The sequence below is a fragment of the Pseudorasbora parva genome, chromosome 2 (assembly GCF_024679245.1).
Source record: "Pseudorasbora parva isolate DD20220531a chromosome 2, ASM2467924v1, whole genome shotgun sequence".
NCBI classification, from domain to species: Eukaryota; Metazoa; Chordata; class Actinopteri; order Cypriniformes; family Gobionidae; genus Pseudorasbora; species Pseudorasbora parva.
The window spans coordinates 4,188,256-4,298,128 of NC_090173.1; the positions used below are offsets into that span (position 1 = coordinate 4,188,256).

At 38.9% G+C, this 109,873-nt stretch overlaps 2 protein-coding genes, 1 long non-coding RNA gene and 1 pseudogene across 4 annotated transcripts; 2 read left to right on the plus strand and 2 right to left on the minus strand.

Annotated features, from left to right (window-relative positions):
* Positions 1–818: 818 nt before the first annotated feature.
* LOC137090092 (zinc finger protein 271-like) lies at positions 819–106,165 on the plus strand. 2 transcript variants are annotated; one of them, XM_067453819.1, is made up of 7 exons: positions 819–838; positions 1,494–2,460; positions 41,080–41,395; positions 42,692–42,701; positions 46,538–46,780; positions 46,859–47,444; positions 101,947–106,165. In XM_067453819.1, exons 2-7 carry the CDS (start codon positions 1,499–1,501, stop codon positions 103,442–103,444), a joined length of 3,615 nt encoding a protein of 1,204 aa, XP_067309920.1. In that variant the 5' UTR covers positions 819–838; positions 1,494–1,498; the 3' UTR covers positions 103,445–106,165. The 2 variants fall into 2 exon arrangements, with proteins under 2 accessions (XP_067309920.1, XP_067309928.1); XM_067453827.1 differs by lacking the exons at positions 819–838; positions 1,494–2,460; positions 41,080–41,395; ... (1 more) ...; positions 46,538–46,780; positions 46,859–47,444 and adding exons at positions 79,125–79,146; positions 88,395–88,714 and having other exon boundaries at positions 101,784–106,165.
* On the minus strand, positions 13,198–14,876 carry LOC137090472 (zinc finger protein 431-like). Its single transcript, XM_067454436.1, has 2 exons — positions 13,977–14,876; positions 13,198–13,697 (listed from the first exon to the last, which is right to left on the minus strand). Exons 1-2 carry the CDS (start codon positions 14,780–14,782, stop codon positions 13,628–13,630), a joined length of 876 nt encoding a protein of 291 aa, XP_067310537.1. The 5' UTR covers positions 14,783–14,876; the 3' UTR covers positions 13,198–13,627.
* LOC137049653 (zinc finger protein 678-like) lies at positions 33,232–35,642 on the minus strand (annotated as a pseudogene).
* Positions 75,643–77,422, plus strand: LOC137090611 (uncharacterized). The gene is made up of 3 exons (XR_010907919.1): positions 75,643–75,724; positions 76,134–76,230; positions 77,263–77,422. It is a non-coding gene; the product is annotated as an uncharacterized lncRNA (long non-coding RNA).
* Positions 106,166–109,873: the final 3,708 nt, after the last annotated feature.

Consider the following 109,873-nt stretch of genomic DNA (forward strand, 5'->3'; position numbering starts at 1 on the left):
ATCGAATAGGAATAATGTGATATTACCATGCTCTATTTCTGGAGCCGAGAATATAGTTGAACTCAGAAGACATTATTCTGCCTTGTTCAATTGGGTAAAGAATGAACTGTATGAAGTGGAAAAGGTTTCCTGTACTGATATAATGGGCATTACAACTAATGTTATATGGCCAAGTAAATATGTTGGTGATAATGTCATATGTTTTCAGATCAGGTTAAGATTAACCTTTTTAGAGTAACTGTACTTCCTTTAATACTGATCCCTTTTGGGTCAAGTTTAAAAAAGTCAGTTTATGTAAGTACTGGTATAATTGTTTCGTTTAAATGTTTTGTACTGTTTGTAATTTTGTGTTAGTTGTTGTATGTCTCTTCTCTAATGGACCTTGAGTCTGGAAATAAAGTTGAATTGAAAAAACAAACAAACTGTTGGTTACTAAATGTATGTTTATTTATGTCTTTATGCTTTCATCTGTTTTTCTTACCATTATTTATATTTGAAATAATTTCATTACATTATTTATGTTCTGTTATCATTTACTATAAAAACAAATTCAGTAACAGAAATATTTTTGATCTTAGCAGATCAGCTCCTCCCACACTGGAATTCATCATCAGTGAAGCTCCTCCCACAGCAATCACATCATCAGTGAAGCTCCTCCCACATCAGTTGATCAATAAATGCTGGAATATTCCCATCAGTCTACAAGTGAAGACGAGCATCAAAGCATCAGGAAGAGCTGAAATCTGCAAAGACTGAGTGTATTAAAGAGGACAGTGAGAACGCGAGTGATCCAGAACCTGCAGAATGAAACACACTGAAGATCCTGAAGAACAAAGAGGTTGGTGTTTATTCTTCATTCATTCATGATGCTGGAGAACATTCATGATAGGAAGACTCAACACTTCAGCACATTTAGAGAAACAGTTACACTCTCAAATATGTACTGAATTTAACAAATGGTCAGTAGAGGGAGGTTTGAGACACTTTCATATTGATTGTCAACATCGGGTCAAATTAGCTCCCAAATTACATTTTTGCACCCCAATACATGAATCAGAACAAAACGAACTGTGATTGGTTGCGTAACATGTCAGTCAAACAGACTTAAGGGGTTAGTTCACCCCAAAATGTAATTAATTACTCATGCCGTTGGACACCCGTAAGACCTATGTTCATCTTAGGAACACAAATTAAGATATTAGTGTTGAAATCCGATGGCTCAGAAAGGCCTCCATTGACACCAATGTCATTTCCTCTCTCAAGACCCATAAAGGCACTAAAGACGTCGTTACAAAGCCCATCTCACTACAGCGGCTCTACAATCATGTTATGAAGCCACGCGAATAGTTTTAGAAAAGGCCCTTAGAAATGAGAGTTTTTAGTCAAATAAAATTTGGTGCCAAAATCATGGCAATGCTGCATAATTTGAAATGCTAATTATTACATTAGACAATATTGTCATTTATCAAATATATATTTTTCTTTGATTTCAGACCTGATGGAAGAGAGTGAGGAGAGTGAAGAACTGAGTGAAGTGGAGGAGGAACATCATGTCAAACCTGGAGAAAAACCTTTGAGTCGCTCAAAGACTAAAAAGACATTTATGAAGAAAACAAAAGCCAATAAATCTACAACCTACACTCAGTGTGGAAAGAGTTTCACTAACACATATAATCTTGAGCTTCACATGAGGATCCACACCGGAGAGAAGCCGTACGCATGCAATAAATGTGAAAAGAGATTTTCAAAGAAATGTAATCTTAAGCTTCACATGAGAGTTCACACAGGAGAGAAGCCGTTCTCATGTGATCAATGTGGGAAGAGTTTCAGTCAAAAAGCATCTCTTGATGTTCACATGATGATCCACACTGGGGTGAAACCATTCCCATGTGATCAATGTGGAAAAAGTTTCAATCAATTATCAAACCTTAAAAGTCACATGAAGATCCACACAGGAGAGAAGCTGTACTCATGTGATCAGTGCGGGAAAAGATTCACACAATCATCAAACCTGAAGAGACACCTGAGAGTTCATACAAAGGAGAAGCCACATACATGTTCTGTGTGTGGAAAGAGTTTTTCCGTGCTGCAAACTCTACAAGCACATGTGAAAATACACACTGGTGTGAGAGAGTACATGTGCTTTGAGTGTGAGAAGACTTTTACTTCAGGGAGTAAGTTAAAACGGCACCAGAGGATTCACACTGGAGAAAAACCTCACGAGTGTTCACACTGTGACAAGAGATTCAGTCAGTCATCATATCTGAAACAACATGAGAAGTTTCACACTGGAGAAAAACCTTACAAGTGTTCACACTGTGACAAGAGATTCAGTCTGTCAGGACATCTGAAAAGACACGAGAGGATTCACAGCAGAGAGAAGCCGCACACGTGTGATCAGTGTGGGAAGAGTTTCTCTATTAAAAGTCACCTGAAGAAACACATGAAGATCCATGCAGTGTAGAAACCACCCCAGACAGCATGGTGACATTGATACAATGTTGAGTTTTGATCCAGACAATCATTTTGGTGGAGATTGACATTTCAATGTTTAAAGTGTGTTGGATCAGCATTGAAACTGTGATGAAAGCCGGCAGCACACACGAGTGGAGACAGTGACACTGAACTAACAGTGATTTGTAGTTGATGAGCACAAGATCATGCAGGTGTGTTTCTCTGCAGAACACAAGTGGGTGTTTTTCCAATCAGTGGGGCGTTTTCAAACCATGATGGGCATTGTCATCTGCGGTACCTGATTTGCTCTAATCCACTGGGGGCTTGGTTTAGGGGTGGACCTTCATGAGTTTAACAAGTCTGTTGTAAAACTGTAACAAAGAAATCTATTGTAGTTTGATATTGGCCACTGATTGGTAAATGCCCATTTTAGTTTGGGTGTGTGTATTTCTCATGCTAACTTCCAGTTTGTTTTTATTATGCCCTTCACTCGCTACACTCTAAAAAATGCTGGGTTAAAAACAACCCAAGTTGGTTTGAAAATGGACTAACCCAGCAATTGGGTTGTTTTAAACCAGCAATTGGGTTATTAAAAAACCCAATTGCGGGCTTAAAACAACCCAATTGCTGGGTTAGTCCATTTTCAACCCAGCTTGGGTTGTTTTTAACCCAGCATATTTTAGAGTGTAACTTCCCTAAGTCTCGTTCACTCGGATGTGCGTCATTGCATACGTTGCATGAGTGCCCACTACTGACCGAACCATTGCAATGGACTGAACTGGAATGCCCTAAGCCCTTGATCACTTGGAATCCATTATGGAGTTGATTATTATTATTTTTTACTTTACAAAATATTTTAATGCAGCATTCTATAGGTATATAGTGTGCTTGGGTTGTTCACAAAGTTGAATCCACTTCAAAATGATGAAGTTTGCAAGTGGATGTCTAAAAGTGGTGTGGAAAGCAGCATCAACTGCCTAATTAATGCTTCTTGACCGACTTCTTTTGAGTGCTTGTTATTTGCATTTGATTTGTGTTGTTACTGACTGTAATTAGAAAAAGAAATCTACATTCTTAAAAATGCATCTCCCTTTAGTAATGTTTATTGGGGAATTCCTGAATAAAGTTCTAACATCATTTAACAGATTTCTTGAAGTGCAAGAGACATGAACATGAGCAGGAATATCACACTGCACACAGCCCATGTCTTCATCCACCAGTGCTGGAGCACATTGCTCCTTTAGTAGGAATAAAGGAAGATGAAGATGGACAATAAAAAAAAAAGATCTTATCTCCTGCTCCCTTAATTACTAATCACGAAATTATTCATATTTCTGAATCCCTATTAAATTTAATATAACTGATTTCAAATGTTAGCCTGTTTCCACTAAAACTAAATAAAATAAAAAATGTCTTGTGTTTATTTTGCGAAATGTCCAACATTTTGCTAATATGGTTGTTAAAAATAGTGAATCATATAAAATAAATGTAAAATAAAAGCTTAAATAATATTTAGTTTGACCCGAGGTTGAAAATCAATTTGAACGTTTCTCCTTTACTGAGCATTTGTTGAAAACAAATAAGAAATTATTATGTCTGAAAGTTTTACTGCAAATATAAATGTGCTGAAGTGCTTCAATATTTCTATCATGAATGTTCTCCGACATCATGAAAGAATGAAGAATAAATGCATTAAATATTTTCTGAGATTTTATTATAACAGGGTCAAAGTTCAAGGTACTTTTATTTAGATTTGTGATCACAATGCCTAAAAATATGTAACTTCAGATCTAACTGGAGGGGGCTGTGCAATCTTTAATAGACAACATCAAGAAAAAATATAGCTGCAACAAGCAATTATCGGGGCCAAGCGCAGACAAGAAAACAAGACATGCCAGCATGGCTGGAAGTCTCAATCCACCTGCAACAATGAGCCATTAAAGACCTATTAAGTTGATTTTAGACAAAATAGCAGTACATTTTCAAATACAGTCAATAATAATGATTTAATGGTCTATCACTTTCGACCAATAGGTGGCGCTGTTACGAAACTGATGTGGTGTAGTCAGATTGAGGAGGCAATGACACATGCAAAGTATGTCAAAACATTGCAGAGATACAGCCTCAATGAAATGAGATCCTGAAGAACAAAGAGGTTGGTGTTTATTCTTCATTCATTCATGATGCTGGAGAACATTCGTGATAGGAAGACTCAACACTTCAGCACATTTAGAGAAATAGTTACACTTTCAAATGTAATATGTTCTTGTTGTATGTTGGACATTTATCAATATAGTTTACAGCATTGTAATTTGTAATTATTAATTATGAATATTATTATTTAGTAATAAACTTTAAACAACTAAGTTAAACAAAATGTATAATTTAAATGAACTTTCCAGAATGGCTGACAGGGTTTTTAGCAAACATTACTAAAAAAAATATATATATATAAAAAGTATTGAGATGAACTTTTGTTTTTGACCAAATACTTATTTTTCACCATAATTTGCAAATGAATTCTTTAAAAATCAGACAGAATGAGAAAAAAAATTCCAGAAAGTCACATTGTCTCATTCTGTCATAGTTGAAGTGTACCTATGATGAAAATTACAGGCCTCACTCATCTTTTTAAGTAGAAAAACTTGCACAATTGGTGGCTGACTAAATACTTTTTTGCCCAACTGTATTGCAAAGAACTATTACTGTTATATAGTGTAAATAGAATATATCAACTTAACATGATATTTAACTTAGTAAATAGCATCTACAGGTATTTGCACTTAGTGTAAATAGCATCTATCACTAAGAAAATGTTCTTTTCACTAGTGTAAATATAATATAGTTGCTATTAATACTTGGTGTAAATAGCATCTATTATTGGTAAGAAAAACAGTTGAAAGTATAAACCCAGAAATAGCTGTATGTATTTGTGACCATCAAATCCCCTCAGTCTGTTGACCCCAATGAAATGAGCTTTAAGTGTGAATTTACAGGAGATGTGAAGACATCATCATAATAAATGAGGTGAAAACAGGAACTATTGAGATGAAATAGAGTCTTTTCAGTCTTTTTTTATATTTTGATATTATGATGTATATTTTCTTTGTTTATTTGTCCTTACTTAATCATCAATCTGTAATTTTCCAATTTCATATTTAGTGTTTGTATATTTTGTATATTTTTAGTTTCACAGTTGATTCATAAACTTCAGAAACGACTTGATGTCTCCTCCGAGGTTTTGTGAGTCACTGTTTAACTTACTGGATAGATAGATGCCAGACAAATCTAATAAGGCCACTTTATGGCGTATTATACATACGAACCCCCCACCCCACCACCCTAAACCTACCCAAGAGCGTGTCATATAGACGCCATAAAGTGCGTATCACGAAAGCACACGAAAAACAGCATATCGTATACATTCCACGACATTGCACACTCGTACTATTTATACGCATTTATGTGTGATCGGGTTGTGTGGATCTGACCTTTTTTTTTAATTATCTTTTCAACTATTTTAGCTATCCTTGTTTTTAACTTTTAATTCTTACATATTGTATTCTTTTTTCTCATGCATATGTCACCACTATTTAAATTTATTTCTATGTAAAGCACTTTGAATTGCCATAGCATTTACATTACATTTACATTTAATCATTTAGCAGACGCTTTTATCCAAAGCGACTTACAAAAAAAGGGTAGAGCAATAGAAGCAACGAAACAAACAAGGCCAACAACCTGTAAGAAATCTCAATTAATTAGCACAGTACACTTCATAAAGTACACTTGTTGTAGTCCAATCCGGCCATTGTTGTAGGCAATAAACTGCCGTAAATTTAAAAGACAATATCTCCGTTTGCATTGAACTTTCAGCGCTGTAACTTTGCAGATACTGTTTGTGCTCAATCATTAAGATTACGAGGTCAAAAAAACAAAAACTGTAAATTGTAAATAAGTTCATTAACATGCATATAGAAAGTAGTAGATAGGATGGAATTTTTCATTCTGATTTTAAGGTATCTTCTATACCAAAGACAATGTTAAGATGTTCAGTTCAAAAGTATCAAAAGCCAATACTTTGAATGTCCAATTTCGGCCTCCTCATAGCATTTATGCAAATTAAGGCGGTTTTGTTCATGGAGCGTCTTGTTCCTGCAGGTAGATATGAGTACACAATCGTCAGGCTTTGGTTCCTCATTGTCCTTTGTCACCTCGTACCTCACATGTGGCGTTGCTCAATCGCTTTCTTTGATGTAAAAGGTTTTACTAGCAACCCCATTAAGATCGCTCCAAACATGATTGTAGAAAAATGCTTTTTTTTTCTTTAGCGAGAATGCACACAAGGTGTCTCTGATGCAAGTTCTTTTTTTTTATTCCATAGCGTAGAGTTTGACCGTGTATGACAGTGGTGGGCAACTGGCGATAATATCTGGCCCGCGCCCGCAGCCAGATTGTTTTGATAGTGGCTGGTTCTGAAATATGTCATGATAGTGTAACGGAGGCGAGCTAATGAGCGCTGTACAGGTATACGCCCCTCATGTAAAGAGATGATCTATTAGTAGCTTAGCTAAAGCAATCAGCCTTTAGCATTGTTAGAGCGTCAGACTCCCATGCGGAAAGACCCGAGTTCAAGCATCGCTTCAAGCAGCCAGTGCTAAAAAAATGATTATTTCACATTCAGTTTGTCTTTAGTGATTTTACCTTCATAAAAGTTCGAAAACGTATTTGAAGCAATGTTTTATTTTGGGATGAATTGAGAGCTTTTAATTTGAGAAGTTCTGAAAGACATTCAAAAGAGTCTGTAGAATAGATCGCTAGACATGCCTCTAAAACAGCTGCCATGAACAGTGTGGTATTATAAAACGAACAGTGAACCATTGAAACATTTGCTTACATCGCGGAGCCTCAGCACCAATGCATGAACAATAACAACTCAAATTCAGCTTCCTTTTTTAAGTCAAAAATATCAAGAAGATAACCAGCAAAAAGAGGTGCCATGCTTTGTCTTGTGTGGTGCCGTCTGATATTAAATTCTTTACAAACAGCCACAACTTCGTTGCAGATTAGACACACCCAGTGGCGGAGCCAGAGGGCTAGTTGGGGTGGCAATTGCCCCCCCAGACGAAGTCCTTGCCACCCCTGTTGCCACCCCGCTGAAAACATTACACTGTGTGAATTTTACTAACATTTCCCAAATCTCCCAGCGGACGTGAATACATCCTGGCAGCGCGCATAAGCGTGCAGCTGCAGCGTGCTGTTGCTGCTACACTTTTCATTGGTTAAGCTGACACGCAGCTCCTTCGTGACATGCCCCAAACGACTCCAAAACAACGCGGGAAGCAGCACACATAGTTGCCAGGGTCGCGGTTTTCCCGCACAATTGGGCTATTTTAAAAAAGGAGTTGCGGGAAAAATTACGGGTTGTGGTTTTTTGGGCTACAATTAAAAAGTACAGCGGCCGCGAAACAATATAAAAGAGCCAAAGAAAAAATTAAATGGAACGGTTTATTAGTGGGTATTGATCCCCGGGAACGAATTCACTCGGCAACAACCGCTGCACGTGAGTAGACACGTCACTTGAGCATTTCACAAATCAAGCATCATCACGTCACATGAGTTATGCCTTTGGTGGTTGAAGCATCGGTTCGGTTGTCCGTGGATGAACAAGCAGCACTATAAAATGTCAGGTAAATGGAGAAAACCATCACCACAGATGCTTTGTCTCTTTACCGCTGAAATCTATTCAGCACCACATGAGAAGGGTGGGGAAGAGACTAGCATATGTCTAAATGAAGACAGCCCTGAGATTGTAAACTGTACACACACACACACACACACACACACACACACAATTTTGGAATCGACTATTTTGATTGTTTTTGAAATAAGTATCTTCAACAAAACTGCATTTATTTTATTAAAAATAAAAAAGTAATGTTGACTGTAATATTGTGAAATATTATTAAAAAAATTAATTAATTAAAATATAAAGAAACTGTTTTCTATTTGAATATAGTAAAGTGTAATTTATTCTGTGATTTAAAGCTGTGTTTTCAGCATCATTACTCCAGTCCAGAGAGAGAGAGAGAGAGAGAGAGAGAGAGAGAGAGAGAGAGAGAGAGAGAGAGAGAGAGTGAGAGTGTGTTGGGGGAAAATGTCCCCACATTTCACAAAAACAAACGTGTGTGTCTGTCATAATTCAAATTTTGATATTTTGAATCTCTTCTGTCTATCTGTCTATCTATCTATCTATCTATCTATCTATCTATCTATCTATCTATCTATCTATCTATCTATCTATCTATCTAAAACTTTAAACTTATCAAACTAAAACTTTAAACTTATCAAACTATATACAGCTTTAAACTTATCAAACTATTTACAACTTTAAACTTATCAAACTATTTACAGCTTTAAACTTATTAAACTATTTCAAAATTTAAACTATTTCAAACCTTTTCAAACTTTCTGATCAACTCTCTTCCAAGCCAACTTAAAGTTTGTCTTCAAACTTTTTAATCTAGTTCATATTGGCACGTGTAATGCAGCACTAATCTTAGGATAAGAGACCGTTGTCATGAAAAACAGAGCGTTGCCATGGACGTAGGATTCTAACCTTAGAGACCGAACAGATTATTTTCTTTAGCGGAAGCAATAGTTTTTAAATCAATAAACTCCCTTTTAAATCAATATGTTGTGTCAAATTATTTATTTATTTGGTAGGTAGTAGCCATGTAATAAGCGGAATAATGTATAGCGAGGCGGTTGTTATAGCGAATACAACCCCTTTCAAGATTTAAGATTTAAGGCTGTCGGTGTTGTATTCGCTATAACAACTGCCTCGCTGTACATTATCCCTTACTTAACATAACATACATGTCTAGATGTCTTTAAGCAATTTCCTTGTGTTGTCAAATAGGCTAGACCTCAATATACTCAGATTTTGTCGTAATGTATTACTTTAATATTTGTATTATTATTAGTAACGGTGTACACATGGTAAATAATAATAATAAGCAAATTGTTCCAAATTATGGTTTCTTCATGAGGTGTGTAACCAAGCTTTTCTTTGAATAGAGACAGCAGAATGAAGAGAAAAAGCGCTATCACCAACTTCTTTCTAAAGAAGCAAAAGTCAGGTCACAGGTGCAGATCAGGGCCAAACAGATCCCAGTCCCAGTGTCAGCTGTTGTAGTGAACCATATGTAGGTGGTGGACAGGGAAGTCAAGAAGAGAAAGATAATGACACACAAGAACCCAGTGTATCACCAGCAGGTCAGAGCAATGAGCAGAGGCAGTAAATTGTGTCTTAAATTCAGATTTAAGTTTCAAGTGCATTATATAAGTTAGTCATCTCCCATTCCCTTTAAAAGCCAGTTGCGCTTGCACCCTGGCGGATTCGCTACATTTTGTGGGAAATAATTTATTTTTAGTGTAATTGAACACTTTGTATATTGACCCCCCAAAATAACACCTTGCCACCCCTTTGCCACCCCTGTTTTTAAAGTCTAGCTCCGCCACTGGACACACCAGCTTTGCATTCATAAAACCAGGTAGGATGAACGCACAACTGCCCTATTTTCGCTGTCAACTTTCCTCTTTAGACTCTTTGACAGTGCTAGCTGAAGAGATGTAATGATCGCGTACCTCCAGCACGCAAACAATTAATGCAGTTTAGTATGTGAGGATGCCAAGGAATAATTTTCAGTGTAACAGTAGGCTACGTCAAATGATTATTACAAGTTATGCTCCATTGTGTAACAAGCCAATTCAAATACACATTTATTATTCACAATATGGAAAGAGGAACTAAAACACAATTTGTTAAGAGCATGACTCAAACATGCCATTAATTGGCTTTTTCAAGTTCTCTTTTATTTATTTATTTATTTATTTATTTTTATCCATCCATACACATATGTGTATTTTAGCATGGAGGTCTGTGTTGCAAGTTTGTGAATGAAGATACCAGGTTACGTGTCACTACCGCTTTATTCATCTATCCAATTTTTAACAGAGTAACAGCTCACTACCAGTTACAAAAGACACTGTAACAGTATGTCAGTCCTCAATTTATTTATTATATTATCGACTATAATTATTGATTATATTCTGGCCCGCCATCTAGTGGCGAATGTTTTGTTTTTGGCCCGTTGCCAAATATACTTGTCGACCCCTGGTATATGATGTCTTGTCAAAAACACATCAGGCAATATAAACAAGCAGAAATTCCTGTTTCCCAAAGTCTCCATCTTCACCATCACCAATTAGAAACAATGCAAGATACACAGTGCTTGACACATGGAGTTCCCCTATTATGTGGTGTGCCCCAAGGATCCATTTTAGGCCCGCTTCTCTTTTCAATTTATATGCTGGCATTGGATATAGGATCTCCTACCAATGCTATGCTGATGTTACACAGTTTTATCTACCGGCAAAAACAGAAAGTTCTTATTCCTTAGATGTCATATGTGACTGTTTTGAGGAGATCAAATGTTGGATGGCTGATAAGTTTTTGCAATTAAATGAAAGCGAAATTTTGATTCTAGGCCCATCCAGTTCTTCATCTCCTTTGAATTTAGGCTCTATCTCCACCAGTGTCAGAGGTTACATTTGATTCGACACTAAATTTTGAAAAACAAATCAGTTAATTGGTAAAGGCCAGTTTCTTTCATTTGAGATTGATTGTGAAATTAAAAACTACAATCTCACGCATACAAACTGTCCAAAATGCTGCAGCGAGACCTTTTACCAGCACAAAAAAATAGAGATCAAATCTCTCCCATTTTAGTGTCTTTACATTGGCTCCCTATTAAGTTCAGAATCGATTTTAAAGTTGCAGTTTTTGTGGACAAGGCTCTATCTAGTGTTGCACCAAAATACATAAGTGACCTTCTCATTCCTTATTCTCCCCAAAGAACTCTTGGGTCTTGTAATCAGCTTGTTTTAACGGTCCCTTGTTTTCGCTGTAAAACTAAGTGTGGTCGGGCCTTCTCTGCGGCAGCACCTAAACTCTGGAGCAGTTTCTGAGGTCTGCTCCTTCATTAGCCAGCTTTACATCAGCTCTTAACCCTTAAAGACAGAGACAGCCGCCCGCGGCTAAAAATAACTATCGTTCTAAAATGTTTAATAACTTTTAAACTGCTAATCCAATCTGTATGCTGTAAACTGAACCGTAACGAGGAGAATCTCCGGTCTTATGTACGAAATGTTACATTTCTCATGATTGATCCTTCAGAGGCTCCGTAGTCAGCGTGGATGTGTCATCAAAATATGCAGCATTGATTTGTCAAGGAAACACATTTGGGTTGGTCCCCTGAGCCAAACAGAAATTATTTTTTATCATTAGTCCCACCCCCACATGCCCAGATTTGTTGAAACTGTCATCAACTCAACCATTAAACACAGTGTTTGGTTTTTGAACCTCCAATCACATGTTTCTCTGAAAAATGAATGTGGAAGTGGGTGTAAATTTGCGTTGCATGTAAACAACAGAAATAAACGTGTGCAGAGCACTCTCTCACACAGCACACAAAAGTCAGTACATTTCTCTCTATTTGTATGTAGTTTGTGTTTTACACCATTTTCACTCAGTATATTTTCCTCAGTTTGTGTTTGTGAGAAGATTATTTGTGGAAAGGTTGAAATGTCCGTTTATGAAAATAGCCGCCCACGTGTAAACGTAGCCTCAGTAAATTTGATTGCACGGTTTGTTGGTCACAACTTGTTGCATTGTTTGCATTTGTTTTTCATGTTCAAATTACGATATATATTTCTCTGAAAAAAAAGTTTGTTTCAGTGTTATTATATAACAGTCTTTCTATTTACTTTAGGCTACTCTTTGAACTTTTTAGGACACATTGTCAGAAAATAAAATACACCCGTTTATCCTCAAAAACCTAGAAACGCCTAGAATAATATTAAAATAAATGGCTATAACTTTGTAGTCAATTTCATCTGGAAGTCTAAACAAAATCTAACTTTCTAAAGGGAAAAAAAACCATCAAGTTCTGTTTGGGTTCACAGTAAAAATACCACATTTTTGCTGCCGTTTTTCTTGAAATTATATTAATTTAATCCATTCTCAGAATAAATTTATGTAAAATTGGGACATCAAATGAGCTAGATGGAAACTTCAGGTCATCTTGTTTAAAATGATATATGGCACTTGATGCAAACTGATAGAATGGGTGAGAAAAACAAAGAAAAGAAGAGGCACGTCAGGCGCCTCAAAAATGTTCTAGGTCTTTAAGGGTTAAATATCATCCGTTCTCTCTAGCTTTTGATTAGATTGATATTGTAGATTTCAGATTATTATTTTAGATTGTATCAGGTCTAATGTGTTCATATTGTGTATCTGCCTTGCTTCTTTTTTTGCTTTCCTTTATATGCACATCGCCTTACTGTACAGCACTTTGGCATAACTCTGTTGCTTGTAAATGCTATATAAATAAAATGCATCTCGACTTGCAGCAAATATATCCATCTTCTCAATTTATTGCAACATACACATGGCAATAGTAAAGCACATTCACACAATTTATATAATAAAACAAAATTACATGTGAGAATACAACCTAGATATTATCTGGGGAGGAACCATAGATTATATCACCTGATCAAACTCTGATGTGTCCTGTCTGAATACTTTTATGTGTTTCCAGGAAGAGTTTCAGATTGAATCTCGTCTCAGTGTTGAACACTTGAAATGTTCTTTACAGAGTTAATTTTTTGGTGCTTTTTAGGTTCATCATCTCCAGCCTTGATTTACAAATGAAGCGTTTTTTACACTGAGGGCAGGACAGATTCTTTGGCTTTCTGTTTTTTTAATTCTTGGTCACGTCCATCAGGTCTAAAAGAAACATTAAATCAAGTGAGATTTCAAATGAGGGACAAATGTGAAGCTCAAAGTCAAGATCACTGAAGAGTTCAATAGTCCTTTCAATCCCATCAAATCTGCTCGACAACTGCTGTGCTCGATTATGATCTACTTTAAATGTCATGAAAATTATTTGATTTGTAAAGCACTAGTTTTGTGACCATCAGCATGTTGTTCAGTCTCATGATGAATGAATGAGGAATGAAGAATAAACACCAACTCTTTGTTCTTCAGTCTCATGATGAATGAATGAGGAATGAAGAATAAACACCAACTCTTTGTTCTTCAGTCTCATGATGTTTCAGGTTCTGGATCACTGACGTTCTCTCTGTCATCTCCTTTCAGTTGCTTTGTGATATTTCTGCCAAAAAATTATGTGTTTATATAGCGCTTTACTATGTTCTACTGTACAAAGTAATACAGCAGCAGTGCGCTCAATAGTCATCGGTGAGAGGAGCGAGAGAAAGCTGATTTAGTGGAGGGGGAATAATAGAAGGCCATGATTGATGAAGGCCAATGGAGGGAATTTGGCCAGGATTACAGCCATTGGGCTACAGGGTCATTTGGCTGTGATTAACTTCAACAGAAGATACTCTTTTTTTTGTTTTGTTTGCTCAGCACATAAATATGAACGACTCACCGTGATTTCAGACTGTGGTGATGTGGTTTCTCCACCGCATGGATCTTCATGTGTTTCTTCAGGCAATTTTTAATAGAGAAACTCTTCTCGCACTGATCACACGTGTGCGGCTTCTCTCTGCTGTGAATCCTCCCATGTGATTTCAGATGTCCTGACTGACTGAATCTCTTGTCACAGTGTGAACACTTGTACGTTTTTTCTCCAGTGTGAATCTTCTCATGTGATTTCATATTTTCTGAGCGACTGAATCTCTTGTCACAGTGTGAACACTTGTAAGGTTTTTCTCCAGTGTGAATCCTCTGGTGCTGTTTTAACTTACTCCCTGTAGTAAAAGTCTTCTCACACTCAAAGCACATGTACTCTCTCACACCAGTGTGTAGTTTCTCATGTGCTTTTAAATTACACATCAGTGAAAAACTATTTCCACATGTAGAACATGAATGTGGCTTCTCCTTCGTATGAACTCTCAGGTGTGTCGTCAGGTGTGATGTCTTAGTAAATGTTTTCCCGCAGTGATCACATGAGAACGGCTTCTCTCCGGTGTGGATCCTCATGTGAACATTAAGATTCAATTTGCTTGAGAATCTCTTTTCACACTGATCACACATGTATGGTTTCTCTCCGGTGTGGATTTTCATGTGTACTTTAAGATGGCTTGACTGCGTGAAAGTCTTCCCACATTGATCACATGAGAACGGCTTCTCTCCGGTGTGGATCTGCATGTGTCCCTTAAGGTGTCCTAGTTGCATGAAGCTCTTCCCACATTGATCACATTCAAACGGCCTCTCTCCAGTGTGAACTCTCATGTGAATCTCAAGATGTGTTTTGCTTCTGAAACTCTTTCCACACTGAGTGCAGGTTGTAGATTTCTTGGCTCTTGTTTTCTTTATAAATGTCTTTTTAGTCTGTGAGCGACTCAAAGGTTTTTCTCCAGGTTTGACATGATGTTCCTCCTCCACTTCTCTCAGTTCTTCACTCTCCTCACTCTCTTCCATCACCTCTGAAACCAAAGAAAAAATGTGTAATTTAATTTTCAGTAAATCAAAATAAGAGAGAAATATGTAAAAGAACATAAAAGTGAGCCCTGAGGCCTGTTGCATGAATCTAGCTAAACAAACTCCGAGTTTCAGAGTAGGTTTAGAGTTAACAAATCCAGATAAATCCAACCTGGTTTAGATCACGTTCAACCGTTTCTCAAAGCTCGGTATAAACTTTCTCTGTCAACTCAGGTTTAATTCAGAGTTACCGATGAAGTGCGTCCACCTGAAAGTGTGACACGTGCACCAAATATCACAGTGTCCGTGTGATTCACTTCTCTCAGGGTTCTTGCAGGTTTCAGTAAGTTAAATTTAAGACCTTTTTAAGACCTTTTAAGACCATTATGAGTGAAATTTAAGACCAACACGACGCATTACTAAAAGCATTATAAATGATCTCAGAAACCCTCAAACATTCTATTTTTATTGATTCAGTTATAGAATCATTAAATAAACTCAGAAACTGATATCAAAATACTGAGTCCGATATTTTCGCATGTGGTTTTTCGTATTCCGAAAAATTTGTTACGCACAGAGATCTTGCACACTGAGTCCGATGCGTATTAATGAATGCGTTACGGGAATAAAAACGCAAAACAAGACAAAGTGAGGTCTAGTGAGGATAATTTGTTTGTCCTGAGGAGATGTGGAGAGACTCCTGTGATCGCGTAGAGTTTCCCCTCCTTATCAAGCGGGATCAAGACCGACCGATTAAAAGTGCCAGTTTTATGCTTTGCTAGCGATACTGGAGACACATATTAAAAAGAAGACCACTAACTTCCGTGAATCAATTGATCCCGAACACCTGGCAGTATGTCTATGGATCTGATCACACACACACACACACACACACACACACACACACACACACACACACACACACACACACACACACACACACACACACACACACACACACACACAGAGCTTTACAGAGACTTGATGTGCTATAATTATAGCTGTGATATAATAATATTATTTGTGGTATTTTTGCTAGAATAATAATTTACGCACTTCCAAAAATAAATTCGACCTCACGTTATGTCAATCACGCTTGCACACTGCCTCCGAAACTTTCGTCCGTCAAAAATTTTTTTGGAACAGGTTCGATTTTCTGCGTTTTCGCATCCGTAAAAACGCATTTAGAGACGTTTTGACAACTCAGAGCCACCATACATATTATTCTAGCAAAAATGCTACAAATATTATTATATCACAGTTATAATTATAGCACATCAAGTCTCCCCTTACGAAAGGAAAATATATTTACCAATATATTTTCTTGAAATATATTTTAATATATGGAATAATATATTGATGGCATTATAAAATATATTATATATTCATGCAATATATTGGAAAATATACAAATGATTGCCGCTTTCAATATATTGGAAAATATAAATATTAAATCCCATAACGTTATATGTGAATATATTGCATGATATTTTCAAATATATTGCAATATATTTTTGTTTCGTAAGGGTCTGTAAAGCTCTGTCTTTCTGTCTGTCTGTCTGTCTGTGTGTGTGTGTATGTGTGTGTGTGTGTGTGTGTGATCGGATCCATAGACATACTGCCAGGTGTTCGGGATCAATTGATTCACAGAAATTAGTGGTCTTCTTTTAAATATGTCTCCAGTATCGCTAGCAAAGCATCAAACTGAGCCACTGAAACTGCAACTTTGAATCGGTCGATCTGGATAATCCCGCTAGATAGGGAAACTCTCCTCTCTACGCGATCACAGGAGTAACGTTAGATGAACCCATTATCTCCTCAGGACAAACAAATCATCCTCACTAGACGTCACTTTGTCTTGTTTTGCGTTTTTTTCCGTAACACATTCATTAATAAGCATCGGACTCAGTGTGCAAGGTCTCTGTGCGTGACGAGTTTTTCGGATCACGAATATGAAAAAACGTATGCGATAATATCGGACTCAGTGTGCAAAGACCCATGTTCTTTGAAAACGCGCGTAGACACAAGTGCATACCAGACAAAACAACCAACCTATGATAGGGGCGGATCTACGGTTGGGCCTGAGATTGACAGCTGCCCACCCAGTCAGATCAAATACATCAGAATACATTACGCTTAACCCTATTAGAATGCGAGTGTTGGCGCCAGCATATTAAAGCGCTATTTGACCGTAAATCCTCAACATTTGGCGCGCTTAAAAAAATCCTTAAAGACAAATAGCGCTTTTTGCCAAAATATGGTTTATTACGGTAATTTCTTGCTTTCCGTTTGCCAATCGCAGCTTTCTGAAAAGCTGAAGGAAAAGTGTAAGGAGTAAAAATGCATGAAGCAGTCGGGTAAAGAAAACTAAAAGGTTTTGTTTCTGAACGGAAGTAAAAGTTTTAAGACTTTGGTAAATTAAATTTAAGACCTAGGATGAAAATCTGGGCGTTTTTAAGACTTTTTAAGGCCTTAAATGTAACTTTCTGAATTTAAGACTTTTTAAGACCCCGCGGGAACCCTGTTGTGGCAAGGGGGGCGTGGTTCAGCGGGGTCTGCAGCGGGAGAGAGAGCCGCGGGACGAGCGGTAAGTGAGTGGGTTGGAAGCAGATTAATAACACCTGTCTCTCGTTCCAGTAATGAGCGCGGAGAGGGTACAAAACATCGGTGGAACCGGAGATCGAGGAGAGAGAGAGTCGGACTGTTGGTGCGACACACCCAAGAGACTGAGTTTAACCCGGAAGCCGGAAGTGCTGTGAACCAGAAGTGATTATTGAGTTTGACTGAAGGCACACGTTGAGTGTGTTATTGACTTTGCTATACTATAATAAAAGAGAAGCATCAACAGTCCAGCCGACCCCTGTGTCCTCTTCCTTCCTTATTATATCGAACTTACTACACCTGTCTCTTCTGAAGATTGAGAGATCATTTTGAAAATTAATATGAAATTAAATGTGTTTACAAGGCAGGAATAAACACTACTGCTACAGCGAAATTTTGAGAAGGCAGCTGAAAGAATATCTGAGTATATCAATGCATGATGTGAATCAAAGAAATATGCCAAATAATTATAGGTTCACAAAGAGTTCAAATGAATACACGTTGTTTAAAAGAATTATGAATGAATGAATAAACATTCTATTATTCTGTTTAACTCTTTATATTTTGCTAGTTCGATCAGATGCCAATGCCACTTAGAGTTTCCCACCGGCCATTAATCCGGATCTCACGGAGGTTAGGGCTGCTCGACTATGGCAAAAATCATAATCACAGTTATTTTGGTCACTATTGAAATTATGGATATTTAATAAGATTATTGGTGGGTGATGTGATCAAAATATTTTCATGATACGAGTCATTTTAAATGTTATCGATACTTCAGCATAAACTAATGCTAGGTTAATTAAAGTAAGTAAAAAGTCTTCAAAACAGCTCCTGAAGACAAGTAAACAGTCAGCAATATGAATTACAAACAAAACCGACAAAAAATAGATAAAACAGAAGAAAAGGACAAATGAAATAAACAGTGCTTGAGATTTTTCAGGAAGACCAACTTACAGTGGAACTCAGATCAGTGATAAACTACAACATAAATGTAAAATAACACTGCTGTATACATTAAATATAGACAAATCCTTATTACTTATCTTTTATACCACAGTTTACAATCAAGAGCAGGGAGTGATTTTATCTTTGTATTTTGTTAACAATAGTAGATTTATTAGGCTGCTGTCACTTTAAGAGCTAATGCAGGGATCTGTATATAATGTTACACACGCTCACAAATATTTAAATAGCAGCTCTGTTTAATCCCCTACTCAGTTATGGCTCAAACAATAATCAGAGGTTATGACTAGAACTTGCTAACTGCTTGCTAACATCTCAAGAGTAAGTCAGCAGTTCACACCTTGTTGAGAAACAGGAGGTAACTTTAATAAAGATCCTGGGAAAGTTTCTCTAAACTCTCTTAACTTCTGTTACATGTTGTTCTGTTTCTCCAGAGACAAGAGCATTGTTTCAGTCACTCTAAACATGACTGTTAATTCACTGGCATTGATATAAGACATTATAATCTAATTATAATATTTCTTCTATAATTTACGATTTTTTTTTAGCTTAAGTTATAATTACAGTCCTGTCAGCCATTCTGTTAAGGTCATTTACCTGATACCATTTGCTGTTTATTGGTAAACTAAAATGAAAAATGTCCATCATTTTGGTAACATGGTTGCAAAAAAGGCAACCCAGATGTAAAATAAGGAGCTAATGTGACCTGATGTTGACGATCAATATGAAAGTTTATCAAACCTCCCTCTAATGACTATTTGTTAAATTCAGTACCTATTTGATAGTGTAACTGTTTCTCTAAATGTGCTGAAGTGTTGAATCTTCCTATCATGAATGTTCTCCAGCATCATGAATGAAAGAAGAATAAACACCAACCTCTTTGTTCTTCAGGATCTTCAGTGTGTTTCATTCTGCAGGTTCTGGATCACTCTTGTTCTCACTGTCCTCTTTAATGAACTCAGTCTTTGCAGATTTCAGCTCTTCCTGATGCTTTGATGCTCGTCTTCACTTGTGGACTGATGGGAATATTCCAGCATTTATTGATCAACTGATGTGGGAGGAGCTTCACTGATGATGTGATTGTGGGAGGAGCATCACTGATGATGTGATTGTGGGAGGAGCTCCACTGATGATGTGATTGTGGGAGGAGCTTCACTGATAATAGGTGTGTTGGACATCGGCTGCGGCTGGATGCATGCGATCGGCGAGAGTAGGCGAGTGCAGGCGGGGAGGAGCTGCAAACGGAGACGTGAAGTCGGACACTTTCTACCTCCCGCAGTGACGCTTGCGCTGCGTTTGCAAACTTTATCACAGCTGAAGTTAAATAAATGCAATATTTCTCAAATACACAGATGTTTTAGATGACATTTTCATGCAACACTTTATGTACTGCTTAATAAAGCGTCTATTTGGACAAGATTAAAGTTCAACATATAAACCTACACTATCAATGAAGTGGTGTCAATGGTTTTTATCAGTTTTAGTTTGATAAACATGACAGTATAACATCGCAACTATATGAAAAGAGGTTTTACTGTTATAAATAAATGATTTGTGAGCATTTGTGTAACAAGGTTTTAGAATAAACACGAAACACACGTGATCGCTGTCATGCGGTGAATCCGGCCAATCGTAGATCAGCTGTGTCGTCATCAGAGCCAATCGTGGATCAGCTGTGTCATCATCAGAGCCAATTGTGGATCAGCAGAGCTCGAGCAGCCTCCTGCAGTCCCCCTTGAGAATCTGCAGCGGCTGCATCAGCCGGCTGCTCTCGAATCGCTCTCGCGGTATTTTGTTGACATACGTCACAGGCATGTGCCGTCGGCGCTGCCTCAAGTCGGACAAAATTTCTAACTGGCATGCACTGCTTCAAGTCAGCCACCGATCGGCCTGCGCATCGCTGGGTGAAGTCGAACAAGCCAAATGTGATTGCTGTGGGAGGAGCTTCACTGATGATGTGATTAATGTAGGAGGAGCTTCACTGATGATGTGATTAATGTATGAGGAGCTTCACTGATGATGTGATTGATGTGGGAAAAGTTAATCTGCCAAAAATCTAAAATATTTCAGTTACTGAGTTTGTTTTATACTAAATGACAGAAAATACATTTTCATATCCAAGAAACGTTAATATCTAACAAAGCCGAACACTTCTGCAAAAGCAAGAGTCCAGCCTCTAACATACACACACCTCAAAGGAATCAATACATGACGAGACAAAGGCCATATTTGAGCATTTCCACCCCAGGCCTGAAACAGGGAGCTATAAGCAGGAACATCCGTTCCAGTCTCATGCTTTAATATCTCTCAGGATTCTGCCCTGAGCCTGATATAATAGAATTTATTTTGGAATATTCTGATAGATTACAATAAATTAAGTTCTAATCAATAAAAACATTACACAATATGCAGAAATATATAGAAAATAATTAATAACTTAAATAGTTGAACTAATAAATTAACTTAAATAATTAAACTTAAATGAACACTTATAAATAATGCTTATAAATGATTTTATGTTTCGTTTTGTTTAAGTTTTATTATGTTTATGTGGGCAGTCGTCTGTGAGGGGCTCTCCTTATATAGTTAATGCTTTATCTACTGTTTTTATTAGCATTTGTAACAAGGTTTTTAGATTGGATTTTTAGATTTAGATTTTAGATTATATATATATATATATATATATATATATATATATATATATATATATATATATATATATATATATATATATATAAAGATCATTTGTGACCATCACATCCCCTCAGTCTGTTGACACCAATGAAATGAGCTTTAAGTGTGAATTTACAGGAGATGTGAAGACATCATCATAATAAATGAGGTGAAAACAGGAACTATTGAGATGAAATAAAGAGTCTTTTCAGCAGCTCTGTTAATATTGATGAGCTTCAGACTATCAACACTCATTCAACAAGACATTCAGGATCATCAGCAGATCATCTCACTTTATTCTGACTGTTTGCTCTTACAAACACATTATTACACTCAGGATACCAAAATCATATTTAAATGCTCTATTAAAAGATAATTTACCACAAAATGACATAGTTTAACTTTATAATAACTACATTCAATATAATAAATTCATTTGATCATTAACATGTTAGTTCTGTACATAAACTGACAATGACCATAAAACCTTTAATAATAAAGAGCACCACAAAGCAAAATGTATTGTTTCCGGTTTCAAAATGAACATTTATGTATAGATTTAAAATGTCTCATATGGCTCAATATACATTTACATGTAATCATTTAGCAAACGCTTTTATCCAAAGCGACTTACAAAAGAGGAGAGCAATAGAAGCAACTAAACAAACAAGGGCAACAGCATGCAAGGGCTGTAAGAAGTCTCAGTTAATCGAACAGAACACAAACTTTTTTAAATAAATAAACAATAGAAAATTGGATTTGTTTGCTAGTGCTAGTCTTTATGTATGTAGTCTTTATGCTCTCAGTATGTCGCCCGAGGGGCCCCAGGAGCCACTGTGCAAAATTTGGGGCCCCTAGCACCTTTGTAAAAAAACTCCCACCCCCCATTTATTTCAATGGGCTTACCCTAGTGGTTTCATGTACACCGCTTCGAAAGGGCCGATCGACTAGGGGGCGCCATTTTTTTTATCGCCACGGGCCCCTGGAGTGGGCGGAAAAGTTTGGTGGCCCTACGACCTCGTTTAGGGGTCAAAAGGTCAAAAAAGCGTCCGCGGGTCCATCAAAGCATTATGTGATTAAATAGAGCGTGGGACGGCCCCTGTACGGAGACGGAAGGTCTTGGGGCCTTGAGATTTGAGATTTGGACTCTCCAGGGCCCCCAATGACTTACGGCCCTGAAGCGTGTTAACATAAGACCTTCTCGAAAAAAAGTTGCTTTCTTGCATCCAAAAATCACTTGAAAGCCTCTGTCTTTATAAGAGTGATAGAGGCCTGAGTGAGAGATTAGGTTTAAAGGCTGATTTTTTTTGCCTGCGCTCTACAGCCTGGCGCTCTCAGTATGTCACCCGGGGGAGGGGCCCAGGAGCCACTTTGCAAAATTTGGGGCCCCTATCACCTTTGTAAAAAACTCCCACCCCCCATTTATTTCAATGGGCTTACCCTAGTGGTTATATGTACACCGCTTCAAAAGGGCCGATCGACTAGGGGCCGCCATTTTTCTTATCGTCAAGGGCCCCTGGAGTGGGCGGAAAAGTTTGGTGGCCCTACAACCTTGTTCAGGGGTCAAGAGGTCCAAAAAGCAGCAAGCACATGTTTATAATTTCCACTGAAATTTTTTGCTGATTTTTTTTAAGGCCTTTCCCAAACTTTGATGAATTTGGCTCTTTTATATGTTGTTACAGGGGGCCCCACAGACAAGTGTCTGACGCCCCTAGGTCTGGCGTCCCCTAGGGGGGGAGGAGGAGCCAAGGCAGGACCCGTACACGGACCTATTATTTAAAGGGTAAGTGGGACGTGTAGGAAAATTGCTTTGAAAGGGCCGATTGACTAGGGGGCACCATTTTTCTTATCACAACGGGCCACTGGAGTGGGTGGAAAAGTTTGGTGGTCCTACGACATCGTTCAGGGGTCAAAAGGTCAAAAAAGCAACAACTTTATTAATTAAGTTTGGTGGGTCTACGAACTCGTTTGGGTGTCAAAAGGTCAAAAGGAGGGAAAAGCACATGTTTGTATTTTTCACTGAATATTTTTTTAAGGCCTTCCCAAACTCTGAGAGATTTTGATCTTTAATATGTTGTTTATGAGGGCCCCACAAACAAGCATTCGATGCCCCTAGGTCCTTACCCCCAATTTAAGGGTTTTATTCACTGAAATAGAGGAACGTCCCAGCTGCAATGTATTTAGTGGCCTTCAAATAGAGGATCCATGGACACTGCATTTTTTTATGCAAATTAAACACTATTGTGACATGAAACAGGCATGGATTGGTAGAGTACAGTAGAGGTGGTTTTATAAGAAATATTGACTATAATTATTAAAAATACACATAATTAACATGTGTCCACAGGGCCTTTACAAGGAGTCCACTGAATACATCAGAGGTGGGATGTTTTCTTGTGTTTTTTTACTAACACAAAAACATCCCATTTCTGATGTATTCAGTGGGCTCTTGATACTGGTTTCGTGGACATTCAGTTTTTATGCAAACTATACACTATTGTGACATGAAACAGACATGGATTGGTTCCACTGAGTGTGTAGAGTACAGTAGAGGTGGTTTTATCAATAATATTGGTAATAATTATTAACAATACACTTAATTAACATGTGTCCACAGGTCCATTACAAGGAGCCCAGTGAATACATCAGAAGTGGGATGTTCTCTTGTTTTTGCACCAATACAGGAACAGTATTAATCTTTCCTGCCAACATATTCTGATGAAACCTATTTATCTGCACTCAGCAGGGCCCCCTGAGTCGGCACATCAAGTTTCATTCCAGAATTCCTCTGTCCCTGAACCCTGTATTTTGGTGAATGGGATCAATTGCATGTGGGATCTCTGTATCTCAGCTCTGAAAGGTTCTAGCACCACTAAACTTGGATTGCTGTCTACGTCTCAGTGCCGTCTATCAGAATCCAGAGTTTTGAGAAAATTGGAAACATTTTTTTCCCACCCAAAAAATCAGTAAGGCATACGTGGAACATTTTTGAGTTTCTCGGATCTTCTTTAAACTCTGGATTCTGATAGAAGGCACTGAGACATAGAGAGGAATGCAAGTCCTTGCTCTCTAGACCCGTCCAGATCTGAGATATGGAGATCCCACATGCAAGTTTTCCCATTATACAAAATACTAGGTTCATGGACAGTGGAATTTTGTGGTGAAACTTGATGCTATGGACTCAGGGTCACCTGCTGAGTGCAGTTTATAGTTCATATCATGACAAGAACTTGAATTAAAAAAAAAAAATTCTACCTAAGCACTATCTGGAGTGCACTGAATACATTGCAATTGGGATGTTTTCCCTTTTTTGCACTAAATATTACTGGAACATCCCATTTCTGATGTATTCAGTGGGCCCTTGATACTGGTTTCATGGACATTGTTTTTTATGCAAACTATACACTGCTGTGACATGAAACAGATATGGATTGGTTCCACTGAGTGTGTAGAGTACAGTAGAGGTGGTTTTATCAATAATATTGTTCATATTTATGAAACATACACTTAAATAACATGTGTCCACTGGGCCTATACAAGGTGGTCAGCATCGGTCAGCTGGGGGCTAGGGGTCATTCCGTCACTTTAGTGGGTAAGTAGACAAATAGTGGTTTTGTGGGATGGGGGGGCCTGGGAGTGGGACTGCGTAGCGCCACCCTGTGGAGAAAGGACAAACTGCTTTTTGTGGCCCCAAACTTCTGCGGGCTCCCATCGGGCCCCTGAGAGGGTCAGGCCCACCAAAATCATTCAGGGTCAGTCAGGCGGATATCGGTGCCCCGCCCCTAAACATTTTTGAGGGGGCGGTGCGCAGCGCCCACAAGGCCACGTACACAACCCATTTAACCACTGCCTAGAGGGACGCGTTTGAAAAATGCCGTGCTTTGTGGAGAAATCAATTAGTTTCCAAACAGCCATGAAAAGTGACATTTTGTTGGTTGATTGTAGGGGTGGGTGATCTGATGATTTTATCGTCTCTGTCATGTGTAATCGTGGCAATAGGGCTGTGAGAGGAATTTCATTTAGGTTTTTCAGAATAATCAGAATGAAAGATTTGATTTGTCTGTTTTTTGCATAAAAAAAGCATGAAATTAATATTCATTCTCTTGCCAGGAGGTGGCACTCATGGAAAAGCAGAAATTCAGCCACTTTCTGTTTCAGACACCTGTTTTTTACAGAGAACATCAAATAGTAATTTTTATTTTATTTGCTGTGGTGCTTATCAACAATACAGCGTCACTTCCAGAATATTCCTACTTCAGTTTTTACATGACACAATTGACACATCTGAGCATGTCTGTCTGACTATGCCAGAAAATACATTTTAATATCCAAGAAACTTTATTATCTAACAAATCTAAAGCACTTTTGCAAAAGCAACTCCAGAGTCCCGTCTCTAACATACACACACCTCAAAGGAATCAATACATTACGAGACAAAGGCTTCACCATATTTGAGCATTTCCACCCCAGGGAGACTTAAGCAGGAACATCCGTTCCGGTCTCATGCTTTAATATCTCTCAGGATTCTGCACTGAGCCTGATATAATAGTAGAATTTATTTGGGAATATTCTCATAGATTACAATAAATTAAGTTCTAATCAATAAAAACATTATACAATATGCAGAAATATAGAAAATAATAAATTAAACACTTCCAAATATAAATAATGCAAATAATGACCATCAAATGCCTTTAGTCTGCTGAGCCCAGTGAAATGTAGCCTGGCTCTGCCCGCCTACGTACTTCCGCTCAATTTTCATTTTCCTTCAGTACTACGTCTGGGACTGCTGTGTAGTCTTAGGTTTTCTCCGAACAAATTTTTACCGGTCCAATCAGCGAACAGAGGGCGTGGCTGAGAACAATGACGTTGATGTCGAGCGCTAGTTTGAGATGTAGTTCAGTAATGGCGGCGGAGAAAGATGCAAACTAAACCATTCATTGCATTGTGGCACCGCTGCCGAATATCCAGAAGTTAAAGCCGGAGCAATAACAGTCTTTGCTGGGGTTTGTTGGTGGCCCTCCAACAGGGTAAACTCGGGAAAAGTTTGATTTTCCAGATCGCTTCGTTAGTGATGAAGGAGTTGGCTGAAGCTATTCGGACAGTAACTGTTTCTCGTGGGGTCGGAAGGTATTGCCATCATTTAATTTACAGGGACTGGTCAGTTATTTTATTGCCATCCGTCTCTCACCACCCGCGTAAAAATCCCCGGCCGAATTACCGACTGCTTTTGACAAACGCAAGGTTGTGTTGATGTAACAGCTGTCCGAATCCACGTCTCTGAGTTTTCAACAATATATCACTTCAAAATTCACTGTTTGTAATCATTTTTGACCACTGCAGAACACCATACGGTTGCTTTGCTGTTATTAGGATGCATTTATAGACTTGTATTTCCTTAAAAGGCTGGCAAGTATTTAGAAGAGCAATATATTTCATCATCGCTCAAACAAATTAAAATAAAAGCACTTAAACATTTGAATTGGTCCGTTATTTATCGCAGCATTTATTATCATACCAAGCATATGACATTTTATTTACAGCATACAATCATGTTACGGACCGCGTGAGTGCCGCGTTCCCGATCACAAAACTCTCCCCTCCACCGTGGCGTGAATAAATCACAATCCGAATGCACGAGTTTTAGGTTTTATCCTATAGTTTTATCACTGAGGTGGCATGCACATGTGCACTTTTATTTTGTCGGATATCCATGAGTAAAACAGGCGAAGGGCGCATGACATACGTCACGACCAAACGTTAGCGATTGGTTATGGCAGATCCAGAGTGGCTCAGGGCAGATCAAATAGTTTTAAACCTCAACAGGGTGCCCGCCTTCACGGAAATAAACCCTTGTCAATGGAGAGAGGCCAGACAAATGAATGTACAAATGTACATTCAGTCTATGTACAAATGAAATGTACGAGAGTCTAGTAAGACCAGTCTAAATGAAATTAGCTTTAAGTGTGAATTTACAGGAGATGTGAAGACATCATCATAATAAATGAGGTGAAAACAGGAACTATTGAGATGAAATAAAGAGTCTTTTCAGCAGCTCTGTTAATATTGATGAGCCTCAGACTATCAACACTCATTCAACAAGACATTCAGGATCATCAGCAGATCATCTCACTTTATTCTGACTGTTTGCTCTTACAAACACATTATTACACTCAGGATATATGACAAAAGATTATTAAACTGCTCCACTGAAAGACAATACTGTATATCTCACAATATGATATGGCTGAAAAGTCAATAAACAAAAACAAAAAACTAATGATGCTCAGGTAAATAACTATCCCACAACACCATAATGTCCATATGAGTCTAATTATAATTTGACTTTCTAATAACTATATTAATTGCAAGTTATTAAATCCAGGGTTTCTGCAGGTTTTATGAAGGTAAATGTAAGACGTTTTTAAGACCAATTGAAGGGAACATAACACATCAGCATGTTCTATAAATGTCTCACAGTGAGATGTATTAGTGACACTTCAAAGTTTGAAAAAACTATTTCCAACAGATTTCCATAACTTAATAATACCAACAAAAATTCTTGTGAAATAATTTATGATTAAAACAAGAATGAACACATTTCTGTCTATGGATTTATAAAAATCAAGTGAATTCAAATGCAAGGATATTTTCAAACCCAATTACAAATATTTGTTCTTGTTTTAAGCATAAACTTCCTTACTTTTGTTAAATTTCTCAGAAAACAAGACTTCATTTCTTCATTTGGTATGTCAAGTAAAATGTATTTGGATTTAAGGATGTTTAGATATTTGTACATTTTGTAGTTCAATTTGTGGCCATATGAAATCTGAATGAAGTTTAAAGCTTTCATTCATCTTCAGAACACAAATAATGATATGTGTAATGAAATGGGAAACATTTATGTCCTTCTATTGACAGTCTAAGCAGAGATCATAAAACGAATCCATATGAAATGAGTGGTATATAACAAATCCTCTGAAGAGACTCGATGGCTTTATATGGTGAAGGAAAGTCTGACTGGTTTAAAAAAGAAATAAGGACGAGTAAATGTTGACAAATAACTTTTTGATTTATTCCTCCAAATCTTGACAAATTAATTTGTCATTCTGCATTATACAGTAAATGACATTTTTCATAAAATTGTTCTGCAATTCTGTGACTGTAACAGCTTAATTAAAGTATCATATGGAGCATCATCCAGGTTTTAAATCAGTAGAGGCATACGACAAGGGTGTCCCATTTCACTGTTTCTTTTCTTACTTGTAACACAAACCATGGCCCTATATATTTAAAGAGACATATTTAGTGCTATTAGACTAGACTAGAGAAAGAGTTAAAATACTCTCAATTAGCGGATGACACTGCCATTTTTAAAATTAAACTTAGGGTTAATGAGAGATCTATCATTAAAAGGAAGAATATTATTATCCAAAACTGAAGGGTTGCACGCTTGGTGTATACAGCTCCACAATCAGTCATAAAAGAGGTGGATATTGTTTTGTTGAATTTAATTTCAAAGAACAGACTGCATTATTTAATAAAACACTTCTATGCAATCCATATGAAGATGGTGGTCTAAATGTGTACTTGACTTCAATTACATCTCAAAAAATTCTAAACCCCCAGTTTATCAAAAATGAACTCAGGAATGATATTCCAAATTTTGCCTTTAGATTTCAAATCGTGCTTTATCCACTTGTTCTTAAATACGCAATTAGCTGTATTAATGTAAACAAAGTTCTGGTAAATCTTTCTGAAACTTTCTGATTACATTTTTTATTTTTTTATTTTTTTATGGATAATCATTTTTAAGCATAACTTTTCGCCACACAAATCTGATTTGGAACAACAAATATATGATTTTTAAAAATAAACATCTGGGCCCGTATTCATAAAGAATCTTAATGCAAAGAGTAGCTCCTAGTGACAAAATTCGAATAAATTTTTTAGAAATGTGGGCGTTTACTCTTAAAACTAACAAAAAATCCTAGTAAAGAAAAAAGTCATTCAGAAAGCATCTTAACCCTTAAAAGAGGTCTTAAGGTCAAATTTGTTAGGAGCACAGACGAGGACTTTTAAGAGGCTTAAGAGTTTCTTTAGCAGCGGAGAAAATGGCAGAAAGACAAAGAGGGAGAAGAAATATGTTGCAGACAATGGATGACAGTGAGTTTATAAAACGCTATAGATTAGATCGTGCAGAGATCATGTTTGTGACAGATCTTATTAGAGACACGCTAACATCTCCGACACAGCGCAGGAATGCCATAGCACCAGAAATGAAAGTAATCACTACATATTTTATATTTGGCAACTATTTTGGCAACTATATGGAACAATGCAGCAGTGATGATTTAGGTCTGTCACAACCTTCTGTAAGCAGAGCGATCACACAAACAATCACAGCACTTTCAGAAGCTCATATTGGCCCTCATTTATCAAAAGTGCGTACACCAAATTTCCAGCGTACACCTTGCGTACACCCAAACCCACGGTGACTTTGAGATTTATCAATATGGACGTTGGCGTACGGCACGCTCAAATCCTACGCCAGCTCAGGAGGTGGTGTACGCACGTTTGAGTTAGTGGGAAAATGCGCAGAAAAACAATTCCTAACACCACAAAACGCACTGACAAGATATATTTGACCCACTGTTAAAAACCACAGCAACAACATTCAGTGTTTATTTTTGTGCAACATGAACGTCAATGTTTAATTTGTGTGACTTTACCAAAGCGTTTGATTTGTAGGAATATGTAATCCTCCAGTCGCGAGCCTGTGCGCTTTATCTGACGTTTCAGGCCCGCCTGGCCCGGCAGCTGCGCACGGACTGGGACTAAAATAATTCAGACTGACAAAATAATAAAAATGACCTTCTTCTTTTAAATAATAATAAAATCAATAAAAACGACATTCTTCTTCTAAATAACAAGCGTCATTAAGAATAATAATCATAATAATAAGAAGAAGAATCTTACAAATTGTCATGTAATTATTAATGTGAATAAATGGTACTCCACATCACATCATCATCACTGTCGCACACCCCAATACATGCCGTGATACGACATTAAATGCTAATTATTTCAAAACGTGCTGTAAAATAATGCATTGTGATGGTAATTTATCATCCAAACAGCGATTTAAACTGCTGGAGTGCGCTTCTCAACCCCCACACTATTAACAGTACTCGTAATTTGGGTCCATATTTTGTTTTTGTGAGTGCCTTTATTCCCACTCTTTATACTCTTAAATAAAACAATTTCGTTTTTTTTCCACTTCCCTGGTGATGATCTCGATAGGCGCGTCTCAATCATCTCAATAGTTCAGTAGTCAGAGCACTGATCAGGGAGTCAGCCCATTGACTTATGTCCTAATCAGTGCCCTGACTAGTGGACTAGTGAGATGATTGAGCGCGCCCGATCTCCACGTCGGAGAAGTTTCGCTTCTTTGCCGTCTTCCGTGTGTCCATGGCGTAAAATGAGGCCGTGCGGGAGGCGGATACTTGAATATATAGGGGCGTGTTATTCTAATGACGATCGTTTTCAGCCGCAGGATTTATCAAGGGCAAGTATTGCGTACACCTGGATTGCAGAGGTGCGCACAGTTTCATAAATCAGGCGGTGAGAGGAGTGTAAGCATAATCTTACGCCAACATATACACCCGTTTCTACGCAAGATTGATAAATGAGGGCCATTGTGTCACAGTTCATTTTATTTCCACTGAACATTCCCACATTGCAGGCTCAAAAAACTGCATTTATGAATATAGCAGGCTTCCCTGGTGTTGTTGGAGTAATCGATGGAACCCACATCCGAATTATTGCACCGTCGGAAGACGAGGATGTTTATGTAAATAGAAAGAGTGGAACAATGTTTATAATTCTAAGCCAATCAAATACCTTATATTAAATTAACAGCATGGCAAATAATAAAAGGATTTATATACATACATATAATGTGTGTGAGAGTGAGAGAGAATGGTGAAATAGAACAATTTGCGCTTGTAATTTCAAAGTGAAGGCTAAGAATAGACCCTATACTTAAAAGCGCTCCTTTTTTCCCCTTTTTGGACAAACAACCAATCACAGTCTTTAAAAGATTGTGTCATACGTAGCAACGGGGTCAGCCCCACCTCTTCACGAAGATAAAAGTTTTTGTATTTTCCTCGCTCAGAGTTGCTCTCAGATCGGTCCCGAATAGCTCTTAAGCTAAGACTCCTACGTAAAAGTTTTTAAGCTAAGTTAGGAGTTTTCTGAGAGGACTCTTAGACTCTTTATGAATACGGGGCCAGGGGCCACATTCACAAAACATCTTAAGGCTAAAAGTAGCTCCTAACTTGCCGATTTAGGAGAAACTCTTAAAAATAATGGCCGTTGGTCATAATTTTAGGACTCCTACATTTTTGCTCTAATGGGTCCTGCACACTGTGCGATTTTTCAAAATCCTTTGCGAATGTCGCTTGTCAGACTGTACGAACATGATCCCCGATGTAAGCCATGTCACACTGTAAGATCTCAGTTGTCATTAATGTCAGACTGCACGATAGGGAAGGCGCGCTAAAAACGGACGTGGGCAAGAAAACTCACCCGGAGCTTTATATCATCAATGAATGACGCGTTAGGCGACAGTGAACTGAATTACACGCGGGACTGAAAGGCTGGATACAAATACATTTCTAGCTCTCGTTTTGGTCATAGTTTTTCTTTAAAAAACTGATATATTTGACTGTCGTCGTAGGAGAAGTCACACTGCAGGATTCTGTGCCAAATCTTCTGACACTGCCAGAATTTCGTCTGAGGTAAAATTTAATCGCAGCGCTCATTAATCGGCTGCCGGTGAACATGTCAAACTAACGATAAAGTGAGATGATCTGCTGATGATCCTGAATGTCTTGTTGAATGAGTGTTGCTAGTCTGAGGCTCATCAATATTAACAGAGCTGCTGAAAAGACTCTTTATTTCATCTCAATAGTTCCTGTTTTCACCTCATTTATTATGATGATGTCTTCACATCTCCTGTAAATTCACACTTAAAGCTCATTTCATTGGGCTCAGCAGACTGAGGGGATTTGATGGTCCCTAAAATTTATTTGTCTTTATGCCTCCAAAAGTTTTCTTATAATTCTTTTCTATTTTTTGTCGCAGTTTGACACACGATCCGAATCATGAATCAATACACTGATTCATAACCGTTTGAATCTTTATTTGAGGTTTGAAAACAAACCAGGAAGAGAAGCCAATGCTGAATAAAGTCGTAGTTTTTGTTATTTTTGGACCCAAATGTATTTTGGATGCTTCAAGAGACTCTAATTAACCCACTGATGTCTCATATGGACTACTGTGATGATGTTTTTATTCCCTTTCTGGACATGGACAGTATAGTGTGCATACACTTGCATATGCTCTCGGACTAAATATAAAATATCTTAAACTGTGTGTGAAGATGAACGGAGGTCTTACGGTTGTGGAACGACATTAGAGAGAGGAGTTAATGACAGACATTTCATTTTTTGGTGAACTTACCCTTTAAGTCCTTATCTTGAGCAAAATAAGCAAGCTGACATTTAGATAATACATAAACATTTAATTCATGTCTTTTAAGTTTGTCAAGAGATTTAAAGCACTTTTTTGAAGAGTGTGCATGTGCGAATGTGCTCTAGTATGTTTGAATCTGGACAAATTAGTGTAAAAATAAGAATTAATCCTCAAGTGCCATGCCTGTAATTTATAGCAAAAAAATCTAGCATGAATTCGATCTGAAAATAATTAATTAAAAGCAGTTGTTACTCCACCACCTGCGCGACATCATTAACCAACGCGGTTGAACGACAGATTTGCAACAATACGGTTTCGGGAAACAGTCGTGACTAGCTAGTTTATTTCTTCAACGATGCAACATACTATGGTAGTTCAGCAGTAAGTAACGTCATTGTGTGGGAATCGTACCCCAGAATGGCTGACAGGGTTTAAAGAAAAATCTGATTAATAGTTACTGATAAAGTTTTATTTCTCATAAATTATTCACAGTTATAGAGATTATTCTTCTCCCAGTAACTATGGTAAGAGGGTTGATTAATGTGATCAATGTACAGTTTCTCCACCGCATTACTCTTCATGTGTTTCTTCAGGTAACTTTTAACAGAGAAACTCTTCCCTCACTGATCACACGTGTGCGGCTTCTCTCTGCTGTGAATCCTCTCATGTGATTTCAGATTTCCTGACCGACTGAATCTCTTGTCACAGTGTGAACACTTGTGAGGTTTTTCTCCAGTGTGAATCCTCTGGTGCATTTTTAAATCACTTCCTTTAGTAAAAGTCTTCTCACACTCAAAGCACATGTAGTCTCTCACACCAGTGTGTATTTTCTCATGTGTTTGTAAAGTTTGCAGCAGTGAAAAACTCTTTCCACACACAGAACATGAATATGGCGTCTCCTTTGTATGAACTCTCAGGTGTGCCTTCAGGTGTGATATCTTACGTGAAGTTTTCCCGCAGTGATCACATGTGAACGGCTTCTCTCCGGTGTGGATCCTCATGTGAACATTAAGATTAATTTTTCTTGAGAATCTCTTTTCACACTGATCACACTTGTATGGTTTCTCCCCGGTGTGGATTTTCATGTGTTGATTACAACTTATTTTTTGTGTGAAGCTCATCCCACATTGATCACATTCGAACGGCTTCTCTCCGGTGTGGATCCTCATGTGACGCTCAAGATTATATGTGTTAGTGAATCTCTTTTCACACTGATCACATGAGAACGGCTTCTCTCCGGTGTGGATCCTCATGTGAAGTTTAAGATTATATGTGTTAGTGAAACTCTTTCCACACTGAGTGCAGGTTGTAGATTTATTGTCTCTTGTTTTCTTTATAAATGTCTTTTTAGTCTGTGATCGACTCAGAGGTTTTTCTCCAGGTTTGACATGATGTTCCTCCTCCACTTCTCTCAGTTCTTCACTCTCCTCGCTCTCTTCCATCTCGTCTGAAACCAAAGAAAAAAAGCTGTAATTTAATTTTCAGTGAATCAAAAGGAGAGAGAAATGTGTGAAAGGACATAAAAGTGAGCCCTGATTTAATGGAAGAACATTTTAAATGCAAGGTCCACCCAGTTAGCCCAGCGTCTGAATCCAATGGTGTGCTAGAAGGATTCCCACATGCGCAGATTTTTCAAAGTAATTTAATTCCAATTCAGTATTTGTCTGTATTTTTCACATCCTGGAATTTAGGTTGGAAAACCAATAATTTAAGTGAACATTTTATTATTCTGTTTAACTCTTTATATTTTACTAGTTTGTAGTGAAGGGTCGTTCGCGAATGAGTAGGTGAATGTCGGGAGCCGACTGTATTTTTAAAAATATAGCCTATAGAAATGACATTTATAAATATATATTTTATTTATCTAAGACAAACTAAAGTATTTAGTCAATAAAATACAATTATTCACTTTTTCAAATAAAATAACTGCCTTTTTTACTTATTAAAAATAAACTAATTTTTGAGTTTAACAACAAACACACCTCAAAACACAGCTATACATAATAATTAAGCATTTCCGAACATTGACTCTCAGTCTTTATTCACATTTTCTCATGATATCTCAATAGAATTCATAAAAGTATAGAAAATAACAGCACAGATCGAATAGGGGCTTAGTGTGACAAAATGCACCGCCAGCACAACTGGGATTTAACCCTGACTCGTGTCCTCTGTTGGTTAGATCAACATTAAAGAACTAGCTCATCTGTTAAATAACAGATATAAGATTAAAATAATAACAGATATGTTTTATTTTAAATAAACACAAACGTGAACTGAGTGAAGGGAAGAATGAAGTGAGGGAGGAGGAGCTGATCTATTATTATATTAACATATCTCAGAAGATCGAACTATCTGCGGTTATTTTAACCTTACACTGTTAACTCTGAAATGACTTTCCTCTTTATACGACTATTCTATGTAAGTAGAATAATCTATGAGTAACTTAATATAAATACAAATGTAGCATATGTTATGATTACAATCCTGTCAGCTACTTGATACTGTTTGTTGTTTATTGGTTAAAATATAACGCAAATGTTCTAAACTAAGTCGAAAAATGTCCATCATTTTGGTAACTTGGTTGCAAAAAAGGCAACCCAGATATAAAATAAGGAGCTAATGTGACCTGATGTTGATCAATATGAAAGTTTATCAAACCTCCCTCTAATGACCATTTGTTAAATTCAGTACCTATTTGAGAGTGTAACTGTTTCTCTAAATGTGCTGAAGTGTTGAGTCTTCCTATCATGAATGTTCTCCAGCATCATGAATGAATGAAGAATAAACACCAACCTCTTTGTTCTACAGGATCTTCAGTGTGTTTCATTCTGCAGGTTCTGGATCACTCGTGTTCTCACTGTCCTCTTTAATAAACTCAGTCTTTGCAGATTTCAGCTCTTCCTGATGCTTTGCTACTCGTCTTCACTTGTAGACTGATGGGAATATTCCAGCATTTATTGATCAACTGATGTGGGAGGAGCGTCACTGATGATGTGACTGCTGTGGGAGGAGCTCCACTGATGATGTGACTGCTGTGGGAGGAGCTCCACTGATGATGTGACTGCTGTGGGAGGAGCTCTACTGATGATGAATTCCAGTGTGGGAAGAGCTTCAATCATGATTCAAGTGAGATTCACTTGAAGTCTTGGGGTTTTGATGCCAGAAAATACATTTTAATATCCAAGAAACGTTATTATCTAACAAAGCCAAACACTTCTGCAAAAGGAAGAGTCCAGCCTCTAACATACACACACCTCAAAGGAAATCAATACATGATGAGACAAAGGCCATATTTGAGCATTTCCACCCCAGGCCTGAAACAGGGAGCCTTAAGCAGGAACATCTGCTTTATTATATATCTCTGGATATTCCCATGAGCCAGATATAGTTATAAATGGTTTATTTAATTATATAATAGGATAATTTACATTTATGCATTTAGCAGACGCTTTTATCCGAAGCGATTTACAACTGAGGACTACAAGCAGCGATCTGTCATGAAGAGGCAAGAAAATGCAATAAGTGCCTGAAGTACTGCGTTTGGACATTACACAGAGCATCATACGCTAGGGCAGGGAGGAAGTAGAGGGAAAATAGAAGGAAAAAGGACATTTATTTGGGAATATTATAACAGATTACACTCAATTCAGTTCTAATCAATACAAATTATTATATTATATGCAGAAAATATTTAACTTAATAATTTAAACACTTCCAAATATAAATAATGGTAAGAAAAAAAGATAAAAACATAAACACAGATCATTTTTGTTCATCAAATCCCCATCAAGTCTGCTGAGCCCAATGATATGAGCTTTAAGTGTGAATTTACAGGAGATGTGAAGACATCATCATAATAAATGAGGTGAAAACAGGAACTATTGAGATGAAATAAAGAGTCTTTTCAGCAGCTCTGTTAATATTGATGAGCCTCAGACTATCAACACTCATTCAACAAGACATTCAGGATCATCAGCAGATCATCTCACTTTATTCTGACTGTTTGCTCTTACAAACACATTATTACACTCAGGATATATCAGCCTGGTCTCACCCTTAATACGTAGGTATTAATACGTTACTTTCAAAGAGACTAAACGTACATCTTAGTACGTTTGGAGAAGTGCTAAAATGTAAAATATAGACGTATTTGCAACATTTAAACGTATTATTACATTTTCACAGCTAAAAAACGTAAAATATTTACGAATCCATCATGAAATCTTTTTTTTTGAGAATACAAAACTTTATTCTGGTAAAAACATTTTTTTTGTTTTGTTATATCATAAACATATCTATATAATTTCCCTTTGACCATTTTATTGATTAATCCATGATCCCTTAACACTACCCAAAACCTAAACCTACCAATTTAATACAGAATATAAAGAAAATAAAAGGTAAAACGTTGGAAAATGACGATTTTGGTAACAATATAGCATTAAAAAAATATTTTGAACGGCTAATCCTACACTTACTCCTAAACCTACCCATTAGCATTTATTAGAACAACGTACTGTTATAAATCAAAGCATAACAGACAGACCAGTGTACTCACAATCATTTATTTATTGCAAAAATGTCAAAAGCGGTACCAAAAGTAGTTCAAATGAAGATATGTTGCAGTCGCAGTCCTCTCTGGTGGTATATAACGTTAATAGTTTTGTATGAGGTACAGTGCAGAATGTTAGCTTAGCTATTAATCAATGAAAATATTAATCCGGCTTCTCTCCGTGAAGTTGCGCCTTTCCCATTTCAAATACAAATCGACTGAAACACGGCATGTCAAAAATCTGTGACGAAGCAGGCGAGAGCCAATGAGCATTCGATGCCACTGCCGTAAATCATGTCGTAACGCTTCATGAGGGCGCGTTTTTTAAATTTGAATTTACGAGCGCGAGATTTGATGTTTGCCGTCGCGCTACTGAGAGGAGATGAAGACTAATGGAAGGCTAATGGAGATGAGGATAACCGGGCTCAATTTTAGATTTGTTTCTCGCAAACATATGGATTCTAACGATTTGGATTACAGCAAGCGAATAAAGTGTTGCATTTTGTGAATTGATGTTGTGTTTTGGTGTATATTGTGATCGCCAGTTGCTGAATAGGAGAAAATGCCTTTTTATGTCTCACAGCAAACAACAAGCTAAATACTACAAAATGGTTGGCAAGAATGTTATTCATCTGACGGTTTTAAATTTCAGTCTTCTTTTAACATTATCTAGTCACCCGAAATGAGTTTGTAGTGATGTCACGAGAGCAAAATGTTATTTTATATTTCTGTTATTTTATATTAGGTTGATTAACTTAGTAACATGCATTTAATAAATGTGACTGAAAACATGTATTGATGTGACTATTGGATATAAAATAAACAATATTAATGCCACGATTTATGGGAGCCGGTGGCTGGCTGCTTACACATTAACGTCGATAATTTACATTTTAGTGCTGTCAATACGTCAATATTGTACATTTTAGTGCTGTTAATAAGTCAGTATTGTACGTTTTATTGTGTGTGAAAACGTTAGTAAATGTATGTGTAGTAGAATCACACTTTACGTAAAAATACTCACGTATTTTCATGAGATCACGTTGGATATATGACAAAAGACTATTCAACTTCTCTACTGAAAGACAATACTGTAATATCACACAATATGACATGGATAAAACATCAATAATACAAACACCAATGACACTGAGATAAACAACTACAACACCATAATAATATCCATATGAATCTAATTATAGTTTCTAATTATAGTTTGACTGACTTATAACTACTTTAATTATACTTTAATAATAACTACTTTAATAAGGTTATTAAATCCAGGGTTTCTGCTGAAATGTTTAAGACCAATTAAAGAATAAATTGAAGGGAACATAATAAATTAATAGCGTCTACTGACAAACTGAAAAGATCAGCCGGCTACTGTTAACATTTACAGAGTTAAGAACATTGTTGTTGATTAAAACTGAAACTGACGAAAACGTGTTGTGTTTGGGGTTGCGCCGTCAGATATACACCAAAAGGTGTAGGATTGTATCGATTTCCTTCAGAAAAAAGTAAATATATCCAGCAAAACCAGTGTGTGAGGAGGCTAAAGCGAGTGGACGTCGTCAGAAGAGGTGCTACAGAGAAGTATTCTCAAAACAGTCCATCTACAAAATCATAGCAGAGCATAATTATCTTCAGCTGGGGCAATTCAAGACTAATATTAGTAAACTTTAGATCTCTTTTAAAGATCGAACTCATTGCCAGTCACTGCCTGAAGTAAAAGTAGGAAGAGACCGAACTTCTAGTGTCATGTAGGCTACTGATCGAATGGCAATGGAAGAAATAGGAAAAGCAGAACATGGTTGTCAGCTGATGAATGATTGATGTGTGTACCACACTGGCTTCATCATCAGCGCGAGTTTAGTTTGAGTGAATGCCTAACGTTAGCGGAGGAGCGCTTGTCTACAGCACGCTATCCTTTTGACCATCATAAGCTCACGTCTGTGCTATCTGATCCGACTCCGAGCAACAGAAAACCACCATAGCCTTTTTAGTTAGATAACAGGGAAATAGACCATCTACGATAGCCTAACATTTTGTAAGTCAAACAACAATAGTCACTAAAATAACTACTCAATGGTAGGCTGAGGCTCATTTAAAAATGATGGTATTAGACTAGCACTATATCTACTGGAGCAAGGTTAGGCGTTTCACGTATCGCTATCTCCTGAATTAATTAATCAGTCCCTCAATAATCATGTTAACTATGTCTGAATCCCAAGCAATTTACTAGCATTGCCATAGGAATGCTTTGGCTTTTGCCACCCGGACGAACATTTATTACTGTTGTGACGTCATGGTGAATTGTCCTATAGAGCAGTTGAATAGTCTTTTGTCATATATCCTGAGTGTAATAATGTGTTTGTAAGAGCAAACAGTCAGAATAAAGTGAGATGATCTGCTGATGATCCTGAATGTCTTGTTGAATGAGTGTTGATAGTCTGAAGCTCATCAATATTAACAGAGCTGCTGAAAAGACTCTTTATTTCATCTCAATAGTTCCTGTTTTCACCTCATTTATTATGATGATGTCTTCACATCTCCTGTAAATTCACACTTAAAACTCATTTCATTGGGGTCAACAGACTGAGGGGATTTGATGAACAAACTGTGAGAGCAGTGGCAGAAAATCTGTTACATTATAATGTAAATGATTTCTGGAAGAATGTAAGAACATCGAATAGGAATAATGTGATATTACCATGCTCTATTTCTGGAGCCGAGAATATAGTTGAACTCAGAAGACATTATTCTGCCTTGTTCAATTGGGTAAAGAATGAACTGTATGAAGTGGAAAAGGTTTCCTGTACTGATATAATGGGCATTACAACTAATGTTATATGGCCAAGTAAATATGTTGGTGAGAATGTCATTTGTTTTCAGATCAGGTTAAGATGAACCTTTTTAGAGTAACTGTACTTCCTTTAATACTGTTCCTTTGTGGGTCAAGTTTAAAAAAGTCAGTTTATGTAAGTACTGGTATAATTGTTTCTTTTAAATGTTTTGTACTGTTTGTAATTTTGTGTTAGTTGTTGTATGTCTCTTCACTAATGGACCTTGAGTCTGGAAACAAACTGTTGGTTACCAAATGTATGTTTATTTCTGTCTTTATGCTTTCATTTTTTTCTTACCATTATTTATATTTGAAATAATTGCATTACCTTATTTATGTTCTGTTATCATTTAGTATAAAAACAAATTCAGTAACAGAAATATTTTTGATCATGGCAAATCAGCTCCCACACTGGAGTTCATCATCAGTGAAGCTCCGCCCACACAATCACATCATCAGTGAAGCTCCTCCCACATCATTTACATCATCAGTGAATCTCCTCCCACATCAGTTGATCAATAAATGCTGGAATATTCCCATCAGTCTACAAGTGAAGACAAGCATCAAAGCATCAGGAAGAGCTGAAATCTGCAAAGACTGAGTTTATTAAAGAGGACAGTGAGAACACGAGTGATCCAGAACCTGCAGAATGAAACACACTGAAGATCCTGAAGAACAAAGAGGTTGGTGTTTATTCTTCATTCATTCATGATGCTGGAGAACATTCATGATAGGAAGACTCAACACTTCAGCACATTTAGAGAAACAGTTAAACTATCAAATAGGTATATATTTTTCTTTGGTTTCAGACCTGATGGAAGAGAGTGAGGAGAGTGAAGAACTGAGTGAAGTAGAGGAGGAAAATCATGTCAAACCTGGAGAAAAACCTTTGAGTCGCTCAAAGACTAAAAAGACATTTATAAAGAAAAGAAGAGCCAAGAAATCTACAACCTGCACTCAGTGTGGAAAGAGTTTCACTAACACATATAATCTTAAACTTCACATGAGGATCCACACCGGAGAGAAGCCGTTCACATGTGATCAGTGTGGAAAAAGTTTCCATCAATCAGCACACCTTAATGTTCACATGAAGATCCACACCGGAGAGAAGCCGTTCACATGTGATCAGTGTGGAAAAAGTTTCCATCAATCATCACACCTTAATGTTCACATGAAGATCCACACCGGAGAGAAGCCGTTCACATGTGATCAGTGTGGAAAAAGTTTCCATCAATCAGCACACCTTAATGTTCATGTAGCAAAGTTCGATATAATAAGGAAGGAAGAGGACAAGGGGTCGGCTGGACGGTTGATGCTTTCTCTTTATTTTCTCAATAAACTTGTCAGCACACACACATTCAAGTGTGGAATCTCATAACACGATCTCTCGATCACTTCCGGGTCGGCACTTCCGGCTTCCGGTACTCAGTCTCAATACATGGGGGGTTCGCATCAACCGTCCGGGTTCTCTCTCTCCTCGATCTCCGGTTCCACTGCTGTTTTATCCCCTCTCCGCGCTCATTACTAGAACAAGAGACAGGTGTTATTAATCTGCTTCCAACCCACTCACGTACCGCTTGTCCCGCGGCTCTCTCTCCCGCTGCAGACCTCGCTGAACCACGCCCCCCTTGCCACATACCCCCACCGCCCGACTCAGGCCGGGGAGCCGTCCGGCCTGCAGCCCCCCCCCCCCCCCCCCCCCATTTCTGGAGAGGAAGTCGGCCACAGCCATCTGAGCACCCGGCCTGTGGACCACCTGGAACTTAAAAGGCTGAAGAGCTAGATACCAACGGGTGATCCACGCGTTGGTATCCTTCATGCGGTGGAGCCACTGGAGAGGAGCGTGGTCCGAACAGAGGGTGAACTCCCGCCCCAGAAGGTAGTAGTGGAGGGTGAGAACGGCCCACCTGATGGCAAGGCACTCTTTTTCGATGGTGCTGTACTTAGCCTCTCTCTTCGAGAGCTTACGGCTAATGTACAGCACCGGCCGCTCTCCCCCCTCCACCTCCTGGGCCAGGACTGCGCCCAGCCCCCTGTCCGACGCGTCAGTCTGCAACAGAAAAGGGAGAGAAAAGTCAGGGGAGTGTAAAAGCGGCCCGCCACATAGAGCAGCCTTAACTCGGGTGAAGGCCTGCTGGCACGGCTCCGTCCATTGGACCGTATCTGGTAGCCCCTTTTTAGTAAGGTCAGTCAGGGGGCTGGTGAGGTCCGAATAATTTGGTATAAACCGTCTATAATATCCCGCCAGCCCCAAGAACTGCCTTACCTCCTTTTTGGTCTTGGGCCTCGGGCAGGTTGCAATTGCGGCGGTCTTATCAATTTGGGGACGCACCTGCCCATGACCCAAGTGGAAGCCCAGATACCTTACCTCCACCCGCCCAATTGCACACTTCTTCGGGTTGGCCGTGAGCCCCGCTCCCCTCAACGACCTCAAGACCCCCCGGACATGCTGCATATGCCGCTGCCAATCGTGACTGTAAATCACGATGTCGTCCAGGTAGGCAGCAGCATATGCGGCATGGGGACGCAAAATCCTGTCCATGAGGCGCTGAAAGGTAGCGGGTGCCCCGAACAAACCGAAGGGATGTGTGACGAATTGGTGCAATCCGAACGGCGTGGTGAAGGCTGTTTTTTCTTTGGACAATGGAGACAAGGGGATCTGCCAATAGCCCTTCGTTAAGTCCAATGTCGAATAAAATCGAGCCGTGCCGAGCCGATCAAGCAACTCGTCAACCCGCGGCATTGGATACGCGTCGAATTTCGACACTGCGTTCACCTTGCGGTAGTCCACACAGAACCTGACCGAGCCGTCGGTTTTAGGGACCAAAACGATCGGGCTCGCCCAGTCACTGTTGGACTCCTCTATTACTCCCATATCGAGCATTGCCCCTAATTCTTCCTGAACTACTTTTTTTTTGTGTTCAGGTAAACGATACGGCCGGCTGCGAACTACCACGCCCGGCTCGGTCTCGATATGGTGCTGAATTAAGTCGGTACGGCCCGGTAGGGGCGAGAACACGTCGGCGAATTCCGCCTGTAGTTTTGAGAGATCAGTGAGTTGGGACGGTGAGAGGTGATCTCCCCCAGGGGCCAGTGCGACCGATTGTGCTTTGATGCTCGCCTCTGGCCCGAGATCATCCTCTCCCCCGATCACCGTCGCCAACAACACTGATTCGACCTCATTCCATTTCTTCAGGAGATTAAGGTGATATATTTGCCGTGCTCCGTTCCTATCGGACCGTATCACTTCATAATCGAGGTCTCCAACCTGTCGAGCGACCTCAAACGGCCCCTGCCATTTCGACATTAATTTAGAGCTCGATGTCGGGAGTAATACAAGCACTTTCTCTCCCGGTGTGAATTTGCGTAGTCTCGTACCCCTGTTATACGACCGGCTTTGGCGGTCCTGGGCTTGCAACAAATTCTCCCTAGATAGCCGCCCCAAGGTGTGGAGTTTTGTTCGCAAGTCCAGCACATATTGAATTTCGTTTTTGGCCAAAGAAGGCCCCTCCTCCCAAGTTTCTCGTAGGACGTCCAGCACCCCACGGGGCTGTCGTCCGTAGAGAAGCTCGAAGGGGGAAAACCCCGTGGAGGCTTGCGGGACCTCTCGCACAGCGAATAAGAGGGGTTCTAACCACCGATCCCAATTTTTGGCGTCTTCCTGTACGAATTTACGGATCATGGATTTAAGAGTGCGATTAAATCGTTCGACCAAGCCGTCTGTTTGTGGGTGATAGACGCTTGTCCGAATCGATTTGATGCCCAATAACCCGTATAATTCGCTTAACGTGCGTGACATAAACGCCGTGCCTTGATCAGTGAGGATTTCCTTCGGAATCCCCACTCGGGAGATTAAACGGAACAGTGCGTCCGCAACACTCTTCGCCGAGATGTTGCGGAGAGCCACTGCCTCCGGATATCGTGTTGCGTAGTCCACGATAACTAGCGCAAAACGATGCCCGCGTGCGGATCGCTCTAATGGCCCGATGAGGTCCATCGCAATTCTCTCGAAGGGGACCTGCATTAATGGAAGGGGGCGCAATGGCGCTTTTGGGGAGGCCAGGGGATTCACCAACTGACATTCAGGACAAGACGCGCACCACCTGCGCACATTGTCGTGAATGCCTGGCCAAAAAAATCGGGTCATTAAACGATTCAGCGTGGCCGCCTGTCCCAGGTGGCCCGCCATCGGGTTCGAGTGAGCCGCCTGGAAAAGCATTTCCCGGCGGCTCTTTGGTACTAACAACTGGGTTGTATCCACTTTTGTCTGAGCGTCTTGGGTCACTCGATACAACCTATCCTTAATTATGGCAAAATAAGGATACGTGACGGGCAAGGCAGGTTGAAGGGACTGGCCGTCGATAGTGCGGACCTGTTGGAAAGCATGTTTTAGGGTATCGTCTTGAGACTGCTCCAGAGGGAAGTCATCGCGGTCCGAGAGAATCAGTCTCTCGACCCCGCTCGGTTCCTCTGAAGCAGTTCCCGAGGGTCCCGTATCAGTCTCACCAACCTGCACTCGCACCGCCCCGTTCCTAGCCTTGTTCCCCCAAGCGGCATCCGCACATATCGACCCCAATAACGCCGGAAAGGCGGGCCAATTTGTCCCCAGAATTAGCGGATGCCGGAGGTGGGGACTAACCGCCACCTCAACACTATGATTTTCTCCCCTAAACTGTATCGTGACTGGGACAACCGGATATTCCACCACATCCCCGTGCACACACCGCACCTTAACCATGCGGCTTGTATCCAATGCCCCAGGCTGCATCAGGCTTTGATGGATCGAGGTTTGGTTACAGCCTGAATCCACCAAAGCCTGATATGTACCCCCCTTGATACTCACAGGAACTTGGTATTCTCCTGCTTGATCAGGGGTGGCCCGCTGAACGTCCGGGACCCGGATCATTGTCCCGATGTCCATCATTGGACATCGGTCCACAAAATGGTCCGGGTCGCCGCACCGCCAGCAGGCCAGCCCAGGCCTGCCCGCCGCCCCTGCGGCGGGGAGTGGGTTGGAATATGAGCGCGGAGGGGGGGTGGAACCGGAACCGTTATCCCCGCCCGACCCCAGCAGCCCCGCCCCCCTGGGCGGGGCCCTCGAACTCCCGTACTGCCCTGGGCCCATTCCACCCCGACCTCTGGGGGGAATGCGAGGGGGCCCTGGAGGGCGGGACCTAGGGAGAGGGACAGGGTGAGAAGGAGAGACAGAGGGGGGAGAGAGAGAGGGAGAGGTTAGTCGGGGTTCGCCGACCCCTGGGCACGCCACCAGATGGTCCTCCGCCAGGTTGATGGCCGTCGTCAGCGACGTGGGCCGGTGGCACTGGACCCACTCGGCGGTCTTCTTGGGTAGCCGAGTGATGAACTGCTCCAGTACCACCAGATCGACGATGTGGTCCACGTCGCTTCCACCGGCCAATAGCCATTTGCGGCAGGCGTCCCGGAGCTGGTGGGCCATCGCGAAGGGCCGGCCGGTCTCCCCCCACTCTAGCGAGCGGAAACGCTGACGGTGCTGTTCGGGGGTCCGACCGACCCGCTGGATGATGGCCCTCTTCAGATCTTCGTAATCCAGGAGGTTCGCCACCGGCAGTTGTTGGGCGGCCGCCTGGGCTTCTCCGGTGAGCAGTGGAATAAGGCGCACCGGCCACTGTGCCCGGGGCCACCCGCAGGCCTCCGCCGCTTTTTGAAATAGGTCAATGAAGGCCTCGGGATCGTCCTGTGGCCCCATCTTGTGTAGGGGCACGTGGACCGGTGCGCTGGCGAGCCCGGCGGCTTCGGTGCGAACCTCCCGGTCTATCCAGCTCCGGAACCTCTCGCGGTCCTCTTGCTGGCCGCGGACGATGGCCTCGAATCGACGCTCCTGGTCCGCCCGCAGCTCCAGCATGGACTGATGTTGTTCCTGGTGGAGGGCCGCGAGAGAGGTGATAATGTCCGCAAACGGCGTGGCGGAGGGCATTGGAGTAGTCATGGCGGCGGCGCGGTCCTACTTCCTTCCCGGGTTTCGGCACCACTGTAGCAAAGTTCGATATAATAAGGAAGGAAGAGGACAAGGGGTCGGCTGGACGGTTGATGCTTTCTCTTTATTTTCTCAATAAACTTGTCAGCACACACACATTCAAGTGTGGAATCTCATAACACGATCTCTCGATCACTTCCGGGTCGGCACTTCCGGCTTCCGGTACTCAGTCTCAATACATGGGGGGTTCGCATCAACCGTCCGGGTTCTCTCTCTCCTCGATCTCCGGTTCCACTGCTGTTTTATCCCCTCTCCGCGCTCATTACTAGAACAAGAGACAGGTGTTATTAATCTGCTTCCAACCCACTCACGTACCGCTTGTCCCGCGGCTCTCTCTCCCGCTGCAGACCTCGCTGAACCACGCCCCCCTTGCCACAGTTCACATGAAGATCCACACCGGAGAGAAGCCATACTCATGTGATCACTGTGGAAAAAGTTTCCATCAATCATCAATCCTTAAAAGTCACATGAAGATCCACACCGGAGAGAAGCTGTTCACATGTGATATATGCAGCAAAACATTTATTGATACATCAACCCTGAAGAGACACCTGAGAGTTCATACGAAGGAGAAGCCATATTCATGTTCTGTGTGTGGAAAGAGTTTTTCACAGTGGCATAGTTTACACAGACATGAGAAAATACACACTGGTGTGAGAGAGTACATGTGCTTTGAGTGTGAGAAGACTTTTATTACAGGGAGTAAGTTAAAACGGCACCAGAGGATTCACACTGGAGAAAAACCTCACGAGTGTTCACACTGTGACAAGAGATTCAGTCGGTCATCAGATCTGAAAATACATGAGAGGAAACACACTGGAGAAAAACCTTACGAGTGTTCACACTGTGACAAGAGATTCAGTCTGTCATCATATCTGAAAACACATGAGAGGATACACACTGGAGAAAAACCTTACAAGTGTTCAAACTGTGACAAGAGATTCAGTCAGTCATCAACGCTGAAAACACATGAGAGGATCCACACTGGAGAAAAACCTTACAAGTGTTCACACTGTGACAAGAGATTCAGTCGGTCATCATATCTGAAAACACATGGGAAGATCCACACTGGAGAAAAACCTTACAAGTGTTCAAACTGTGACAAGAGATTCAGTCAGTCATCAACTCTGAAAACACATGAGAGGATCCACACTGGAGAAAAACCTTACAAGTGTTCACACTGTGACAAGAGATTCAGTTGGTCATCATATCTGAAAACACATGGGAAGATCCACACTGGAGAAAAACCTTACAAGTGTTCACACTGTGACAAGAGATTCAGTCAGTTAGGACATCTGAAAAGACATGAGAGGATTCACAGCAGAGAGAAGCCGCACACGTGTGATCAGTGCGGGAAGAGTTTCTCTATTAAAAGTCACCTGAAGAAACACATGAAGATCCATGCGGTGGAGAAACCACCCCAGACAGCATGGTGACATTGATACAATGTTGAGTTTTGATCCAGACAATCATTTTGGTGGAGATTGACATTTCAATGTTTAAAGTGTGTTGGATCAGCATTGAAGCTGTGATGAAAGTCAACAGCACACATGGGTGGAGACAGTGACACTGAACTAACAGTGATTTGTTAGCCTGATGTGGTCATACTCAATTCTAGTCAGAATATGAGTCTGATGCTCCATTGGGCTGTGATTATGGGGCGTGTTTCAACCGAACCAGGAAAGACCTCAATTGGACAGACCTACAACCAATCAGAGCAACGAAGCGACACATTACGTTAGTTGTCAAATGTCAACGGAGCTCAACTGCACTGTGTTGCCAAGTCCATGTTTTTTTCTGCGGGTTGTTTTCCATGTCTGCTTGTTGAAGCGATTATTATGTGATATATAGACCCATGAATGCGAATTTTAGCAGACGACCTTTACAAAATAACACACCCTGTCACCCCCCAAACGCCATTTTTTTCCGGGGAATCCCCGGAGAAGCTATATTGTTTAGGGCTAGGCGTTTTGTTGTAAAAACTTGGCAACCCTGTCTGCACGCGCGCTGGAATAAACGATCTGTGCCGGTGTTGTAAAAAAAAAAAGAATTTAAGGATACACAGAGTACTGACCCAACACGGTCATCATTTCTGAGAGAAACAGTGAAGGTGATACAGATACAAACAAGCTCTCCGTTTAAGATTTGAACAAATATAATCCAAGCCCCTTTGATGACGTGAATGATTACGTTACTGTTGATCATCTGTCCATCATCGTCTAAAGCCCGCCCTGATGATTTCATTGGTCCGAACAGTTTCTGTTCGAGCATAATTACTCCTCTATGGAGCGAGGCCAGACCAAACTGCCCGAGCTCAAATGTTGTGGGCGGAGCTGAGTTCCGCTGGCATCCGGCCAGGCTAGTGTTTTTTAGTTGATGAGCACAAGATCATGCAGGTGTGTTTCTCTGCAGAACACAAGTGGGTGTTTCCCAATCAGTGGGGCGTTTTCAAACCATGATGGGCATTGTCATCCGCGATACCTGATTTGCTCTAATCCACTGGGGGCTTGGTTTAGGGGTGGACCTTCATGAGTTTAACAAGTCTGTTGAAAAACGGTAACAAAAAAACTATTGTAGTTTGAAATTGGCCACTGATTGGTAAATGCCCATTTTAGTTTGGCGTGTGTACTTCTCATGCTAAGTTCCAGTTCATTTTCATTATGCCCTTCACTCGCTAACTTCCCTAAGTCTCGTTCACTCGGATGTGCGTCATTGCATATGTTGCATGAGTGTCCACTACTGACCGAACCATTGCAATGGACTGAACTGGAACGGCCTAAGCCCTTGATCACTTGGAATCCAATATGGAGTTGATTATTATTATTTTTTTTCCTTTACAAAATAGTTTAATAGAGCATTAGATAGGTATATAGGTGTGCTTGGGTTGTTTTAAATGTTTTTTTAAATAATTAAAACAGCATAGAGTTGTTTGTGGTGGGATAAATTAAACGCGATATGCGGTGACGTCACAATCGTGTTGCATTGTGCTATATGAAGCTGCCTGAAGTGTACATATGAAGTAGACAAAAGGGTCTGTCCATATAAACTTACCTTGTCCACTTCACAAATGTGGATGTCTAAAAGTGGTGTGGAAAGCAGTATCAACTGCCTAATTAATGCTTCTTGACTGACTTCTTTTGAGTGCTTGTTATTTGCGTTTGATTTGTATTGTTACTGACTGTAATTAGAAAAAGAAATCTACATTCTAAAAAATGCATCTCCCTTTAGTAATGTTTATTGTGGAATTCCTGAATAAAGTTCTAACATCATTTAATGGATTTCTTGAAGTGCAAGAGACATGAACATGAGCAGGAATATCACACTGCACACAGCCCATGTCTTCATCCACCAGTGCTGGAGCACATTGCTCCTTTAGTAGGAATGAAGGAAGATGAAGATGGACAATAAAAAAAAAAGATCTTATCTCCTGCTCCCTTAATTACTAATCACGAAATTATTCATATTTCTGAATCCCTATTAAATTTAATATAACTGATCTCAAAGGTTAGCCTGTTTCCACTAAAACTAAATAAAAAAATGACTTGTGTTTATTTAGGGAAATGTCCAACATTTTGATAATATGGTTGTTAAAAATAGTGAATCATATAAAATAAATGTAAAATAAAAGCTAAAATAATATTTCGTTTGACCCGAGGTTGAAAATCAATTTGAACATTTCTCCTTTACTGAGCATTTGTTGAAAATAAAGAAATTATTATATCTGAAAGTTTTACTGCAAATATAAATGTGCTGAAGTGCTTCAATATTTCTATCATGAATGTTCTCCGGCATCATGAAAGAATGAAGAATAAATGCATTAAATATTTTCTGAGATTTTATTATAACAGGGTCAAAGTTCAAGGTACTTTTATTTAGATTTGTGATCACAATGCCTAAAAATCTGTAACTTCAGATCTAACTGGAGGGGGCTGTGCAATCTTTAATAGACAATTGTCAAGCGGAGATATATGACGCAAATTTAAAAGTTAAAATTAAAAGTAAGTCTTTCCTGGGTTTCAGGATTAAAGTAATTAAACCTTGAGTGAGAGTTTCTGGGTCTCATTCTGTATGCTTTCTTGAATCTTTCTGAGTATATTGAAATACCAGAATCAGTTTAGTTTAGTTTATTCGGTCATTCATCCAAAGAGAAAACAAAACAAAAAATTAAACAAGAACAAAGCATTTTAAATTAAAATATATAATCATTCAAGATTTCAAAGACAAGGACAAAGACCGAAAGGGTCTAGGCTGAAGTCTGAACTTATTATGCCTAGCCCTCTTACCATAGGACAATATATCAAGAAGAAAACAAAGTCATGCATACTATACTTTACTTTACCTAAAACTTAAATTAAAGCAGAATTAAATAAGGTTAATCATCTTCCCATTAGTGCACACCTTTGTTATAATAATAATCATATTAATGAATTAATTAATGTATTAATGTTTCAATGTTTCTAGATTTGTACATTTTTTAAAATAATTTTACTATATAACACCCTTTTAATTTATCATGTAAACTATTCCAGATTTACCCCTCTGACTGAAATACATTTACTTTTTTTATTTGTTCTCACACTGTTTTTTTTTAAAGATACCTATTCCTCTGAGGTTATACTGACTCTCACCAAGCTTGATTTTTACTTTTATTTTTACATTTTTCTACAATTCCAATTATTTCATTTTCATCTACACTGATTTGGTTTTATAAGTTGTTCATTAATTCCATTTGTATCTTTTGGTTCAATAATTTGGTTGAACAATGTAGGTCCTACACTTACAAAGAAATTGTTAAAAGCATTTGTAATTTCCTGAGTCTTATTAATAATTAAATTATCTTTCACATAGTAGTTAGGAAATTCAGCTTTTTTAGGCCCATTCTTGATTATAGTATTCACTACTTTCCAAATCTCTTGGATATTACTCTGGTACTGTTCCAATTTGTTCTGATAATAATTCTTCCTGTTCAATCTAAATATATTTATCAATTTATTTGTACACTCTAAAAATGGCTGGGTTAAAAACAACCCAATTGGCAACCCAGCGCTGGGTAAATATTGGACAGAACACATGCTGGGTTAATTTAACCCAGTGGCATTTTAACCCAGCAGGCTGGGCTTTTGAGAAAACGCAAAATGTAGTCAATTTTTTACCATTAATGGATTTGCTATTCTGGGTTATTCTTGCTGGGTTGTTCTTAAAAAATCTCCTGTTCATTAGCCTACGGTAAAACTAGACAATCATGAAGGAACAAATGAAGAATGCATGTTTAGACTGTTAAAACCATTATTTGTATTGCTTGACAAATGGTACAATACACAAATGTGTTAAAATTGGCAACAATGACAACTACAAACCTAATATATTCTGTCAATTTATTCACGTTTAAATCGAACTTTTATTTTGACGGGTTGCCGTGACTTTTGAGTGTCTGTGTTCATGATATGACATGCGCCCCTGTCATTCACACAGAGACGCAAAACATGGAAGAGTAATATTTAAATAGTATTTAATATACACAGACACTAGTATATATTCGGCTACAGTCTGGACTCAACCCTGCGTAACGCGACTGAACGCAGCTGCGGGACCGAATATAGTCTACTTGTGAGTCGATGCTATACAGATACTATCGTCACATTTTTAACATTTCAGTATGTACTTGGTACCGAAGTACCGGTACTTGTGACATCCCTACATGCAACCATGGTTAATTTTCGTAAGGGGATCATGGTTCTTTGTAATCACAAACTGTATTAATATCGTCTCTGTGACGACCCTGAGTCTCCTGTCATCCCTAATTGGGCAAAGTGGGAGGAGTTTCTGATTAGTCTCCTGTGCTCATTGCTAATTGCTTGGTGTATATAAGAGTGATGTGTATCATTATCAGTAGCTTCCTCTGTGTGATAGATCTTCTAAGAGGCTGCTCTGTAAATGATGTAAGCTCTTATTTTCTCATTCATGTTTGTTTGTAATTTCCTAAGTCATGTAGTGTATTCATATATTTTATTATATGTTGATTTGTTTCTTTGATCCCTAGACTTCTGTTTGTTTATATTCATTTTATGTGGTGTTCTGGCACTTTAATAAACTAGTTTTCTTTAACTAGAAGTGTTGTCCGCTTTCCCCCTTTTATGTTGCGACTTTCAACGAGCGGGTCGTAACATAAATTGGGGGCTCGTCCGGGATACTACAATGCTTAGGAAAATGCATAATGTGTTAGTGTGTCATCTGTGTGACTGAGTAGACTCCGGGAAGTTAGAGTGTTCTCAGCTGGGTTGGTAATCCTTCCATCGAGGCACTATTTGTTGTTTTTGTTTGTTATTTTGCCTTTCTTATTTTTGAAGGTTATTCTGGGCGGAGGTTTAATCTCTGTCGGGGGTACGCTTCAGGCTTTTGGTTTCATTACCAATTGTCCGTGAGTTCAGCGTTTAAAGCCGCCTCGAGCCTCGTACACCTTTGAAGAGCAGGTAGGTTAGTTAGCTCTGTGTTTGTAGTTAGCTGGAGTCTCTCTTTCATATAAGATGGCACTATTGCTCTTTCTGTGTTTGTGATGCCTACGGAGGTTGAAGATAATTTGAGAAACGACTTGTGGTAAGTCTTTATTTATCTTAACTACGGTGGCTTAGATTCGGAGCTCGTATGTATGACGATTCCTGACGCAGTGGCTGATGGGATTTGTATTTTTCACGCTCTAGTTTTAGTGGCATCTCGCGTGCGTTTTATATTGTTGTTGTATGCTCTCCTGCTTCTTTTGCAGAAATGGCGTCGGTAATCAAAGATTTCTTTGTATTTCCTTCGGAAATCTTGTTGGAGAGATGTACGAAGGAAGAGCTCTTACAGATTGCCGAACGTTTTGATGTTGAGGTAACAACTTATGATAAGAAACTTAAGGAGACACTGATTAAAGTTGTGAAAGCCGCGTTGTTCGAGCGGGGTGTTTTGGAGGTGAGAGCTCATGTTGATACTGATGTAGATTTTGTCTCTCCTCTTTTTGGTCCTGATCGAAATGTTAAAACGAGTGAGATGTCATTGCAAGAAAAACAGTTATGTGTTGATGCCGAAAGATTTCGTGCTGAGCGTGATGCGTGTGCACTAAAAGAGAAAGAGTTAGAAAATGATTTAGAATTAAAGAAGTTACAACAGCAGTTTGAGATGCGGAGAATGGAGTTACAGTTTGAAAGGGATGAAAGAGAATTTCAGTTAAAAAAACTTGAGCTAGAACTGAAGGCAAATCCTGTTGAAACTCCAGTTCACGTGTCACCTGTGGAGGCTGTGTTCACTGCACCCAGTTTTGATGCTTTTAAAAACATCCGATTAGTGCCGCCGTTTTTAGAGAAGGAAGTAGAGAAGTATTTCCAACATTTTGAGCGTGTTGCAGAGTCTTTGAAATGGCCAAGGGAGTTTTGGACATTACTCTTGCAATGTGTACTAGTCGGTAGAGCAAAAGAAGTGTATTCAGCGTTGACTATAGAACAGAGTGGTGATTATGATGTCGTTAAGTCTGCTGTTTTACATGCTTACGAATTGGCACCTGAGGCATATCGCCAGAAATTAAGGAGTCATTTTAAGGCTGAGAAGTGCGCGTATCTTGAGTTTGCGAGAGAGAAAGAAAATCTGTTCGACCGTTGGTGTTCCTCTTTAAAAATTACAACTAAGGAACAGCTTCGAGAGCTCATTCTTCTGGAAGACTTTAAAACCTGTGTATCTAAATGAGCACAAAGTGACTAAAATGTCCGATGCTGCCCTTATGGCAGATGAATTTGTTCTTACCCAACAAATTTTTAGTCACACAAATGAACTGAGTAGGTCTAAGTTAAGTCTATCAGTTAAGAATAAAAAGATGGTTGCACGCAGAATGTGTTAACCCCCCTTGCTGAAAGTAGTTCAGTTATCCGTACAAAAGGTGAAAAGGTTTGTTTTTATTGTAAAAAACCAGGACATAAAATCTCAGACTGTGGGATTCTCAAAAAGAAAGAGAGAACTGTAAAACCTGTTAGTTTGATTTCTACAGCGAATGAAAACTCTTTTCCTGCACAGGTAAATAAACAGGGTGAACCGTTAGATATTACTGAGATGGAGAATGTAAAAAAAACAGTGCTGATTTCACACCATTTCTTACTGAAGGAAGTGTCTCTTTGCCTGATTCTGTTGACTCTGTGCCTGTTCGTATTCTCCGAGATACAGGGGCGGGGCAGTCATTCCTGCTGGAAGGACTTTTATCTCTGTCTGAACGTACTGCTACTGGATCTCATGTGCTGGTCAGAGGACTTGAGATGGGTTCCATGGAGGTTCCTTTGCACCGTATCCATCTTAATTCTGGAATTGTTTCAGGAGATGTGGTGGTGGGAGTTCGAGCTATGCTTCTTGTCCCTGGTGTCACTTTCATCCTTGGAAACGAGTTGGCCGGAGGAAAGGTTTGGGAAAAGTCGGCTCGAGATGTTCCTCCTATAGTAATTTCTGATGTGGAGAAATTAAAAGGATCATCTGATTGTCTTTTATTTCCTGCATGCGCGATCACTCGTGCAATGGATAAGAAAAGGATGTCAGACAAGAATGACCGTGTTCTTAAAGATACCTTTATGGCTCTGCTTAACTCTCCAGATTTTGAACCTAGCACTGCCTGTTCAGAAGCTGAAGAGGTGTCAGCTGTGGAAGAGTTACCATTTAATGATCACCAGAAGTCTGATTCCATTTCGGGAAGTCCATCTATTTGTGCTGATCATGTTTGTGCTTTTTCTTTGTCTCCACTTCAGGGTGTGACCCGAGATGAATTCATTAAAGCACAGCAGGTGGATGAAACCCTGCAAGAAATGTTCTCCATAGCTGCTGGTGGTGGAGAGAAGGAATTTTCATCTTTCTATTTTCTTCAGGATGGATTACTTTGTAGACAGCAGCCTAATAGTTCTGATTCTTCTCTTGATCCTAGAATCCAAATTGTTGTTCCTCTTCTTTTCCGTCAGGGTGTCCTCCAGTTATCCCACCAGGGTCTTGCCGGTCACATGGGAGTACGGAAGACGTGTGATAAAATTCTGAGGAAGTTTTATTGGCCTAGAATCAAGAGAGATGTGACGCATTACATCCGGTCCTGTCATACCTGCCAGATGACAGGAAAACCAAATCAGAAGGTTCCAGTAGCTCCTTTACAACCTATTGCTGTCGTTACTACTCCTTTTGAACATTTGATTGTCGATTGTGTTGGTCCCTTACCTCGATCTAAGGCTGGACACGCTTACTTACTTACTATCATGTGTCAGTCTACACGTTATCCTGCAGCTTATCCTTTGAGATCCATTACTGTAAAAAGTATATTGAAAGCATTAACGAATTTCATGTCTACTTTTGGTATCCCGAAAATTATCCAATCTGACCAAGGTTCAAATTTTATGTCTCGACAATTCTCTAAAGTTATGCAACAACTAAAAGTAAAACACAACGTCTCGAGTGCTTATCACCCGCAGAGTCAGGGATGTCTGGAACGATTCCATCAGACTCTTAAATCCCTCCTGAGATCTTATTGCGTTGAACTTGATGATGACTGGGAGGAAGGACTCCCTTGGATGTTGCTAGCTGTTCGTGAGGTGGTACAGGAAAGCATCGGTTTCAGTCCAAATGAGTTGGTGTTCGGACACACTGTCGGAGGTCCCATTACTGTTTTGGCGGATGAGTGGACATCATCTCATCCTCCTGAGAACGTTCTGGACTATGTTAGTAGTTTTCGTTATCGACTGTATGAAGCCCGTGCTATTGCTTTAAGAAAGTTGGATAAGTCTCAAGAAAGGATGCAGAAGTTGTTTGATCGTAAAGTCAAATCTAGAATTTTTCAAGTAGGAGATCAAGTTTTGGCTCTGTTACCTGTCTTGACTAGCCCCTTTCAGGCTAGGTTTTCTGGACCGTATACGATTATCAAGTGTTATCCAAATAATAATTGTGTTAAATACGCCTGCTCGTCGCAAGAAAATACAGGTTTGTCACGTTAATCTGCTGAAACCATATGTGACTCCTGTACCTTCATTGTCCCTTGATGTCTTGACCGCTACTGATCCTGTATGTTTGAGTATTTCAGAAACTCCTGTAGAGATGACTGACAATCTGGAAGAGAATGGTCCTTTTCGAAGTGCAGTGGAAGGCCGTCTAAAAAACTCTGAGGTTTTGCTGACTTGGGTTATCATTTACCTCATTTATGTGACCCTAGAACATTGTCAGATTGCCTTTGATAATGCTAAATCTTTGTTGGCAACTGCTCCTGTGTTGGTTGCGCCAAATTTTGAGAAACCCTTCCTACTTGCAGTTGATGCTAGTGCCTATGGTGCTGGGGCTGTCCTTTTACAAGAGGATTCTCAAGGAATTGAACATCCAGTCAGTTACTTTTCAAAGAAATTCAATCGTCATCAGCAAGTGTATTCTACAGTGGAAAAAGAAGCTTTAGCCTTGGTTTTAGCTGTTCAGCATTTTGAAGTTTATCTGAGTTCTGTTTGTGGTCCTGTTATGGTATACACTGACCATAATCCATTGACTTTCTTGGAACGAATGCGAGGAAAGAATCAAAGGATAATGAGATGGAGTCTTATTCTCCAACCATTCCACTTACAAATTAGACACATACGTGGTAAGGATAACATAATCGCAGATGCTCTCTCGCGGGTATAGAATTGTCCCAGCATAGAGCTGGGTATCTTGTTTTTGTTTTCCCTCTTCCCTATTTTGTTTTTGTTCTCAACAGTCTCACATGCCTAAGTTACCTAAACTAACACGAGTCAGTACATTGCATTGGATTCTGAGGTAAAACTTTTGTCGTCTTAATGTCATGTAAGCTTAAGAATTGTTGCCACGAAGAAGAAAAAACACTAGAATTATGCTAATTAAAATGATTATTAATGAAAATATATGAACTTATCTTAAAACATCTGCAAGCAGTGGCTTTGCCTTTTGCATTGTCCTTTCAAAATGACAGTTTGGGTGTGAATTTGAACAAATTAAGGTGGAAAGCATGTGAAACAACCAAGCGCTGGGTAGAATCAACCAAGCATTGCGACCCAGCAGGTTTAACCCAATGACTGGAAATTTGAAACTACCCAATGGTGTTTAAAATGTGATCAAAGAACCCAGCATTATAAAGAGGACAGTGAGAACACGAGTGATCCAGAACCTCAGAATGAAACACACAGAAGATCCTGAAGAACAAAGAGGTTGGTGTTTATTCTTCATTCATTCATGATGCTGGAGAACATTCATGATAGGAAGATTCAACACTTCAGTATATTTAGATAAATATAAATGGGATTTTTGTTGTTTTACCTAACCACCAAGCTGTATCAAGTAAATTAAGTTTCCAAAATGGTAAACAGGGTATATAAGCATAACTCAAGCAAATACCGATGTTACAGATCAAGCGTCATTTCTCGTAAATGATAACAGTCATCCACAGTAGCTTATTCTTCTTACTGTAACTTTGGTAAGAGGGTTTCTGCAGACACTGTAAACTTGAACAGGATTGAAGTGAGAATCACTTAAGCTTGTGTGCCAGTGTCCCACATTTACAAGTGTATGAATGGAAGTCAATGCAACGGTTTGAAATTCAGACACTGAGGCCAGGGATACTTGATGTATCTTCAGCAGGATTCTTTGAGGATTGTTTGTGATGCCCCAGTCATCAATTCAACTAAATAATAATAATAATAATAATAATAATGTGTTCGATTTATATAGCGCTTTTCAAGCCACTCAAAGCGCTTTACATTTGGAAAGGGGAATCTCCTCAACCACCACCAATGTGCAGCACCCACCTGGATGATGCAGCCATATTGCGCCAGAACGCTCACCACACACCAGCTGATTGGTGGAGAGGAGACCGAGTGATGAAGCCAATCAGGATATGGGGATTATTAGGAGGCCATGAAGGACAGAGGCCAATGTGGAAATTTGGCCAGGATGCCGGGGTTACACCCCTACTCTTTTTCCGAAAGACATCCTGGAATTTGTAATGACCACAGAGAGTCAGGACCTCGGTTTAACGTCTCATCCAAAAGAAGTCTCATTGTAGTTTATATACACTTTCCATGGTCAGTGTTTGGAGATGGAGACAAAGCTTGTTAAAGGCACCATGCAAATGAAGCATTGAAGTGTAATTACCTGCCCCAGACTCTAGAGTTTCACAAGTCCTAATCCAATCTGCATAACTATTGAAAGAATGGGATGGGCCACACAAGCTATTAAAGACAATAGGTGAGAGTCTCTGTAATCCAGCTCATTTGACTTAAAATGACGAGAACAGAAACCTCATGCTAGAGACATTTCTCAACAGAATCATTCACATTAATGGATGTGTCCAGGATATCACCAGACAATGGATGTGCTTGTTTTTCTATGAGCTGCACTATACAGGAATTTGGCTCTTTGCTTGGTTTTGTCCTGAATTTCCAAAGCAACTGACCTCCATCTGTCATGCTGTTTAAAGCATTATTTTGAAATAATGTTTTTTATATTGAAGGTTTCCAGTTCACCCATAGAACCAATGTTCTGCATTGTGTTAAAACATAACTTAAAGGAACAAATCATATTAGGGTTGTAACAATTTGTTTAACAACGATTCGATTTGTATCACGATTTGAGGTTGTCGATACGATTTAAGGACGATATTGGTTCATTTAGAACGATATGATCCGAAACAATTCAGTGACTTGAAATCAATTCAGTAACTTTTTAGCCAAACATTTAAATTAGTGTGACTGTTATATTTCAACCGAATTGAATCATTGTTAAAAAACGAATCGTTACACCCCTAAATCATATGCTTGCAAAGCTTTGCCATCTTCAGCTATAATAACCGAGTAATTTAGACTTTTTTCCATCAATGCATTACTGACTTTTATCCCTCCCCACCCCCCAAAAAAGGCCTGCAGTAACCTCCTGGGATCATATGAATGCAACAGCATACCAACTCTCATGACTGTCCACCAGTGCACTACAAAAAATATATATATTCAATCGTTATATAAATAAATATAAGTATTTCAAAACAAAGAAGATTATCATAAAACACTGGTGATTCTCTAGAACGGTGGTTCCCAACCACATTCCTGGAGGCCCACCAACGGTGCACATTTTGCATATTTCCTTTGTCTGACACACCCAGATCAGGTTTTGGAGTCACTATAATGAGCTGATAACCTGAATCAGGTGTGTTTGATTGAGAAGATATGCAACATGTGCACAGTTGGTGCACTTCTAGGAATGTGAATGGGAACCAGTGCTCTAGAAGGTAGCAATGAGATTTGATGAGTCTTGACAAGTAGTTCAGTGGTAGTGCGAAGTTTGCTCCAGGTGTTTGCCGGGAGGGTGACGGAGGTAACTGGGGTCGGGGTGAGAACGGCTGTTTGGACTTGCAGGCTGTGATGGAAGGAGAAGGAGATTTATGTTTGAAACACAGAGAGAGAAGAGAAGTTACTTGGACACCAGAGGATTCATGAGAGATGAAGAATGGACGTGAATACTGGATGTTTGGAGGATAGAACAAACGGATCGAATTGGAGAGACAATAGAAGAAGGAGAGTGAAGCTAATCTGCCCAGATCCTCACATTCAATGAAGTCTGCTGGTACCCGTGTTTTCTTGCTGGAGGTAGCAAGAGAGGAGGAAGGAGTCCCCGGTTCATGGCCTCAATCTCCTCTGTGTCTGTCCCATGCCTAAACCTGCACAATTAGCCAGGACTCGGAGCCCGGGCTGGAAACGTACCAATGGCCTTATATCACTGTGAGTGTGTGGAGTGCGTGGGTGATTTCTTTTGAGTGTGTGCACCAGGAACAGTGCAGTGCAGTGCTTTTGCTAATGTTTGTCAGTGATCGTGTTCTAGGCCGAGGAAAGAGCCCTGCCTGAGAAGAGCTGAGTGCTGGTGTTGGACAGCCCTTCAACACATGTCCATGACTGGGGGACTGTTCTACCTTCCTTATTGTCTGGTGGTGGCGCTGTGGCCATGGAAGTAAGAGCTGGCTTTGATTACTGTGCCTGGTGTTAAGAAAGCAAGCGTTTGTATTTACTTACTGTCGCTGGGGAATTCTCTGGTTACCCTCACGTATAACCATTCTATTGTTGAGTGTTTCCAGAACTGGCAGTTCATGCTCTGATGCCCTGCTCAGCTGTTTGAGGAGACGGAGATTGGATGTACTTGCCTCCCTTCACCAGTAAGCCGAACATCCCTGTGTTCTTCCCTGCCCCTGTATGTCAAAGAGCTAAAGCTCTGTACCGTCACCTGATTGCTCTTCTGAATAGTGAAAAGCAAAAAGGCCTGTATACCCACCTGTACGCCCAGAAGCTAAAGCCCTGTGTACTCTCCTGTATACTTACCTGTACGCCCAAAAACCAAATGCCTGTGTACTCACCTGTATACCCACCTGTAAGCCCAGAAGCTAAAGCCCTGAGTACTCCCCTGTATTCTTACCTTTACGCCTAAAAGCCAAAGGCCTGCGTACTCTCCTGTATACCCACCTGTATGCCCAAAAGCTAGAGCCCTGTGTACCTCTCTGTATGCCCTTTGGTGAGACGAAGAGACTAAGTTCAGAGCATCCACCTGTGAGTTGAAAAGACCAAGTTCCGAGTACCTACCTGTGAGTTGAAGAGACCAAGGTCTTAGCATTTACCTGTACGGCCAGAAGTTGACGCCGAGCCGCTCACTACACCCTCCAGCTGTAAAAGTTTTTATTAGTTATGCTAAGTTATTATTTATATATATTATTTTTATTATCCCCCTCGTCTTTATAATTAGTAAAGTGTCATTTATTTCTGAGATCAAAGCTGAATATAGGTTTGAGACTGCGTTTGCGGGTTCCTGAATTAAAATGGGAAAAGGGGGAAAAAAAGACGAAAAAAAAGACATGACATTGTGTCCAGATTGACCACGGTTTCCACTTTCCGTCATAATAAGATTAAGTAGGCCTAGGCTAAATATTAATTAATATTTAAAAAATAAATAAATAAAATGTGAAAGTAAAACAAGTAAATTAATGATCAACTAGCTAAATTAATAAGAGGCACTGGATATATACAACACAAACTGGAGGTACAACAGTGTACTTAATTTCTGCTATTTGATAGCTGACTACATAATTAAAGATCCCCCTCTTTTCGTTTTCTTCCTAAATGTGCGGTAACCTCACGAGGGGCGAGCAGAATTTCTGACACGCCAGAAATTCATCCGACCATCCTATTTCCAATCGTGAGAGGTTTGGCGCCTCTCGTTTCCCCCTGTACACTGCAAGAACACCTCATGACCAACAACGCACAATAAACCTGAAAATCGTCCCGACACAAAAAAAAGAGTCGCACGAGTCAGAATTCGGCTTGAAATAGGACGAAAATCGCACAGTGTATGCCCAGCTTAAGGGGTTCAGTAGTCAATCCCTCCGTGTGAGGAAGATTTGTGTACACAACACAAACACAACACACAACCAAGTGAAAACACTAAATCCAGAGTGTGACCCTTCTGATGTGATGTGATCAAGTAGAGCAAAATACTTTTTAGGCAATGACCGAATTGCCTCGATGACATCAAGTATCAAAAACTACCAAAATGGTACCAAATTTCGATAACTAAGGGGTTCAGTAGTCAAAGTAGTCAATCCCTCCGTATGAGGAAGATTTGTGTACAGTCTGTGGTGTGAAAGCAACTGATGACTTAACATCTCATAATGAGACTCTCGTAATAACGGCTCCATGTCCCGTAATAATGAGACGCTTTCTTGTTATGATGAGAAACTTTCCAAGCAGTCAAAAAATTCTGTCACAAACTAACTTTGTTGCTCAGCACATAAAGATGAATTACATATTTGAGACTAGTGATGGGGTTTCTCCACTGCATGGATCTTCATGTGTTTCTCCAGATGACTTTTAAAAGAGCACCTTTGTAAAAAACTCCCACCCCCCATTTATTTCAGATTGGTCAGATGCAGCTGGAAAATTTGTCTTAAGGTGTTTTTTTGAAAATGGCTACAGACTCAGCTGCTCAAATTGAGATCGGCAGGTCGATCCACCAGATGGGAATGGTCCAGGAAAATGTCAGTGAGAGTGATTTATATAATGCAGTTAGCAGTATCGGTTTTAGTATATTTTAACATTGTAAAGTATCTAACAAGTCTGATCAGTCAAATATGTGAAAAGAGTAGAAATAAAATGTGAGCTCAACACGTGAGATGATTCCTGATTCCATGACCTGGCACCTGCTCACAGGGCCAAAACCACTGGTAAATGGTTTACTGACCATGGTATTACTGTGCTCAATTGGCCTGCCAACTCTCCTGACCTGAACCCCATAGAGAATCTGTGGGATATTGTGAAGAGAAAGTTGAGACGCGCAAGACCCAACACTCTGGATGAGCTTAAGGCCACTATCGAAGCATCCTGGGCCTCCAGAACACCTCAGCAGTGCCACAGGCTGATCGCCTCCATGCCACGCCGCACTGAAGCGGTCATTTCTGCAAAAGGATTCCCCACCAAGTATTGAGTGCAGAACTGAACATAATTATTTGAAGATTGACTTTTTTTGTATTAAAAACACTTTTCTTTTATTGGTCGGATGAAATATGCTAATTTTTTGAGATAGAAATTTTGGGTTTTCATGAGCTGTATGCCAAAATCATCAGTATTAAAACAATAAAAGACCTGAAATATTTCAGTTGGTGTGCAATGAATCTTAAATATATGAAAGTTAAATTTGTATCATTACATTATGAAAAATAATGAACTTTATCACAATATGCAATTTTTTTAAAAGGACCTGTATATATATTTTATATAACCATTTGACTACATTTAGCTGTATATTTGATCAAATAAATGCAGCCTTGGTGAGCAGAAGAGACTTATAAAAAAAAAAATGTTTTTAAAACCAAAAGTTTCCAAACTTTTGACTGATATTGTGTGCATATATACAGCTCTGGAAAAAATTAAGAGACCACTCAATGTTAAGTGGTCTCTTATTTTTTTTCATATATATATATATATATATATATATATATATATATATATATATATATATATAATGTATATATATGCGTGTGTGTTGTATATTGATTGTATTGTAGGCTATATTGTAACGTTTATGTTTAGGCCCTTTGTGAGAATCCAGTCGTTGTCTAATCTGGGCTAGAAAATTGGGCTAGTTTTCATTCCATTTGGGCGGGTTTTGAGTTGTTATTGGGCTATAAATATTTCTGGGACCTGGCAACCCTGGGTCTATCTCACATTTAGTGCAGCAGCAGTGAGCATGAGAGGAGTGTGTGTGCTTTTTTATGCGTGATTGTTTCGATGGAATTTGAGAGAAAACTGTTACTGAATGTCAAGTCAAAATTTGAGATGTGATGAGAATTGATGGGAATCTCTGCTGCATATATTAATATTTACATTTATTTGTCTTTTGGCATGTAGGGGAGAGTGGGGTAATGTGAGACACACCCTGTATCTGGTCAACAAAACACATTTGTGGTCATATGACCATTATGTTTTCAAGCCCCTCCAATTTCCCCTTGGCCATGAAGGAGAGGACCTCATGGTGTTGTGGTCAGGCTTCTCAGGTTTTTTTCACAAAAAAATATTTTTTTTGCATGTAAAACTAAATTTTCTTGCTGTCACCTTAATCAACCGCCAAAGAAAATAGATTCAAACTTATATCATACATGTTGATGAACTACCAACATATAAAAGCATGTAAATGGTAAATGGACTGCATTTATATAGCGCTTTTAACAGACCCTATGGCCATCCAAAGCACTTTACATCTTGCCTCACATTCACCCATTCATACACCGACGGCGGTGTCAGCCATGTAAGGCGCCATCCAGCTCGTCGGGAGCAGCTGGGGTTAGGTGTCTTGCTCATGGACACCTCGACACTTGGTCAGGTGGAACCGGGGATTGAACCACCAACCTTTCGGATTGTAGACAACCTACATGAACCAATAAGCCAATGACACCCGTGGTGTTGTGGTCATGTGATGTGATGATGCTAGTGGGGCATCGACAATGCCCCCTTAAGTGGAGCCTGAAAACTTTGTCTATATATCAAACACGCTTGCACATAGATGTATGAAACTGGTTACACATATAGGCCCCGTTTCCACCGCAGGAACTTTACCCAGGAGCTTTGGGGTGGTACTCGGTGTGTTTTGACCACAGGAACCAGGGTCTAAATGAAGTTCCGGGTAAATATTTCCCCCTCCAAACGGCCCTGCTCGCGAGGTAGTACTTTTTCAAAGTTCAGGAACGAGGGCGGGACCTGGGCGCTGAACATGCTGATTGGTTTAACGTTTTTTTTCAACCGGCATTTTTAAAAGTCTTTTGCGAGGTTCGGTCTACGTTCAGTAAATATCAGTCTTGCTTTTGTCTCAGCCATCCCACGTGCAATGTCTGTAATAGCTGATACTAATATACATTGTCATTTTAAATCTAGCTTTATAAGCTTTCTGAATATGCCAGTGCTCTTTTCTGTCGTTGTTAATTACCTCTTTAGTAAACCTATACATAACCAGCAAAAGCAGCACAGCTTGAATCTCTTCCATACTCGTTATACATTTTTTTTACAGTCTATTTTTCACCATGTAAACGACCTGACCGATTACTATAAGTGTGCGTCCTTACATGACGTGACAGCACGCGCCGCGCTCATGTTGACAAGAGTGGAAAGCTCATTTTTCTGAGGAGTAATTTTTTTATTTCGTAAGTTATGAAGATAATGTTGGAATAATGACACAGCGTATATTGCCCCAGGAAGTTTTTCACTGTCTATCTGATAACTGCGCCTGACAGAAGAATCTTTTTTTTTTCTGAGATGATTATTAAACTTTACAACAGATAAATAGCTTATATAATACTGTATTAGTCCTGGTGGCCGTTAAGAGTTGCTATGGCTACAGTTAACACATTCTAGCTGCTGGAGAAAACAGCATTGACATTTTTGATGCGGCAGACAAACTGTGACAAAATAATTGCAATTGAAAGTCATCACATGTAAACACCAGATCGGTTTAGATGTCTCAAGTAAACAGTCCACTAAATCTTTCAATCGGAATGACAAAAAAAGTGTGCTTGTAAACGTGGATAGTATCATGCAAAAATGATTACTGTCCGTCACTGACTTGGAGTGCCAAACTTAGCATGAAGTCAAGGCATTGAGGATACTAAATTGTGAGCAGATTTTTGATATCTCGAACGGTTTGGCCGTGGCGAGGAAACAAATTTATGGCAAGAAAAGGGAAACAGGAAGTGTGTTATAAATTCTGCGTACATTGACTGATTTGGATGAAACTTAAGTGGTGTGTTCGTTGTAGAAGGCCGATCACATGGATGTGACTATTGTGCATCAAAGTTATAGCGCCACCAGCTGGCAGCAGGAAGTGTGTTACTTTCAAAATGCTTTCAAATGCTTGACACATGCAACGAACCACATGTGCCGACATAGACATTTTTCGCAAAATGAAGCAATGGGAAAGAAGCATACTGTGTGGGACTATTTCTACAGAAAGGGTGACGAAGTTACGTGCAAAATAAGCTACGTGGTATTACAATACAGCAGTAGTACACGCTCCTGACTGGTGGAGAAAAGCAAATGAAAGTCGCTTCCCGAGGCTGGCCACTTTAGCGAGGCGTCTCTGTATTCCCCGGGCATCAGTGCCATCTGAAGCCTTATTTAATGCTTGATATTTCAACATAATGAAAGGGACAGTATATCGTACATACATTTTCAATGGAGAAACAGAAAGCTCTCGGACTAAATATATAATATCTTAAATTGTGTTCTGAAGATGAACAGAGGTCTTACAGGTGTGGAATGACATTAGGGTGAGTCATTAATGAGATCAAGGCTGCGGGGCAGGGCTGCTGTAATGTTACTGTGGACCGGTTTTTCAAAGCGCTTCATCACCACTGGAGATCCACTGGTCTGTAGTCATTGAGGCTGGTGATGTGGGGCTTTTTGGGCAGTGGGACTATGGTGGAGGACTTCAGGCAGGGTGGAACAGAGGACTGTGCCGGGGATTGGTTGAAAATCCTTGTGAAGACTCCAGCCAGTTGGTCTGCACACTCCCTCAGCACACATCCTGGGACCCCATCCGGACCAGCCAGCTTCCTCAGATTCACAGCCCGCAGGGTGCACCTCACCTCCTCTGTCAGTGTAAAGTCACCTTCAGCTACACCTGCTGGCTGTTGTTACTGTCCAGGTGTTCCTGAATCATCCTCATGTAGCGTGGTTTAGCCTCTCTGATGCCTCTCTTCAGGTTGGCTCGGGCTGTGCTGTAGAGATCATGGTTTCCGGACCTGAAGGCGGTGTTCCTCTCCCTCAGTAGCTGCTGGACCTCCTGGCTTCTAGTTGAGGTAGACCCGAATGCACGTGTCCACTGTGACAATGTCTATGCAGTTCTTGATGTAGCACCCCATATGAAAAAAACCTATATGGTTCATATATAGCGACCATATATGTTCCTTACTTAAATCAATCATATATTTCTTATATGTTTAATGTAAGTCCCATATATGTCATACACAAAATCAGACTGTTTATGGCCCATTTCATACTAAAAAGCACACAGAAAACTTTTGGGTCATGTATGAATCCTGCAAAAATCTTATATGAGTTTTACATGTAAACAGTATGCAATGCTATATGGTTTTAGTAGAAAATACATGATATTCATATACAAATCATATAAAGTTCTTATACTGAATCATATGCTAGTCATATAGGATTTATTTATATTTTGTGTCATTTGTTTATATGCATTTTATACAGATTTCATATTTTTTTAATAGGGAAATGGTGTGTTAGCTCTTCAAGTTTATATAATATACATATAAACTACATATAATAATCATACATGATATCAGTCAATATTACAACATCTCTGCATATACTAACCATATATGATTTCAATCAATGACATACACAAATTTGTGTGGGAAACACTTTTATTTCAACACAAAATGAAATAATCAAATTATACTCCACATGAGTAATTTACAATTCCAACTTGACAGCAAACTGAACTCTGCTGAGGAAAAAAACAAAACCCAAAACAACAACAACAAAATACACTGAACACAGTGTCATGGCCATCAATCAAAGATAATGAACGGATTAGTTCACCCCAAAATAAAAATTGACTGATAATTTACTCCCATCTCATCCAAGATGTTCATGTCTTTATTTCTTCAGTGGAAAAGAAATTAAGTTTCTTGAAGAAAACATTCCAGGATTGTTCATCATATAATGCTTTTCAGTTACAACCAAAATGTTAAAGGTCCATGGCTGCATTTCCCGAAACCTTCTTAACTCTACGTCATTCTTAAGTTATACCTTAAGGTATCCCTTAACGTTAATATGTGTTTCCCGAAACGAACTTAGTTAAGAATACCTTCTTTAAGTCATACTTTCGTAAGGTTGGTCTGGACCACTCTTAGCTATACCTTATCACTATTAAAAGTTAATTCCACTAGTGGCCACCACTGTGAAAAAAAGCTTCTTTATATGTCAGTCTATCCGAATATAATTCCGAAGTTGTAATATACACCCAGTGTTCAATTAGGCTAGTTGAATAGTTTTTTTTTTTTTTTTTTTTTTTTTTTTTTTTATGCAAGGATTAAAATTGTTATACGAAATTTCATAAATTTCTTTGTCATAAAATTTCATTACAAACACTAATGGTTGTTAGCTTTTTAATGATATTATCCAAAGGTACATCAGCTGGCAAACCATTAGACAGGAAAGGCTTAGGAGCCTATTTAAAGGGAATGATTGTGGAGGGGAGTTTAGTCAAACTTTGGCAGCGAGGCAGCGAATATAATTGTGCTAAATCAAAGACGGCGCTGTCCGCGGAGCCATTTAGTGTATGTGCACTATTTCATATGTGAAAACTTTAGTCCCTGGCTACCATGTCAGAAGCTGCTATTAAAAATAAATTTCGCCTACCACGACAGCAAATTCAGCAGCTTTTAGATCTTGTTGGATCAACTTTGTCGAGACAAACTGGACGGAGCTCAGCTACTAAAATCAGCTGCTGGCGGCTCTTCTCTTTCTTTATTTTTTCTCCGCCATATAGTAGCAGCTGATTATATGTTTTGCGTGTTGCGTTTTTATTGAGTAGGCCATCTAATAATATAAATTAGTTATTTACACAATAATGTGATGCAGCTGCTGCATGGTCAATCATCCCTGGTTGTGGATTAAATCAAGACACTATGGAAAATATATTGTAATAATTTAAATGACGCGTGATGCTCATGGTGCGGTTGAGCATGAGATTCCTGGTTCGTGCACTCATTTCAGAATTATGTAAAATTTAGGTGCAATTTTGTATGATAAATGAAAGTTCAACTATTTCTGAAGTGTTTCTTTTATAAAGAACATAATTTTTTTGCATAACACAGTGAAACAGCCCCTGCATAGAGTAAATAATCGATTCTTGAGCCATCGATAGAAGCCAATTCAGCACCGCCGCCACGAACAGCACCCGCTTACGTCGCACTTAAGAAGGTATACCTTAAGCGACCTCCTAAGGTATAGTTCGGGGAACACACCTAGAAATGGTATACCTTCAGTTAAGTTATACCTTTAGAGTCTTCGTAGCGCGCTAAGAGACAACGTTATCGGGAAATGCAGCCCAGATCAACGCCGTTTCAAAGGGCTTCATAGCCTCTGCGTGATCCCAGATGAGGAATAGGGTCTTATCCAGTCAAACGATCAGTCATTTAAAAAAATGATTATACTTTTCAACCTTAATTGTTCAACTTGCTCAGCTCTGCGAGGTGCCAAGGATGACGTAATCACGTGTAAATGGTCACATAGACGTAGGCAGAAGTCCCGCCCTCGTGTTTACAAAGCGCTCATGTGAAGACTAATAAACGCCCTTTAGCAAAAACACTCAATTTTCAACTTCAAAATCCTCCAGTATCGTTGTTTTATCTTTTTTTTATTGGCTAGAGGGCGTTTGTATTACTCTTCACATGAGTGCTTTGTAAACACGAAGGCGGAACTGCATTGATTTGGACCTTCAGTATTTTGGTTGCAACTAAAAACCATTATATGATGAACAATCCTGGAATATTTTCTTCAAAAAACTGAATTTCTCTTCGACTGAAGAAAGAAAGACATGAACATCTTGGATGACATGGGGGTGAGTAAATTATCAGGACATGTTAAAAAAAATCTTTTAATAAAGGCCTTCTGAAGAGAAGCTATGCATTTTTTATTAGAAAAATATCCATATTTTTGACTTTAGACTAAAATATCTATCTTCCGGCAGTCAACCATGCGGGTCTACTTAAGCCAAAAGAGTGACCTCTGACCTGAAGCATGATGTACTGATGAATGCGGTTATGCAGAGAATAGAGGAAAACAAAACACTGGTCACGAATTTGAATTTAAAGAGGATTCGATAAAAGAGAAGAGCTTGATTTTGTTGCCCAGAGAGACATTGAAGCTTACGCTACTCCTACATCGCATCACTCAGGTCACTCTCTGGTCGCAAGTCGTCTGTCATGAGCTTGTTATTTTAGTCAATAAGGTTATAAATATGGATATCTATATCAGTATCTATATCAATTACTATATTAACTTATTTCACATAGTAATTATAGTACACATATTAAAGCTTTATTTGTTCTGTTCTGAAAATAAATGAACGTCTTATGGGTTTGGAACGACATGAGGGTCATTTTAACAACATACATTTTTGGGTGAACTAAACGTTAAAAATTGACAAAGTTTAATAAATACTGTAATAATGTATTGCTCATTGTTAGTTCATGTTAGTTAATACACTACATTAAAGTCTCATTTGTTAATATTAGTTGCAGTGCATGGGATGGAACAGTCTGCGGCTGAACCTGTTCTTCTTGCGTGGTCTTCTAATGTTTTCATGAAGATCTTTCTGTGGAAGAAAAAGAAAATCTTCTTGACCACCCCATTTACATACAGGAATATTAGAAACACATTTCATTATAATGTTTTTTTCAGTATAACAATATATTCTTATACAGTTACTTACTTTCTATTACAAAATTGTAATATTGTACATCATTTAGATATGTTGCAGTTACATGAATGCAAATTATAGAAGTTTATATTTTAGGTATATTTTAACTACATTAGGGCAATTTGCAAACTCAAGTTCACTAAAACATTAACTCTTTTAAAGTGAATTGGCACAAAATAGACTATTAATGATGACAAAAGGAACATACCGGTAAACAAATCACATTACATTTATTCTAACTTTTGCTGTGTCACACAATCATTGTATAACGTTATCTATGCAAACCATGAGCTTTAAGGTTTGACTTAGTTACCAAATGGCATAGTTAAACAACTAGAATAGTTGTTTTTTACATTTGATCATTTAGTAGACACTTTTATTCAAAGGGACTAACAAATGAGGAGACCAATCATATAGTTTAATAGCTTTAATACAAATATAAGCATTTTTCACTTGTTTTTGCACATTAAATAGCCTACTTGTAATTTATTTTTTGCACGTGCGCGCAGCATAATTAGGCTTAAAGTTACCTGTTACCTAACACTAAGGCTGTGGCACCGACATGATAACAGAAACAAACAATTTACAAATCTTTTAGCAAATCTTGCCATTAAATAAGTTAACATTTGCATTGAGAACGACATGACAAACACAAATCTTACCTGGAGCTCGACACTTCGCGGTCCCGCTGGGAGGCAATCATATCACGGAGACAACAAGAACCCGCGATTGATTTCCTCCTGGCCGCGGCGCGGTGACGCATGCGCAGTTTGCGATGACAGAACTAAGGCTATTTTTGTTACAGAAATCTTCATCGTCTAAGCCTAACGCTTAGAGTCAGTGTTTAATTATTATTTTTTAAATATTGCTGATATTGCTGTTAACAAATAGTTTGTATGGGTAGAACATTACGAAACAAATATATGGGAATATACTGCAATTATATGCAAAATAGCCTATATTAAAGGAAATATAAAGGAATAAAGGAAACTAAAGCCTTTTTTAATATAGCTACTGCAATGTATGCATATTGACTATATTTATAAAATATGGCTATATTTTAACACATACAATATTTAGTAATTAAGATATAAATAGTATTACAGGTAATATCCATTAAGTTGTATCCTTTATTGTGTAGCCTTACTGTATATTGAATTTCCCATATTAATGTGAATGCATGTACACACACATAAACACTTTTACAGAATGAGTTACAACAAATTTCTACTTCCTATCATGCTTTACTTCTGATTTAAAGGAGGTTAAATGTTAAAATTAGTTGTTATTTGATGTGTTTTTGCTCAATTTAAAAACCTGTAAAACTGTTTTATTAACAATAATGTCGGTGCACTTTTCAGCAGTTACAGCTCTTTGCTAAATATGTAGGAACATGCCAGTGTGCTTGACTTGTGTTATTGTTAACTGTATGTGTGTGTGTATGTGTGTGTATGTGTGTGTGTGTGTATATATATATATATATATATATATATATATATATATATATATATATATATATATATATATATATATATATATTTCTTTTTTTTTTTTCTTTGCATTAGGGTTACCCCTTTTTATTCGTTTTACTTGCTAATTCATTTACTAAAGTAAAATCTCACTGATTTGAAGGGGTTGTATTTAACACAATCCAGCATATATATTTTTTTACAGTGTAGGACATATATGATTGAAAATACATGAATATTGTACAATTTGTATATGTGGTTTTTGCAGCATATATGATCCTTATAGTTTTCTGTTGGAACATATAAGAATCACACGTTTTTAGCAAGACTTTTCCATATGGGACAATACACTGTCTGTGAACATTACCAGGTCCGGATGTTAAAAGACCTCCTAGTTGGTCTTATCAAAGCAAACCTGCAGCTGTTGGGAGGCCCCCTCTTGCCATGTGGTAACAATCTTAGTAATGGTTGGGGCAGTTTTGTTGAGAGGGACATACTGTATGCAGAAATTAGCAAAGACAGATGGTCAGACTGGCCCAGGGTTGGAAGTGGCCTGGACCTGTAGCCCAGTTTGATGTTTGAGTAGACCTTGTCCAGAATGTTGTCCCCTGTAAATGGGCCTGCATTTAACAGTCAGATATTCCACATCTGTTTAACAGTGACTCTCTATCATCACTGTGTTGGTACAACAGCTGTTGTTCATGTACACACAGAGTCCCCCCTCCTCTGCTCTTACCGGAGATCACTGTTCAGTCGTGTCGCTGTGTGGTGTAGCCTGCTAATTTGATAGCAGAGTTTGGGGTGGTTTGTTGAAGCCAGGTCTCTGTGATGACCAGAATGCATGCATCCCTGATGTAATTGTTCGCCGTAGTCTGTAGCCTCAATTCATCCATCTTGTTTTGCGAGGGATCTGGCATACGAGAGAAATATGCTTGAGAGCAGTGGTTTCAGTGGCTGCCTCCGTAGCCTGGTTGGCACACCAGCCCTGTAGCCTCGCTTTTGCCTGGGACTCCTCGCCTGGACTCCTCGCTACTTCCAATGGGATTTTGTGCAAGTGGAGAAACTTGCTTGTTACACTCTCGCCATGCCATATTCCGATCTTAAGGAGATCATGTCAACTGTAGATGTTATTCACCCAACAGAATGTGCACAAAAAAAGACATGACGTACAAAAACATCCAAACATGCCACTGAATGGTAAAACACTGAGCTGCTGCAACTGTGTGCGACACCATCTTGAAAGCACAGTGTTTGTTTCCCGTGGTCTAAGAGTCATTCAGGTGTTTTTTTGGCTTCCATCTGGCCACTCTACCATACAGGCCTAGTTGGTGGCCAGAGATGGTTGTTCTTCTGGAAGGTTCTCCTCTCTCCACAGAGAAATGCTAGAGCTCTATCAGAATGACCATCTGTTCTTGGTCATCTCCCTGACTAAGGCCTTTCTGCACCAATTTCTCAGTTTGTTCGGGCAGCCAGCTTTAGGAATATTTTTGTGAATAATTGCTGAAACATAAACATTAGTGTCTTTCCAATTCTTGAAAACTAAGCTTTGTGCAAATAAAGACAAAACAAGTGCTGTGGTATTTATAAAACTCTTTAATATCAAAACTCACACTAATATATAATAATACATATTATCAACCTTTTTTACATTTTACATTTCACTCACTCCCTCTCCCCCTCTCTGGGAAGGATGAGCATCTCTGCTGGCATGCTGTCCAGTGTCTTCACTTCATGGTCAATGAGATGTTAGTCTGTGATATAAAAAACAAATAAATAAATACATTTACAAAACATTTACACGTAGACACTCACACGCGCAGACACACACACACACACGCACGCACGCACGCACGCACACACACACACACACGCACGCACACACACACACACACACACACACACACACACACACACACTCTTGCGTGACACCCAAACACACACACCAGAGGTCATCAGTAAGGAATCGGAACACATCAAAACACTGACACAAGCCTCAGTACACGCAGTAAAACGTGTAATATAATATAAAAAAAGCACTTACTTGTCAAGTGTTTTCTCCCCCATTGTTTTTGTTCCTTTCTGTTTCTATTCTCCTATCTTTTCTGTCTTTTTCTTTGTTTGTGGTAGATTTTATGTTGGTCTCAGCATGGAAGAGAATTGGACAGAGGGTCTCTTGTCTCTCATACAGCTATATTTTATGTTTGAACCTATATGGTGCTGGTGAAGGGACTGTGAATTAGATTATGGTCCCTGCTTTTGTATTACGAGCTCTTCAAGGAGGGTCTGGATGTCTGACCAGAAGATGACCATATTTAGACTTGTTTTATGTGTCACATTCTTATACCATGTGCTATATGATGTATTCTCCTGTCATTGGTTAAACCTTTTCTACACCCCTTTATATTATTTCTATATAACTGCCAATACTGCTTTAATAAAGTGAAACTTTATATTCTCCCTCAGCGCTGGGTCTTTATTCATTCAACTGCCACTTCAGAAACGTGGGATGAGTCACACATAAGGGGCAAAAAAACAACAACAGTCTGCTATCCTTCCTTCTCAATATCACTTCGGCCACCTGAGGATGATTACTCTTTATTAGTGTTCATAATCAGTTAATATTGTGTATCTGTATTATTCTTTTTTTAATCATTTATAATGGTTGTATGCTTGAATACATCGAGTGTGGGGACTGTGGACTACGAGGAGTGGGAGGCTGGGTGCATGTGCATAGGACAGCAGGAGTGTGTGTATGTGTGTGTGTGTGTGTGAGAGAGAGAGAGAGAGAGAGAGAGAGAGAGAGAGAGAGAGAGAGAGAGAGAGAGAGAGAGAGAGAGTGTGTGTGTGTGTTTCAGTGCATATGTTGACTGCCATGCATTCCGTTTTAATGGAACCCATCTGTTCTTCTGGATCTATACACACAATCCTTTGTCCAGAGAATCAGAGATTACAGAGTTTAATTCCAAGTTCACATATATTTGACCTTATAGTTATATTTCTGACCATATATATCAATCAATCAATAATTTATTTATATAGCGCCTTACAGCAGCCAAAAGGTGCACAAGGCGCTTTCCAGAACAAACATCAAACAACAACATAAAGACAAATACAAACAATCAAGAACAAGACTAAAAGTCGAAAGCTTGATTAAAAAAGTGTGTTTTCAGATGTGCTTTGAAAATACTCAGCACCGTGATGTTCGAAGGTGCACAGGGAGTGCATTCCACAACTTACCCTTGTCAAAAAATCCTATTGGAATTTCACTTTGTCCTATAGGATCTTATTGGATTCTTAGAATCCTATAGGACAATCTGATTCATTTTAATGGAATTTCTCTTTGTCCTGTAGGATCTTATTGGATTCTTAGAATCCTATAGGACAATCTGATTCATTTTAATGGAATTCCTCTTTGTCCTATAGGATCTTATTGGATTCTTAGAATCCTATTGGACATTCTTATTTATTTTAATGGAATTTCACTTTGTCCTGTAGGATCTTATTGGATTCTTAGAATCTATAGGACATTCTGATTTATTTTAATGGAATTTCACTTTGTCCTATAGGATCTTATTGGATTCTTAGAATCTATAGGATATTCTGATTTATTTTAATGGAATTTCACTTTGTCCTGTTGGATCTTATTGGATTCTTAGAATCCTATTGGACATTCTGATTCATTTTAATGGAATTTTACTTTTCAATGAAATAAACACAGAGATTGGCTTAATATTGTATAACCAAAGCAAAGCGTTTGCATAGAAAAACAATCACACTTTCAAATAAAAAGTGCCATTTTGTCTCACTATCTAGTGCAGGGGTGGCATTTTGCACCTATGAATGGCTCATATATGACTAAATTAATTTTAAATTCATGATTTAATATCAATGAGATTTTTTATTAATGTAATGTTTTAAATCTAGATGGTTATTTATGTAAATGATGTGTGGCAGTGGCATGCGCATGCGCGTTGGACATTCGAATCGCGTTCTTCAAACCACACTGGAGCAGAGTTGCCATGGAAACGGGGACTCGGATTCAAACGAGCAGCACTTCCTCAGGCGCTGTTTTCACTAGTTTCAGGTGAGTTTAGTCCCTAAAACCACACAAATAATACACACAACTGTTCCTGACACCTTTCTTACGTTAACTGACACACTTCTGTTGAATATTTACTTGATAGAAATGGTTTAGTGTCTTCGGGAAAAGTGCAGCATCTGTTTTCACAAGAGGGTAACTTAAGCTAACTCTATCGATTTGATCTATTGAGCCCTTGTTTATGAGAACTTGAGCTTTTAAATAAATCTTTATGTAAAACTTTAATGTTTTGATAGTTTATGTTAAGGTTTTACTGCTAATTTGTCAATGGTACGTATCAAAAATCTCAAAGTATACACTGTAACATTGTTCATCGATGATGTCAGTTACATGAAGCGCGAAAATTAGCTACAAACTGGCAAACAAGTATTGTAAAAATGTTCTGTGATTTCAGGAGGGACAAAATAACCCATCTACAACAGAGGGGAAGATTCCAACATTTCTGGAGGAAGCTGCTGACAGAGCTGTAAGAAACAGGTGAACCGAGGAAGGTAATTTTATATGCATGTATTTCACATAATATTTGACATAATATCAGCATGATTTTAGTTATTTTCTTTAGCAAAATTATACATATTAAGAAGGCTTTGACATTCAAAACATAAGTGACACTGTATGAGCAATATTAAATTAACAAGTAAACCTAAAAACACAAACCCTGTTTATATTAAAACAGGTCACAAAACTATTGAGTTTTACTGGTATTATCTATAGTGGAGATGAGTGTGATGAGTTTCAGGTGTGAGTAATCAGTATTCGGGAGAGGGAGTGCGCTGTGATTGGCTGGTGTGAGAACCTAGCAGATTAATAACAAATAGAAATTGAATTTGAATCTAAAATTGTGTTCTGTATTGTTAAAGAATTAGTTCACCCCAAAATTCAAATCTGCTGATAATTTCCATCGGTCATTTTCTAAAAAAAAAAGAGAGAAAAAAAAGCATTTATATACCTTTTACCTCAAATGCACGACTTTGATGTTGTTTTCCCACTGCGTATTACGCCGGAAAGGTCAGTGCTGACCCAGTGCCGAAAAACTCCATCTCATGTTCTCCTCTAACTTTAAAATTGTCCGACATTGTTGTTTTACCTTTTATTTTTGTAAAGGGTGTTTGATTTAGTCTTTGCACGTTTGTTTTAACACTGGGACGGTACTTCCACATACGTCACACGCGTGACCTTTCCAACGTAATGACGCCACAAAGCCTTAAATCAAAGCCGAGCATTTGAGGTAAAAAAGTATATGTTACATGTTTATTTATTTTCTACTGAAGAATGAAAGACATGAACATCTTGGATGGCATTGGGGTGAGTAAAAGATCAGGAATTATCATTTTGGGGTGCACTAATCCTTTAATGTACATTCTTTCTGCTTTACTTTTGGAGCCATAATAATTTATGGGTTGTGAAAACACTGAATGAATAGACATCATTGTACTTGGACATTATTAAATGGCTACTCGATAGTAAAGTTAAGAATTCCAGCAAGCCGTGTGTTAATGTGGTGTGTATTCTTCTCATTTTAGCTCCTACATCCATTTGGGCTGAAGGTCAAGACAGAACAAAACCAAAGCTGGACTGTAACCTGCCGGCCTATATGACAGACTTCACACTGACAGCTGCTGGCATGGATGCTGCATCACATGTTTTTGAACACTTTTCCACCTAGAATTTAAAGTGTGGAGTATTCATCCCCCACCAGGAGACTTCATCTCTTCATCTATTGTGAGTGGATATCATTTTAAACATTATTTAAAAAAAAACACTAATTTCTTCTAATTATTATTGTGTAGTATATGTAAGATTTTTCCATAAAAAGAAAAGAAAATTTTAGTAATGTTTTTAAGTAATAAAGTAATTAATTGTTAAGTAATGTTGTTATAATCCTGTTAATTTATGTACAGTATAAATTGCAAACATATGCTTGTTTTGGGCACATGTTTGCAGCTTATAGACATTTTAGAGGAGGAAGATGCTGTGTATTTAAAGGTGCTTTAAGTCATTTTTATTTGTACAATGTTATTTTTGTATATAAATCATTATTACAGTGAAACAAATTGCTATTTTTTTATTTGTAAATTAGCAACTGAATTTTTTAACCATTGCACAGCACCACATTATCACCTATAATTTACAACTTTTTTTTATGTCACATGAGAACACATGAAAGTTTATATTTTTGTTCAGATTATGTAATTTCTGTAATAAAGTTTGCATCATAGAATGGTAACTTCTTTCTGTTGTTATTTTGTAGATGTTTGTTGTAACTTAATTACTTAAATGTACTTCAAGATAATTGAGTAAAACCATGGCTGCACTGTGGTAATACAACCAATTTATGGCACATGATCCATGTTTTTTAAAACCATGTTTACTTCAAAAACCATGGTTGCTGCAGTCATGGTTACAATGGTTTTACTGTAGTATTACTACAATATAACTGTGGCAAAACCATGGTATTAAAACCACATGTTTTTTTTTTAAAATACCAGTTACTACAGTAATTAAAACTACAGTTTTACTATAGTATTACTACAATATAACTGTAGTAAAACCATGTTATTTAAAAACCATGGTTCGCACCAAAATACCAGGGTTACTACAGTCATAGTTAAACTATAGTTCTTTTTCGTAAGAAGTTAACCTAACTATGACGACTTCCGCTCTAAAAAAAACCCGGAAATGTGAAAAGGGTCTAATTCTACTTTTTTTTTTTCTTACAGTGTACCAAGTATTCAGACATAGTAGCCTTGGTACACTTTGCTATCTTTCTGTGATTCTCACAGAATCCAATAGGAATCAGATAACATTTGGAATCATATTGGAATCCTTTAGGATTTATCCTATGGGATATTTGTGTATTATCTTATAAGACAATTCCCAAAGAATCCTATAGGAATCAGATAAGAATCTTAAAGGACAAGACATAAATTATCCTATAAGATTATTTCTAACGGAATCCTATAGGAACGGTTCCAAAATATGATAGAAATTTTAAATGGAATCCTGTACAGATTTCCATTAAAAATCCTTAAGGATTTTTTGACAAGGGTAGGTCCTAGAACACTAAATGACCGGCCTCCAAATTTTTTATACCTGTATGTTGTGGTAACCAGAGAAATTTGATCAAATCAAGTACAAATCACTGCACTGTCTGTCTGATATAATATTTAACGTGTATTTAAAGTCACAATTCACAAAAACTTTGTGTACGTTGTGTACGTTTCCGAGCCTCGGTTTATTTATGTTACTTCGCCCTACATGCTCCGCTTCGGAACAACAGATTCCGATTGGCCAACGCAGTTGCCAGCAAGAAGCTTCTTTCACCAATGAGAACACACACACACACACACACACACACACACAGAGCTGTTTGCGTTCAGTTGCAGTTCAAGCGCCGAGTCTCCGAGGTGAGTCGAGCAGTTTGCGGTATTTCTCCTCATATTTACACACCATCACACACACTTTATACAGTTTGCTGAAGCGACAGACTCTTCTGTATTGTTCTCATCAGGCACAGCGGTACTTGAGCGTCTTTTCTGCCGTCTTCCTCCTGAAATAAACATTTAGTGCAGCAGCAGCGAGCATGAGAGGAACATGTTGAGTTCATTCAGACCTGAGCGACTGTTGTGTGGTGTTTTTGTATTAATATAATTTTGTGGTAAACGACTGTATTGTCTTTCTGTAGCAGTTTAATAGTCTTTTGTAATTTATCCTGACTGGAATAATGTGTAAGAGCAGGGCTGCAGCTATCGATTCTTTTTGTAATCCATTCATCTTAATCGATCTCAATCTGGTAATAATTACTTTTCTCTTTATTAAAGAGCAATGCTAAATATATAAGAGCAAATAAGACAGATATCTTATAGATATCTACATCTAATTTGTTTTCTTTTTAGAAAATGTTTGTTTTATTGCTGAAATTGCATACATTAATAACTGAAACTAAACAATTGTAATGCATACAACTGATATATTGTATTATATAAAAATCTATTTCAAATTACTTTAAAAAGGTAAGCATAATTCAATCTAAAACAAAATAATAGTAATATAAATAACAATAATGCCTAAACATCGTTTTTATGTTGTGCAAATTAACTTTCATGTTTCAGCTTCAGCTCAGGCATTACATAGCCTAAGCATACATACTGTCTTCTGGAGGCTTTGTGGCTTTTGTAAGCTAAAAATATTGGACAGGAAGGACACTTCAAATAATAAGAGTAGAGACGCGCGGATCAGCTCTAACGTCACCGAATCAGCTGTTAAAAACAATCTATCCAACCCAACCCGATTGTCATAAATTAAAATCCTCAGTGTTAAGCGCAATGCTATCATCACATATTAGCCTCACTGAAGTAGGTTGCTTTTAAAAAAAACTTATTTGGCAAAATTACATTTCTTAACTTAAACCAGGGTTGACAATACATCACACAGAGGAGTACCCCCTGGAACATAAGCAAACGCGAGAGTTTGTATTCAATTCAGACATATCACACATAAAGATGTGCATTCTGAGCTAATCATTCATCATTGTAACACAGCTTGTTTTATTAAGTTAGTAGCTATAAAAATTATTAAAGTGTGATATTACTCAAATCAATGAAAGCACGCAGCTTTGAAAGCACAAGCACTGCAAGTCTCTCTCACACACACACACACACACACACACACACACACACACACACACACACACACACACACACACACACACACACACACACACACACACACACACACACACAAGTTTCTTGTATCTCTTCAGCTGATGTGCGAACTGCTGCAAATTAAACTTAAATGTTCAGCGTCGCATCCTGAAGCCCAACACACAGTTGTCTTCATTTAAATATATCGAGACTAAATTATATTACCAGTGCTGATGCAACTCTCTCTTGCATTGCGGTCTTTGATCGCGACTAGGGCTGGGATAAACGATTATTTTTTAAACGATTAACTTCTTAATCCGCACCGGATCGTGGGCGGAGAGTCTCTACTTACAATTACTTTTGTTTTATACAAACTGTTCAATCAACTATCACAAACTATGCATCATTTGAAAGCTAAAACACTAGATTCATGTTCTGAACTCGTTTTTACAATAAATACACCAGAGAGGAAAGGGTTAAATTAAATGCTAAAGCAGTGGCTATTTAAACATTAGCATAATGAACAATTCTAGCAATTATTTTTTCGATGCATCGATTAATCTAACGAATAATTTTTCCTGTCCCATATGATTTTGATTCGATTATCGATTATCTCCCCATTAATTGCCAAATAGCAATTTATACATGTTGATTTAATTATCTGAATGAAAAAATAAATTCATTAACATTGCAATATGTTTATTGCTCTTAAAATTCCAAAGTAAAAGACTATACAAGAGCAATGCATTCAATAAAACCTTGAAAACATAAAGTAAGTATAAGTAGAAACCAAAAACAAAGAAACACAATATACGATTTTTCTATGTAGGCAACTCAGCCTTAGGGCTGGACGATATGGCCAAAATTTATATCACGATATATTTCTTAATTTTGGTCGATACGATAGAATTTCAATATCGATATGAACTATATAAAAGCTTTAGAAAAACTAACAAGAACTGCAACAAGGGATTTCTGTACCTACAAACTTCTGAAAAATTAATTTGCCAAGTCTATGAAACCTCCTCCTATAAAACTATATAATATTTTAGAAATAAAAACGGTACAAATAAATTAATTTTCACCTTTTATTTGCATTTACCCTTTATACGAACAAGAAATGTGAAATCACCGTCAAATAAACAAGACTCTCACTTCGCAGAAGCAGTTAATTGAGCAAAGTTTTAAATTTCAGTGAAGAACGATTCATAGCGCTATATTCTCCTTTTATGCAAAACTATACCTTTATCTACTGATGCACAAAAAATAAATAAAAGAAGACTCAATTCAGTGGCCTATTTGTGCTCTGTTTGAGATGAGTGCACGCTGTTTTTTGCAAGGCTTTAAACACGAGCAAATGATACATTATCGTGAAGCCATGTCTGACCGTCTTTCACAAGCCTTGAAATGTAATTTAAACGAGAACGAACGCATTGGTGTTAATACATGACATTGTGTGCAAATGTGGAAAGTATTAAAACAAATGTGCCACTTGCCTCTTACATAAATAGTCTACATGGATTATTTGTAACGCTTGGCATCGTATTGTTAGACATTAGATTGATGCATCTATGTCGATGTATTGTTACACCCCTAGTCGGCACCTCTCCGGCACAAGTTTAATATCAGCCCCATTCGCACGGGATTCGTATTATCTGGGACCTCTGGTGATTTGTAATAATTGCAGAGAATGTCTGTGATCTTAATCCCGTGCGAATCGGCCATGTCTGTAATTTGTAAAGTAAAAATTCCTTCGCAAATTACCTACCATATTTCACCGAACACAAGGTCCTGTGATAATATTAGTCCCGTGCGAATCGACATCTCTGTGATTTGGTCAGGATTAGGCGGATTGTATATAATTTTTGCAAGCTTTTTTTCTTCCTGTGAGCATTTCTATCTTTATCTTTCATGAAGAATAAAGTCTGCATTCATAATGCGCACCGTTATGAATTCCCGTGCAGCCGCGCCCACACGGATTATACTTTCACTTTAGAATGAGTATCAATTTGAGAGTAATCTGATTGAATGGTGTGTTTAATATTAACACCAATACTGTTCTTAATGAAAAACATAACAGAACAGTATAGTACAATGACAATCTTGTTTAAATAGGCGCTTTTACATTTAGTTTTGAAACTGAATCTTCCGCCGTGTGTCAGCTTCTCACTCGTGATGAATGAAATCTGATTCCTGCCGCCGGTCTGAGCTCAGTTCATGGCGTCTGTTCACTAACTGAACGAAATTATATTTATTTATTAGGCTACTGTAAAATAATCAAAACGATATCGATGCCTGTTTATGATTTCATACAGCTATATCTATAACGAAGTCTGGACATCATATCCGGGAGAAGTCAGTAAATTTGAGTAAAATCACAGGCTTTGCTTATCCCGTGCGAATGCGCCACGCAAAACTCAGATGTGGAGGAGTCATTTCTAAATCACAGAGGTCCCTAGATAATACTAATCCCGTGCGAATAGTGCTCTAGATAGCCGAACCACTTCCACGCCACTAAAGAAAGTTAGTATTTCTTCTCTTATCAACTATTTCTTTCTCCTTACTTGTGGAAGCTCGTTCAGTCACATTTGTGTTGCGGTCAGGGAAGCTCTCTTTGTAGCTAAAACGTACCGCGTTTGATCTATCAGCCTACTACTGCTGAGTACTGGCTGCGTGTCCGTGGTGTACGTCATCACGCAAGAAGCCAATCGTGTTCTGCTCTTTCTGACGGCTGCGTCCTGAACGTCAGTCATATCGAAATATCGGAAATGTGTTTAAAAATCATATCACCGTTACTGAAAAAAATTATATCACGATATATAGTGATATTGAATTATTGTCCAGCCCTACTCAGCCTACAGGCTATGCCCATCGATTAAATGTCAACAAGTTGGTTAATCAAATCTGGGGACACACTGCAATCGTGCCGTGAGCGTCTCGGCTGCGTGGTGTGTTCATTTTTGTTTCGGCTCCCATGTTAACAGGGTGGAGTTTCCACACTGCCTGTGTGACACGCGCGGAAAACGCGTGCATGCTAGAAATAGAAGAGACGCCTATTTTTCACGCGACACATGAGCGGGTTGGAAGCGTCTACAGGCAACATAGAATAGGAAAAGATGTTTATATATAATTTTGACACGAATACATATAAATAAATTACATTTTCATGTTTGAAATCTCTAGGTTAACATAAATGCAGATATAGGCCTAATTGTGATAATAAAAAACGACAATTATCGATTTTGAAATATTGCAACTGTCAATACAGAACTAAATATTCTGTAGCCTATTTTGCCGTCAATACCATAGATATGCGGTCAATAGGCTGCTGCCGACGTTGTCTTTGCTGTATCAGTAAACTATTTATGTTTAACATTAAGTATAGGGCTTCCCTCGGCATCAATAGCAGCAGCAGTCAGACACGCTTCGTGTGCAAAGGCAGAGAAAACGCCACACAGACGCCCCGTGGCTGACACACAACAGAAACGTCACTTGCGCATCCGCAGCATGACAGTGAAAACAGTTACATGTAGAGTGCATTACAGGCGCCAATATTCAGTTTAAAACCGGAATAGTCCTGGGATGAAACTGCTCACTTAGAGGATGGATACCCTCGGTTACATCAGCGCGATTAGACATTGAACATTTTAAATTTAAAATAGCTTATTATGTAGTTAGCCAATGTGCCCGATGCTTTCACTTGATGCAAAGTTTGTTTTTGTGATTAAAATATATAAAATATTGCCAAAACATCTGTCTTCCTGTGTGCAGAAATTTGTTTATGTAGCGGTGACAACAAAACGCGTGCATGCTAGGGGTGTAAGAAAATATCGATACACGTGAATATCGCGATATTATGTTTGGCGATATTGTATCGATTCTCAAAAACGCTGTATCGATATTTATATATTTATTTATTTACATCCAAGATTCGTGGCTTTGTGTTCGGTTTAAACCACAGACTGTATAACACCCAACCGCTAGATGGCAGTGTTATCTCAGAACGCATAACTGACGCGGAGCCGGAGAAGCGCAAGGTGAAAGTGCTAGTGTTTACATTAGCAAACCCAGCTCTCAAGAAGATAGAATTATTCCGCTCTTGCAGTATACAGAGCTGAAGTGTGGACTCATGTTGGCTTCAGCTATAAAGAAGCCACTAAGGAAATCGACAAGAATCATTTTGTTTGCAAAATAGGCCAAGTTATAATCTAATACTCGGGAAACACATTGAAACAGAGAGCTCGCTTAACATCCTGATGTCACCCGCGCTGCTGAGAAGTGTTTCGATAGAATGTACTGCACGTTTTCCTCTCAGTAACAAAATAAACACACTCCAAAACTGACAGCAGTGGCAGGAGAACGAAAGATAATAGCGATGTGGATATGATGACCAGCTCTGCAGCTCAGTAACGTTACTTGAAATAGCACTTTATACAATAGACTGCTTTACAGAAAACAGCTTTAGGGTCCGATCACACAGAACGCGTTTTTCAGGTTCGAAAACGCGAGACGCACTGCACTCCCTTTTTTGGTCTGCGTTTTCTCATTCAAAAATGAGCAGTGCACTTTAATGTTTCTAGGCAACCCCCGAATCACCTGTACTGTCAGTCAAATCAATGTAACGGTCAACACAACGGAAGGTCCGCCGCTTCATTCATTCGATTGGACAACAGAACATAAGCGCGATGATGTTGCATGCTTTTCCGCTCAGAGTTGACTTTTTTTCCACTTCATGCGCTCGGAGCGCTCCTTCAAAAACGCGAGGCGCCCAGGGCGCATAAGCAGCGCGCATAACGCTCTCTGCCAACCGAAATCCATTCAAAAAAGGCTTCTCGCTGCAAAAACACGTTCTGTGTGATCGGGGCTACTGTGTTAAATATAAAACAGTCATTCAGTCATGAAATGGACTGCACTTTCTGTTGTTAAATAGCCACTGCTATACTGTGAACCTTTAAAACATATACACAAAGAATCCTGCAGTCACTTTACATTTCCCTTAATTTAGATTGCACATTGCATATGATTAGTGTTATAAATGATACTGTATTAATTAAATAAAATACTTTATCTCGTGTTTTAGGCTTATGGTTGTGTTCTTTATTCTTTTAAATTATAAAAAACAAAAACACACAAAAAGAAATATCGCAATATATTGCCTCTCTTACAATATCGCAATATATTGCAATATATTGCCTCTCTTACAATATCGCAATATATTGCAATATATCGTATCGTAACCCCTGTATCGTGATACGTATTGTATCGCCAGATTCTTGGCAATACACAGCCTTAGTGCATGCGCGCCTGTGTTAAGAGCGCTAGTTGCTCCGTGCACGCCAACCCGCAAGCCTTGCACTTCTGAAATTCTGAGGAGTCACTCATGTTGCAACCATGGATATACATAATAAATAATATCCTTATATATTAATTACATAATATACTTTATTATGTATATCTATGGTTGGTACTACTCTCCGGCGCCGCCACCTTTGTTTTGGGTCTGACGAATCGATGTGCATATTTTGCGTCAACGTATTTTTTCCTCGATGACGTCGACGTGTTGTCCCCTAGAAGAGAACACATCTTTACAATTTTCTGGGTCTTAAAAGAGTCTGCGTTTGTGATAAATGTCCTTATTTCATGCAAAACGCTCGCTTGCTCTGTCTGGATGTGTTTAAATCTGCTCTGAGTTTGCGATTTTGTCACCTATCACACATGCGCACTTGAATAAGCCGACAGAAAGCAGGTTAATGCGTTTACATGCAGCGCAAAATCGAGGTAAGAGGCAAAAAACTACCTGTGTCAACCGGTTTATGCTTACGCCGTTTATGACCTTACACCGATAAAAGAAAACGGGTTACCGCGTTTACATGACCAAGTTCATTGTCGGCTTAAGACTGTGCATGTAAACGCACCCAATATCTTGCTTGCTATCTTCCACATTGTTATTGCTGCTGGCTTGTGATCGACCGAACAGCTCCATGAGTTGGTGGGCGAGGCTACTGAATTACACGTTCTGTAGAGGTGTTTTTCGTCGCGCAGTGATGTAAGTATAAAGCACAAGACCGTTTTCTCGGCCTGGTGTCTATAAAAGCTTTTCTTTGACTAACAAGGAAGTTTTCAGCTCTGAAACTTACAGGATAATCTTATATTACCATGACCTTTTATATATCAAAGGCTCAAGAGAAAGTTGATTTCTCAATTCATCACCCCTTTAAAGAAATTGTTTTCATTTTGTTTGTTTGGGAAATATACTAGGGATGCACGGTATACCGGTACTGGAAAAATACAGGTATATATTTTATTTAAAACGGTACGATGCATGCTGCTTTTCCGAAGTTCACCGCTAGATGGCAGCACACTACCCAAACTGACCCGAAACAACTGGCATATGTGACAACAAAGGCGAACAAAATGGATAAAGCAGTTTAATCTCACTCAAGATGTCCAAAACGAGTAGAAGTGAAATTTGTAATTATTTTGCTTATAAAATTGATGAAGAATTCAACCAATGACATTTAGATCTCATAATATTTGCATGCGTACTTTTGCACTATTTACATTCGCGTAAGACACAACCGTTTGTGTTTATGTGAATACTGTTACGACCCGCTCGTTACAAGTCGCAACATAAAAAGGGGAACACAGACAAAATTCTAGTAAATGAAAACTAGTTTATTAAAGTAAGATGAACATAACAAAGAATGAATATAAACAAACAGAAGTCTAGGGATAACAAAAAAACATATAATCGAATATATGAATACCCTACATGACTTAGGAAATTGCAAACAAACATGAATGAGAAATAATCAATAAGAGCTTACATCATTCACAGAGCCACCTCTTAGAAGATCTATCACACAGAGGAAGCTACTTGTAATGATACACATCACTCTTATACACTCTAAGTAATTGTCAATTAGCACAGGAGACTAATCAGAAACTACTCCCATTTTGCCCAGTTAGGAAGACGGGAGACTCAGAGTCGTCACAATACTCACTAAAGATGGACATTTTTACATAATTCTGTGTATTTGACTGTTTAAGGAAACTTAATTTGTAATGTGCGAGCTCTAAGTCACAGGCGTGTGTGTGTGTGTGTGTGTGTCGTTGTTATAAGCTCATATCTCCTGTAACTGTTATTACGAAATGCTTTAAAATCGCTTGCATGTTCAAATGATTTCCGTTATCCATCCCGAGACGAGCGTGAAATGTTGAATCGGATTATGCAGATTGCTTTAGTGTAGTGTGCGATGTGTTTTGAAACCAGAAGCAATTTACTAATTTTGAGAGATTTTTGCTGAAATAATTTCTCAAAAGAAAGTTTTCAAATCACTGATTTGATGTGATAAGCTTTGCTGATTAATTTACTAAAAAACATTTGTGGTAATTTCCCACTTTATAATCTCAAAACTTGCATAATTGTACTCATTCGCGTGCAATATACCCGCGCTAATATCAGACCTTACAGTATCGATTTAATATCGGTACTTCGGGATTAGATTGTGTTACCGTACCGAAGCCAAAATTGTGGTATCGAGCCATCCCTAAAATATACATTGTATTGTATTTAATTTATTTTGTTTCTTGTATTTTGTTTTATATTATATTTTTTTTCTTCATGTTATGCTTTACAATTATCGAGTTTAAATTTTGAAATTTTAAAAATACATTGAGTTAAACCTTACCTGTTTGATGAGTGGTTCATTATTGTTGTGCCATCCATATTTTCTGCAGACGAATTAAGCCCGATTTACCTGGGCCATACGCAGACTTTGTGTCTGTGCTAAATTGAGTGAAGTGTTACACCTTCACATCCGTAAAGTCACACTTAAAGCTCATTTCATTGCTGTCAACAGACTTGGGATTTTTTTGGTGCGTTTAATTATTTTTTTCATTTATTTAGTTTTACAAGAATTGACATTACATTATTTTTATTCTGTAGTCTATTAGTATATAAAAAAAAAAACTTAGTAACTGATATATTTTTTGTTTTGTCACATCATCAGTGAAGCTCCTCCCACAGCAGTCACATCATCAGTGAAGCCCCTCCCACATAAGTCACAACATCAGGGAAGCTCCTCCCACATCAGTCACAACATCAGTGAAGCTCCTCCCATAGCAGTCACATCATCAGTGAAGCTCCTCCCACATCAGCTGATCAATAAATGCTGGAATATTCCCATCAGTCTACAAGTGAAGACGAGCATCAAAGCATCAGGAAGAGCTGAAATCTGCAAAGACTGAGTTTATTAAAGAGGACAGTGAGAACACGAGTGATCCAGAACCTGCAGAATGAAACACACTGAAGATCCTGAAGAACAAAGAGGTTGGTGTTTATTCTTCATTCATTCATGATGCCGGAGAACATTCATGATAGGAAGACTCAACACTTCAGCACATTTAGAGAAACAGTTACACTCTCAAATAGGTACTGAATTTAACAAATGGTCAGTAGAGGGAGGTTTGAGACACTTTCATATTGATTGTCAAAAACAGGTCACATAAAAACATTAAAGTATTACAGATCATAACTGCTTACTTATTTGCAGGTTTTACATTTGAATACATGTTAGACATAGTCAAATACTAGATTTTTTTTAAATGTGAAATTTTAAAACGTTAATAACTTGGCTTATAGCCAACAGCATGTCAGGGTGTGCAAATGTTCCTCACCAAAACAACGAAAATGGTGTTTAATCTAAATAAATGGCTATAGGATTGTAAAATTAGTCAATGCTATTGGTCAAATTTTAGTCTTAAGTAGGAATGTCTACCGAAAATGTATTAAATTCGCTCCGGACCTAAATTATGAAAGGCCACAGTATCGATAAGCTCTGACGTTACCGGTTCTGCTGACGGAACTAGAGTCGTCCCTATTTTTGAGCGTTTTCTGAAAACAACATGTCCAAATAAAAATGCCTTCAGCTCTTAAGCCCTATGGTCTGGATCCATAAATCTAGTCTTATTTTAAACTAAACACTTGAAACTTTGTTACACAAGAGTCATAATATCTCTACGTAGTATAGGAACAGAGTAAAACAAGGATAAATATACATGAAAGTTACGTTTTTTATTTGAAATTCTCTTAGGGAAAAATGGATGAGACTTTAAAGTTAAAGGCCTGAAAAGAACCTAAACATAAAACTGATTATCTGTGAAGACTAAGATGTTATTATTAAATATCAATATTCATAATCATTATTTAGTCAGAGTCAGTCTCAAGTTTGAGGGTTACATGGAGAGATAATCTTAAACACGAGCACATTTAGCATAAGTTCTCCAATTATGCACGAGACTGAAATTCTCTGTGAGGAAGAATTGTGTAGCATGATGTTGTTTTCCCACTAATGCACATGACAGAAGTCACAAGTTCTCTAAAGACATCTATTTTGAACAATGAACAACACATTTCCCAATGCATATGTTCAAGGGGATATTATGCCACGTGAGAGCACAAGATATTTCTCTGTTTAATCAATCAATCAATCAATCAATCAACTTTATTTATATAGCGCTTTTACAATCACGATTGTGTCAAAGCAGCTTCACAGTGTCAAACAGGGTAATATTGCGACAAAATTAGATTTGGCTGTTCAGCCGTACTGGAGAAAACAGTGATGTTATCAGCTTATTTTAATTTATCATATAGCGACAATGTTGGCAGATCAGTATTATAGTTTATAGAATTAAATAAGACCTAATTCATATATTTTATTTGTATAATAAGTTGAATAACTTTAATCATATTTTTAGTGTCCCCAACTGAGCAAGCCAAGCCAAAGGCGACAGTGGCAAGGAACCAAAACTCCATCGGGGCATGATGGAGAAAAATAAACCTTGGAAAAACCAGACTCAGTCGGGGTGCCAGTTCTCCTCTGGCCTATTAACACACCGTGTAAGATTATTATTCTGGCAACCTTACAGGTCGGAAATCATATTAGATCGGATTATTCAAAATTTTCAGGGTTTCACGGAAGAGACAGATTTATTTAGGATGGGGCGTCAATTACACAAGAGTATGAATACATGAAAGATCGGAATTATTGCGCCGAAGACGGGCTTTGAGCATGTCGTGCCAGTGAGGCAAATTCGGAGGAGACACCATTTGACACGGCTCAGCAGACACTCCAGGATGCGTTGGTCATGTCCAGGCAGGTCCACCATCCGATCCGGACAGGGCCCAGATCCGGGATAAACCTCGGGATAAACAGAGAGACTAACATTAGCGTAGATGTCACTCTTTTTATGATGTAACGAGTACATCAGGTGTTATGGGAAGTGTTCCCGGTTCCGGCTGACCTAGTTAATGCAGCCTAACAATCAGTCAATTGAATTGAATAATGAAAGTTAAAAATGTTCTATGTGTATGCCATAGTAAAGAGATGTGTTTTTAGTCTAGATTTAAACTGACAGAGTGTGTCTGCTTCCCGAACAATGCTAGGAAGACTATTCCACAATTTAGGAGCTAAATAGGAAAATGATCGACCGCCTGCAGTTGATTTAGATATTCTAGGTATTTTCAACTGGCCAGAGTTTTGAGACCGCAATCGACGTGATGGGGTATAATGCGTTAAGAGCTCGCTTAAGTACCGGGGAGCTAAACTATTTAGTGCTTTGTAAGTAATAAGCAAGATTTTAAAATGTATGCGATGTTTAATAGGGAGCCAGTGCAGTGTTGACAGAACTGGACTAATATGATCAAACTTCCTGGTTCTAGTAAGAACTCTAGCTGCTGCATTTTGGACTAGCTGGAGTTTGTTTATTAAGCGAGCAGGGCAACCACCCAGTAGAGCATTACAATAATCTAGCCTTGAGCTCATGAACGCATATACTAACTGTTCAGCATTTTGCATTGAAAGCATGTGGCATAATTTAGATATATTTTTAAGATGATAGAATGCGGTTTTACAGATGCTAGAAACGTGGCTTTCAAATGAAAGATTGGTATCAAAGAGCACACCCAGGTTCCTCACTGACGACGAGGGCTTGACAGAGCAGTCATCAAGTGTTAGACAGTATTCTCGGTTACTACTTGTGGAGCTTTTCTGTCCAATAATTAAAAATTCAGTTTTATCTGAATTAAGTTGCAGAAAATTACTATTCATCCAATTTTTTATATCAGCTATGCATTCTGTTAATCTTGTGAATTGGTAGGTTTCATCCGGGCGTGAGGAAATATAAAGCTGAGTATCGTCAGCATAACAATGAAAACTAACGCCATGTTTCCTAATGATATCTCCCAGTGGTAGCATATACAGGGTGAAAAGCAACGGTCCTAACACTGAGCCTTGCGGTACCCCATACTGAACTTGTGATCGGTGTGACATCTCTTCATTTACTGCTACAAACTGATAACGGTCAGATAAGTACGATTTAAACCATGCCAAAGCAGTTCCACTAACGCCAACATAATTTTCGATTCTATTCAGAAGAATATTGTGATCGATAGTATCAAATGCAGCGCTAAGATCGAGTAACACTAATAGAGAGATACAACCACGATCAGATGATAAGAGTAAATCATTTGTAACTCTAATTAGAGCAGTCTCAGTGCTATGATACGGTCTAAATCCTGACTGGAAATCCTCACATATACCATTTCTTTCTAAAAAAGAACATAATTGTGAAGACACGGCCTTTTCTAGTATTTTTGATAGAAACGGTAGATTCGAGATTGGCCTGTAATTGACTAATTCTTTAGGATCAAGTTGCGTTTTTTTAATAAGTGGTTTAATTATAGCCAACTTAAAAGTTTTCGGTACATATCCTAATGTCAAAGATGAATTAATGATATTAAGCAGAGGATCTATGACCTCTGGAAGTATCTCTTTTAATAGCCTAGTCGGTATAGGGTCAAGCATACATGTTGTTGATTTTGATGATTTTACAAGTTTAGCCAGTTCTTCTCCTCCTATAGCAGTGAATGAGTGTAATTTTTCCTCAGTGACCCTGCAGTGCTCTGTCTGAAGTGATACTGTAATAGACGGCTGCATGGTTATAATTTTATTCCTAATATTATCAATCTTACTAGTAAAGAAGTTCATAAAGTCATTACTGCTGTGTTGTTTACAAACATCAGAAGCTGAAGCTTTATTTTTTGATAATTTAGCCACTGTATCGAATAAATACTTAGGGTTGTGTTTGTTTTCTTCTAAAAGAGATGAGAAATAAGCAGATCTAGCAGTTTTTATGGCCTTTCTGTATGCAATCATGCTCTCTTTCCACAAATTGCGAAAAACCTCTAGTTTTGTTTTCTTCCAGCTGCGCTCCATTTTTCTGGCTGCTGTTTTAAGGGCCCGAGTGTGCTCGTTGTACCACGGCGTTGGATTATTTGCTTTAATCTTCTTTAAGCGCCGGGGAGCAACTATGTCTAAAGTGCTAGTAAGGAGAGAGTCAATAGTTTCGGTTGCAGCATCAAGTTCATCTTGGCTATCTGTAATGCTGAGGAGATGGAACTGATGAGGAAGATTATGTACAAAGCAATCTTTAGTCGCAGCGGTTATCGTCCTGCCATATTTGAAGCGAGGGGATGGCTTTGCAGCCTTAGGTAAATTAAGTATACATGATATTAGGTAATGATCTGAGATGTCATCGCTCTGCTGCAGAATTTTAACAGTATCAACATTTATTCCATGTGACATTATTAGATCTAAAGTATGATTAAGGCGATGAGTGGGTCCTGATACGTGTTGTCTAACTCCAATAGAGTTTAGAATGTCTCTAAATGCCAATCCCAATGCGTCTTTTTCATTGTCTACGTGGATATTAAAATCCCCAACAATTAGTACTTTATCTACAGCTAATACTAACTCCGATACAAAACCAGCAAATTCTTTGATAAAGTCTGTATTGTGCCCTGGTGGCCTGTATACAGTAGCCAACACAAATGTCAGAAGGGATTTATCATTTACACTACACAGTGTTACATAAAGCACCAAAACTTCAAAGGAATTATATTTGAAACTAGACTTCTGAGTAATACTGAAAATATTATTATAAATTACAGCCACACCTCCCCCTTTACCTTTCAGACGTGGCTCATGTTTGTAACAATAATCTCGGGGGGTGCACTCATTTAAAGTAATGTAATCATCAGGTTTTAGCCAGGTTTCTGTCAAACACAGCACATCTAAGTTATGATCTATAATCATATCATTGACAACAAGCGTTTTTGGCGAAAGGGATCGAATATTCAGCAACCCAAGCTTTATCAATTGTTCATCCGTATTATATCTGTTGTTTATTTGTTGGACATCAATTAAATTTTTACTGTTGAATGGTTTTGATGGTTTTTTGTATTTACTAATTCGGGGAACAGACACAGTCTCTATGTGATAATATCTAGGTGAAAGAGTCTCTATGTGCTGGGATTTAGCTGACTTTGGTGACGTGAGACAGCTAGCAGACGGTTGGTTTAGCCAGTTTGTCTGCTTCCTGACCTGGGCCCCAGTGAGTCAAGGTTTAGCTCTAAGACTATGTGCCAAATTACTAGAGAGAAGAGCAGCACCAGCCCAGGAGGGATGAATGCCGTCCATCTTCAACAGGTCAGGTCTGCCCCAAAAACTTTTCCAATTGTCTATGAACCCTATGTTATTTTGCAGACACCACTTAGACAACCAGCCATTGAGTGATGATAATCTGCTAACTATTTCATCACTCCTTTTCGCGGGGAGAGGACCAGAGAAATATACGGCTTTTGACATCGTACTTGCGAGTTTACACACCTCTTTAATGTTAATTTTGGTGATCTCCGACTGGCGAAGTCGAACATCATTAGTGCCAACGTGAATAATAATCTTAGAGAATTTACGATTAGCTTTAGCCAGCACTTTTAAATTTGCTTTGATGTCAGGCGCTCTGGCTCCCGGTAAACATGTGACTATGGTGGCTGGTGTCTCTATTTTCACATTCCGTGTAATAGAATCGCCAATAACTAGGGCACTTTCAACAGGATCCTCAGTGGGTGCGTCACTGAGTGGGGAGAACCTGTTTGATGTTCTAATCGGAACGGAAGAGTGGTTTTTTGATCCGCGACTATGCTTTCTCATCGTCACCCAGCCCTGCTGCGCGGGCTCAGCCGGAACCAAACAATGAGTGTTCACTAAGCTAGTCGCATCCAAAGCAGTATCTAAAGCTGTTACATTCTCACTACTCTCACATAAAGCTTGGATGCGTGTCTCTAAATCTGAAATCTTCTCCGTCAGCCTGATTAATTCCTTACATTTATCACATGTGAAGCCCTGTTCGCCAACGGAGATAGATATGCTAAACATGTAGCATGCAGTGCAAGTGACAATGACAGGAGAAGAAGACATGGCTTACCGTATTTGTTGATGAATCCAAAACTTACCACAGTTGTCTGATGGAGTCTTTTTAATAATCCAACTCACCACAGTTGTCTATAGAACTCAGAAAACAGAAGACCTGGATGCTGGGATGGAAAGCTACCAGGCTAGCGAAAAGCTAACGTGTGGTAGTGATTTAGATTAAAAGCTAGTAATGTCAAATTTAAATTGATAGGCTATATTAAACACTATATGGTGATGAGTAAGTTATATTTAGCAGTGTAAATTACAAAGAAAATATATCAAATAGAGATTCAAACACAGCTATACAGAGCTACAAACACTGTGGTGGCAGCAGCAGCAGGCAGACAGACAGGAGCAATCGATCAGGAACAATCAATCAGCCAGGAGCAATCAAACTTTTTTATAGTTTGTTTAAGCAAACTATAAAAACCAACCTCATGTCCAACCTCCCTTCAGTCTTTCTCTCCTATACTGACATTCAACATAATACAAAAGAAAATGTCTTGGCAAAATGACTGGTGCCTGGTAGGGATCTAACAAGTACCAGTACTTCAGTAGTAGGGGTAGCACAGACTCCCTAGTTTATTTGGTGTCCGCTGCTGCATTCAGTCGCAGGTAAGCAAATCTGGATTTCTTTTATTATCTCAGCTTGTTTCTGTCATGAGATTATATATTTAGACATTTGTCTAGTTTCATTTCATCATATTCAAACATAACTCAGACACACTTTGGTTGTTTAGTGTTAAGGACGTTTATCGTAACACAATTATTGTTGTATATTATAGCAGTTGTCTACTTTCTGCTTTATTATACTGTATAATAAAGCAGAAAGTAGACAACTGCTATAATATACAACAATAATTGTGTTACGATAAACGTGTTTAGTGTTAAGAACGTTTATCGTTCATGATATTGTAGACCTAATTTTACTAGTCAATATTACTTTGTATTAGTATTCATAATCAGTTATCATTTTGTATTATTATTTTTTTATAATCATTTATAACCATTGTATGCTTGAATATATGTATGTTAGAGAAGACATGAGAGAGCTAGACACTGTATGCACATGTGTGTTCGGTTCCATGAGAGTATGAGAGTGGGGGCCGGGTGCATGTACACAGGGGAGTTATGGACAGGATGTGTGTGTGTAAGTTTCAGTGCATATGTTGACTTAACAATTCGCTATACATTACATTCCATTTAATGGAAACCATATGTTCTTTGGGGTGCACAAAACTACAAGCCCTTTGTATGAAGAGCAGAGAATGGACGTTGGAGTACGACAGAGAAGCTGCGTATAACATCACTCCAGAAACGTTCTCTCCTATGTCTGACTAACATATTAAATAAAAGAGATCTCTTGACAAAACAACTGGTGTCTGGTCCCGTGCATTAAACAACGGGGGAAAAGAGACAAAAGTCTAGGTCTACATTTTGGCGTCACGGTAACAGGATTGCATCTTCAGCCGTTTGTCTCAGTCTATCAGGTAAGACTTTTTTCCTTTCTAAGATGAGTCTGCCTGATGATTAGAGACATTGACTGAGACTGCTAAAAGAACTGTTATTATAAATACCAGTTGTGTTGCCAATGGATATGTGTCAGACATAGTAAAAAAATATGAAACAAAATAATATTTAATTTTATTGGAATTATTTAAGTTGCTCAGATCAGTGGACCTCCAAAAAATATTTGAATGAAGCTGGGGTAAAAGTGGATCTTTGGTAAAGAAGACCATTTAGTCAAATTTTCAGGAGAATAAGCCATAAGGCGATTTAGCAATTAGCTTGACATGACTGTGAGGTGGTGGAATGTGGCGATTTTGCGCTGGCTGTAGAGTCTAAAATATTTCACACACTGAAGATCCGTGCTGTTACAGACAGGCGGGGAAGGTGTTAAGCTGGGTTTGATTTAAGCGATTTAAAGTGGCGGATCTGGACTTTAAGTAAGTCCTGTAAATAAGAATCCTAAAACGTTTAAATACGCTGGAGTAGCTAAAATTGCGGGCATTCTGATCTTGACAATGAAGCTGTTCAAAATTTGAGGAGGATAAATAGATCTGAGTTCAACTGAATAAATAAATTAAACCAAAAGGAAGAAATTGTCCTGAGTTAAACTAAAAAAGAATGAAAAGCAATTGAAATTATAAGAGAAACTTTAATTTAAATTTTGACCCTCTTTTCTTTTGTTCTTGAGTTATTAGAAGGGATAGGGAGAGAGAAGGGCAGCCCCTCCCTTCAGAATTCATCCTATAGACACACACACATAGCTTAGGGAAAGGAAGAAAAGGGAGAGAGAACCAAGTAGCCCCCTCCCTTGGAAATCAGCTCTCACACACACACACACACACACACACACACACACACACAGCTGAGAGAGAGAGAGAGAGAGAGAGAGAGAGAGAGAGAGAGAGAGAGAGAGAGAGAGAGAGAGAAGTGAAGTAGCCTTCCTTTGGAAATCCACACACACACACACACACACACACACAGACATAGCCTGCTGTTTTAAGCACAGACAGAGTGACCAATAATTTGAAAATGGCAGAAGGCTGTAACAGCAGAATAATTTCTGCATGGTATCTGGAAAAGAAGAACAAGAAGCAAACAAAGTTTTTGAAGAAAGGACTTGATATTTACGCATCTATGGATGAGCAGTTAAGCTGGTTCGAAAACCAAAAAGACTCTATCAAGTTAAAAGTTTTTCCAATAATGGCAGCTAATTGGATTGTGAAACAAGGTGGAGTTTGTTGCAGCATTGATGGTTGTCCAGTTCCACTTGCTGAAGCAATGAAGCCTCAAGTTGAAGCATATAACAAGCTGAGCAAAATCATGTCTATCACATGTTCAGAAAAAGAACACATCACCAGTGATGATTCATTTGATCCAGATTGGAAAGAGATAATAGCTGAAGCTGAAAGGAAATATTCAGAAACATCAGCAAAATCGGTAACAACCGTAGTGCCGCCTCCTTACAAGCCAATTTATCCGACTTTGCCTGAACAATGTACAAGTTATTCCAAACCTCTGATACAGCCACAAGCTTTAAGCTCAAATAGAGTCCCAGTTGACAAAATGTATATAGCATCTGCGCAAGCAGCTCCAATAATTACCAGATCCAAATCATCTCAGCCAAACAGAGACATGCTGCAATGTACACCAGTACGCAACTATGGATCGGATTGGGGTGAAGAGACAAGAGATGACGACATGATCACAATTGATAAAGTTGGTCCTGAATTTTCTCCACTTGCTGTTAAAAAGGAAGAATTACAATCAGAAATGATGACAAGAGAGACCATTCACACCAGGAGAACGTCAAGCCATTCTCACCGCCTTGCCTCCATTGAAGAGACAAGATCCAAACACCGAGTTTTGGAGAGAATTAGATTCCTTGATTGAGGCACATCAAATGACACTAAGAGACATACACACCATTGTGAAAGCTAAAATCCCAAGAGACAGATGGGAACGCTTGCCAGCGTCGATAACAACAGCCCAATGGATAGACTTATGGGTGGATGGCCAGGGACGACCCCTGGGTCTTTGGCAAGCCTTAGATGTGTTCCGAAAAGAAATCCAAGAGATCTTGGGCAGTGGTAAAATTCCTTTCACATCAAAAAACACAAAACCTCAAACAGTTACAGGAATGCGGAAAGTGATGGGACTTTTTAACTATTGTCGGCAGTATATACCTGATTTTGCCAGCATCACAAGCCCTCTCATTGACCTGTACAAAGGAGGAAAGCCTGGAGTGGAACAGATACTCTGGACAATAGAAGCTGAGGAAGCATTTACTTCTATGAAAGAGAAACTGATTTCAGCCCCAGCTTTGGGACTTCCTGATGGCAGGTTGCCATTTCATTTGTGGACCAAGGTAGGAGATGAGACCTACTCAGCAGTACTGTGTCAAAAACCAGGTGATCGGTACAAACCAGTTGGATACTTTTCCACAAAAATTCCTGTCACCATGATAGGTCAACCACGATGTATACAAGCCCTCGATGGTGCCACATGGGCAGTGGATGCTGTGGAAAATCTGATAGGAGCACAAACTATCATATTGCATACTCAGCACAGTATAGTGACGTTGTTGAACAACACAAACATCAAGACTATCACTGATGCGAGGAGAGCAAAATGGGAAGCAACTTTGTTGAACAAGGATTTGAGAGTGGAAATAATCAGAGACACATCCCTTAACCCTGCAACAATGATGCTGGAACCACATGAGGGAATACCACACGAGTGTGAAAAACAAGTGGAAGAAGAAAGCCATGGTCCAGTTAATCCAATTCCTCTTGAAAATCTAGACAAGGAGTTATGGGTCGATGGATCCAGTTACTACGTCAATGGAAAGCGACATACTGGATGGGCGGTTGTGGAAGCTGATGGAACTGTTGTGAAGAAAGGAGCTATTTCTGGACAGTTTTCAGCACAAGCAGCTGAACTCATAGCACTTACGGAAGCTCTTGAACTATCGGAAGGATATCGAGTTAACATCTATACAGATAGTCGTTATGCTTTTGGCGTGGTTCATGACTACCTTGCCCTATGGAAAAGACGTGGACTAATCACTAGCAGTGGGAGCGAAATACAACATGCTTCCATAATTCGTCGCTTGATTGCAGCATGCCACTTACCAAGAGAAGCAGCCGTGGTCAAAGTGAAATCACATCAATCTGACAAGTCCAAGGGAAAGCCACGGAAATTCTGCAGCCGATGCAGCAGCCAGAGAAGCAGCGCTACTTTCCCTTACTCCTGTTACCTTGGTTAAGGAAAACAGGAAAGGCAATCCTGAGCTCCATCTTTTGTCATATCAAACAGAGACAGATGAAGAGAAAGAACAATGGATAAAATCAGGAGCAAAAGAAGATGATCAGAGTATCTGGAGGATTCCATCGGGACAAGTGGTGATGCCTGTCGGAACAAGAAGAGAACTAATGCAGCTGTATCATGGAAAAGTGCATGCTGGAGCAAAAGCAATGAAAGCTCAAATCAGCGAGACATGGTGGTGGCCACGAATGATGAGAGACATTGATGATTATTGCAGGAGATGCTTGATCTGCATGAAAGCAAATGTGGGAAAACCTGTAAAGGTGCGAACCAAGTCACATGCACCAAGACCCACAGGCCCATGGACAAATATCCAAATCGATTTCACAGGACCTTTGTCTCCCAGTGGAGGGTACCAATACATTCTAGTAATCATAGACAGATTTACTAGGTGGGTGGAAGCATTCCCTACAAAAACTTGCACTGCTGAAGCAACAGCACGAGTAATGGTGGAAGAAGTTTTTCCTCGATGGGGTCTTCCATATGAAATTGATTCGGACAATGGAACTCACTTCACTGGAAAACTGATGAAGGAAGCAATGAAACTGATGGGGATCAAACAGAAGTTCCACATACCGTACAGGTCAGAAAGTTCGGGATTTGTAGAACGAATGAACAGATCGTTAAAAACGTCTCTTACCAAAGCCATTCTGCAGACTGGCCAAGGTTGGCACAAGTTATTACCTGCCATCTTGTGGAACTTAAGAGCGACTCCAAACAGAGTAACAGGACTGACCCCTTTTGAACTGATGACTGGAAGAGCAATGGTTCTACCACCTGATGCGCCGCCTCCCGCGGGAACAGGAGGAGATTCAACTTTGTTCCAGGAGAAGTTACGACGCTATCTCACCATGCTGGACAAAGCTACCAAAGACAATAACAAGAAAGTGCGAGAGGCTCAGAAGCAATGGGATGAAAAACACACCACTACTGACATTCCACACATTCCCGAATTAGGCAGTTTTGTTATGGTCAAACGCATTGCTAGGAAAGGTTTAGAACCTAGATGGGAGGGACCATATGAGATACTCTTAACAACAGATACGAGTGTTTGCCTTAAAGGGAAGGGTGTAGGGACAGATATATGGTATCACTGGTCACAAGTTAAATTATTTTATTTATTTATTACTGGTTATTTCTAACCATACCACAGAGACTGGGAGCTATAGAGTGAAATAGGAGATTTTACACTATACTATTTACAGAACACAACCTCATGAACAATTACACCTGCTTACTGATTCACAACCCCGAGGGATAGGAAATCTTTAACATCAACTTTTATGTTAGTTTGTTGTTTTGGCCAGGAACTGGAGGAATTCAGGGCCCGAATGAGTCCAGGCACTGGTGAAGATTCATTAGGTTTTACTTTCTCAGAAGATTGGGGTTTTATAGTAAATGCATACACATAGATGTAAATGACACATAGTATGCGGGGACATAACATGGGTTGGGGTTCTTTGTTCTTTGTTATTTGTTCTTTGTTGTTTTGTTTTTGTTCGTTTCTGTTTCTATTTTTCTATCTTTTGTGTTTGTTCCTTTGTTTGTATTCTTCTTCCTCACTATCACTTCAATAGGTTGCAACCTGGGGTGATGTGTGGAACGGACGGTCGTAGTTCCAGAATGGGGGAGATGTAGACCAAATTTTACTAGTCAATATTACTTTGTATTAGTATTCATAATCAGTTATCATTTTGTATTATTATTTTTTTATAATCATTTATAACCATTGTATGCTTGAATATATGTATGTAAGAGAAGACATGAGAGAGCTAGACACTGTATGCACATGTGTGTTCGGTTCCATGTATGAGAGTGGGGGCCGGGTGCATGTACACAGGGGAGTTATGGACAGGATGTGTGTGTGTAAGTTTCAGTGCATATGTTGACTTAACAATTCGCTATACATTACATTACATTTAATGGAAACCATATGTTCTTTGGGGTGCACAAAACTACAAGCCCTTTGTATGAAGAGCAGAGAATGGACGTTGGAGTACGACAGAGAAGCTGCGTATAACATCACTCCAGAAATGTTCTCTCCTATGTCTGACTAACATATTAAATAAAAGAGATCTCTTGACAAAACAACTGGTGTCTGGTCCCGTGCATTAAACAACGGGGGAAAAGAGACAAAAGTCTAGGTCTACAATATTGTTATACTCACTTTTATGTCTTTTCATTTGATATTTCTGAAAATGTCTGATGTTTTGATTAACTGAAGATTAAATGAATATTCCTCTTTGATTTCAGACATGATGGAAGAGAGTGAAGAACTGAGTGAAGTGGAGGAGGAACATCATGTCAAATCTGGAGAAAAACCTTTGAGTCGCTCAAAGACTAAAAAGACATTTATAAAGACAACAAGAGCCAATAAATCTACAACCTGCACTCAGTGTGGAAAGAGTTTCACAAGGAAAGATAATCTTGAGCATCACATGAGGATCCACACCGGAGAGAAGCCGTACTCATGTGATCAGTGCGGGAAGAGTTTCACACAGAAACCAAATCTTACGAAACACATGAGGATCCACACTGGAGAGAAGCCGTTCTCATGTGATCAATGCGGGACCAGCTTCACAGAGAAAGTTAATCTTAAGAAACACATGACGATCCACTCTGGAGAGAAGCCGTTCTCATGTGATCAGTGTGGGAAGAGTTTTCCATACAAACAAAGTCTTGAGGGTCACATGAGATTTCACTCTGGACAGAAGCCATTTACCTGTGATCAATGTCCGAAGAGCTTCACACAAAAAATACACCTTAAGATTCACATGAGGAGCCACACCGGAGAGAAGCCTTACGCATGCAATAAATGTGGGAAGAGTTTCGTGTCTTCATCACACCTCATGAGTCACATGAGGATCCACACTGGAGAGAAGCCGTTCATGTGTGATCAGTGTGAAAAGAGATTCTCAAACAAACATAGTCTTGATGATCACATGAGCGTTCACACTGGAGAGAGACCGTTCTCATGTGATCAGTGCGGGAAGAGCTTCGTGAAATCTGATAAACTTAAAAGACACATGAAAATCCACACCGGAGAGAAGCCATATGCATGTGATCAGTGTGGGAAGAGTTTCCAGGAATCAGCAGACATTAAGAAACACATGAGGATCCACACCGGAGAGAAGCCGTTCTCATGTGATCAGTGCGGGAAGTGTTTCACAGAATCAGACGCCCTTAAGAAACACATGAGAACCCACACCGGAGAAAAGCCATTCGAGTGCGATCAGTGTGAAAAGAGATTCTCAAACAAACAAAATCTTGTGCGTCACATGAGGATCCACACAGGAGAGAAGCCGTTCTCATGTGATCAATGTGGGAAGAGCTTCAAAGATAATGCAAGTCTTAAGCTTCACAAGAGAGTTCACACAGGAGAGAAGCCTTTCATGTGTGATCAGTGTGAAAAGAGATTTGCTAACAGACAAAACCTTAATGCTCACGTGAAGATCCACACCGGAGAGAAGCCGTTCTCATGTGATCACTGCGGGAAAACATTTACTTTGCCATCAAACCTGAAGGCACACCTGAGAGTTCATACGAAGGAGAAGCCACATTCATGTTCTGTGTGTGGAAAGAGTTTTTCAGTGTTGCAAACTCTACAAACACATGAGAAAATACACACTGGTGTGAGAGACTACATGTGCTTTGAGTGTGAGAAGACTTTTACTACAGCAGGCAGTTTAAAACTGCACCAGAGGATTCACACCGGAGAAAAACCTTACAAGTGTTCACACTGTGACAAGAGATTCAATCTGTTAGGAAATCTGAAACAACATGAGAAGATTCACAGCAGAGAGAAGCCGCACACGTGTGAGCAGTGCGAGAAGAGTTTCTCTACTAAAAGTCACCTGAAGAAACACATGAAGATCCATGCAGTGAAGAAACCACTTAGTAGAGAAATCAATTAGTTTCCCAGTAGCCATTATGAGTGATATTTTACATATTTATGCATTTTTTTTTCAAAGTGCCTTATATTGCAGTCAAGGAACACATTTACATTTTGTCAGTTCTTGCCTTCCCTGTAAATTGAACCCATGACCTGGAATCATAGAGATTGTGATCAATTAAGTATTTGTAATATTGTAAAAACTACAGCATTGACTACCTAAATTATATCACGCGACTACCGTGTGTCTTTCATGCAAGATGATAATTCAACACAGGCTAGGGATGTGAGAGGAATTGAATTTTAGTTTTTCAGAATGATCGGAATGAACAATTTATTTGCAGAGAACATCAGACAGTATTTTACCATTTTTTTGTATTTGTTCTGGTGCTTATCAAGAATATAGAGACACTTCCAGGTTTTACATGACACAATTTTCATCACCAATAGGAAGCATACCGTTAGATTTATCCATGTACCACTGGTACATTTTATTTTACGGAGTGTCTTTTCACACTAAGTGCAAATATTGTGCCTTGTTGGCAAGAACTATATGCACTAGCTCCGCCTAACAATGCCTGGTTGGGCTAAACAAGATTTTAAAAAGCGCTAAAATTTCAACATCGTCAGTGGCATAATCTAAAGCCCTGCATTTATGCCCGAGCCCGACGGGCCCCGACTTTTTTACGCCCCTAGGGCCGGGCTTCGGGCCAATTTTCACGTCATACCTAAAACGCGGGCTGGGCTTCGGGCCTTTTTTAGGCTTCTCCTTTGTTTTATATTTATTTTATTAATTAAAAGGAACAATGAGATGTTTTGCGCTGGTGGAAACAACACGAGACCATAATAGCTAACGCGACTGTCAAGATATGGCTCGCATAGTGTTCAGAGCATAGGTTCAGATTCCGCGCCAGCAGCAGCAGCGCGCGTTTCTGTTGCGTGTCATTCGCGGGGCGTCTGCTGCTATTAATGGAAGCCCTACTTCATGTTACATATAAATATATTGCCTATTGATACAGCAAAGACAACGTCGGCAGTAGCCGGCCCATACCATGGTTTTAATAATTTTAGACCTATTTCAAAATTGCCTTTTATGAATAAGATCTTAGAGAAAGTTGTCCATAATCAACTTACAGATTTTTTGATGAAAAATAATACATTGGATATTTTTCAGTCTGGATTTAGAACGAAACATAGTACAGAATCAGCATTACTAAAGGTGACGAATGATATTTTGTTAAGTATTGATTCAGGAAAAAAATTATGATGTTAGATTGAAGTGCAGCTTTCGATACTCTAGATCACACGATTTTAATAGAACGCCTCAGAGATTATGTTGGGATCAATGGCGTGGCTCTTAAGTGGTTTTCATCGTACTTGCACAACAGGACATGTTCTGTTATCTCTTGGGGGGGTCCCTCAAGGATCTATTCTTGGTCCGACTCTGTTTTCACTATGCATGTTACCGCTTGGTTCAATCTTTAAGCAGCACAATATTAATTATCATTTGTATGCGGATGATTTGCAGTTATACCTTCCTTTGGAGTGCAATGACTGTATATCCTTCACTAATTTCTCTATGTGTTTAACTGAGGTGAAGGGATGGCTAGCAGATAATTTTTTACAACTAAATGAAGATAAGACTGAGTTTATTATGTTTGGGAACAAACAGCCTGGGAATAGCTTGGCAGGAAAATGTGGACCATTGTCCAATAATATGAGTAGCTATGTGAGGAACCTCGGCGTATTATTTGATACTGAAATGTGTTTTAACCGTCAAGTTAACAGTGTTGTGAAATCATCTTTTTTTCACTTGAGAAAATTATGAAAATTATAACGAGTTACCGCTATCTCTGAAATCCTTGCAAAGTTTGGACACTTTTAAAAAGGACTTGAAGACTTATTTATTCCATCAAGCTTTTGGCGTCTGATTGGGTTGGAAAATGTGAGTGATTATGTGATTATGATTATGTGTTTGATTTTTGGTGTCATGTGTGATATGACTTTGTATTTTTGTGTGTGTGTGTGTGTGTTATTGTACATTGTCGTATCTTTTGATGTTGTTTGATACTCATGGACAGCACTTTGGTCCATTCTAATGGTTTTGAAAGTGCTTTAGAATGAAAAGTTGAGTTGAGTTGATGATGTACATCTCGTTCAGAAGGGTCTGTCTGCGGTCTGCAAGACAGAGGCGTAACCGGCTATGCTACGCAAAGGTTCTAAAGATGGCGGCCGCAGAAAAAAGTCATGTGACTGAAACCCATGAATAACTATTTGCACTTAGTATAAATAGCAATTATCATTAATAAAATGTTATTTTCACTGAGTGTAAATTTAATCTATTTGTTATTTACACTCTGTGTAAATAGCATCTATCGTGCAAATAGCCGCTGCCTTTATTTTAGCTTATTAAACCATTTCATATTAAATAATTGTCCCCATGTGGTCAGCAGCTGAGTTCTTGTTCAACAGGGGGGGGCCCTCCATGTAAACCTCTGTCTGAGATTGGCGAAATAGTAGAGCAGGGTGTCCGCGGGGTCTTAAAAAGTATTAAAAGTTGATAAATCCATTTTGGGAAAATCAAGACCTTTAAAAGGTATTTAAAAGTCTTAATCATGAAGTATTTTATGATGTATTATCAAGCTTTGTCAAAAGAATTTGACACCAAAAATATTCATGAATATATTTATTTTCATCCCCATAAGTATTAAAAAACAACGAGGTGCTCAGTCTGAAATAGGCTCGGACCAGCCAAATGCTGATTTTGAGTTGTGGCGGGTAAACTCGCTTCACCTACCGAGCATACTGTTTCACCTCTTTGTGAACTTTGTTCAATGCATGCGAGTGTTGTCGTATGTGCGCATATCCTCCTGGGACCCAGTAATAGACTTTTGTCCACTGGAGTGGACATTATATTTTAGTGAGTTTCTGTGACATCACACACGTCAGTTTTGAGTCAGGATGTCCTTTATAGAGCACATTCAGGGCTTTGCACAGATACCAAATGTTCAGAGGTTTCACCAGGACAACAACAACTTATTGGTCTTTGAAAATGGCTGACATTAATGTTTAGCACTCTTATGGAAATATGATAATATTTTGTAATTATAATTTAAATCTGATTAATTTTCTAATTGCTTGTTATAAATCAACATCTCAGGAAAATGCTATGGGGTTTTTAATCAAAATAGGACTTTTTGTTCTTATATTGTCCATTTGTTTCTTATGCTCTAAACAATCTAATGACATGAAAAAATCCAAAATTCGAAAACCTTTTTTTTTCTGGGTCCCAGGAGGCCAGTCGTTTTCTCCGCATCACCCGCATGAAGATGATGTGAATGAAGATTTGCGCGCGCTGAGAGAAGATCCGTCACTGTGCATCATCCGAGAACGCGCGCCTGTCTCACGGCGCACAAATATTGAGTTCTCTTTCAAGTCTTGCGCTTAAACGGAAAAACTCACACAAGAAGTATGTCAACATGTTTGATGTGTATCCTAGCAGACATAGTCTGTATATGCCTTAAGAGATCTTTATATAGTCGAGAAAGACGACACATCCCTGCATTAAGTCTTAAAGGGGCAGTAGCCTTTACTGCTGTCTGTTTAATGTCAAGCAAAAGATAAGGACTTCACTCACTGCTCTTGATTGAATAGCTTTTGTAAGTTTAATAAGGATTAACATTTCAATTTCATTTAAACAGTTAAATATACAGTTATTTTACATTTGATTACTTTATTCAATTTCTGTACCTTTCTGCAGGCCAATAGGCCTGTACATTATTATTTAATGTACACATGAGTGAGGTCGAGTTAAACATTTTCGTTTGAATTTTATTTTATACTGTGCATTGTTGCAATATCAGTATTTCATTGAGACCTGAGATTAAATAAACTGCTTAAGTATTTTAGAGCTTGTAGTATTCATTTTCACATGCAGTTACACATTTTCGGTTAAAAATAAAAAATGGCTGGTAAACATTGAGTGGTAGATTTTGAAAAAAGTTAATTTCCATCCCTGGCGCACGCCGTCTACGGGTGACGTCACGTATTTTGCAAAATCCGCAGTTAGGTAATGTGTCACATACAGGGAGACTCAAACACCATTATTTCCTCCTTCATATGTAAATCTTGTTTGTGAAAAACACCACGGAAAAACAGGCGATTCTCGACATAACGCCACCTGTGATGCAATCGCTGGGATCATTAATATGTACGCCCCCAACATTTGTTTACGGCAGCGCATGCGTCAAGCGAGGATAGCGAAAATGGCAGATCATGAAAATAGATGTTATGTTCCAGGCTGTGCAGGGGACTTGGGGACTTTTCATACCCTTCCCACTGAACAAAACTGTCAACAGGCATGTTTATCTATAACCAGATACCTAAAAAATGTAATTAAAAGTTGTTTGTTTGCTCGGAACATTTCACCACGGACAGTTTTTCTAACCTGGACAATAGCAGGCTTCACTCAGCATCTGATACTGAAGAAGCGGTAATTCAAACGATATCCCTGCGAGCAGTAAGTAGTGATTTTATCCACTTATTGACTGTCTAAACAATTTCTGATTAAATTGAAAGTTTCTTAGTGAGACAACTTGTCTAGATCCTACGCAAGATGCTAGTACAGTAACAATAGGAAACTCCAAGTAGTATACATCAGTATGACAAATGTCAAAGTTAGTATTATTCCCTGCCAGTGTTGTCATACAAATCTACAAAATACAACCGTAGATACATATGGCAATCCCTGTAATTTAGCCTATAGGCTATTTTCATCAACAACACACAGCTCAACAGCTAACTATGTTAGTTTAGTTGCTAACAGATCCCTCACTCGATCCTTTTAGCTAACGTCTCCATCTCCACCACTTAAGTTGAAGTACTGTAAATACACCATATTTGTGTGCTAACGTTACCCAGTTTGCTGTTTAGAGTTTGTGATTCAAAGTGAAGAAGCCATCATTGTAAAATCAAACGGTGACCCATAACAGTGATTAAAATGTTTTTAAAATGCTAAAAACAAAGTTGTGGATGCTGACACTATGAGTTAACATGTAAAGTTAATGTTATATGCACAGTGCCTGTGCTCCCATCACGCTGCGCGTAGGGCACCAATTGCTGGGGGGGCACCACAAGAAATGTACTTTTTTTCAGCATTGTGGCCGATTTGTAGATTGTACACAAAAATATTCAGAGAATTTTTGTATTTTTGTCGATTTTCCATTCATTTCCTATGGTCGGTCATTTATGACCGAAGACAATTAGCGTTACTTTTTTTTTATGACCAATTAGCATGCTGGAATCATGACCCCAATTTTTCTGTGTTTAAATACCTAATGCTAAAAAAGTCACCACGTTTCATATCATTTTTCGGTCAGAAATGACCAAAGAGCACCAGTAAACTGATTTATGATGCAACAATAAAAGAAAAAAGAAAATGAGTTGTTGATAAAGTGAGTAAAGGGTTTATTCAATCATTACTTGAAGCAAATACAAAAAAATAATTAAGTAAAGCAATAGCAAATGAGTCAGATGTCTCTCTTGACTGGCTTTTAAGAGCCAACGCAAGAAGAGAAGCAAAGTGTCCAGTTTCAAAGACACATGAAAGAATATCTTACATCAGCATGGAAGAGAAACTAGATGTTCTGATTGAAAACAATGAAGAACCAGTTAAAATTAATATTAGATTAATAATGTCTCTGTTAAAAGTTTCATGGCCTCTTCATTTCCTGAATGCCTTCATGTGAAGTGTTTTTACACAGATTCTTTGGCTTCTATTCTTCCTTTTTTTTTACATCACGTCCATCAGGTCTAAAAGAAACATTAAATCATGTGAGATTTCAAATGAGAGACAAATGTGAAGCTCAAAGTCAAGATCACTGAAGAATTCAATAGTCCTTTCAATCCCGTCACATCTGCTTGACAACTGCTGTGCTCGATTATGATCTTCTTTAAATGTCATGAAAATGATTAGATTTGTAAAGCACTAGTTTGGTGAGCATCAGTATGTTGTTCAGTCTCATGATTAATAAATAAGGAATGAAGAATAAACATCAACCTCTTTGTTCTTCAGTCTCATGATGTTTCAGGTTCCGGATCACTGCCGTTCTCTGTGTCCTCTTCTTCCAGATGCTTTCTGATAGTTCTGCCCAAGACAAACAAGTTACATTTCCAACAGACATGATGTGAGATCAACCAACAAAATGTCCTGTCGCTCATTTGGCTGTTTATATAGGGCTTTAGCTGTATACGTGCAGCAGCTGAAAGATACAATGGTGCCAGTGCACTCAGCACACACTAGCCATAGGTTGAGAGGAGAGAGAGAGAGAGAGAGAGAGAGAGAGACAGTTTAATGGACAGGGGATGATTAGAAGGCCATGATTGATAAGGGCCAATGGAGGGAATTTTGCCAGGACACTGGGATTATAGCCCTATTCTTTTCGAGAAGTGC

Coding starts and splice junctions, on each gene's coding strand:
- LOC137090092 (XM_067453819.1), top strand. CDS start 1,499: ATGGAAGAGAGTGAGGAGAGTGAAGAACTGAGTGAAGTGGAGGAGGAA. Junction 2,461..41,079: donor CACATGAAGATCCATGCAGT/GTAGAAACCACC, acceptor AAAGAAAAGAAG/AGCCAAGAAATCTACAACCT. Junction 47,445..101,946: donor TGTGACAAGAGATTCAGTCA/GTTAGGACATCT, acceptor GAGTTTCACAAG/GAAAGATAATCTTGAGCATC.
- LOC137090472 (XM_067454436.1), bottom strand. CDS start 14,782: ATGAGAGTTCACACTGGAGAGAGGCCGTTTGAATGTGATCAATGTGGG. Junction 13,698..13,976: donor CACCACAGTCTGAAATCACG/GTGAGTCGTTCA, acceptor ATTTTTTGGCAG/AAATATCACAAAGCAACTGA.